General features: G+C 40.9%; 1 protein-coding gene and 1 non-coding gene across 4 annotated transcripts; both read right to left on the reverse strand.

The window, feature by feature from the left end:
- Window positions 1-1124: 1124 nt before the first annotated feature.
- SYBU (syntabulin) lies at window positions 1125-114701 on the reverse strand. 3 transcript variants are annotated; one of them, XM_065895052.1, is made up of 9 exons: window positions 77358-77441; window positions 73572-73652; window positions 71621-71819; window positions 49682-49879; window positions 46766-46825; window positions 12418-12520; window positions 5751-5954; window positions 4606-4755; window positions 1125-2936 (listed from the first exon to the last, which is right to left on the reverse strand). In XM_065895052.1, exons 2-9 carry the CDS (start codon window positions 73593-73595, stop codon window positions 1856-1858), a joined length of 2019 nt encoding a protein of 672 aa, XP_065751124.1. In that variant the 5' UTR covers window positions 73596-73652; window positions 77358-77441; the 3' UTR covers window positions 1125-1855. The 3 variants fall into 3 exon arrangements, with proteins under 3 accessions (XP_065751124.1, XP_065751125.1, XP_065751126.1); XM_065895053.1 differs by lacking the exons at window positions 46766-46825; window positions 77358-77441 and adding an exon at window positions 114298-114701 and having other exon boundaries at window positions 71621-71822; XM_065895054.1 differs by lacking the exons at window positions 46766-46825; window positions 49682-49879; window positions 71621-71819; window positions 73572-73652; window positions 77358-77441 and adding an exon at window positions 37751-37887.
- On the reverse strand, window positions 86452-86558 carry LOC136137375 (U6 spliceosomal RNA). Its single transcript, XR_010656715.1, has one exon. It is a non-coding gene; the product is annotated as a U6 spliceosomal RNA (small nuclear RNA).
- Window positions 114702-144179: the final 29478 nt, after the last annotated feature.

Raw genomic sequence — 144179 nt, forward strand, 5'->3', positions numbered from 1 at the left:
GTTCTTTCTGCAAAAGTTTACCCCCCATATCTTCCCACAGCTTGCTCTTTATCATCCATTAGCACTAATGGTATTTCTTCAGACAGGTGTTCCTGGCCTTTGTCCCCATCAGTCTTGGTCAAAGCATCTCATTCCCTTGGAAGCACTTACCACTATCCAGAATTAATTTGTTCATTTGTTGGCATGTTCTGTGTCTTTCACAGACAGAATGTGAGTTCCCTGAAGGCAGAAGCCTTGTCTGTCTCCTTCGCTATTGACGACAGGCCTAGCGAAGTGCCTAACGTGTGAGCACCCAGTAAGTATTTGTTGGATGAATTCATTCAACAGCTATTTTTAGAACCCCTACAATATGCCACCTACTGTTCTAAGTGCTTGACATTTTTCTGTGAATGAAACAGAACACAGATCTCTGCCCTCAGAGACTTAGTATTTTAGTGGGGGAGATGGGCAATAAGCAAGACATAGTAAGTGACAGTACAGTACGTTTAAAGGTGATAAGTGCTGTGGAAGAAGAGTTTCTCGGTGAAAACTTAGGATATTCCCCAGTCTCTTCCACTTGTGTGTAAAGTCATTTGCTTTGCAGACCCTTGAAATCTTGGCTTCTAGAGATGAAAGATGAGATCCTGAGCAATCTACCTCTTTAAGGCTCAGCTCCATTATCTGTAAAGTAGAGTAATACCCATATCACAAGATCGGTGTGAGGAATAAAGTAATACAGATTTAATACTGTCTCATCCCTTCCCAGCCACCCACTCTCACCCTATTATTCCAAGGGGAGGACACATACGGTGAAGCATTTTCTCCCTCTCTGAACCCCCAGCATGCTTTAAAACAAAGTCAGCCCAACTTTCCTGAAAATACTCAGTATATCCTTACTGAATAAATATGTGGACTAACAAGTGTATGGATAATTTCAGAGCAAACAAACAATCAAAGCTACTTGTCTTCAGAAACAATGCTTTTTAAAAGACAGAGTAGGAAGTCCTCACCTTTCTTTAATAGTTATTTTTCCCTCTTTATCATTTAATTCCATTTTTACAGATCCCTACTGTTAAAGATGGAAGGATCTGCTATCCATTTAGTCTTTCTTACCATATGTAAAAGTAAAATCACAGAGATAATTATTTTATAGGAGGATAGAACATTTATTTAAATGGAAACACTGATCTTCATTTTCATCATGCTGAAGTGTGTGGTTACAAACGATTTTCAATAAAACACTACGTAGAATAAGCAAAAATAAGTTAATACAATGTAAACCTTACATATAGTTTCATCAATTGACAGGTTTAAGAACAGACAAGCCATTTAAGACTTGGGAGCTACATCTAGTAGAAAACTGCAAACACTCAAACCTTATCAACCCCGAGTAAGACACTAAAGAGCTATCAAGACTTCTTCAAACCAATTACACAAATACATTTTTCTTTTTGGTTACAATCCCCTGCTATGCACAAGACGACTGGAATGCTGTAACAATTACACATTTTAAAACGGCAAAAAGCAAAGCAAGGAGATAACATGCCAGCCTTACAGAAGCTGTCTTGAAAGTGCAAACTTTGCATTTTCTCTACCTGCACCACTAGGATAAGTACGGGGACCTCAGACGACACGGCAAGATCGTGAGCATGCTTTCTATATCACACTGGTGGGACATGTACTGGAACCAGGTCTCCATGCCTTCGAAGATACCTCCCGTTTTAAACAGTGAACAGGCTTCAACTAAATATAGTGCAAATCAAATACCGAGGAGCAAAAACGACAGAATAGAGACCGCCACAGGTCGACCCGCTGCTTCTCCACCTAGCATCAGGCCACACGGGACAGACTGGCACACGGAAGTGACATCTTCTGTCTAGGGTTTGATATGACAGGTGGTGCGGCGGAGAGAGTGCAGGGCCACCATGCAGCAGCCCCGCAGCAACGCCCCGATGTTGTAGATGGGATCTGTTCCCCCCCTCTGAGTACTGAACGCCCACAGCACGGTGGGGACCACGGGGGCCGCCACGGCCAGGAGATCCACCAGGAAACTGCTGCTCCAGTACCGCCCCACGACGCCCCCGCCGCACAGCGGGACCAGGCCGTTCAGCCTTTCCTCCGCGGAGCCTGCAAAATCCAGCTCTCTCATGAGGCGGTTCCCACGTGCCTCCGGACCCACCTCGGCGGTCGGGGTCTCCACGGGAGACAAAAGGATGGCGGAGTTTGGATTTCTTGGAGTCAAATCGACCACGATGGCAGAGATGGACTCCAGGAAGCTTTCCATCGAGTCGGCCCTGGACTCATCCTCAGGGGACGTGGAGCTGGAGGGACAGGGGTCCTGGAGCTTGAGCACATGCCGGATGAGCTCGGAGACGGCAGGGCTGTAGGGCACCACGTCGGTCTGCACGGCCTGCTCTGCCACCGCACTGCCCTCTTCCTGACCCTCCAACTCCAGGACCTTTGCCCCAGGGCTGGCACGAAGCAGCTCCAGGTCGCCGGCCTCCACGGCGGCTGTCACCAGCTCATCGAACACATCTGTGCCGTGGCCTGCGCTGTGTTCCCCCAGCAGCTCGCTGTTGGCCCCCGGCTCCTCTGGGGTCAGCGCCTCGGCCGTCGGGCCGGAAGCCATGCTGAGGGCTAAGCCCTTCTCCGGGGAATCACACGGAAAGTCGAGACACAGCTCGTCCCTCAGAGAGCCACTGTGCGCCATCTCCATGCTCTGAAGTAGAGACTCCAGCTTCTTGTTTTGAATGTTTATGTCCACAAAATATTTCTGAATGCCTTTGTCCTTATCGGCCAAGCTGCTCCTCATTGTTTCGATGACCTGTTTGAGCTGTTGGATCTCCTTCCTGGCTTCCTTGAGGGCCAGCTGGGCCTCCACCCGGTGGCACTCTTCCTCAATCCAGTCCTCCCGCATTCGGGCCAGCTGGGACTTCAGCTCCACGATCTCACTCTCCCTAGAGCCAGAGGAGACAAGCCCTGCTCAGAAAAAGGCCAACTGTGAAGCGGGCAGCAAGCAATTCTGGCGCCCAGCCCAGCCCATGCTCTCCCACCGGAAACATACAGGTTAAATCAGTTTTGAAATTTTATTAGCCCTGAACTGCCCCCCTTAACTGTAAAACAGCTAAAATAATAACAGTAACTAGAATCCGAATAAAAAATGCTATTATTGTTTTTTTTTTTCTTTTTGAGTGCCCGCCATATGTCTGGTATTTCACTAAGTATTTTTCAGGCATCATCCTCTATTCGATACAGACGGACCTCGCTTTACTGCACTTTACTTTATCGTGCTTCGCAGATAGTGTCTTTTTATTTTTTTTTTAACAAATTGAAGGTTTGTGGCAACCCTGCTTTGTCAGACGCTGGTTAGCATTTTTTAGCAATTAAGGTATTTTAAAATTAAGGTTTGTGCACTGTTTTTAGCTATAATGCTGCTGCACCCTTAGTAGACTCTAGCGTAGTGAAATAACTTTTATATGTGATGAGAAGTGAAAAAATTCATATGGCTCACTTTATTGCAATATTTGCTTTATTGCAGTGGTCTGGAACTGAACCTGCAACATCTCTGAGGTAGTCCTGTATTTAATATTGGAAATTGTTTTATTGGAACACATTAGTGTCTCTTAGCTTGCTTTTATCTCCATAGTCTACTCTTTCCTATGTCCACAAAACAACTTGTGGAAGGAAAGTCCGTATCACTTTTAATTACCTATCAAAGGCAGAAGGCAGACTGATAAGCTTTAGCAGTGCAAAACAGTTCTGATCATATACCAATGATAATTTCTTAAAAATTTATTTAAATCATAAAAAGCTACATGTTGCAAGGACTTTGTGAAATGTTGATCATTCTATCTCCTCTCAGGCAAGATGACACTGGATCCATCCTACGCTGAAGGGAACCTATTTTTTTTTTAGATCCTTCACAGGACCCTATTTCCAGATATTTGTCAAAAAATTCTTCTTTACATATAATTTCTTCATAGTCCGTGTAAATATATGTCCTCATATTCTCAGTGTTTATGAATACCAGGTAGTCAGGATCCTGACATATTTGAAGAGATGCTGTAAGTATTGCTTCTTTAAGTTTAGGCTTGACTCTTCTCCAGTTTCACTGCCTTCCCATACCTCCCTCCCATGATTATTCAAACCCTCCCATAGATTCCTCAAATCATAAACCAAAGACTTCCAGGGCTTCCCTGGTGGCGCAGTGGTTGAGAGTCCGCCTGCTGATGCAGGGGACACAGGATCGTGCCCTGGTCCGGGAGGATCCCACATGCCGCGGAGCGGCTGGGCCCGTGAGCCATGGCCGCTGAACCTGCGCGTCCGGAGCCTGTGCTCCGCAACGGGAGAGGCCACAGCAGTGAGAGGCCCTCGTACCGCCAAAAAAAAAAAAAAAAAAAAAGCTGGACCCACCCAGAAAAAGCAGAGGATCCCTTCCAACCCAGGAGGGTTCCCTGGACCCCTGAAACAGCAGGATTATAAAATAGCTCTTTTGAGAGACTGATTTAAGAAATGTGACAAAATTTAAATGAAGTCATTTGTCTTCTTTTCTTGTGTCGGTTCATATTTCATTTTATGGACAAAGAAAATGTCCTAAACCACAGCGTGCAAGGAACGTGGATTCACCTCTCATGCAGCCGGCGCTCAGACTCCTTGAGCCTGGTCTTCAGGTGTCTCACTGTAACCTCTTTCTGCTGCAGGGGAGTCAAGTACTGCTCTGGACTTGGGGGTTTGACACCATGATTTTCACCACAGGACATGTACCTTCCAGATCGTCTGAAACAATCGAAGTAGTGACATGTTACTTTTTCTATAAAAAGAAAAGTTAAGGCACAGCTAACAGGTTGAGAAGAAATGGCAGCCGTTTGCTGGGACCTTAAACCCCAGCAGCGTGTGACCTCACTTCAGAAGGGGGACAGTAATCCACCTGCCAATCTTAGGACTGTTCAAACTGGGAAGATTGGGGGCGGGGACAGGGGAGAGGGAGATTTTCTGTGGCCTAGGGATGATCTCATATAAAACAATGCACAATTGTCCACGGGCCTGCCTGGCAGTTCAGAGTAACAGGCTATTATGTTAAAGGACAGTGAGTAGGGGCAGGTGGGAGGGCAGGAGGGAGCGAGGTGACCTCGCTTCCACACAACGTGCCACTTGCCTAAAGGTCCCGATTGTTGTTAGTTGAATTCAGATTGTTCTGACATCAGTCCCTGGTGTGAGTGTGCTGACTTCGTGGAAACCTTCCTTCTTCTGCAGGGAAAAAGGCTAGTCCAGTCTCACCAGATAGGTTTTGTAAGAGAGGCGCCCAGTGCTCTACAAAACTTCCCTTGCTGGAATCTTGGCCCCTCTTAGGCCTGGCCAAGAGTTACTGCTCTGGGCAGTACTGTGCCCAGTACTGCTTTACACAGTACTGGGCACGACGTGGTGCTCAATAAACATCTGGTGTTTGAATGAATGAGAAAACCCACGAATGGCTCTTCTCTGTTCGGAGGGAAATGCATGGGACCCTCCTACTGCCGCTGTGCCATTTTTACTGCCTAGCCAGGAACTCCTCGGACTGCGGGACCTTATTAGAAATGAAACTGTGGCTCGTGTCCTTTCTGCAGCAGCCCTTGAAGGATTAGCTGAGTGTGGGAAAGGAAAGAGAAGTGTTGTATGACAGAATAAGGCAGGGGATCAAGACTTGTATCATTAAAAAAAAATTTTTTTTAAAAGAGAAGCTTACCAAGTAGGACAAACTAAGAGTCATGAATTGGGAGACAGACGGCACTCACCTCATGACGGGGCTGCAGTCACTTCCCTTGTAGGAGCCGGAGTTGCTGCTACTGGGGGAAGAAGGCGCATAACTGGGATGGATGTTAACGGGACTCAGCTGATTCCTGCACAGCATGGACAGAAGGTCCTTCTCCCGTGGGGAGGGTGGGCTGTTGCCAGTCTTGTACGATGAAGCTCCATTGCTCCGCCCGTGGGGACCTCGACTGGGAGAGAAGCATGAAGAATGTTAGAATCCTTGGGGCTGTAGATACCCAAATGCGAACGCTCTGTTCCTTCTTAAAAGCTAGTCACCACTGAGGAAATCCAATCTATAGGGTTGAAAAGGGCAACATAATTATTAGAGCAATTGGGCTTTATGAGTCGCCTTCTTCCCACCTGCCCGATATTTTCTCTCCTGTGTCACCAGCACAGGCAACCTCTCCCTCTTCTATTCTTTCAAATAGTTTCTGACCATAGATTAAACCCAGCTGCCTGCTAAGAACACAAACCATGTAAAATACTGATTTGGTTTCGTTTCGTTCCAGAGGCCATTTTGAAGATGTGGCTTTTGTTCCAGTATACCTGTTTCTGTGTAAAAATATTCAGGTTTGGCTCACGTTGGGTGAGAAAATTAGGGTGCTTCATTTGGAGGATGGGGGAGAAGGGGTTTGCCCGTAAAGAAGAAGGAAAAAACAGGATAAATATAACCCACATAAATGTATCGTCTATAATTTTAACCAATTTTTTTCTTTTTCTTTCCATCCCCAATGACATAGCACAACCTTTATCATTTAACTGCTTAAAATGTTAGCCCCCTTTTTTTCCCTGCCTCTTGTCTTGCCCCTCCAGCAAGGAGGCCGTCCCTGTGGTGAGAGTGGCTTTTCCAATATGGAATCTGAGTATCGCTGGCCTCCTCAAAGCCATTCAGTGATTCCCCGCAGCCTCCAGAATAAAGGCCAGACCCCTTAATACAGCTCACAAGGTCTGGCCCCACCACCCCATCCAACGCACCCTCTGCTGTTCCTCCCCCTGCATTCCAGACGACGTACAGTTTCCTGATGGTCCACGCTCTCCATCATCTTTTTATTATTCTCTCTGCCTAGAATTGTTCTTCTGCTCCTACCCTGAGCCTCTGGGTACCTCCTACTTCAAGACTGACGGGAACCTACTCCAAGCAGCCTCCTCTGGACCGCTCCCTCCCTCGGCCAGTGTAGGAGCTGCTCGCCGGTGCTTTCCAACACCCTGTGCAGGCTTCACCGTGGAGATGATCACAGTGCGTCAGCACAGCACGTCGGTCTGTCTTTTCCACTAGACTAGGGCATCCTGAGGGCAGAAACACAGCCTGTGCTTTTACATCCCCACTACCTCCTGGCACATGCTAGGTTCTTCCTAAATGACTGCTAAGGGAACAAACTGGGTTGAAGTCCTGGCACTGCCACTTACTAGGAACTTAGGCAAGTAAGCCACTTAATATTGGGGGTATATGATAACTTTCACAAAGCTGATGTGCAAATAAATCAAAGAGTGGATGTTGAGTACATTGGACAAGCTGTTAAGGGCAATTCAACTGCAGGGTACTGTTTCTGGATAAACTGTCTGAACTTCCCTGTTAATCTAGTTCCATTAAATTTGATACCCCGGAGTGTAAGGAAGCATCTAGAGAATGTTGAAATTACTTTAAATAGGGTAGCACGTCTATGTCAGGAATATATCTTGCTGACATGACAAGGAAACCAAAGGGAACAAGATACTTTTCATATAGCAGGACTTATTTTTGTCAATCCCTCTTTGCAATTTTGATTACAACTGTATCCAACGGACACATCTCACTGAGAAACATGAGTGAATGTGAGTATGAGTGTGTGTGTGGGTCTACTTGGCTCCAAAATCACAATTACTTACTTAAAATCGAATACAATTTGAACTAGCAGTCAACCCAGTAAATCACATATAAATGAAACATCACCAAATTCTAAACTTAAAAAGTTCTTTCCTTTTGAAATCATCCACATGGACTCTGCCTCCTTTTTTGTGTGTACAGGACATTTTATATGGAACAGATGGGCTGGTGGCTTTGTGACAAAGCAACTTCAGCAGTTCTTTGGTGGGTGTTGGGCAGAAAAGAATATGTACTCTGGCTTGGATGTGCCTCTCTATGCTTCACTTCTGTTGGCCTGACTATTTCTTAATGTGGCTATGAGAAAGATGGAGAGTCAACCATTACAAGTTAGGAGAAAGAGTAAGGAGCTATCCCTCATGTGGACCTGGGGAATTCTATTCTGAGTTAACCTTTGCTGAGAACCTTCTGTGACCCAAGCCTTGTTGCAGGTGCTCTATGAACATTGTTTCACTTAATTTTGACCATCATGGCAATGAGGCTTATGGCAATAAGACTGGTACAATGATCATTTCCCTTTTATATTATGTGAAGTACAGGCAGTACTCAGTTATGTGAAATAACTGAGGCTCAGGGGGAAAAAAAAACTGGTTCAAGAACTCACAGCTCCACTGGGATTTAAATCCAGGTCTCAACTCTACAGAAATGTCTCCAGCTTTATACAAATGGAATATATTGTTTGGGTCTTGTAAACAGGTATATTAGGTACTGGCTAGGTATGTGGTTATTACCTGAAGAGTTTACCACCGACTTCTTTAGTTTGATGCACGCACTAAGATGCACGATTAGTGACATACAAATTAAATGAGACGACGATTTTGTAAGAACTCATCTGCTGTACAGAAAAGAGCAAAAACTCTTCAAACTATCAAACATTACTAAGGTATAATTGAGTCTTGAAATATATTTCAGGAAATGAGTTATTAGGCTGTTTGTAATAGCTAACTTTAAAAAAAGAAACTACAAGCTTTAAATTATCAGTTCTGTTACTTACTTTTAGTTTAGTTCGAATGCTAACATATGTGGGTACAAACTCATTGTGGATGATAATAAAAAACATTTGCAATGGAGAAGACAGGATTCCATGTTTGTCAAAGCCGTGCACAGGCAAATCTGACGCTACCTTCCTAGCTCCCCCCAAATCCCTTGGTCTGATGGACAAAAGAATGCAGCCCACAGAGAGGAGATAGAATTCTGGTACCCCGCCCCCTTCCTGCAAATCTTCCTGCAAAACTGGAAAGTGAGAGAAAGGGAAAGGTGAAGGAGGGATCCTCAGAAGGCGCTCAGGTGATTCTGTATTCTCCAGGCATTGCCCTTTCCTTCAGGTAACATCCTCACCCTCACCGTCACCACCACCATCACCATCACCATGCTCACCAGCACTATTATGGGCTGAATGGTGTCCTCCCCAAATTCGCAGGTGGAAGCCCTAACCCCCAGTACCTAAGAATGTGATTGTATTTGGAAACGGGGCTTTAAAAAAGGTATTTATGCTAAAATGAGGCCCTTAGGATGGGCCCTAATCCCAATTTGACTAGTGCCCTTATAGGAAGAGGAAATTTGGACACAGACAGGCACAGAGAAAAGACTAGGTGAGGGAACAGGGACAACACAGCCATCTACAAGCCAAGGAGCAAGGCCTCCATAGAAGCCAGTCCTGCTGACACCTTGATCTTGGACCTCTAGCTTCCAGAATTGTGAGAAAGTACATTTCTGTTGTTTAAACCCCCCCCCCCCAGTCTACGGTATTTTGTTATAACAGCCTGAGCAAACTAATACGATCATATTCACCACCACCACCACCATCAGCGGCAACAGCGGCAGCATCTTGCCCATTAGTATTATTTTTATCACTATTGACTAAAACAAGCATGTAATGGCTCTTTTCCTGAGTTCTGGGCACCGTGTTAAGCATTCATATCTATCAGTTCATTTAAATCAGTGAGGTAGATGCCATTATTACCCCATTTTCCAGAACAGGAAACTGAGGCTCAGGGCCCTGTGTCTTGCACCTAATAAGCAATGGATGCTGAACTCAAGTCCAGGTCCATCTGACTCCAAATCCCGAGCTTTTTTTTTTTCTTCTTCTTACTTCTCTCTGCCTCTGATTAAGATTAGAGTTTTAGCTTTGTTGTTGTTGTTTTTAAATTAATTTATTTTTGGCTGCATTGGGTCTTCGTTGCTGTGCACGGGCTTTCTCTAGTTGCGGCGAGCGGGGGCTACTCTTCGTAGTGCGTGGGTCTCTCATTGCAGTGGCTTCTCTTGTTGCAGAGCACGGGCTCTAGGTGTGCAGGTTTCAGTAGTTGCGGCACGCGGACTCTAGAGCACAGGCTCAGTAGTTGTGGTGCACGGGCTTAGTTGCTCCGCAGCATGTGGGATCTTCCTGGACCAGGGCTCGAACCCGCGTCCCCTGCATTGGCAGGCAGATTTTAACCATTGCGCCACCAGGGAAGCCCTAGGGTTCTAGTTTAAGAAAGAGAACTCCTCAGAAATATCAGCAGAGTTGGCCTTCTCTAAGAAGAGATGGTTTGTAAATCTTTTAAGTTTTGTTTTTAAAATTGCCTGTCAAAAACATTCCTTCCAACTACCTCTGTCCTTCATTCCCCCCACCCCTTCACCACATGTTCCTGCTAGCCTTCCTCCCAGGATCTAATTCTCCACAAAGAAAATGCATTTACTACAGGAGGAACCAGCCAATTAAAAGGATCATGAGTTATTTTAAAGTTTTGCATGGTACCCGGCCCATCTAGAGGAGCTATCCTCAAGGCATGGTCCTGTAGAACACACAGATTACGTGAAACACCTGAGATGCTCCAGACCAGATATCTACTGATGGTGCTCTGTGCCTGGGTCAGATAAAAAAAGTGAACATAACGGACAGAACATTTGCCTATTTCAATTTTCTATTATGCATATATTAGTCTATGAAGCATATATCTGATTTGCACATAATTATATTTAACAACTTTATGTTTAACACATCAATTTTTCATCACTGAGAGAATTCACGGATTCCAGACTAGAATATTTTCTCTAAGTCACTCAGTATAACTGACATCACCTTGGAATTTAACCACAAACACAAATTCCTTTGAAATGCTTAACAAAATTGGCTTGCTCTTCAGGCCGTTTCTTTTGTCTTTTGCCTCTCTGTTCTTTGAGGCCTTGTACCAATGGGTATGTGCTAATTTCTTGAATGGGTGAGATAAATGGCTTATTCTCAGAGCAAGCCACGTCTGATTTGTACAGAGAATGTTTATAGTTACATCCTGTGATCCCAGAGGCACTTTATTTCCAAAATAAATGGTATTTATCGATTCTGAAGAACAATTGTGCTTCTTCACTGTGGACTTCACTCTTTAGTTACAAGTTTGTCTGGCTTCAGCTTTAACAATAAAACTCTGCACTGGGGATCTCAGGTCCCTTTATAAGTATCAGCCATATCTTCTGCTCACCTAAGAGAAGTGGGAAACATTTGTTTGCTCAGTCCTGGAAATGCAAGCTTTTAGAAACTAAACAGCTTTTCTCCAGCAAGGAACCTTAAAAATCATGTAGCCCAATCTCCTTTTTACACATTTGGACACTGCGGCCCAGGACAGTCAAGTGACAGTCACCCCTGTGTCGTGTGGCTCACTCCATCGCTTTGTTCAGGCCCCTGCCCAGAGCTCACCTCATCACAGAGTCTCCAGGAACCAGCCTATCTAGAATATACCAAACATCCTATTACCCTCCATATCCTTTCCCTGTATTTAAAAATATATCTATTATTTAAATGCATTTATTATCCTTCTTTCTCTACTAGAATGAAAATAGTTTTTCATAAGTTTTGTTTACTGCCATATCTCTAGAAACTGCCTCACAGTAGATGCTCAATAAATACGTATTGAATGAATAAATGAAGCCACTGACGGCAGCAGAGAATCCTGGGGCTGACTAGCTGTCCCGCCAAACGTGAACAGTGGCTCCCATTTCCCTCACAGACCTTCTCTCCCCCAGTCCAAACAGCACCAATGGCGAACACCTGCTCATGTTTCAAGCAATGACCTCACACTTTACCTGAATTAACTAATTTAACCCTAACAATAAACCCTACCAGGTGGCTATGACTGTAGCCCTATTTTCCAGGTGAGAAAACTGAGGTGTAGAGAAGTTGAGCAACTTGCTCAGGGCCACACAGCCTGTAGATGGTGGAGCTGGCATTCAAACCAAGGTAGCCTGGCTCCAGAGCCCTCACACTTAGCTATTCTGTTCTACTGCCTCTTTCGGTGGGTAGGGGGCACCCAGGCCTATGAACTCCAAACTTTCTTCACCCCTTCCCCACGTGAACGTTGGAGGTGGCCAGAGGGTCACTATGCTTCTTTCACAAAGACGAAAAAAGGAAGCTCAGCTAGAGGAAAGAAAGGGTGAAGTGAGAGGCTTTGCAGCTAAGAGGACAGATTCGAAGGGGCGGCAGGGTGGGAAGTGGGAGCCGACTAGCCTGATCCTCAGATGAGCACACAGGTGGGTAAGGGAAGGAGAGAGATGGGAGGGAAGGCGCCAGGGCTGCACGAGAGGGCGTCGCGGGCGGAGGAACACAGGGCAACCACGTCGTGACCAAGGTAGGTGAGGCTGGGAAAAGTACCAACTGTGAATCACTGTAAAAACCAGCCAAGCGAAAAGCACTCACTGAATAAGCATAAAATCGGAACGCACAGTAATCCAGGTGGTTCTAGAGAAACATAAAGTACAGGTCAGTCGCCCGCGTAACGCGTCTTAACAATTACAGAGCAGGGGGCAGGAGGCGGGCCTACTTGCGTGAGAAAGAGGACCGCTTGCTTCCCGCAGCAGACATGTGGACCTCAGGCGCCGAGATGCTGCCCGTGCTGCTCGAGGAGCTAAAATCGGCTTCGCTACCTGAAAAACAAAGGGGGAGAGAAGCATGAAGGAAATGAAACCCGAGAACACGCGGGCCAGTTCCCTGCCCTCCGACGTCCCTGGCTCCCCGCGTTTGCACACGGACTCGGCTAGTGGCCGGGTTCCAGCGCTCCCAGGCTCCCAGCGTTTTCCGCAAAGCAGACGAGAGAAGGCGCAGGCATGAGGGCGTCGTTTCATAAGCACAGCTTGGGAGCACAGTGAGGCAGGTTTCATAGATGCCGGCTTCCTGCAGAGGAGCAGCGGTGACCCGGGTCGGCCCCAGTGCCCGCCTCTCCCTGTGCGCCAGCACTCCCGGGAACATCAACGTGCCGGCCCCAACGTTCAGCAGAATGAAAAGTCTGCTCGTCACCCCCAAAGAAGTTTTTCCCAGAGAGTTTATCTTTAGGCTTTGTAGTCGTCTAGCCGTACTTGAGTTTGGCACGTTAGGGTCTGGAGATAAGCAACCGTCTAGAAGCTGTCATGGGGAAAGTCTGGGCTGCAGACAACTGCTCCAACCGGCGCTATCTGATTATCCACCTTCTCTGGCTGCAGCTGCAGTTTTTCTATGAAGAACAGAACCTTAACAAATAGCAGGAACCGAACATTTCCAAAGAGAGTGAAAACAGTTCACAGTGACAGTGACAGAAGCTGTGAATGAAACTGAAATTTGAATAGTTTTGGGGGTGAGTGGAGGGGTTTATTAGTTTACAAATATCATGTTACATTTGAGCACAGACTAGAGTTCAGTGTGTAATTGGAAACATGCTGTGTGGTAGAATAACTAATATAAATTCACTTTGAACAAAAAAAATACATAGTTCTGAAATAGTAATAATGAAAACATTCCATGGATTGCCTGGGGAACCGCAGGGGCCATGGAAGAGGTAACAGAACAACAGGAAGAAGAGAACCAGGATTTTTTTTTTTTAAAGAAGAAATTCCAGATGTTTTTGGAAAAATCAATCTGATAGGTACACAATTTTATTTGACCTTGTTTCTCAACTCCTATGCCACAATTTGTGACTCTTCTGGTCTAAAACCCAGAGCCAGGTCACATTTCTGAGTTGAGGAAAATATGAATAATCTAAATCCCTTGCATTTCTAACAAGCAGTGATCAGTAATCATCATTTATTGATGATCGCAAGTCTTTACTGAGAGCACACCAGGTTCCAGGCCCTGTTCAAAATTCTTTCTATACTTTGTATCTGTTAATCTTGACAGCTTTGTAAGGCAGATATTAATCTCACTCTTCTACTATTGAGGAAACCAAAGCTGATTTACTTGTCCAAGACTTGTGGGTGATGAATCCTGTCCAAGACCAAATCCCATAATACCCCTGTGATAACATGTCCTCAGGAAGGCAGTGGTTAGAAGCAGGGCAGGAGAGGTTCCTCTATACACTGCCATCTCCCCCACAGTCAAGATGAGCCATAGGGACAAGATGCAGCCAGACCAGCCCACTGGCAGACAGGTGCTCTCACTAATGGGGTGTTTTAGTGTTGCTGGAGGGGAACGTCAATGACAGCAAGGCAAAGAGAGAGAAAAATCCCTTCCCTGGTTTCTAGGACCTCTCAGGAAGGTCAGCCTCTTCTGGGAAATAGATCAAGAAGGACCCCTTAGTGCAGATGACAGCAGTGAATCCCAACTCCCGCAGAATTCTGGGAGGATTAAGGTAGCGATTTATCAGAACTGGGACTGGCTATTCCTTCTGGATTTCAGAGACTTTTGTCTAATGATGTAATGAACTCCCAGAAGCTCCCTGAACCTAATTAGTTGCCTCTGAGTAATGTGCTGGCTAACCTGTAGTATTTAACAGTCTCAAGGACTCATGATTGGTAGTGCTATCCAGGAACACACTAGTCCTGACAGCCTAATTCAACCAGCCTTGTCTGCTAGTCCATTACCAGGCTGGTTATTAAATGATAGAGGTGGACAGTTTTCAAAAATAGATCCTATGATTGCAGCCACCAGGTGTAAGATATTATTTTCTAATGTAAAATTATTACTCTGAAACACCCAATTTTCACTCTTTAAAAGGTATGCAGAAAACCATCAATTACAATTTAACTGCCTGCATAAAAACGGAAATTCTATAACAGAAACAGACAATTGCTGAAAATCCACTGTTACCTCACGATGGCTCTGATCTGCAGTAATTATGTACCCTGAACTGAAGGGACAACTTTCTTCTAAACTTTATTGCTCCTGGCACTCAATATATTGACTCTTTACTGTTTGAGTACTATGATAGTGAAAAATGTATATGCTACTTAACTAGTTCTGTTTATGATTTTTAAAAATATAAACTATTTCCAGTTTGCTTATTGCCATGTAAAGTCAATGCACTCTTTTTAAGGGATACACAGAAAAGGCAATTTTACTGTGTGATCTGAATATATTCTCCCCATTTACTAAGAAAACTCAGAATAAGGCTGGAGGCCTGAAAACGTCTTATTTATCTATTATCTGGCAACAAAGACACCGGGAGTGAGAGGCACTCCTTAATGCATTTCCTTTAAACAGTGTATGCAACTAGGTGATTGCCATGGGTGCTGTATGTAGTTCAGTGCTTTTTGGATTACTAGAATCATACAAAGAGAGTTCCTAACCTAAAAACATAGGCCCTGAGTCAGACAGCCCAGGTTCAAATCCCACCTCTACTGCTTGCTAGATGGAAGACGTAGGCACATTACTTCACCTCTCTCTGCCTCAATTTCTTAATCTGTGAAATGGAGATTGAGGATCATAGCACCTGCCTCGTAGGGTTATTGTAAGCAATGAATATCTATCTGCCATCTTAGAAAAACACCTGATCTGTTGTAAGCTCTCAATAAATGTTAGCTGTTATTATTATTCTACAGGGGTTAAAAAGACAACTTTTATTATACTATACATCTCCTTTGTGGAAAATTTAGAAAATAGCAACGATGCAGAGGGAAAAATATAGTCTATAATTCCATCACCAAAAAATAACCTTTTGGCATGTAACTATTCAGCATTCATACTTAATACATTATTATGTAACCTAATTGTTTTTCTTTTAATATGTGAATATCTTTAAAACATGGCACATTTTGTTTTATTAAATCAATGAATATGTAGGCTATGTCCAATTTTTCTATCATTAGAAGCAAAAACTATGTGCCAGAAACCATCCTGAGCATCTTTTACATATTAATTCATTTATTTCTCATGACAGGACAGACCCTATAAGGTAGGGACAGCTAAGGCAGAGAAGTTGAGTGACACTCACCAGGTGTCACAACTAATAAGAAGTAGAGCCAAGAGGGAAACCAGGCCGTCTGACCCCGGGGTCCATGCTTTTTCTTTTTTTTTTTTTAAATTATATCTTTTTTTAAAGTTAATTAATTATTTTTGGCTGCATTGGGTCTTAGTTGCTGCGCGCGGGCTTTCTCTAGTTGCGGTGAGCGGGGGCTACTCTTCGTTGTGGTGCACGGGTTTCTCGTCGCAGTGGCTTCTCTTATTGTGGACCACAGGCTCTAGGTGCACGGGCTTCAGTAGTTGTGGCTCGCAGGCTCTAGAGCGCAGGCTCAGTAGTTATAGCTCACAGGCTTAGTTGCTCCTCGGCATGTGGGATCTTCCCGGACCAGGGCTTGAACCCGTGTCCCCGGCATTGGCAGGCGGATTCTTAACCACTGCGCCATCAGGGAAGCCCAGGGTCCATGCTCTTAAACACGGGCTTAATGGCTATCCTTGGGCATACAAATTTACATCCTTATTTCCTTAGAATAAATTCCTAAAAGTAGAATATTAAAGCCATAGTATATACTCATTTTAAGACTTTTAGTATATATTCCATAGGGATTTTTTGGATGGCATCAGCCGAAAGCAGTTTTGGTGGACAAGGAAGTGTTTGCCCCCATCTGCCCGTGTGTAGACACCTGATTGGTAAATCTCTGATGCCGCAGGGAATACTTCGACAAAGCACAGGAAATAGTATTTGGCCACTGAAGAGCTGTGCTTGAAAAGCTGAAGGGAATTTAAAAATATGCATATCCAAGTCGTCCTCATCAACACTGTCTCCAACCAGCTGCTGGGGTTGGCGGAGCAGGGTTCCAGGACTAAACAGGGAGGATGCACTTGATGACCTTTAAGATAGTTGTGATGCCGATGTCCTGGTGATTACACACCCTGCAGCGGGCTTTCCAACTATCAGGGAGCTACGTTTTTTGTTCAGTGGTACTGCTGGATCCTCTTGAGAGGCTTTACTTTTATTCATAACCTTAGGGTAATAAGCATTCTGTGCATGTGATGGTAAGGCCGGGAATTAGAGAAGGAAGGGTAAATGGAAACAAAAAGAATATGGGCAAAGACTGATAACTAGATGTAGTTTTTAAAAACACTGCCTGTGATTCAGTTTCTTAGGACGTTATTATTTTTGCCTCCTTTCAGGAGACTGTGGATTCCTCATACATCAGAACATCACAGGCCTCTGAGAACAGAGCCATCCTGACGTCTACGAAGCTGTATTAAGCCATCCTAAACCACTGCTTTTAGCAGCCCCAAACCTTCCTTTATCCTTTGTCACCACAAAGCTATCAAATTAATTCAGGTTGGCTACTTATATCCCCAACTCAAATAGAAGCAGCAAATTAAAACAAAAACAAAATAAAACAGTCCCCCATCAATTCATCCTCCTATCCCCCATCCCCCCCCCCCACAGCTACACAGATCTTTTATTTAAAGGTCTCTAGGGAGGAGAGAGAAGCCATTTTCACTGCAAGCAAGCAGCACTATGAAGGAGCAGCTGCAGCAGTGGACACATGTAATTACAGAAGGAGCTACTCCAAGTATGTTCAGTAGCACTGACTCTTAGCTGCAGAGTTTGCACGCCCAGCCAAGGAATCCAAAAAATGCTTCACAGGGGCTTCCCTGGTGACGCAGTGGTTGAGGGTCTGCCTGCCGATGCAGGGGACACGGGTTCGAGTCCTGGTCCGGGAGGATCCCACATGCCGCGGAGCGAATGAGCCCGTGCGCCACAACTACTGAGCCTGCGCGTCTGGAGCTTGTGCTCCGCAACAAGAGAGGCCGCGATAGTGGGAGGCCTGCGCACTGCGATGAAGAGTGGCCCCCACTTGCCACAACTGGAGAAAGCCCTCGCACAGAAACAAATACCCAACACAGCAAAAATTTAAAAAAAATTAAAAAAGTAAAATGCCAATGTTATATATATAAAAAAAAATGCTTCATAGCCTAAAGAGGATTTTCGTTTTAGCTTTCGCAAACTATTCCCAGAACCCCCATAGGTGTTTATCTCAGAAAAAAACATATATATATGTGTGTGTGTGTATGTGTGTGTGTGTTCTCTTGCATATCAGAACATGTCTTTCTGAAAAATTGTAAATAACATTTCCATTTTATTGTAATTTCAGAAAAGATTTATCTTCATTCTGATTGATGTCCGTATGGAGCTGCCATCCAGTTAAAAGCATATATGTAGGGCTTCCCTGGTGGCGCAGTGGTTGAGAGTCCGCCTGCCGATGCGGGGGACACGGGTTCATGCCCTGGTCCGGGAAGGTCCCACATGCCGCGGAGCGGCTGGGCCCGTGAGCCATGGCTGCTGAGCCTGCGCGTCCGGAGCCTGTGCTCCGCAACGGGAGAGGCCACAGCAGTGAGAGGCCAGCGTACCGCAAAAAAAAAAAAAAAAAAAAGTGATTCAAACTGCCACGAGGGCACGACTCTCTCTCTGAGCCCGTCTGTGTGTCTATCCACACATCCTGCACTTCTTTTTTCTCCTAATAAATACTTTACTTGTTTCACTACTTTCTGTCTTTGTGGGAATTCTTTTTCTGCAAAGCCATAGGGCCAGGGCCTTGTCACTGACCACTGGTCTAGTGGCTAGGATTTGGTGCTCTCACCATTGTGACCCGATCTCGATCACTGGCTGGGAACTGAAACCCTGCTTCAAGCCGCTGCAGGCCCAGGCCACCCAAAATCATATTAAATCAGCAAAAAAAAAACCAACAAAAAAAAAAACCCACAGAAAAATGGGCAAAGGACATGAACAGGCAGATGGCAAAGAAAGAAAAATAAACAACCAATGTACCTGAAAAGCCATACAATCTCACTTATAAAATTAAAAATGTAAATGAAAAAAAGATTTTTTTCATCAGATTGGCAAAAAAAGAAAATCAAAGTTTGATAACACTGGTCTGTTAAGGGTTTGGGGCAAAACACTGATAAGATTTAGCGGGAGTGTGAAGTGGTGCAATGTACATAAAAAAGAAAACTATACTGCGAGGAACTTATCCTGCACATAAGCGTTCAAAAAGACAAGTAAATTGTCCTTCAATACTGACTGGTTAAGTCAGGTGGTACAGCAACCTAAGAGGATACTCTGCAATCATGAAAAGGGGTGACATGAACCTGTGTGTGCTGAAGTGAAAAGATCCGGGAGACCTGTTTGTTATTAGACAAGAAAAACAAGATGCATAAGAGTGGGTGTGGCATGCTTGCTTCTGTGTAAACAATTCTTTAAATAATAAATAACTTGCTACATGCATAGAACATTTTTCTTGAGGGACAAAATAGAGATTTGTTAATAATGGTTTCCCTTGAAAATAGGACAGTGAAGATATAAAGAGACTCTTCATTTTATAACTTCCTGAGCCATTTGGCTTTTCTAACCATGTGCTTATATTACCCTTGTTATAAAAATTATAAATAGGGGTACAGTGCAATTATGGACAATTGATTTTTTTCTTTTTTCCTTAAAAAAATCTAAAAATTTTAAAGGAAAATCATTATATAATAAAAGTAATCATGGACTTCCCTGGTGGTGCAGTGGTTAAGAATCCACCTGCCAATGCAGGGGACACGGGTTTGATTCCTGGTCTGGGAAGATTCCACTTGCCATGGAGCAACTAAGCCTGTGCGTCACAACTACTGAAGCCTGTGCACCTAGAATCCATGCTCCTCAACAAAAGAAGCCATCGCAGTGAGAAGCCTGTGTGCCACAACGAAGAGTAGCCCCTGCTCGCCACAACTAGAGAAAGCCCGTTTGCAGCAACGAAGACCCAACACAGCCAAAAATAAATAAATTTAAAAAATAAAAATAAAAGTAATCACACCACATAGTGCAGTATTAAGAGGGCTTTGGAGTCAAGCCACTTGGGTTTGAATCATGGCTCTTCTACTAATTCTCTGGAGCTTTGAGCAAGTTGTTTACCCTCTCCCTGCCTCAGTTTCTTCATCTCTAAAATAGGGATGAAGATATTAATAGCGGGTATTGCTAAGGGATTGTGGGGATTAGGTGAAACATACAAAGAAATTAGAACAGTGTCTGGCGCATAGCAAGCACTCAATATATGTTAGCTTTTATTATTTCTAACTAGAATTACTGGTACAGTGGCTTGAGGTCCAGAAGACCTTTCCCTTGAAAAGCCCCACAATAGGAAATGCCTTATCTCACTCAAGTCAGGCATTTTTATAGTCACTCTTTACAAAAGGTGGTCTTCCCTCAGTGGAGAGCATGTTTCTATTTTTAACCGTGTGTGTGTGTGTGTGTGTGTGTGTGTGTGTGTGTGCGCGCGTGCGTACATAATAGAGTATGTATAAAGATCCATGGTTCTAAAAGAAACTCCCCATGGACGCCTCCAAACATCTCTAGAGTTTCCCCTGGGTTAATGCACACAGGTTTGCAGCTCAAGTCTTGACAAGGCCAGTCCCCAGAGGAAGGGAGGGAGGGAGCATGGAAGAGGAGGCACAAGAGGGCCGTAAGGTCAAAGACAGCTCCATCATGGTCACTCCTTTATCTCAGCCCAGCTCAGCCACCTGCCCTTGGCAGAAATACAGACAGTCTCTACCTGCCGACCAAGAAAAGTAGATGAAAGAACTGATAAGCAAAGAGGGTGGAAAGAAACTTCAAGAGGGAAGGAGGAAGTGAATGTTTCTGAGCAAGGCGAAAAGCCTATTAATCTCCCTCAGGGACTCAGGATCTAACTAGTCTCCTTCTGCCTCACTCCCCAGGAAAATTAAGACTGCACTGGCCAAGCTCGGCAGAGTACAGGAAGGGAGAATGGGTGCTGTTTGGCTTCATGAATGACTGCCCAGCTTCCCTGGGCCTCCTCTCGTCATTCATAATAAATAAATAAGCGACCGTGTCAATTCACCAGAGATGGCCAAGAGGGGAACGCTAGAGAAGAGAGCAATCAATTCAACCCAAGGCCCATCGGATGCTTCTGGGGTCCTCCAGCACCGCTGCCAGGCATAACTCAGTATCACCAGAAGGGGGCGCCAGTCTGCAAGTTCACACACCAACAAGCTCTACCCAAAGAAGGCTCTACAAAGCCTGGCTACACTTCTCACTAGCCATGTGCTCTTGGCCAAGTGTTTTTAACCACTCTAACCCTTAGTTTCCTTATTTATGTATATACGTATATATGTATATATACATATATATATATATATATTAAGGTTAATTTATTGTTTAACAAAAATTTATTGAGCATCTGCCATGTGCCATGAGTCAGGCCCTGCTCTAGGTGGGTGATTCCTACCTTGTCGATTTGTTGTGAAGTTGAAATGAATGGGAAGTGAAATGCATGGAAAGTGTTTGACATGCTCATAAATATTAATCTTATAATTATTATTAATAATGCAATGATTTCTAAACCTTACTATGCATAAGGGTCACCTGGGAAGTTGAATAATAGTGCAGATTTCTGGGCATCACTCACAGAAATTCCACTTCAGAAGGTCGGGGGAACCCAGGAATCTGCATTTTACATAATTACGATAGATGATTTTGCAGCAGATGGTCATGGACACACTGTGAGGAGGGGCGCTCCAAAGATAAAGAGCACAGGGAATCTCTCTCCAGTCCAGCCAACTGCAAGAGCTTTCTTCGATGGGAAGTGGAAGGTGAGGGAGCAGAAGTTAAGGTGGCCAGGCTGCCAACACGAGTTCATTCGTTCAAGGGCAAGGTACACAGAAGAGAAGAGTTTAACTTACAGAGTGATCTGTTCCCTCACCGCTCTCTAGAAGCACGTTCCTGGGCTAAAGGCATTTTCAGAGGATTGGAAGGGAAGGGGGGACATACAGAAGGTACCAGTTCCAGCCAAACTCAAATGCACACATGTTCGTTTGTAAAGCTAGTAGGATACTTAGCAGTTGGTCCATGGTTTGAAGTCCTCATAATCCTGTTTTAAAGAGGAAGGACCGAACAGTTTGGACTTGGGGGTGTCCAACATCATTCAGCAGAGAGAAACACCGCACAATCCAGCCAGCTCTCCTCTGGGGCATCCCATCAGCCCTAACCTGCTGCCTCTGGTGTGGTCAAGGTGTCCCTGGCCGACAGGCTGAGTGGCACCAAAGGAACCACACAGGCATGCGGAGCCTCCCACACTGAACAAGCATTGGGCACAGGCCCTTTAGAAGGTGGGCTTGAGGGGCAACCCTCTCCCCCACTAAATGGGTCTGGGAAGGGTTGCATCCACAGTGGCCATGAACTTCATCTATATTAATTATCTTGGGGGCCTGGTAACAGCAAGAGCAAATCCTCCTTGAAGAAGTTTTCCCTCTTACATTTTCCTCATCTTTGATTTGTCGAATTTACTCAGCTGAATTTCTCCCACTTAAAAAAAGGCCAGCTGGTGAGCCTGCTGCTTCTATTTAAGGAGAAGTGTTTATCCAGTGTTTACCAAAGTGAGGTGCCTGCCCTCCGCGTCTGGCAGCAAAACCTAAGTCAGGGAAAAGTAGCACTCAAGGTGGCAGTGATGGGTTTGGAGCAGGGGTGTCATCACGGGGACAGTGGACAGGGGAGGATGGAGACTGTGAAGGGGTGGGGGAGAGAACTGGGGACTGACATGCCACCAGCACTACAAAGTCAGAGCAGGGCTGGGATTTGTGTCTGGGACTCTAAGTCCAGAGTATAAGGGAGAAGGTTAAGGATGGATCTTTTTCCAAGTCCCCTCATTTTCCACCCTTAGTAAGGCTGAACCAGTGATGTCTGAAAGCAGTTTGAGACCAAGAATGGAACAGAATCACCCACTTGCTAGGAAGAAGATGACATAATTTATAATTTGCTGCAGAGACATGCAAGAGGGTTCTAAAACAGCATTTCTTTTTTTTTTTTAAACCTCACTCTGTCCTTAAGCAGTTTTTAAAACTGACTCCAAGACCTAACAGCCTTAACGGCCTCCCCTCATCCTTGTCACCGTCACGGCTATGTGACGGCCTGCAGGGCACACCATTCAAGGTCTGCTCTCTGCTCACAGGCTCCTGGGGGGCCACCACCCACCTCCCACACTGAAGCCACAACTCACAAGGCCTCACTCCCTTGACTTTCGCAGCAGCACTGACTTTGCCCTTTGCTCCATTTAAAGAGTCCACCAGTGGAGTTACATCACTGGACCTTGTCAGCACTTGGCCATGCTCCACTTCTAACATCTTGACATCCTTTCACCTTGGTTCTTAAATAATCTGTCCTTTTTCTTTCTCTCTCACATTTTCAATCCCCATGAAGTTGTTTCTCTTCATTTTTTATGAGGTAATATAATTTAGTAGCCTCCATTACTAGCTGTGTGACCTTGGGAAAGGCACTTAGCCTCTCTGTGCCTCACCTTCTTCTATGGAAGGAGAATGATAACAGTATCCTTCTTACAGAGTTGTTGTAAGGATTATGTAAACTAATATATGTAAAAGCATGTAAAAAGTAGTGCCTAGCACTCGGTAAGCGTTTTAAAATATTGCTATTATTTTTATTTTTCTTCTCACGATCTCCCTCTCTGAATCACATCTGGGTCCCAACACATGAAAGGCCAAAATCAGGGAGGGCTTGGAGCAGAGGCCAGGAGTGAGGTGAGGCTAGTGTGGGGTGTGAGTGGTGAGCGAGGATTCAAAACAAGCAAGAAAATAAACAAACAGAAAAAGATTCTGACAGGAGTGTTGTAAAGATTCTTCCTCATCCCTTTAGACTGTAAATCAACGAGTAAATCCTCAGACTCGGGCTCTATTGACTAAACTCTCCAATTTCACAGGAGAGCCTCAAGCACACTAAACAATAGAGAGCTAATCAATGAACCTTCTCGTAGGGTCTGGGGGGTCACAAATAACGCACTCAGGAGACAACATCTCCACAAGGGCAAGATTTCATCAGTTCATATCTGTACATCCCACAGCTCTTTGCACACTTAGCAAATGTCAAGTTGAGATGCTGACCCTGTCTTCAGAAAGAGGCAAACGTCTTAGGAGGAATATAAATTAGATGCTAAAAGCGACCAACAAAGGAAAATACTATTCCCTATTGGAAGGATTAAGATTCCACGGAGATGCCCAGTGAACTAGCTAGCTTTTGAAACTATTCACGACAATCCAAGACTATAGCAGGAGGAGTCATAGAGATGGGCGTCCGGGGTGAAAGCAGCAGCACTTGGAGACAGCACTGGAGGGAGAAGCAACGGCGGGAATGAGGTGATAAATTCAATTTAGAAGCAGGCTGGTTTAAAATCCTTCTAAGACACAGGCCCCGAAGTTTTATTGGACACATAGATCTTTTTAATTTCTGAAACTCCTACCTTTGCTTCTCTGAGAAAACATGTAAACATGTGACCTTTCTCAGACAGGTGGATATAAAAGAAAAGGAAGCATACATGTTCTTCCTTCTCCAGGGATACTAAAACCTTAGTTTTGTCTGAAGTCACTCTACTGACAATCTTTGATGATCTACTGACACCCACCCCCCCTCCTTAGTGATTTCCATTTGTAAGCTGTACCAACTGAGACAAGAGAGTGGAGGAAGTGGCCAAGACGTCAGGTCACATAGTGCTGTGTGGAGCCCAAGCGTGGACCTAGGGAGCAGCATTGCATTATTTTCTCTGCAACCCAGAGAGCTATTTTCCCACTTGCCCCTCCCCCCCGCATTTTTAAATATTAGTTTCAGAAGCACAGAACTGGATTAACCGAATTCCTTGGTTCTTGACACACACTCATCATTAGCTCATGTGAGACTATATTTTTACTTACTGACTGGTTTATCTATTTTTGTTTTTGTTTATTTCTTCACACCTAATATCATAATAAATGAAGAAACCAGCCCCATCATAAAAACTAGAACGTCAAAAAAAAAAACAAAAAAAACAAAAAACTAGAACGTCGACACCAACTTACATCTACTTCCACATCCTATTGCCTGTTCACCACTTCCTGCTTTCATTTTTACAAAGAACAATCACATCTATTTGTATTCCTACAAGGCAGATTTTTTTCTTGTTTTGTCTAGTTTTTACTTTTTAATAAACAGGTTATCATGATATGAATAATATTGGGGATGATTTTCACTCAAAGTTATGTTGTTAAAATTCTCCATATAGCTGTAGTACATTCATTTGACTGCTATATAATAGTCCACTCTATGACCTACACCGTAATTTACGTCTTAATTCTTCTGATGATGAGAAGATGAGTTGGGTTAATTCGAGCTACTCATCTAGCTAGGTTTTCCATTCTGAATAAACATCTACTTGCATTTCCAGAGGCTCAAGTCTTCCAAAGAAAAAAAATCAAAAGAGTAAATCCACTTTTATGTAATATATTCCATGGACAAAAAGAAATGCTCTGTGGATCATTTGTTTTGACACATTTGTCTTTATATCCCTTTCCCTCTCATTGTTATGGAGAATTAAGAGTTAAATGTAAAACTAGACTCTGCATTACCCTAACCCAATTTTAGGACCCAACATGCCCAAGGTGACCCTTTGTCCTAGCGTTTTTCTGACCTGGAAACCCTATAATTTCAAGAATTACCTGATGTCGTATTGGGTTTGGCTTAGGTCACTCCATGACCTAGCCCCTTAGCTTTGGCAATGAGACCAGCCCATGGACATGAGAAGCTGACCCAGAGTTACTGGACAATGCATATAACCTCACTGAGGGAGAAAACCCTTGCTCCTCACAGGGTGGAGGAAGGGGGACAGGTGGCGGCTTAACGCAGCCCAGAAGGTAGTTAAGTACCTAGTTCTAAGACCAAATGCTGGGTTTGAGTCACAGGTGAGGGACGTTTCTGAGTCTTAAAGCAGGCCCCACTGTTTTAGAGAAGGGGGAGCTACTGTATAAATGTCTCTATGTTAGAAAGCAACTGGCTTGGTTTAGAAATGTTAAAGGCAAAGCAAAGATGTCCATCTTCTTTCGCGTCTAAGCCTCTACATGGTAGAGCTGATGTTTGGTCGCTTCAAATCATCTTTGTGAATTTAACTCGGTCTGTGGAGCAGGTCTGCTAATTATAGGGTAGACTTTAAACCATCCTCTGCCCTAGAGTCACCAATCCTCCTCCTATTCCTCTAAGACAGTGGTTCTCAAAGTGTGGTCCCAAACAGCATCAGCATCACCTGGGAACTTATCAGAAATGCAGATTCTCAGATCCCACCCCAGACCTACAGAGTCAGCAACTCAACACTAAAGTTTGACAAGAACCCCTATTCTAACGCACCCTCTGACTGAGATCACTCATATATTGGCTTCCTGAATGGCTGCCTCTGAGAAATAGAGCAGCTGGCTTGACTGTGATTTAAAATATAGCTGCGGGGACTTCCCTGGGGATGCACGGGTTAAGAATCCGCCTGCCAATGCAGGGGACACGGGTGCGAGCCCTGGTCCGGGAAGACCCCACATGCTGCGGAGCAACTAAGCCCGTGCACCACAGCTACTGAGCCTGCGCGCTAGAGCCCGCGAGCCACAACTACTGACGCTCACGTGCCTAGAACCCATGCTCCGTAACAAGAGAAGCCACCGCAATGAGAAGCCCACACACTGCAATGAAGAGTAGCCCCCGCTCGCTGCAACTAGAGAAAACCTGCGTGCAGCAGCGAAGACCCAACGCAGCCAAAAATTAAATAAATATATTTTAAAAAAGAATAGTAAAAATAAATAAATAAAATAAAATATGGCTGCGCATCACAGCATACATTTTGGGAATCATTTTTACATATTTCACATTCAAAATGTGTCAGTTTCTTACTTTGCTTGGCATAATACCGCGTGTTACTAGCCATGCTTCATGAAACTGACAATACATGTTTAACAGCTGTGGCTAAAAGCAGATTCTAGCATTGATGGGTTCCAAGAGAAAATATCTGATCTTTCAGTTAGTGATAGTGTGGCCTTGGCAATCGATTAACCTCTCTACCCCTCAGTTTACTCACTCTAAAAAGGGATTCCATGCCTATCGCATGGGACCATTGTTAGGATTCAGTGACATAATGGGGACCGCCGTAAGTGTGCATTAATATTCCTCATTATTATTATTGGCCTACTTACCCCTATGTTTGGTATGTGTTGCTAAGTTTCTCTAAGCATTCCTGCATATGGGCACCATAAATTTTTTTTTTTAGTTCAATAAGTCCCCTACATACGAACAAGTTCCATTCCAAGAGTGAGTTCCTAAGTCCAATTTGTTCGTAAGTCCAACAAAGTTAGCCTAGGTACCCAACTAACACAATTGGCTCTATAGTACTGTACTGTAACAGGTTTATAATACTTTTCACACCAATAATACATAAAAAACAAAGAAACAAACAATAAAGAAACCATTTTTAATCTAACAGTACGGTACCTTGAAAAGTACAGCAGTACAGTACACTAGCTGGCATACAGGGGCTGGCATCGAGTGAACAGGCAGGAAGAGTTACTGACTGGAGGAGGGAGAGGAGGTGGGAGATGGTAGAGCTGAAGGATCCTCAGCAATAGGAGACGGAGGGCAAGCTGCAATTTCACTCATGCCTGACGTTGATGGAACGCACGTTCGCATCTTTCAAAGTTCACAACTTGAAGGTTCGTATGTAGAGGACTTGCTGTACCATGACTTAAATAAGAAGGTGAAGACTTTATTACGTGACTAAACTCTTAATATAAGTGATGAGTTTATTACAGGTCACCTGGCTTCTCTCAGTAATGGTCAGAAATGGCTTATTACGTTCGCACACTATTCAATGTGCTTTACGTGTATTCTCATTTAATCCTCACATCAAGCCTATGAAACAGGTACAGTTTTATTCCCATTTTACAGATGACAGAAGGAGAGAGCAGGTAATTTGCTCAAGGTTAAACAGCTTGTGTATAGTGAAGCTGGGATTTGAAGGTGGGCATTTAGGCTTGAGAAATACCACAATAGGAAATGCCCTGAACACTAAGAATGCACACCCACACAAAACTTCAAGAGTCGGGGAAATTTTACCTTCCCTGTAAGTGCTTGTTTGCCTGCTCTTGTAAAGGGCTTGCTGAAACCTTTGAAAATTCATTTACAAACCATCTGCAGCAGGGGTCTTAATAAGATTATCACCCTCTGCTCTGCATCCCTCACCAGAGAGCAAACAATTAGCGAACACAGGCCACACTAGCCAGGAGACAGCTCTTTGTTTTTTTTAGCACACGAACCCATGGGGCTGAGCCATTCACCTATTTTTCAACAAAAATAATAGGATTGAGTCTTCATTCTGAAATGAGAAGTTAATATATTGTGAATACACTTAAAAGATTGCCATTTTAAAACATCGAATAGATGGGGGTTTTGATGGTGTGATCTGAGGCCCATCTGCATCAGTGTCACCTGGATACTTGCTGAAAATAGATTCTTGACTCATATCCCAGATCTGCCCACTGACATTTCCTCAAGTCATTCCTGTAATACACATTGTTACAAATGCCCAGGTGATCTTTTACGACACTGAAGTTTGAGAACCACTACAATAAATGGCCCTGGTTTTCAATACTTAATTATAGATTGCAGCCACCTACTCAAATCGGTCTGTAGTAACTCCGTGATCCGTCTGCTTCTGCGTATCCTGAACGCTCCACCCCAGGCCATGATCATTTCTTGCTGGAATTATGACACAGCCACGCACTGTGTCCCAGCTGCTCTGTGTGGCTCCAAGCACTCCATCTTCCACGCTGCTCCAGAGCATAAATCTGATTAGGTGATTCCCCTGTTGAAACCCTTTAATGGTGCCCGTGTCCTTTAAGATAAAGTCCAAACTCCACAGCATGGAGTGTCCGTGCAAGTCCCCCATACCTGTCCCTCTGGGACTGGCTAACTACTACCTGTTCTTCAGGTCTCAGGTTAGCCTTGATCTTTTACTCCTTCGGGAAAGAGATTAGAAGCTCTTCCTTTATGCTCTCACCCCACCCAGAATTTTAACGAGCATTTATCTCATTGTACTGCAACCGTCTGCAATTTCCCAGCACACTGTCAGCTCCTTGAGGACTCATCCATTATTGCATATCCCAGCGTCTAATGCAGCATTAAACACACAGTAGCTGCTGTGGCCTTGAAAGATTTCACAACATCAAAAGTTCCTCCATACTCAGTATTTAGCAATGGCTCCTGGAAAGGCTCTCTACTGAGTTACCTTCCTCTTTCTCTCCTTTTAGGTTGGGTTGACAGCCTGGTGTTATTTACAGTTAGGATAAATATTCCCTCCATTTCTACCTACATCCTATATGCCCAAATCCCTTAAAATTCAAGTTTTCAGCCCGAAATTTAGCATGCAAAAACCATGCAGTCTGGGAAGACCTCTGTCTTGCTCATCACTGTATCACCCACACCAAGCACAGTGCCTGGTATAGAACACACTCAAAAGAATTATTTATTGAATGAAGGAAGAAAGGTACTAAAAGAACTTACAGAAATAGTTGTGGAAATACTACCAGTTCTTGAGAAATCACAAAGCAAGAGAGATAGCCAGTTGGAGATGGACAAAAAGTACACAGATTATCAAAGCAGAGGAAAAAACAAATTCTGGAAATCATAAACTGCTTAGTTTGGTGTTTATCTCCAGTAAAATTGTAGAAAAGGTCCATCCCTTAATAAGGCAAGTAGAAGCCAGCAAAAGTTCACTAAGAACCTATAGATATAAAAAAACAATTCTCACTTCCTTTCTTGACAAGAGTTATGCTTTGGGGCTGCCACATAAATCAGCTACCTGGAATTCAGTAGGCATTTAGTCACAACACTTAGGAAAGTCTTATGAACAAGGGTGACGTATGCACTGGATGACAGCACAGTTCAGGACCCAGAGGATGTTGACTAATGGACTGTCTGCCAAGCTCAAGGGAAATCTCCAGTAACGTGTCACCTGGCTCCGTCCTTGCCCTTATCCTATTTTAACATGCTTTATTAATGACATGAATGAAAACATGGACGGCCTGGTGCTGACGGCAGACTAGAGATTACACAAACCTTGAAGGGATAACTAAAACAACAGATGACAGAGTCAGACAGTAACATTACTAGCCGTTGTGTACTAAAAGCCTACTTCATCAAGAACTCTATCTCTGCTATTTTCTTGAATCTAAAGATGTATGTTCTAAAGACATACAGGGTGTAGAAGAGGAAACTGAGGTTCTGAGTGGTGATGAGCCTTGCCCAAGTCACAAAGCTAGTAACAGCAGAGCTAGCCCTTCTGACTCCAGAGTTGGCTTTCTTCTTCGACCACTCTTCATGGGACCTCGTCATCAGAATTCACAAAGATCTAAGAACTGGAAACCAAGATGACAGCATTCAATTCAGTCCATTTCAAATACGTATTGAGCTGTGCACAGGCTAAGGCATTGGGAGGGGGGAAAACATGGAGAAGTACAATCCCAGTGCTCAAGGCTCCTTTCAGGAGGAGACAAGCTATAGAGACAAGCAACTAGGATATGAGAGGACATGCTGAGTGCAATACAGAGAGAGGGCACTAAGGTACCACAAAGGAGGAAGAAATACTCTCAGACAGGGTGAGTGGAACAGGGCAGGGACTATGTCAGAGAAGAGATACCACTTGAGATGGGCCTTGAGCAGCCGGGGGAACACGACCAACTGCTGGGGGTGCAGAAGGAAGCAGATCTTTAGTGAACGGGGGTGGCATGAACTGAAACCCAGAGGAAGGAGAACACAGGGCATATTTAGAATATACTGAACCCCTTCTTTGGCTGGAGTACAGTGATCAGATGAGAAAGCGCAGCCATAAGGGTGAGTTGTAGAGAGCTGAAGGATGTAAAGCTATGCTAAGGGCCTCTACTCTGAAGGCAAGAGGGAGCCATGGCGAGTTTTGAACAGGGTGTTCACATGAACAAAGTGATGCTTTATGGAGATCTTGCAGCAGAAATATCTGGAGGAGCGACTGCAGGCTGGAAGGCAAGGCAGGTGACTATTACAGTTAGAAACTGGGCCGTAAGGGAAGGGGGAAAGAGTCCTGACCACAGAGTCCCTCTCCACATAGCTCTTAGGTTCACAAACTTAACCACATAGGTTCAAAATCATTTAAAACCCCAGGTGAACTAAAGGATTTAAAACAGGAAAAGCATAAAGCAAGTTAAACATTAAGAGACACCTCATCTTATGTTACACACTTGACTGCAGTTCTACCCACATAGAAGAACAACTGAATGGCGATATGTATATTTTCTGTACCACCAAAGAGGCAAAAAACAAAACAGGAATTTATCTCAGTCAAATGAAAGGAAAAATGTCTCTTGTATGGCCCAAGGGCTATGTGAAAAACTGGATAATCTAATCAGAATGGATTGAGCTGCTCCAAGATCAATGCTGCATTTACCACTGTGTAATCCATGTTTAACGCAAATATTTTTTATTTGCAAGCACAAATGTCAATAAAATAAAAATAAACAAGCTGGGTAAATTCTGGCCATTTCTGGCATCTGTACAGAGTGTTAGAACAAAAGCGAATGGAGCAATGGAAGGCCTCATGGGGTTTGTTTTAATTCAGACATGTGTTCAAGGAACTAAAGTGAGAATTGCGGAGGCAGGGAAAAATGAAGTCACCTGGAAATGTTTCCAGAAGACGGCCTGGCAACACAACAGAGAGGATTTCTGGATGAGGGGAGGGACGGGCTTGGAAGAAAGCAGATGCGAGGCAGGTGGACCAGCTCCCGCACTCTTGCCCTGGGACAAGCAAGGCCAGCGGAGCCTGGCACCTCCCAGGGAGGGGACTTCACCCAGACGCCACGCTCCCACTGTGCCTTCAGAGCTGGGTGCTCGCTGGGCAGAGAGGCAAGGCATTCTGCGAACCAGCTGAGCTTCCAGCAGCAAGCTCCCACGGTCACCTCACCCCACTGTTTAACCCAATGAAGACTATTTAAACTCTCAAGCTTCTGAACGAAACGTTTCTGAATGTCCCTCTGAAAACATTCTCTGCTGTTTTTTGTGTGCTGCATAGCATTTAAAAGGAATGAAGCTCTCTTGTGATCAGATTGTACTCTGCACACAAATTATGCTCTGCATTGCCATGGATTTGTTTAATGGAACCTTCCCTAGGATCTCAACTCAAAATGACGTCTGGCACGGAGCACACGTTCCCTGGCCAACACTTGGCTGGCCCAGGTCATCTGCCCCACCCCCAACACAAGTCAGCTTTTTTTTTTTTTTCCCCGCGGTATGCGGGCCTCTGGGATCTTCCTGGACCCGGGCACGAACCCACGTCCCCTGCATCGGCAGGCGGACTCTCAACCACTGTGCCACCAGGGAAGCCCACAAGTCAACTTTTAATTCAAGTGTACTTGGTGTTCTCTAGTCTCTCCACCTCTCTCCTCCCCGCCCCACAATGTTCTAAGAAAAGCCAAAATGGAATGGAAAAGCAAAGCTGATTATTACAAAAATATTAAGGCCACTCTCTTTAGGACCACTGGAGAGTGTTCGCATGGTGATAAAATGAGGAGGGTAAGTAGGAAATGGTAGTCTCGAAGTATCCCCAAACAATTCAACAGTATTTAACTCATTCCTGTGGCCTGCTTCTATAAGCACCCCAAAGAGACAAAACCAACAAGGCTCAAAAGGAACAAACCCACTAAAACTGAATTCCAATATCTCCTTGGTGTAGAGCATCACAAAAATATCTTCTAGGCTCTAGCAGGGCACATCCATCTGTTCACAAATATCTAGTAAGGACCTACTAAGTTTTAGGCACTGTGCTAATTATGGAGGGCACAAAGGCAAATGGCTCCATGTTCAAAGTTTACCCCTGTGCTCCAACATATTTTTAGGGACACATACCTAATGTGGTAAAAATTATTATTTTTTAAATGCAAGGAATTGATAAAACACACATTTGAATACAGTAGTTACTTCTGGGGAAAGGCAGAGAATGGGATCTGGGAAAGCACACAGGCAGCTTCGGTGGTGGTAATTCTTGAAGTGAAAGGTGGGTCACAGTGTTTGCTTTATTGTTATACTGCATAGCTTACGTGTATGTTATATCTGTTCTTTATCTGCATCATATTATATACATAATATTTTAAAAGAAATAATGCAGCATAAATAAATTTTAAATAAAAAATAAAATGGGGGTGTGGAAGAAGGAAGGAAGGAAGGAAGGAAGGAAAGAAGGGAGGAAGGGAAGGAAGGACGGAAAAAAGCATGGTCCATGTCCTAAAGAGGCTCACATCCTAGTAGAGGAAAGAGCCATCTAAAAAATAAGTATTAAATACAACATGGTAACCGTGACAATAGAATTTTTTTAAAACTCTAAGGAAGTACACAGTACTAAAGTTAACAGCAATGGCATGTAAAATTTAGATCCTCAAGTGTCTTTGCACTTAAAACCGAGTTTTACCCTTTATAAGTGTCAATATAGCATTACTTCCCCTGGGACTCTTTTCAGAACCCCAAAGTCTGGGTTCCACGGCCCTCCTCTGTGTACTCACGGGACCTGGTACTTCCCCCAGAAACATATCACATCACACATGTACAGGGAGCCCTTGGTTTACTGTTGTATTTCGGTGCCTGGCTCACTGGCTGGCACATCAATAGTTGCTGAAAAAACCAATGAGTTGAAGCAACTGACAAAGGATTAATCTCCAAAATATACAAGCAGCTCATGCAGCTTAATATAAAAAAAAAACAACCCAATCCAAAAATGGGCAGAAGACCTAAACAGACAATTCTCCAAAGGAGATATACAGATTGCCAACAAACACATGGAAGGATGCTCAACATCACTAATCATTAGAGAAATGCAAATCAGAACTAAAATGAGGTATCACCTCACACCGGTCAGAATGGCCATCATCAAACAATCTAGAAACAATAAATGCTGGAGAGGGTGTGGAGAAAAGGGAATCCTCTTGCACTGTTGGTGGGAATGTAAATTGATACAGCCACTATGGAGAACAGTATGGAGGTTCCTTAAAAAACTAAAAACAGAACTGCCATATGACCCAGCAATCCCACTACTGGGCATATACCCTGAGAAAACCATAATTCAAAAAGAATCATGTACCACAATGTTCATTGAAGCTCTATTTACAATAGCCAGGACATGGAAGCAACCTAAGTGTCCATCGACAGATGAATGGATAAAGAAGATGTGGCACATATATACAATGGAATATTACTCAGCCATAAAAAGAAACAAAATTGAGCTATTTGTAGTGAGGTGGATGGACCTAGAGTCTGTCATACAGAGTGAAGTAAGTCAGAAAGAGAAAAGCAAATACCGTATGCTAACACATATATATGGAATCTAAAAAAAAAAAAAAATTGTTCTGAAGAACCTAGGGGCAGGACAGGAGTAAAGACACAGATGTAGAGAATGGACTTGAGGACACGGGGAGGGGTAAGGGTAAGCTGGGACGAGGTGAGGGAGTGGCATGGACATATATACACTACCAAATGGAAAATAGATAGCTAGTGGGAAGCAGCCGCATAGCACAGGGAGATCAGCTCGGTGCTTTGTGACCACCTAGAGGGGTGGGATAGGGAGAGTGGGAGGGAGAGGTAAGAGGGAGGAGATATTGGGACATATGTATGCGTATAGCTGATTCACTTTGTTATACAGCAGCAACTAACACAACAATGTAAAGCAATTACACTCCAATAAAGATGTTAAAAAACAGAACAAATGAGTAGCATTACTGGGTTCAGGTCTGTTAACTGGTGGCTGAGACCGAAGAGAAAAGGAAGGGTGGAAACGCTAAGCTGGAGAATCCTATCCAAGACTCAAGAATGCCCCAGCTTTGCACAGACAAAACCCCTTCATTGTCCCTGATAAGCTGGGCTCGGCAGTGTAGAAGACCACAGCACCGCCCGCAGATCCTGAACCACTGCTCTCTATGCACTAATGTTTCTCAGCTTGGATCCTTCGCTTCTTCCACAACGCTAAGGGGAAAAACATTGGATGTCAGGCAGTAACCCAGTATCAGGTTCAGGCATAGCCTCCATCTCTCAAGAACAGTCAGGCCTGCCAGTCGCCTGGGCAGAAATGAGATCTTCCTGGCAGAGGCTTGCAGAGCCTGCATATCTCAGCCACAGGGGTGAGCACAAGAGGCCAAAGATGCGGGAAGATCCGGTTTCTCTGAATAATGTGTGCTGCCACACAAGACAAGGGGACATCCTTCCCTCTGAAACTGCCACAAACTCCCTCAGATGCAAAAGGACTAGGCAAATAGAACTGTCAACCGAGACCTCAGAATGCTCCTCAGATGTCAACAAAAGGATGTGATCCCCAGCTCATGACAGCAGCACCAAGCACCTAACAAACACTTGACAAATTGTGCACTGTCAGAGCATGTGCCTGTCTGATTAATAACAATGGAAAAGGAAGTGGGTCATTATTTTGGTCACGGACCAGTATCATACAGATGAAAGGTCACCGTGCTAGTGGGGATATTGCTATGGATTTAATTTTTGCCTTGAAACATTGCAAGAGACGGCTTATTCTAGCTTGATTATCTGAGTGATATTGCAACAGAAATCGTGTTTAGCAGAATATATTTAGCTCTATGTTTGGACATAACAGTGAGTCCCAAGTTCCCAACCTCTAGAGACCTCATTTTAAATTGCATCCTACAAATGTCCTCCCCTTTTTTTCCATTCAAGCAAATTGGTATAGCCCTTGTTCTACTTGCCACATTCTTTCCAGGGCAAACAGATGGAAGGAAGAGAACATGCCAGAAAGAAGAAACGGAAACTGAAAATGACATTACAATGAAAATAAAGCTGCAAAATATTATCTGGGTCAACTCTTCATACGTTTTAAAATCAGCCCCAGCAGGCTCTGCACATATGGCATTGGTTTTATATTTTTTTGGTTCAGATGTCACACAGGATTAGTGCAAAAGGAAAAACCCCAGCATGGAACCTATTTTTATACAGATTAATCAATCATTTCGCATCTCTTCCTTTCCCATCATTCCCCAAACTTTCAACTTAATGAAACTGCTCTCATTCAAAATATGTCATTTACTGCACTCTGAACGGAAATCGTTTCAGGAAAGGAAGTGGGCTTAGAATTTGAACCTAGGTTTTTAAATGTCACATTTTTAATTCAAGTTATAAATATTAACTAGACTTATGCTATGGCCCAGCCCCTTTTAGCTTATAGCCATTGTGGAATCCTACATATCCATCAGTGGCAGCAAAACAAATTGGCAAACATTTTTTTATGTAGATATAGATATAGCCATTTAACGAAAACAGAAAGCCACACATTTGAAAAGAGAAACCTACTGCATATTTCACGTTTTGTTCTGTTGTCTACATTTTCAAGTACATTGAATGTCATAATTCCCATCGGAAAACCAAGCACACAGTTAGGTTCTTAGTAAGTATTTGCTAGGAAATTTGATAGGCTGAATGGCATCAAGCCAAAGAATTGTTCAAGTTATTCGCTACAGCCTCCCTTAACTACAAGGGATTGTGAAAATGATGATGATGACGCTTACAGTAATCATAATGCAACATCAGTGACTATTTAGTGTATGTCATGTGCCACTGATGATGTCATTGAATTGTCAAAGCAGCCTTGTGTCATAGGTACTATTATTATTCCATTATACAGATTAGGAAACAGAGAGGAAATTCCGATATTTTGAGGTTGAAAAAAATCCCATACAATGCTGGTTTTCAGACATGGGCAGGAGAATTGATCACAGACACATTGAAAAAGGGAAATGGAGCCTTATAATACTCATGAGGTGAAAAACTTTGGAGAAAGTGTCATCGACATTGTTTCCCGGTCTCCAAAACCATGATCACTACAGAGTTCATCATGCACCTTTATTTGTCTGCTGCCCCTTTGATGGGTGGAAATTATATTTATAAAATATTAAGGCAATGACCTAGAGCTCGACCTCAGTGACAAAGTCAGAGCCAGAGGAGCCACCAGTAGGTTCACATCCTCAAAGGGTGGTACCTTTTCACCATTTGGGGCAATTAAAATTGAGCCATGACTAACAGTTAGAAGAGATGACATTACACTGGTTGTCCTTTGCATGAATGGTCAGTCATGAGTACAGAAAATAAGAGACATTTACAGTCTAGTGTAATACTCTGTGCTCCCTCTTTTATACGATTAAAAATGAATCTCTCTTTATACCAATACAGGACATGTTCTGCTTTTTGTTTAGAGCCGCTAGATGCCAGCTACCTTCTGTGGACAGCCTGAAAATCTAATTTTACACAATTTTAAAGTTATTGAACTAGACTTAGTGTTACCATACACACAGTCTTTTGTTTCCACTAATTAATTTTAACACCACAGGCATTAATCATTTGCCCAGCAAATGAAAATTGCATTAAGATGACTCATGTGTTTTACAACATTGCAAACCCAACCCTTATGCTCTTGGAATGTACAGTAAAGAGGAAGTATTAGAGCAAATCAGTTAATAAAAAGAAAATTCTTCCACATCCCAATTCCATAGTCATGAAGAGTTTTAGAATTTCTACTGGATGCTACATGAGAAAAGTAAATTAAAACTGGTTAGAGAGATGGTCTCCGAATAATTTCCATGGTGAACTGGCAGATATGAGCACATGAGCGAGATCTCTCTTGACAATAAGCACATCAAGTTTCAGTCTACACAGAGGCCCACTGCAAACTCTGTGCGGTGCCAATTAGCATTAACTGTGGCTGTGCTCATCTATTCCCATAGCACGTCGCTGGGTAAGGCCAAGCTCTGCATTTACAAATGCAGCATGCAATGCTCAGAGTTAGAAGAGCATTCTAAAATGTAATCGTCCATGGTCAATCTTTTTCCCTTTGGCTTCGAATGGCAGACTCACAAATGACAAGGGGTATTTAAAACAATATATGTGTGTATTTTTAAAAGTTTAGATCCAGATTCTGCATTCAGAATATCTGGAAGGCGAGTGGAAAATTTGTTTTTAGACTACACTTTTAGCCTACCACAACTAACTTGACACACACATATACACAAAGAGCATACGCTCTGGGATCCAATATAATTATTTACTTACTGTGACTAATATGACTTACTTAGAAGGTAAGCTCCGTAGACTTTCATGGCAAACACTGCCTCTGCAAACAGCCTCCCACCACAGGCTGGGCTGTCTTGTGCAGAAATACAGTGTGTGGAGCTCAGCTCATCTCTCCGTGGAGTACAGTCTCAGAGTGGGGTATCCATGGAGACCGAGCCTCCTACTTGTGCAGGGCAAGGAAGTTACTCCGCTGGGCACCATAGCAACAGGAGGCAGAGGGGAGGTTGGCCAATCAGGGAAGAGCACAGGAGCTTCTCCCTGGTGACTGCAGCATTTCAAATGAAACCATCGCCCTCATGAATGAACACAAAGCATTTAAGGAAACATCAAATTGTCAAACAGAAGTAAATGCGTACACAACAGTAAGGCTAATCCTTTGACAATTATGGAGCAACACTGTGAGTCTTTCTACAATGATTAAATCCCAAAGATCAAGGAAGAAATTACATCCAAACCCCACACAGTCCTACATTTAATGGCAAGCATGTGATGCTTTGAGGAAAATACTTGGTGTACTTCATGAATTCCAGCTATTTAAATATGCAAGGCACTTCACAGTGCTTCCCAGGAGACAGGAACAGGAGACATCCATTGTTCTGATGGGGGAGAATGGAGTCGAGCGCTCCCTAGGACAACTGTTGGCGTAGCGCTTCCAAACAGGAGTTTGCTTAGAGTAATAAGCACGTTTATCAAGCTTCCGGCAAAGCCCTCCATTGTATCAGAATAATTCTAACTAAGAAGGCATCCATGATAAAATAGGGCCAATGCAGACAAGATGGTGAGTGAACATTCAAATGCCTTAAAGCTGTGCTATTTGTGAACTCTCTTCATTTCTCATTTAATCATGGTAACGATCATTTATCGAGCACATACTGTAGACTAGGCAAATACTGTAACTAGAAACACAGCTTCTTACCAGATGCAGACTCTGATCTTTGCAAAGATACAGGATGTGCATGTCTACTTCTTAGTGCTGTGCAGAATTTACTCCACGCATATACAGGCCTATCTCCTTTTATTGCGCTTTGCTTTATTGCATTTTACAGACATTGTGCTCTTTTTACAAACTGAAGGCATATGGTAACCCTGAGTTGTCAGATGATGCTTTGCATTTGATAGCATAAAGTATTTTTAGATTAAGATATGTATATTTTTTAGACATAATGCTGTTGCACATTTACTAGACTACAGTACAGTGTAAATATAATTTTTATATACTCCGGGAAACCCAAAAATTCATGTGACTCACTTTATCACAATATTCACCTTATTGCAGTGGTCTGGAACCAACCCACAGTATCTCTAAGGTAGGCCTGTACTCTGTTATATACTTAACATATTTTACGATTCTCACAGCGACCTGAGAAGGATAAGCATTCATTGTTCCTCCATATTATAAAAAAAAAGAGAAAACATTTCCTTATGTTTACAAAAGAAACTCTCCTGCCCACTGACTCCCCCTCCCCTCACTGCTGGGCAGGTGACCTGGTCCACCCTATTCAATGTCTAAATACAAGGTGAGGTACCTTCCTCCTTATATTAAAGTTGTTCCAAAGCCTCTTATTATAGAGCTGTCTCTTATAATTACCTTCTTTGAACAAAAAGTGTCATCTGAAAAAGATACGTCAGTCTGAATTGACCTCAGTCGGTGCTAGTTTGGGCCGCCTTCAGAGATCAACTGATGGGATTGTTTAAAATGAAGAAGGCCAAGAAATTCAAAACCAGATTTTGTAATTATTCCTGTCATATGACTCCTCCAACCTTTTAAGGATCAATTTAAATAGCAATAGTCAATGGTTAAGTTGTAGAGACTGAAAAACATATCCTTTGCTAACTAAACTCAGTAACTGAATAGCTTTGGGTAGTGACGGATACTTACATTGCATCTACAGGAAAACAGAAAAACCAGCTGTCCCGTGCTATCCATGGATGTGACAGCCTGCTCTTTGCCCTCCAATGTCCACCTCATTCTCCCCTTCTTCCATAATAATAGGTGCCCAGGTGACCAAGATGTCCTGGGATATAATTGGAAATGACACGTGTCACTTCTGTGCTCTGACCTTAAAATGACTGGGTATCTCCCGGTCCCTCTCCCCCTTCCTTCTGCCTGGTACAGGACAGCTGACCTGACACAGCTGCCTACCGGCCTCGGTCAACCAAACACTTATGTACTGTTTTATGAGGCAGATCAACTCCTGTCTAATTTTAACGTCTGGATTTGGGGGCCTCTTTTTACATTAACTTAACTCATACCCTCACAGTACTTGTAGGCTTGAAAACAATACCCAATAAAAGCACCAGACATGACTTCGAAACTGCTTTATATTAAACAAATTGGGCAGCAGTGAAGATAATTTGCTCTGGAAAAGATGGCTGAGTTGAAAGGTAGCTTGAACGATAAGCAAGACAATAAATTTTTTATATTAACTATGAATAACAAGATCAATGTTACTGAATTAATAAGAGTATAAATTGGTATGTTTAACTAAAAAAGTAAATTAAAAAAACCTATCGGATATTGACTATTTCATCCATCTCTAAAGGTTTACTCCAGTTAGCAAATAAAATAAAACATTTTTAATCTCATTAGGAAAATGCAGGGCCTTATATTCTGTCATATAACTGTTTCCCTACACTTTGCTATTTTCACTGCCTTCTCATTAATGTAATTGCTTCCAGTTTCATCTCTTCATAATCCGAGTTCCACAGAGCAGCCAAAAGGATCTTGAACATATACATTAAATCGTCTCTCTTAAAACCGGCCAGAGGTTCCCATTGCTCTAAAGACACAGACCTCACCTGCGACAACTCTTCTCCCTTCCTAGGTCACTGCTCTGCCCACTGCCCCCCAAACCCTCCCCAAATGTGAAGGAATATGACTAAGTTCTCAGCTCAACTGTCATCTCCCCAGACACTCCCTGCCCCATGCCCATGACTGTCTATAGCATTACCTTGTTTTCCTTGTCACTATCTGAACTTATCTTGTTTGTCTGCTTGTGTATCAGCCATCTCCCCATGTTAAAGACAGGCTCCAAAAGAACAGGCATCTTTTCCATTTTTTCCACTCCTCTATCCCGAATGCCTGGAACAGTGGTGTCAGCACAGCGTAAATGCTTAATAAACACTCGTTGAGTGAATGAATGAAAGCTGGTCAATGTATAGCCAGGATTCAAACTGAGGTTTAGCAGAAACCTTACACGTGGTGAAGTGAGGGTTGCTGTCCTTCAGACTCCTACACAGCGATCACCTTCCTGCAATGCCACACTCTAGTCTATGCATCTTGAATGTAAGCCCATTGCAGCCAGCTTCCTGAAGCTTACCTCACTTAACCATGGGCTGCATTCACGTAGCTTGCTGCTGTCCCTTGGCTGCTCTCAGATACAGGTTCAGGTGGTAGTAGACCTTAATTCATTGAATTACCCAAATGAACTTACATGACTTTTGCTCAATACGTAACTTTTGTCAATAACCCTACAGTCCACCCAAATGCCACACAACAGATTATACTGGCGAGGAAGAAAGAGAGGTCAGAGTACTTATCCCTCTGCCTCCTTTCTTGTCAGGTGCTTTGTTCCTCTACCAAAGTACATGGTTCCCTCACATGTAGCCTGGGAATTCTCTCCCTCTGGGTCCTGGGTATCTCGACCTTCCTCTGGCCTCTTCAGGATGGGGGAAGGGCTCCAAGCCATTACCATCACCATACTTGTTGGATTTCCTTAATCAGGCCCATTCCTGTGTATGCAGTCTCTTCAATAAACTCTTCTCAATCAAGACAAAAAAAAAAAAAGCCCAACCTAAAGAATGTATCTGCATGATTTATAACTCTTAGTTTATAGGTTTGTGTGTAAAAGAGGTTTCCAGGTTTATTTCTCTTATGCTGGTAGTTGATAAATATCTTTAATGGTGGGTGTGTGGTCTGCTGGAGTGTCTGCTACGTATGAGAGACCCATAATGCTTCGTTTTCAACACATTAGAGAACTTAGCATCTGGCAGGCTCTCACACCGGTAGCTAGCACACTGTACATGCAATAAATCCTCGTAGACCTGGGATCTGGATGGCAGGGCCTCTGGGAAGAAGAAGATTATAATTCACTAATTCTTAGGGAAAAACCATTAGCAGACCATTTGGCACCGTTACATTGACTGGGTGCATCATCAAAAGCACAGATGGGAGAAAGGCATGAGAGTAAATATGTAAGTAATCCTGCCATAAAGATAAATACTCAGGTCTCCTCATCATATTTAAGCTTTTTTTCACTGGTCTGGTCTCTGCTGGGGGGAAGGGACAGACTATAAAATAGTTCACCATAAAACATTCTCTGCTGTATCCTGGGGGAACGTTGTTTCTCTCAGAGCGAAAGAAAGTTTCAGAGATCGATTTCTGTATCAGTGCAAAAGCTCTTGTTTAAGTTGACAAAGCCTAATGATCTTTGTTTACGAAAGTATTTTTTTTTTGCGAAAAGTATTAACGACATGCAGGGCAGCACATAAAACATCGTGACAAGTACAGAAAGGACTAGTTCATGATTAAGTAGAAAATCCTGAAGGCCTTAACATTTCTTTGATGTTGACATCCTCAGGGTTTATTTTACTGACCTGCATCCAAACAGCCTCCTGTGTTTAACTTTCTGTATTTCATTGAAGTTACACTGAGGTTCACTGATTCTGTTACCAGCCACAGCTAGCATGATCTGTATATGGACTGTATCAGCTAATCTATAGGGCTCTACAGATATTTTTTAAAAATCCCTGTCTTATATCAATACATCTTTCTCAATTGTCACACTCTCCTATTAATTAGGAATAATTAAAATTATTCCTTTGAAGTCAGACCTTAGACGCAGTGCAGTAGTTAAGAGTTAGAAGCAAGACTACCCTGTTTAAAATCCATTTACAAACTGTGTGACCTTGCATGAATTAACCTCTCTATGCCGCAGTTTCTCCATCTGTAAAATACGAGAGAATGATATCACTTTCTCACACTGATATTGGGATTAAACGAGTAAAGTCCTTGGAATTTTGCCTGGGACAGTCAGGGCTCAATAAATATTAGCTAAACCAATTTTTAATCAAACTTCAGAGTCATGCAAGCCCACAATTACATTTAATATATTCTTCCAGATATCTTCAGTATCTGAAATAGACTTAAGCCTTTATTTGAGGCTGGGCTTTGCTGCTGGAAGAACTCTGATTGAAACTGTAAGCTATTAGAAAAGTACTGCCCCTTGCCAAAGAATGCAGCATGTTTCCATTTAACCAAAATCTCTTTTAGCACTAAAATTTTAATTTTTCCACTCTATGAAAACATTTCTAAAATGTTCAATATTTTCCTGCCCTCATACACATTATTTTCTGCCAACTCCACCATCACACTGACTCAGTCTGTTTCTGGAACATTAATTATTGCATTAAGTGCTACAAAACATTTAAAGCCTGAAACACTTAGAAGGCCACTATGCTTTTCAGTGGTCTTTTGTCTGCTTTTTCATATTTTCCCATCTCTTTCTTCATTGTCAAGCCAACAGCTGTCAATTAATGCTCTTTTCAGTGCCCTCCTATAGCAAACCCCCCCCCCATGTTATGTGAATTGGGAGACATGACCTGCTAGAATTTTGTTTTAAATAAACATATAAGTTCTGTGGATAGTTTTAAGGGTTTTCCTGTAAACAAAGTGCAAGGAATTTCTGATATCTATTTTAAGAGCAACAAATGACCATTCTTAACATTTACTAAGGAGTTACTTTGTGCTAGGTCCAATGCTGGGCATTTTACATTCTTTAATCTGTTTAGTTGTCACAATAACCCATTTTACAGATGCTGAATACCAAGTTTCCGGAAGATAACAAGTAGCTGAAGAGTGCACAGTTATAAAGAGGTGGTATGGAACTGTGAACCTAGTATCCTGGGCTCCTGGGTCTGGTGGTTAGAAGGTGTCCCCCCAGCCCTGCCCTCCCCCCACTTTTTTTCTGAAGAAACAAACTGGGTAAGCTGTGAGTCTCCTCTTTGTAGCTCAAATTATTATAAGAATGTATGTCCCACCCGCACCCCATCCTGTAAATTGTCTCTTTTATTTCACAGAACTAACTTTGAAGTGAAAGGGACAATGCTTGTGATAAGCACGGGAACAGCTGCAGGCTATCGGCTGTGTGTGAAAAGAGCCTCAATCTACTAAGGGAACCAGTGTTGATTAATCATTAACCCAGTTGGTGCCTTCAGAGTTTTCCAGCAAATGCCTCTGAATGTGGGAAAGCGTCTTCTTAAAGTAACCCATCCTCTGTTGTTGTGAGGTTTTTACAGTTCATCTGGCCAGGTCTCTGATTTCAAAAGCCTGGGTGGTGTCTGATGACAAGGGAATACTAACTTAGTCTGAATGCTGATGGCAGAGGTGACATCTTTCAAATGCAGATTTCAACATTTCAGTTTCTAAATGTGGGTTTCTTTTCAATTATAGTGACCCTAACCATTTGCTCCTGACCTATCTCCTTAACCGGGAGGTGTTTTTTTCTCCCTTTCACATTTTCTAAATATTTGTTTAAATTGTGTAATTCTTTCCCCAGCTCTCCCACAAGCCTTGTGTAGGAAGGATTTAGTACTTGCGTTTGTAGAACAATAACACTGGGTCTTTTTCTCCTTTGGGTTAAGATGCTCCCCAAGTAGAAAATCAAGCATTAAAGGAGGCCCAGGAATGTCATTTAATGTCCTAGCACAGAAATCCAATTAGGCCTTTCCTTTGTAGGTGACAAAAATCTCATCAGGAAAACTGACTGTGAACTACATATAGGAAGAGCACCTGGGAGAAGGAATGGTAGCACCGCAGATCCCTAAAAAAGTATTGGGATTTTATATACACACTACTATATATATAAAATAGATAACTAATAAGGACCTACTGTATAACACAGGGAACTCTACTCAATAATCTGTAATGACCTATATGGGAAAAGAATCTAAAAAAGAGTGCATATATGTGTGTGTATAACTGATTCACTCTGCTGTACAGCGGAAACTAACACAACATTGTAAATCAACTATACTCCAATAAAAATTAATTATTTAAAAAAAAAGTTCCCAGTCAGAATGCCTTCATTCCCTTCCTTTTAATCTGTACTGCAGCCCAGATTTATTGTAGTTTTCTGCCTTAAATGATAAGGTCCCTAAGAGCAGGGATGATGTTGAGGTCATCTTTGCTTATCTTTCCCATGTTCCCCCCCCACTACACATGATTGCTTGTACACTCTATTCTCAGAGAAGTATTTACTGAACACCTACCCGATGACAGACATTGTATTACACTCTGGAGATTCAGTCTTAAATGTGTGCTGGGTTGACATGAAAAAGGCAAAGCCATTATTCAACTGAACTGCAGGGGTGTTTTCTTCCGCTCTTTGGTGGTAATTTTTAATTAAATCTGCATAGGCATTAAGTGATAGAAGCCAAAATGACAGAAGGCTCACTGCCTCCAAGAAGTTCCAACACGAGTCCTGCTTGGAGGAAAGCAGGGCTTTCATGCTGGGCGCGTGCCACAGTACCCTGCTGGAGAGGTGCTGGCGTGCCCAGCTCACCTTTCAGAGCCCTCCCTGGCATCCTGTGACACAGTTCTCTTCTCCTTCTGCATTAGATACTCAGTAAATATTATTAGCTCTTTATCTGAATGACCAAAGGGGCATTTCTATAACTCCCTTCTGAGATGAACAGCAGTTTCCAGAATCTAGAACAACGGACCTAAAATAAAACGAGCCCAGGTTAATGTTAAAGGGCCCTTGAGCATCTGTATAAGAGACACTAATTGCTTGCTATTTTAATAAACTGGTATTGGTCCTAATGAGTCGATTTATTTTTAAAAAGTAGAGCACACATCAAGAGCGGAAGATGAGTTTAGGCTGAGGGGAGATGGTCACCTGGGGACAGAGGAGGTGGAACATTTTAACCGGAGAGCAGTATCTTCTTGTGGTTTAACAGATTATGTCTCTGCATTTTATAATTTTTGGAGTCACCCAGGGGCCTCGGTTCCAGGATTTCCTCTCTTCCTATTTATGAGAATGATGGATTTATTCTGCTGAAAGTTCAGAGAACTATAGGTCACGGTGCAGATTGTTCTAAATACAAAGAGCTTACTGTCCAGAATTGGGGCCCAGTCAAAAGCTCGAGCAATGGTTTTTAGTGATGACATTAGGAATTTCAGGCAACTAAGAAATAACCTTTAGGGACCCCTGTGACCTTGATAAAATGCAAATAAATCAAAAAATCACGAGGTCAGCACTGCTTAGGTGATACGTTTGCCTCTGAGCAATTAAATCAGAAGCGGTTGACAAAGGCCTTGTTTCAGGCTCTGCCTCTGGGCAAGGGTCATTAAACTAGGAGTCATAAATCCTAATAGAGGAGACCCATGAAACCTCAGAAATAGTATGTGATATTTTGTGTGTGTTTTTCTGGAGTGTGGGTCTGTGGCCTTCACTATTCTCAAATGATCCATTATCAAAACAGCATGAAGAACAACTCTTGTTTTCTTTCCTGCCTTCTTCCCTCCCTCCCCCCTCCTTTTTATTCTTTTTGTCTGCGTGTTCTTCATGAAAGCATAAGGCTTAAACATTCTCAGCAAGACAAGCAGTTGATCTTTAGCAAGTGAGTATCTTCTGTAGGAACCAGATTTGCTGAGGGAGGATTCTGTACATACACATAGGGTTTTAAATCTTTCGTTAAGATATGATTATTCTTATCATGACTATTGAAAAAAGGAAGGGCAAGGATAATCTTAACCGCCATTTAAACTTAGGTAGTTCTTGCTGCACCACACTTTTCTCTTTTTTCACTGTTTCTTTGTATTGTCACCACCGTAAAATGTTTTTGGAATGGGGCCAGGGGGTGGAGGGGTGGTGAATAACAAAAATGAAATAATTTCAGGCTGCATTCAAGTCCTACAATACCTTCACAATAAAAATCTACTTTTTCTTCACAATCCATGAAGCGGACATTCTTTCCTGCAGCATTTCATACTCTCAATCCCATAGCCTACCTTTGCTGTTGAGGTCAACCAATGTTGATTGTGCCCTCGATACACACCGGCCCCTGTGTGCTAGGAATACAAAAAGAGGATGACAGGGCTTCTGCTCTTAAACTCACATCCTGTATGCTACAGAAGCAGACTCCATTGGTGACTGCTCCCAGGTTAAAAGAAAATTGAGAACATTTCTCAAAGGAAGATATACAAATAGCCAATAAGCACATGAAAAGATGCTCATCATCGGGCTTCCCTGGTGGCGCAGTGGTTGAGAGTCCGCCTGCCGATGCAGGGGACATGGGTTCGTGCCCCGGTCCGGGAGGATCCCACATGCCTCGGAGCGGCTGGGCCCGTGAGCCATGGCTGCTGAGCCTGTGTGTCCGGAGCCTGTGCTCTGCAACAGGAAAGGCCACAACAGTGAGAGGCCTGCGTACCGCAAAAAAAAAAAAAAAAAAAAAAAATGCCCATCATCTTTAGCCACCAGGGAAACGTAAATCAAAAGCACAATGAAATACCACTTCACACTCACTCGAGTGGGTATAATCAAAAAGATAGACAATAACAACTGTTGGTAAAGATGTGGAGAAACTGAAACCCTTATACATTGCTGGTGGTTTGTAAAGTGGTGCAGCCATTTGGGAATACAGTTCGGCAATTCCTCAAAGGGTTAAACATAGAGTTGTCATATGATTCAGCAATTTCATTCCTAGGTATATGCCCAAGAGAACTGAAAGCATGCACAAAAACCTGTATATGGATGTCCATGGCACCATTATTCATGATAGCCCCAAAGTGGAAACAATCTAAATGTCCATCAACTGTGAATGGATTGTGGTCTGTCACCACACTAAGGCAAGATGTTAACAATAGGGGAAACTGGAAGTAGTGGTAGTGAGGGGGGATATAAGAACTCTGTTGCTGTCTGCTCAATTTTTCTGTAAACCCAAAATTGCTCCAAAAAAAGTCTATTTTAAAATGTGGTATATCCATACAATAGAATAGTATTGAGCCATAAAAAGAATGAAGTACTAATACATGAACCTTGAAAACATTATGCTAAGTGAAAGAAGCCTAACACAAAAGGCCACATATTGTATGATTCCTTTATATGAGATGTCCAGAACAGGCAAATCAGACAGAGGGTAGGTTGGTAGTTGCCAAGGACTGGAAGAAAGGAAAAGCAGGCAGTGACTGCTAATGGGTGTGAGGCTTCTTTTGGGGGAGATTAAAATGTCCTGAAATTGGACAGTAGTGATGTTTGTATGATCTTTTTTCTTTTTTTTTTTTTTTGCGGTATGCGGGCCTCTCACTGTTGTGGCCTCTCCCGTTGTGGAGCACAGGCTCCGGACGCGCAGGCTCAGCGGCCATGGCCCACGGGCCCAGCTGCTCCGCAGCATGTGGGATCTTCCTGGACTGGGGCATGAACCCGTGTCCCCTGCATCAGCAGGCGGACTCTCAACCACTGTGCCACCAGGGAAGCCCTGTATGATCTTTTGAATATGCTAAATACCACTGAAATGTACACTTTAAGAGGGTGAATTTTATGGTATATCAATTATTTCTTAATTAAAAAAAGGAGAACTGAGCTGGGGGAGGGAGGAAGACAGTTCTGGTTCTTGAGTACACAAGGTAATGGTTTATTTCTTGGCTATAATTACAGGACACTCTTCAATTCATTGTCTCTGTCTTAAATATTGGGGGTACCCAACACCTTTTTTACAATGTCCATCTTTCTCTTTTATGTGCTGTCTTCTCCATTGTGTACCATTCTCTTTCTTATTTATATTTTTCCGAAGCAAAGGACTGTTAACAAATTCATCATGACTAACATTTACCAGGAACTATTAGGAAACAGGGGATTTCTTCTTCATACAGTTTAAGTTTTGCTCTCAGACTAAACAACATTCTCTTTGGTTGACCAAAAGCAAGACGAAGAATAATCCATTAAGATATGCTATGCATGTCAATTATTCAGGAAGAAGAAAAGCAGAGAGAGATGGAAGAGGACACAGGACCTTCCAATGGAAGCGTACACAGGACCAACCTTTGGCTCCATTGAAATAAAGCCATCTATAGCTCCTTGCCACAATCATGATATCACCCAACAAAAATTAGAAGACAAATGTAAGGAATGGGGCTCATGCGAGCCATTAATCTGTCTTTTCAGGCTCATTAATATGTATAGTACAACTGGTGATACTGAAGAAAATAATGCAATATGCCAATACTCAGGCCCTTTTATTTTCAAGTTATAACTTTAATTTCACTAAAACTATATTTGTTCATATACTGTACATATTTCTGAGATGGAAAATATTTATTTATATATTGCAAGTTCTGAGAACTGACCTTTTCTGATGTTCATGGCATCTCATTCACTGTAATAAAAATCTCCATTTCACCTCATAGCTTTTACTATTTTGTAATTATTGAACATTCTATGTATATATTGATATATAGCATCATATTCATATTTAAATCTTTAAAAGCAAATAAAATAACTAGGTCAGCAAGTATGCCCAGCCCTACAGATATGCATCAAGATAACCTGTTCTTTTCACAATTTGTGCACACTTTAAATGGTACCAAGTAATTTCTTAGTATAATTTATGCTAGACTTAATTATATAGTTTAAGTGGCTGTTAGACCACTCAGTTAACATTTCTTCAAATTTCCTCCCTTTTTTACATGTCTTTATAACGGACACATATGTCACTATGCATTCTCAATTATTAACAACTAGTACAGAAAATATTCCACTCTATGCTCTACCTCTCTTACTTAAAAAAAAAAAAAAAAGATGTTTCTGGGTGCTAGGTACAGCATTAGTGTTCCCTACCTTGATATGCAGGTGTTTCATTTCAAATTTCATTTGAAATCCCTCTAGTCATATTGCCCCAATAAGAACATGAAGAGTTTACGTACACTCACCTGGCTTTACAAGGCCTGACTTTGGTTCCTTCTTATGTCGAGCTGACTGGATGCTTCCCTCACCAACCATTCCAACTGTGCATTTCTTTCTGATAAAGTCTTCATCACTTCCAGGGCAAAAGCCAACAGGGCTGCTGCCAGCATCCGAGGGCGTTTTCACGGGAGATACTGACTGACTACTAGGACAGCCTGTGTCATCTGGAAGACAAGAATCAATGAGTGTTTAATGAAGAGGGAGGAAATCAATGATGGCAAAGGGAGGGTAGGCAGTGAGCCATGCCCACACGCGCTCACACACGTACTCTGCTCAAGAGGCCCAGGTTGACTCCTGTGGGTGACTTGCCTTTTATTTTCCATATTCTGGCCAATCGTGTGAACAAAGGAAATATCAGCTATTATAAAACATATTTTAAGGCAAAACCTTACAAGATTTTGCATCACAAATATTTCTGTAACATTCTTGTTGTCAAAACCTAAATTAGTTTGTTTTGACCCTTGAGGCAGTATACTTTTGGGTCACAATCATCCATAAATTTTTGATGGGATAGGTAAATAAAACGTTTGCCAGAGCAATTCAGGATTATTAATATGAAGTCTTCGGGGTTGTCGGTGTTAGGAAAAAGTTACTTGAATATTATTGACCACACCCAGTTTTTGATTACTGGGCCCATCAAGTGGTTAACAGAGTTTGATAGAGGCAAGAGCTGGCTTTAGGAGTTCAAGGAAGCAGAAGGCAGTGATCCTGTTTTATTATAAAAACACACTCAACCCAAAATGCATCAGTCAGATATATTGCTGCTTGGGGTAAATGGGTAAAATAAAAATGATATTCAAATTAAAAATATTCCCTTAACTTTCAAGTTATATATTACTACCATGGTCATTACTATAAGTTAATATGCATGATATGAAGTGACCTGTGTAGATGCTTATTAAGCAAACAGGAAAGTCGCATTGCTGACTCCTATAAATGCTTTCCATATCTATTAAATATTTATAATGGTTGGTTAATTCATTTATGCTGTGGTGAGAACTGTATGGGAATTTAAAGCCAATCAACATTACTTAACAGTATGTCTACTCAAACTAATCAGTTAGTGGTAAATCTTCACTGCTAAATAATTCTTTATTACATGGAAATATTTTGATGTCAGTTATTTTAGTAACTAAGTGGGCAAAAGAATGAATAAGGACATTTAGTACTAATAACTTTTAGGACTCTTACACTTTTATAAATATTAAAGGAACTAAAATAATTTGCCATCTATCAAAGGCTATCTTAAAACTTCATAGCTTGAATGAAGACAGAAACAGAAGTAGTTCTGAATAAAATATACTGGTTGCCTGAATTAAGATGACTAGAATCCATCTAAAAAGTAATTGCCTTTGCTTCATTTTTGGCCTTTATTTCAATTTTTATTATGAAATATCTAAGTTCTTAGAACAAAGTGAACTTGGCACTAGTAAAATGATGTATTTCTCTTGTATCTTTTTTGACTTTTGGACATATTAGTCTATATAGACCTCAATGGTCTGTTTCTGGAAGTAAATGGTTTTTAGTGCACGGTTTATACCTTCTGTCTTTGTTGCTCTTTTAAATGTGCTATGTTCTTCCTGAACTGAAGAGACTTTGTCCCTGAATCACGGTGATGAGACTCCTCTTGGTCACTACTGCTCAGCTATTTCGCTATTGTCCCTGGCTTTCTCCTACATTTGCATGTCCCATGCTTCAATCCAAAGAAATCTGAGTGCAAAGTTGCTCATTACTTAGATTCCAGCACTTTTAAAAGGTTCAACAGGTCTGCACACGGCCTTGGGAGAACCTGGTTCCTGATTCCTATCCCAAAGCAGAGAAGCTCAAATGATTGAGGTCTAATCATCCAAAATTACCTATTGTCTTTAAAAGTATTTCCCTATGAGTCAGTTCCATAAATTACTTCTTTTAAAAGAGAGATGGCCCAAATTAACAAAGATCCATGCTTCAGATTCTCTACCCTAAAAGGTAATTTTTCTTGAGAACGCTCAGACTCAAAGGGACAAAATTAAACAATTTCCAGTATTGAGAAACACCGTCGAAATTGTAATTTAAGTAAACAGAAAATGAATGTGTTTAGTTTGGTTCTACTATCATTTTGCCAGAGTTAATAAGAAGGAATGTGGATATGCCATGTTTTCAGTACTAGTCATTTCAAGGATTAAGTACTAGGGTCTGATTAAAAATTGGAGACTGAAGTGATTCAGAATGGTGGCAGTTTAGGGAACACAGTAGCAATTTTTCACCTGGCATGTATGCCTCACCTGTCATCAATATTTACAGCCAATAACTCCAGGGGCAAGGACTGAGGAGATGAATACCTAAATAAATCTTTAACTTCAGGTACCTCGTACAGCAATTTGAATCATTACCTAGTAAACAAGTGTTCATTTATCACCTCTTAACTGTCTGGTACTGCACTTCACATTGTGGGGGAAACGAGAGGGATATGAGACATCGTCTTTCATTAAACAAATATGTATCAAGTCCTGGCACTGAACCAGCCACAGGCACTGTACCCAGCCCCCATACTGATGGAGCTTATAAGTAAGTAAAAGGGGTTGGTAAATATCACTTCCAGCACATAGTTCCTGTAAGCTGCTAAGTCTGTTAAGGCAAATCCATACCTAAGAAAAACTGAGTTATCAGAGAAGCTTGGGGCATTTGCCTGTTTTGTCTAATGGGACCAACACTAACAAAGGAATCTGGTTTTGGAAAGGGCAGGGCCATTAATTTTCCTACTACAGAGACCACACTTTAAGTTATGCAAAGTAAGCCCCAAGCAAAAGCGACAGAGCTTCAGTACCAGAGAGTCATCTGGTCACCTGTGGCACCTGAGGTATTTTCCTCTGTGCAGCACTGAAGAAGTGGTTATTTTTTCAAAAAGTCTTGTTTAGGGCCCCTTCCCTCCTCCCCCTTCCCCTTCCCTCCTCTTCCTCCTTTTTAACTTCATGATCAGAGCTGGAAGCAGACCACCAGTCCAGATGAAGATAATATTCCTTTCCAAAATGCACTGCAAAATATTCTTAGTTCACATTTACTCCAAGATTCTAAGAATAGGGAGCCAAGTTGATGTTCTTTGCTTGTTCATGTCTAATCTTATTATGTGCCAAACTACATGTGGATCCAGCACATATTAAAGAGATTTATTTATTAAACCTGCTTCAGTGAAGCACTTTGTGTGTGCCCTCTGTTCTTTGCTGCTACCTTGACTGTTGAATTTGGCTTATAGAATTATAGCTTTTATTAGTTATGTTAGTATAAAGAAATTATCAATGAGAAAAACTTCTAATATGACACCATGAAGAAACTGTTTCTGGGCAGGAAACGGCAGAAATCCTGAATGATTTACCCAGAAAAGTGTGGGTTGTTTCAGATTTCCAGAATGGAGAAAAGTAAGAACATTTCAGCCTGGTTTTAGCATAAGGGAAGCTTTCCTCCAAGGCTTTAGGAAGAGAGTGTAGGAGACTCTCAATTCTACTGGAGAGAAATGGGTTTTTCTTTTAAAACACACTTAAACACGCACCCACACCAGCTCTAACATAGTTGAGTTTTTACATTTCTTTCTCACTATTCATGGTTAAGTATAACTTCATTAAAAAAAATATACACGCAATAGGACCATTTTCCATGTTTTACACAGTGTGATCCATTTGGGATGGATTCATACGAGATGATTTCCTTCCAGGATCAACAATTTAAAATCCCATTTACTTGGGTCTGGGATGGCCCCTGGTGGATCTCAGGTAAAAGTGACCCACGTCAAGGCCACGTCTAAATGATCACCATCTGCACTGAAGGAGACTAATTTACATGCCCTGTTTTGTTTATACTGAGGAATAAGTTCTTCCGCTGATTTGTTCTTGTTTATTTGCTTTGAATACGTCAACCCACAGGATTAAGGATAACTGAAGAATATTTACAGATCCAGGAACCTCCAGAAGTTGTGGCCCACCTCAAGTGCTGTAAGAAATATAATACTGACTAGTTTCCAAATTGGTTTTAAGGGAAAAAAATTTTAATGTCTATAAAGACAGATGATAGAAGCAGACATCTAATATAATTTTGCAGTCTGGAGGTTGTTAAAAAATGATTTTTAATCTACTTTCCTCTCCCTTTACATTACAAGCTTTTTGAGAATACAGGATCTAGTTAATAATTGTAAAATGATTATACTTATAGTTCTGAAAAAAGTGTGTATAAGTATCTTTTAAGATAATTTGTATCTTATTCTAAATGGACTAAAGAAACTTGCTAAATTAAAGAAAATCTGTTGGGTTGTTAAAATTTTAACAGATTTTTAAATTATAAAAGTAATAATCTTTAATGCAGAAGATGTAGAGTACAGAAAAGTACAAAGAAGTAAAAAAAAAGGGGGGGGGGATAATATTTTCCTATAATTGTACTGCCCAGAAAAAATATTTAACTATTTGGCATACATCTTACTGATTTTTTATACATAGGATTTACTTGCTTGCTTGCTCTTTGTTTTGTTAAAATCTCAACATACATTATAGTTTCATCACTCTGTTATCGAAAATTTCTCCCTGGAATTTCTCAGGCTAGAAAGAAAGAAGCTATTAAGACTAACAGTAGCCAACGCAAAGGGGCCCCACTGGCCAAAGATGGAATAATTTGAGCATCAAAAAGAATAATAAATGCAAATGACTGATAATCATTGGATATACTTTAAAGGTCTATGAGTTCATAGTGATACAAAATAAAACTAAAAAAAGAAAGGCCCTTTCAATTCCCCCAAAATCCCAACCCACTGGAAATCTTTGGAAGTGACCCAGGGGCCAATTCTTTATATTGAAATTTGGCAATTAAAAGGAAAGAAAGAATTAACATATATCCTGATTGTAGAAAATGTTACTGGACAAACTGTATTTCAGGATAACTTAAATCACTCATTGATATTGGAAAGTTCTCCCTTACAGAAGCATTCTGGTTAATGAAAGTAGATGGAATAGCAGAAAATTACTACAGTTGACCCTTGAACAACATGCGGGTTAGGGGTGCTAACCTCCACGCAGTCGAAAACCCACGTGTAACTTAGCAGTGGCCCACCACATATGTGGTTCTATACCCAAGGATTCAACAAACAGTGGATCATGTAGGACTGTAGTATATCTCCATTTAAAAAAATCTGAGTATAAATGGGCCCACACACTTCAAACGCATGTTGTTCAAGGGTCAACTGTATTTTGCAATCATTTATAATGAAATACTTGATTTAGGCAACAAACATAATGGATGAAACCATCAGACAAAAGGCTGGTGGGCAGTCTGCAGTAGAGGGATCAAGCCTTACCCATTTGTACCAATTGAGTATTCTTAGCATAGCTGACAGTGGGGTAACAGACATTATATACCTTCTGATGGGATGTGAGATGAAGCACACAGCATTCTCCACATTCTTGCCACAAAAAAACTGTCCCTGAATCTAATCAAGCCTTAAAACTAATGTCCACCTTATAAAATAGATGGAGAACAGTAATGGGTTAAATCAGGGGTTGGCAAACTGCAGCCTGCAGGCCAAATCCTCTCAGCTGCCTGCTTCTGTAAATCAAATGTTATTGGAACACAGCCCAATACTTTACATAGTGTCAACTGTGGCTTTCAAGCACAAAGGTGAATAATTACAACAGAGATCATCTGGCCAGCAAAGCTGAAAATATTTCCTAGCTGGTCCTTTTCAGAAATAGTTTGCTGGCCTCTGGGTTAAATGATACCATGAGGAAGAAAACAGGCACTTTTGAGACAAGTAGGGCTAGTAGTTTCAGTGTTCTCTAGCGTACCAAGGAATTATGCTAAATTCCTTGTTAAATCATGTTAGTAATGAAAATGGCACTGTGATTATGTAAGAAAATGTCCATTTTTTTTAAGAAAGCATGCTGAGGTATCTAGATAGACATGAAATAACATGATGTCTGGATATATGCTTTAAAATGCTTCAGCAAAGTAAAAGAGAGAAGAGAAAAAGGGATAGATGTCGCAAATATGACAGCATCTTGCTATTAATCTGGATAAAGTGCACAAGCAGCTTATTGGTGTCCATTGTGGTATTATCTCTTCTTTGGGTATGTTTTTAAGTGTCAAAATGTTTTACTTAATTTCTCAAAAACATTATTTTAAATAAGTAACTATTTAAAATAGGAACACAGTGTTTCTAAAAATCAATTCCTTCTTGTAGGGTATTTTAGGATGTTTCCAATTTTCTATCATTGAAATTGCTTTAACACCACATTTTACAGATAAATCTCTTGTCAAAACTTTTATTATCTCATAGAACATATCTCTAAAAATGGATTACTAAGACTTCCGAGAAATTTGAGGCAATTTATGTTCCTATTATTTTGTATGAGAGTATCCCACTTATTAAATTCCTGCCAATAATGAATACTAGTTTGTTTGCATTTTTGCCAAGTTAATGATGCAAAGTGTATTTCTGATGTCTTAGCTTGCATGTATTTAATTATCAGTGAGGCTTAATGTTCTTCATATGTTTGCTGGCCTTTTATTTTTACACTTATCCTATGTATTGTTCATGTCCTCTGACAACTTTTCTATTAAGGTGTTAAGGAATTCTTATTGATCTGTAAGAAATCCTTATACATGAAAGGCATAGCCCTTTGGCACATTTCACCAAGTTTGTTTGCTTTTAGTTTATAATGTTTTTGACAACCAATTTTCTAATTTCTAGTTGTCAAATTTCTCCATATTTTCCTTTGTGATTTTTTCCAGTGCTTTAATGCTTAGAATGTCCTTATTAACTCCAAGATCAATTAACTATTACCTACTCTTTCTTCTAGATTTTTATAATTTCAGTTTTTATTATATCAAATCCATCTGGAATTCATTTTAAAATGCAGTGTAAGGTTAGATGTTAACTGTACTATTATTATTATTTTCTTATTTAGGAAATTTATCCTTTCCATATTACTTTGAAATGATTTTCTGATAAAATTTTGAAAGCAATGAATATTTTTTGCAAAGTGAATATATATATACACACACATATATACATCTGTATATATATATATTTTTTAATCCACATTTTAAAATATTAAGATTGCCCAAAGTGTGTGTGTGTGTGTGTCATATAATTTCCTGATATTTAACTAAAGTGTCTAACAACCAGTGCCATCCAACACATTTGGTGGCAATTAGGATGACCAAGTTCCTACTTCAACTTCCTTGTAACCTAAAGATTACATATAAAATATTTCTTCAAAGTCCAAGAAACATCTCCAGAACTTCTGGTTCACTTCTGAATTTAGATCTCAGAGCTCATTTGTTTTCCGAAATGCTGAACTAAACAATTCCAAAAGACTTACTTAAAAATAACATCAGGCGGAAGAAAACGTGGTTTTGTGCCATAATGTCTTGAAACATTCAGTTATGGTTTGATGCTGTTCAACGTTCAGTTGCATAATGTGGAGGAAGAACCATTTCTATTTTAAGGAAACATTACTTTAAACTATATAGAAATCTAGTTGATTCTCATGAATGACAAAAGTGTTTACAGACTATTTATTCATCCATTCAACAAATATTTACTGAGTATCTACTACGTGCCAGACACTGTTATAGGTGTTACTAGTCTTACTGATCCAGACGCTGACATTTTTTAAGATAGTCCAATGGAGACGGATAAAATGTCTATAGCTTAAACTCATGGTTAATCTGAACCCTGTGAAATTCCTACTACAAACCATTCAATGCTCTGAAAGGATGTAGGTAGGTAAGAAAAGTAACATTTATTAAGTAGCTATCATGTAGCAAGGATACTAATTTTTATCATATAATTTTAATAATATCTCATTTTTATAGGTGGAAAAACTGAGGCTCAGAGAGATTAACAAATCCAGCCACACAGCTACTAAGGTATGGACCCAAAGATTCAAACTCAGGTTTGTCTGACTGTAAAGTCCTTGTTTTTCTCAGCACCACAAGCTAACTGTTTCCTAAGTTTTCCTACCTATGTTTGTTCCAAGAGGAAACAGCAGAAATTCTGGGAATGCTCTAATTAAAAACAGACAAAGGAAGCTGTTAGAAAGAAGCCATCCCATCATAAACAGACCACAAAATTTGAGACAAGAAACTCTAGTTGTTTCCAGTTTTTGCTTCAACACAGTAACCATTTAATGCATGTCGTTCAGATAATTTTGCATTCTAGGCTTTCAGTAGCAAAATTTGAACTTCTATTCCTTCACCTAATTTTAGCATCTTTTCGGAGTGAGAATTCACAAGTCTACAAGTCTCCACACTAATTTTGATTCAGTATTATACAATGTGACACTACACAACTGCCAATGTTGAAGTGTAAGAATCTCATTCATCCATCCATCCATCCATCCTTCCCACAAATGATTACTGATTTCCTATTGTGTGCCAGACAGTCTTCAAGATATTAGAAATGTAATGATGACCAAGACTCCAAGATCCTCGTCCTCAAGGAGTTCACATTCTAGTGGTGGAGACAGTTAATGAAGAAGTAACAAAACACACAGAGAAGAAATTTTGATTGTGATGTACTGTTAATGAAACAAACTGGGTGATATTATAGAGACTAGCTGGGTGGGAGGTCGGAAGGTACTTCATTAGACAGGTTGTCATGGAAGGTCCTGAAGAGGTAATTTGAATTGAGACCAAAAAAATGAGAAGGAACCAATCCTGGAAAAGGCAGGGAACAGAAAAGTCCAGGAAGAGGGAAAAAGGAGTTTGGTGCATTGAGGAAACTGAGAAGAGGCCCAGAAAGCTGAGGGCAGAGAAGAATTGCTGATGAGGATTATAGGCAGGAAACCTACATTAATCTCCAGTGCAATGCAAGCCACCATGTGCATTAAGCAGGAGATGACCATGACTGGTCTGTGGAGAACAGACTGAATTAGTGATGTTATGTCTTGCTAATATTTATTGAGTGTCTACTAAGTACCAGGTATGTTTAGAATACTAAATACTTAACGCATTTAGTTAACTTAATCTCTTTGAGACAGACACTAATAAGACAGGCATACAAAACCAGCACTAGCGCTTAAGCCACCTCCCTGAGGCCACAGTAAGCCGCGGATATGAGTCCAAAGAGGCTATAACTCCAGAGGCTCCTTCTTAGCCCCTATGCTGTGTGGCCCCTTTAGGAATGAAGGTTTAGAAGCAATAAACCCACGTGGAGACCACTGTCATAGTAGAAATGAGAGATGACAGTGGTTTGGGGTGGTAGTAGTAAAAATTGAGAAAAGGAGATGGATTTGGGATACATTTTGGAAACATAATTGGAAGCATTAAGATATGACAATGAGGGCTTCCCTGGTGGCGCCGTGGTTGAGAGTCCGCCTGCCGATGCAGGGGACACGGGTTCGTGCCCCGGTCCGGGAAGATCCCACATGCCGCGGAGCGGCTGGGCCCGTGAGCCATGGCCGCTGAGCCTGCGCGTCCGGAGCCTGTGCTCCGCAACGGGAGAGGCCACAACAGTGAGAGGCCCGCATACCGCAAAAAAAAAAAAAAAAAAAAGATATGACAATGAAAAGTAGGAAGGGGTCAAGAATACCTTCTAGGTTCTTTGCTTAAGCAATGGAGAATATGGTGGTCACTTCTGAGTTTGGAGAAAAATGGGTTTATGCGTTTGTGGGGGGGTGAAATTAAGAATTCTGGTTTTGATACGTTAAATCTGAGACACAAATTAACCAGGACACTGGAGATATCAAGTAGGCAGTTGGATATGTGAGCCTAAAGCTCAGAGGAGAGGTCAGGTAGCGGAGCATCACCATCCTACAAGTGAGGAATTTAAAGGTTTGAGCCCTTGGGGAGGGCAGGAAAAGAGGGCTGAAGACTGAGGCACCTGACACTGTGAGGGGGGAAGGGATGGGGTGGAGCTAAGACTCTCAGAGGGCGGGACCTCAGGAGCCAAGGAGGAAAATCTTTCCTAAGAACGAAGCTTGTTCAACCGTGTTGAGTGCTGCTGGGAAATCAAGGAAAATGAGGACAGACAAGAGAACGTCAGATTCGCCAACGTGGTCACTCACGTGCTTGACGAGGGCAAATTACGGAGATAGGATTTTGGAGTTTTGCTTGTGATGAAGGAGCAGGGAAATAAGATGGCAGGTGCAAGGTGATGAGGGGTCAAAGGGAACTTAATTTCTCTTAAGGATGTGTAAACGCGAGCGTATGTGTGTGCCGATGGAGGTGAGCTTCTTAAAGTAATTGGAACGAAGCACCTCCACGAAGACATGCAACCCACGTCTATAAAAACCAAGTGGAGAACCGAGAAATCATTTAATGAACGTTTCCCTGGTTTCTTGGAGACAAAATAATCATTTCCCATATAAACATTCCCGGGATTTCTGAGCTATTTTGGAGCCTTGAGTACTCCCATAAAAGTCATTCTGGTGCAGCACTCAGCAGCAAAGGAGCACGTGAAGTGAAGTGAGGTGAGGCAGGTCCATTTCTTCACAGGACTCGTGCTTTCTCTCAAACAAGGGTCTCTACTTGGTTTTCTACCAAGCGCCAAGTTGTCTGATTTGTACGAGCAACCACAGGAGGAATTTGCAGGGGAAAACATCTTGGTCCAAATAATCAATGTAGTATAATGACACATTATCTAGGAGTTTTGGTGAGGGAGCAGCCGATGCTGAAACTGGGAACCAGGGTGGCTCAGTCACTGCCAGGAGACAGGTGAGCCCCAGCAGGGGGGTGGGGAATTCTTCTGTCTCGCAAGCTTTTATTTCTCTTGCTCTTTCTTTCACAGGGTTATGATCTTTCCAAAACAGGGATGTTACTAATACTTCTGATCTTCCCTCTTCTTAGTAATATGAGTTTATTTGCAGTCTCTAAGCCACACCTTTATACAGATTTGGGTTTTTTTTAAGGTTCCTTGTTGGGAGAAGATAGCAGAGAGGGAGAAGGGGAGAGGGAGGAAGGCGAGCTGGAAGGTAGGAAGGAAAGAATAGAGACACAGAGACAGACACTAAGAAGCTATCTCTTGATCTCTTGAGAACCTTGTAAGAAGGAAACCGCAAACCACTCTTAGGACACCTGAATTACAGTGAGCTCTTTTGCAGCAATGTAAATCCTTTCCCCCTTCCTTCTATTTTTTCTCACATTGAGAATTTGAAGCTAGTGCTTGTCAAGATGGAGTAAGTCATAAAAATGGAGAAATGTTAAAGAACATTAAGGAAAAAACAATGCTTATTATACAGTTTGTGTAACTGCTACATGTCAATTTTTTTCTATTTGGAAAAAAAGGATTTGTTTTAGGGAATATATGTGAAGCATGGTATTTACTTCACTTTAAAGAAAAGGTACAAAGAAAGAAAAGAGAGAGAGAAAGAAATACGCTCAGGAACAAGTTAGTTCCAGTGACATTCACAAAATGAAATTCTGAATTTTGAAAGTTAGCCTCAGAGATGAAACGTCCATCCACAGAAGAATGGCTGAATAAATGAAGGCCCTCCAAACAGTGGAATACGAGCTGTCATTACAACGAATGGGGGCACTTCTATGGACTGACAAGCAGTGACAGGTACAGGGACTGCCTGGAATACACATTCCTGGAGGTCAGGAGTCCTGTCAAGGTTGTTCATCCCTCTAGTTCAGCTCCTAGGATAGCACCTTGCCCACAACAGGTGTTCAGTAAATATTTACTTAAATAAACAGAAAGAGTCATAGGTCAATACAGCGTGATCTCACTTTGGCAAAAAGCAAAACAAGATAAACCCTATAAATGTGATTACGTCCACTCTGACATATGTGTTTGCACATGGTTATTAGTTTTGAGCTGAAAACATATAATAATTAGCATTAAGGAACAGATAATCCTCACCAACACCTCAGAATACATAGAAGGGCAGGTTAAGGCCCACAGGGTCTCAAGAATTCTGAGAACTGGGTCAGCGTCTGAGATGAATCCTACCTTTAGGGACTTCCACACTAAAGAGGAGAGAAGAAGATGGAGCCAGCCAGGAAAGAGGAGGCGTCCTGTGAAAATTCACACGGAGCAGGGAAAAGTTGAAGGATGGGTTTCTAGGGGATGGGCGTGAGTGCTGGGCAAGCCCCCATCATGGGCACTGGGAAGTTTGGTTTGGGTTCCCTCAAAAGTGGGAGCAGTCAGCCCAACACGACTGGCTTCCTGGAGCCAGAGCAGTGTAACCCGGGCAGCGACTGGAGGGCGGGCACCATGAATGTCCAGCAATGCGCAGAGCAGCTGGGCAGGATCTCAGCTCTGGCAGCCGAGGGGCTGGACTGGGTCTCCAAAGCAGGAGATGCCACAGTCCAAGCCCGACAGCAGCGGAGGTTTAGAGTGGTTACTGTGAGCAGACACCAGCAAAGCCACCTTACAATACAGGCACGCCCAGCAGCCTCGTGGACCCCAAGTGCATGCATCTCCCCTGGGGTTTCTCAGAGTAAAATCCACCTGGGCGGTGGGGCGGGGTGGTGGCCAGGGTCAAGTTGAGTCCTGGGAAACGTGGGTATGTGGCTTTGTGCCGAATTCCTTCTTGACTCTAAACTGGGCTGCTGTTATCTAGATGAAGCGGGTGCCATTTACTGAGATGGGAATTCAGGGGGGATGAAGAGGTGAAGACAAAGAATCCACCGTAAGATTTGGTGGAGGGCACTGAGAACTTGGCAGGTGTCACTTCAGTGGAATAGGAGGAAAGCCTGATTCGAGTGGAATAAACAGAGCTCAGGCATCACTTCCTCCAGAAAGCTTTGCTGATACCCAAACCTTCCAGTTCTCCCACCACCAGGCACACAAAACGTGTGCACACCTCACATACTCATATACAGTCATACACATACATGAGTATATCACTCATGACATCCACACACACACACACACACACCAATCACACACACGCATGCACCTCACACACACATCTCACACTTATATATACACACAAAAAACTAAACAAATAAAAAACAAACCTGGCTGCTGTTTTTCTCCTGGCTTCCGAGTACCAACTCTTGAGTGGGGTATTTTCTGATTTTCTTAGCAAGAGAGCTCTCTTCTAGCTACCACAGCACTGGAGGCATGGTCCTGTTATGCAAATGACTCTTTTTGACATTTAGAGACGCTGAACTCCTCTGGACAGGAATGTTTCCTTCACTGAATAAACCTATTACATTGAGTACTGGGTACCGTTCTAGTTGTTTTACTTCCCCAGCAACTAAGTATCCTGCTCTCAATGCATTAAATGAATGAAAATATTTCACTTGTCCTGTTCTCCACATTATGCCTTCTAGCAAATTCCAATAAATACTCATTAAGCAACCGCTGTGTGTCAGGTATAGTGCAAGGAACTATAGTGTTCCTGCCTTCATGGAGCTTACAGTCTACCGGAGAGTCAGGTAACTAAATATGAAAATTTCAAACCAGGTCATGCAGTCTGATAGAGGCAGGATAAAGAAGAAGCACCTAACCTAGACTGTGAAATGTATCCTTCAGCTACCTACCCTGACCTATGAATAAACTTACCTATATTCACCTCAGGCCTTTCTTTTCTTTCCATATGTGTCTTTCTTGGTCTACCTTGGTCTTATTACAAAGTTATCACTTCTCTACTATTTTCAATCTCTCTTTTTTTCTTGTCTATTTTCCCTCAGCCTAAAAACTTTATCAAAATGTTTCTGATTTGATAAACACCCTATCTTTACTTTAAATGCAACCCTTGTTTTTATTCTATTTTCTCTTTCCCATCCCTGTTAAGCTTTTTTTTTTTTTTTTTTTGTGGTACGCGGGCCTCTCACTGTTGTGGCCTCTCCCGTTGTGGAGCACAGGCTCCGGACATGCAGGCTCAGCGGCCATGGCTCATGGGCCCAGCTGCTCCGCAGCACGTGGGATCCTCCCAGACCGGGGCATGAACTCGTGTCCCCTGCATCGTCAGGCGGACTCCCAACCACTGCGCCACCAGGGAAGCCCCCTGTTAAGCTTTTAAAAAAAGTTGTCTACACCCTATTTTGTACCTCCCATTCACATCTCAGCCTGGTGCAATCTGGAGTCCATCCCCACAGTTTTCTGGGACTGTTTCTACCTAAGATCCCTGATAACCTAGTGGTCTCATCCTTGAGCACTTTTACAAACACACCTTACTTACTCTTGCTGCGACCGACATCTGAACCTGTTGGCTGCTTTCTTCTGGGAACGCACTTGTCCTTTGGGATTGGAGACACGGTCACTCCTGGCTCACCTCCTCCCCCTCTATTGCCTGTTCTCAAATGCCTCGGTGTCCTTTTTCTGCGTCCTCTCGTTTTATCTCAGAGTTCTAGCCAGGGTCCTCTAACCTTCTTCCTCCATGTTCCCCCCTTTGGTAATGACAGCCATCCCCCATATTTAGAAAGTTTGCTTTACAAAAAAAAGTTTGCTTTTCACTTTCAGGAAAGACCTACGTTTGCATTGTTTTCGATAACCGAAAGAAATCCGAAGAGAACGTTTGCTTTTATGAAACAACGCAAATATCAACAATAGCATTCAGCATCTGTTTTGTATCGATCTGTTGTAGAGGTAGCATGCAGCCCGAGCAGTGAGTGTGGCCGCAGAGCTGGTCCTCCAGGAACTACACTCGGCATCTCAGCATCACGCTGCCAGAGCTTTGAACTGTGCCTGTTGCGTCTGTGCTTTACCTTATTTTGGGCATCCGTTAGCAAGACGTGTCCTAAGATGACTGCTTCTTCACTCTATGCCATTTCTGCTTACAGAAGGTTTCCTAGGATGTTCTACTTTAAGATAGTGGGGAAACCTGTATCACCAAGTCCCTTCACTTCAGCTACCAGCACCTCTGACTTCTCTTCACAGCTCCAGACCTTTATCTCAAATGCAGAAAAGCCTAATCTGAACTCATTCACCAGACTCATCCCTCTCCCCAGTCCTGCTCCTCTATTTGGGTTCGTCCGGTGGAAATTTAGACACCATTCCACTTGTAATTGGTGATTCAGACACATATGTTCTGGGGACAACCCTCACACATATTACTTTATCATTTTTCACTTAGACTGTCACCACAACGGCCTTCAGAACAGGCAGGTTCCTCCCCGTCATTCCCTGTTTCCTCCTATCCACTCTCCAACATGTGATTAGAAAGATTTTTCTAAATTATAAATCTAGTCATAAGCCAGACAACCCTTCCCTGCTGAAAACGCTTCACTGGTTCTGAAAGATGTTTAGCAATTGCAAAATGGCAGCCCGTGTGCCATATCCAACTACTTATGCGTGCTATTTGGCCCATATAGTAAGAGAAAAAAAAGCTGAATTTTAAGAATTCTGAATATTGTTAGAAGGGGCACACACTGTCCAGTTCTAGACTCTAATTCTATTGTCATCTATCCAGGTGGCCTCACTCTTTACGTTTCTGGTCCAGCTCCTGTATAGACCCTGGATCTCAGGGGTCAAGGTTTTCACACAGCAAACAAAGCCATTCCTGACCTGGCCCTGCCCACCTTTCTAATCTCATTTCATGCTTTTAACTCAGGTCTGCTGATGCCAAGGCTCGTGTTTATCTACTACACCACACTAATGAATGCTACTTCTTTGAACCCTTGGGCTTATGAAATGTGAGAGGCCAACGCAGATAATAAATGGAGCAACAAACTCAAATGACAAGGAAGGAGTATGTGTGGAGTGGGTGTGGGTAAGAGGGACCAGACACAAAATCAGTGAGATAAAGTCAGTTGTGTGGGAAACACATCCAAAGATGTGGCATCCCATTTATTTTGGTGTCAGGGTTAAGGCAGTAAAATAATTGATTTTTCCAATCCCTGTGTTTTATTCATCTTTGTAGCCTTAGCCTGATCCTTAGCAGGCACTGAATAGATGCTTACTGGGTAATACATTTTTGTGGACATTTGCAAGAAGCTCAATGTCCTGCTACTCCCAGGCCTCAGTTTCTCTTTTTTCCATCTCTCTCAGTGTACCTACTGGGTGTTCAGGGTACATTCATGTTGTACCCAGTACACCTGCTTTCAGTGTACCCCAGATAATCCTAACACCAAAGTAAGTAAATGAAAAAGAATTAAAAGTATGGCTAGGGCTTCCCTGGTGGCGCAGTGGTTGAGAGTCCGCCTGCTGATGCAGGGGACACGGGTTCGTGCCCCGGTCCAGGAAGATCCCACATGCTGCGGAGCAGCTGGGCCCGTGAGCCATGGCCGCTAAGCCTGTGCGTCCGGAGCCTGTGCTCCGCAACGGGAGGGGCTACGACAGTAAGAGGTCCACGTACCGCAAAAAAAAAAAAAAAAAAAAAAAAGTATGGGTAGAGATAGTAAATCCAGGGAGAGGATTCCATAGGAAAATAAAGGAAGGAAATGCTTTCTCCTCCCTTTTGCTTTTCTACCACTTGAACACAAGCTAAACCCATTATGTAGACATAAATAATATTATTGCTAAGACTAATGACATAGGAATTGTAAATATAGAGTGAGAAGCTATAATTCCCAGGGAAGGTGGAAGCATTTTCCTTGCCTCATGCTATGGGTTTAAACAGCTTGGCTGGCCACCACTTCTGCCACCTTTGATCCTTGTTCATCTTGGGATGCCACTGGGGCATACCCCGCCCATCCCTCACACAAAAGTCTCCAAACACGTACAGAACACAAAGCATGAGGCTCAGACTTCAGTAGGCGTAAGAGTCATCCAGAAAGCCTATAAGATACGGATTCCTGGGCCCTCCCATCCTGAGACAATAGGCTCAGGTGGTGCCAAGTCATCTGCATTTTAAACAAGTTTTCCTGGGGATTCAAAAGCAGACGAACAAAATTTCTCGGAAATTGCGAAACAATGTCATAAACATGAGTATTGTACAACATAAAAGATCTTCACGTTAAGTACCATGATTTGCTCTCAGGCATGGCCAATTCCAACATGATTGTCTTTTACTGTTCCCATTGCTAAGTAATTTTTAAGTTAAATGTCAAAAATTTTGCTCTTGTCCCCCTGATTGCAGTTACCACATCCTCAAAGAAACACTGTCTGGGGGCTTCCCTGGTGGCGCAGTGGTTGAGAGTCCGCCTGCCGATGCAGGGGACCCGGGTTCGTGCCCCGGTCCGGGAAGATCCCACATGCCGCGGAGCGGCTGGGCCCCTGAGCCATGGCTGCTGAGCCTGCGCGTCTGGAGCCTGTGCTCCGCAACGGGAGAGGCCACAACAGTGAGAGGCCCGCGTCCCGCAAAAAAAAAAAAAAAAAAAAAAAAAAAAGAAACACTGTCTGTGTGCCCTTCATTTGTAACCTATTTCATTGGGTACTTATTTCTGACACTGAGGCAGCTAAGCACTTGAAATATATATTACGCAACAGTGCCTAGGTCCACGCTCATTAAAATGATACTAAATTCTTAGGGGTTTTGTTTTTTTTCTTCATAGCATGTTGGCAGTCATTCACTTATAGTGTAATTCAGTACTGCAGCTCACTCCAATCAGTTCATCTCAATTCTGATCATTATGTTCAAAGGCTTACTCTATCCAGATGCCAAGTTTCCTCAACTGGACAAAAGCAGAGCAGAAATATTTCTGTTTGGCAAGGCCAGGCAACTTTTTGGAGGCATTATCATGCCGCGGCAGGGCACCAGTCAGGTTATAATTTGTCGTAATTGTTCTTCCCACAAACAGCAACAATGATTACCTCTAGGTCACTGGCACTCAAAGAAGGATTCCTCCTCGGCCACTGTAACCACCAAAGTACTTTCTGCAAACACCCTACTCAGGATTAGACTGTGAAGAATCTTGGATTCTGTCTTTCACTTGATTGATCTGGTACATGTTTCTTTTTTTTTTTTGGTGGTACGCGGGCCTCTCACTGCTGTGGCCTCTCCCGCTGCGGAGCACAGGCTCCGGACGCGCAGGCTCAGCGGCCATGGCTCACGGGCCCAGCCGCTCCGCGGCATGTGGGATCTTCCTGGACCAGGGCACGAACCCGTGTCCCCCGCATCGGCAGGCGGACTCTCAACCACTGCACCACCAGGGAAGCCCTGGTACATGTTTCTTAATGGGTTAAGTCATAAACTTGACTGTGTATGTGCGTGCACATTAGAGACATGGATATAACTCAGGGAAATCACTGGTCTCCCATAAAACCATCAGCGCACTACATGCATCATCTCCCCCACCTGCCATGTTTACAAGGCACCCCAAGGAGAACTAGCCTAAAACCCAGCAATCCATCTGCCTCCTAGTTCTAAGGGGTAATTATTGCTTCATCTGAGCAAAGAGAAATGTGTGTCATGCTGCTAACCACGTCAGGTGACTGCTGTATGTGACAGACTTGCCCAGGTCATTAGCTTTTCTAATAGAGGCTGGAGTTGTGGCACAACGACAAACATGCATAACAATGCACTACCAACAAAAAACGGAGAAAAATGCACAGAGGCCTAGATTCAATGGGCCACACCCAGAACACAAATCACAAATAGGGGTTTTATCACTTCTCTGGGCACGTTAAAACAGGAAGCATGGGGAGGGGGAGTGAGAGGGAAGGAAGATAGGGTGATTTGATGCCAAAATATTGGTTAAAAAAAAACTGACTAAAAATAAAAGAGAGGACATGAAAGCAGGGTTGTTGTTTTTTTTTCCTATTAACTTACTAGTAACTGTACTTCCTTATGTATTCTTTTTTTTTTTTCTAAGAAAGCATTAGTTAACATTCATTAAGAACGTACAATGTTTTCCTTGCCATGCACACAAAATAGGGCCTGGTCTCCAAAGAACATAAGCTTAGCTGTGCCCACCTGAGGTCATAGTGACTAAGACCCAGCACAAGTTGTAAGGAATAGACTCTTTTAACAGGAGAATGACGTCCAAGTGCAAAATGACACGTGCTGATGAAATGCACAAAACATATGCATCTCTTCAGAGAAATTCTGCTAGTAAGAAGCTATTAAAAGAAAAGCTCTGGGGACACGCCCTCAATGAATTGCAAAAGTCACATACAGCTTCTTCCCTCTGAAATGAGATAGAGACAACATACAAATTAGCACATAGAATATCAAATCATTAAATGTTCCTCTCAAGGCTCCCATGGGAAGGAAAGGGAGAAGAAGGCAGTGGAGGGAGGGAGGAAAAGCAGGTAAAAACGGACAGGTCACTCTGAAAATAGCGCCCGGGCTTTTAATTTCACAGACCAGTAAAAATTAAAGGAAAAGCATGAGGGTGAGGGTGGAGGACATTTCAACATAAGAGTTGTCATTTATTTTGCTGAAGTACAACTCCAACCACTGTTTGGAATTTTTTGTTATAATACAAACGATAGGAAAGCCAGTCTCTCAAAATAAAGGATAGCCCTTTATAATAAGTGAAGTTAACTTTATGTAAACTCAATGCATTATCCTTCTTTTAAAAACTGAATATCTTAGGACATTTGATGCTCTTCACAATTAATACAGCCTTTGATACAGATTTAGGGAAAGACTCCAGTTTGCAGTTTTAAAACTGTAATTTTCAAATTAAATTGCATTGTGTTTGAGTAACATCTTCGTCTCTAATTTCACTATCAGATTGTAGGAACCCCTCTAACTCTTCATGCCCTCTTTCACATTAATGAATGTGATGATTTATAAAGAAAACAAACTAATGCACAACAATCACAGTAAGGTTATGAAGTTACAGCAGCAACAGACATCTCTAAATTATCTGAGTTTCATTCTAGCAGAGGATGGTAGTTTTAAGATTTGCATGTACCTTGGTCTCTGATCTAACTGCCATGATAACCAACATGTATTGCAGCTTCAGTGTTGAAGTAGCTGGACTAAAACCAGCTATTTCCCCCTGCTGGTTGGACGTGTTTTACAGTCTCTACCTCATTGCCTGCAGCTTCAATACTCCCCATAGTACTAAACCCATTTATTTCCCATCCATCAACTGACCTCCTAAAGCATCATTAACATGCCCCCCAAAGACCTTGCTCCTGTCAATTTTAGCCAGCACAGCACTCAAAAGCCATCATGGGGCTTTACCAGGGCTCTTAGGAAAGGAAAGCAAAGAACGACAAGGCATCAACCCAAACCTTGGGGAATAGCCAAGCAGGAAGATGAGACCCAGGAACAGAGGGAGTCCTATCTGGAGGCAGGATTCAAGGCTAAAGATCGAAAGGTAGGTTTATAGACACCCATCATTAGGTGCTTCTGCCACTCAATTCTCAACTAGTTAATGGCAGAAGGATCAATATCTACTTTCAATTTTCATGTACAGCATTATGGCCTTGGTGGGAGACAGGTCTCCTGGGAAGGAGGGTTGATCCAGGAAATGGGTCTTGGAAAGAATGATTCATGGCCAAAATTAACAATTTTATTTGTTTGCCAAATATATTTTCTAAGATCTATTTGGGGATTTTTCTTTTGTTTTGACCAACTTTTTCTTTTTTGCTGGTAACACTGCTCACCGTGAAGTCAGTCAGAGAGAGAATGATTATGTGGAGAGAATTTCAGGAATAAATGTGGAATTGAGTTATGTAAACAAAGCCGTGTCAGTGTGAGATGATATTCCCCTGGGTTCATCCACATTCAACCAGAGTGATTCCTGAACTCCAAAATGGAGTGAAAGTAAACAGCATTGCATTCTGCAAATACGACTCTGGGTTTTTGGAATCTTAACTGCTCCAGCAGTTTTCCTTTCTCTTTCTTCCTGGGAGAGTGTCAAACAAACCATCGGTGGGTTTCCATTTTACACTGGATTCAGCAACATGTTTTAAAATATAATACTTCGATAGAATTTTTTCAAAACCAAGTAGAGAATTTGAAGCCTTGTAGAGAAAAAAGTATAAAAATAAGCGGCACAGTATTTCTAATATACAACTTATGCATCGGGTGGAATTATTTTGTGAAAGTATATAACAAATCTAAAGCTACACTTTTAAAATCCCTGAAAATGTAATCACCAATACTAAATACAATGGAATATTGTATCCTGCTAAATTAGGGCATTAATCATAGCACCTTGATTCATATGTCCCTTTTCATGCATGTGTTAACCTTCAAATTACATTTTTCCTAAATAAATTCTAAAAATTATCCTCTGTGAAACATTCTTCATGAATCATAAGACAATCACTCCTTTAAATTTTACCCAAATTCCTAATACTTTTCAAAGAATACAAGTCCTTCTAAGCATGTGCTTCAATTTGTATAATAGGCTCTGTCAACAGGTAACGGTGGCACCTTCAGGAAGAGATTTATGCCTTTACCAAATATACTCACAACTCTAAGGAAACCTCCTCAAACATGTATCGAAACTGACATATGTTCTTTGTATTAAGGAACATCATTTATTAAGCACCTCTACAGGCCAGGACCTGCACTAGGAATATACTTAGGTACTCAACCTCTCGGCTACTCTACAAGGTAGGTATTATCATCCCATTTTATGGATGTAACAACTGAGGCTTAAGGAGATTAAGCGACTTGCCCAGGGTCACACAGCTTGTAAGGGGTAGAAAGGCCAGGGATTCCGGCCCACGCCTGTAAGGTTACAAAGCCTGTGCTCTTTCCCTCTAAAATACAAGGTCAGGCTGGTCCTGGGAAATAAACCACCTTGATCCTGACCTCATTCATTAGGAGTTGCTTTATCTTTGAGGATTCCATTAACAGAAGTACACAGGCTTACAAAGATTGCTAGTATAAAATGTAAGCTACTTTTTCCAGATTTAATGGAGGAATACATTTTACAAACAGTCATAGAAGCAAGGAGTTAGATTTCACATAGTAAATTATCAACTAGAATAACATACAAAAACAGGTATGAAATTTCATTAGGTTGAACCATTTGAAAATGCTGTGTTCGTAGGTCAAAACAGCCAAAAAGATGCAAGCTCGTATCATTCATCCTAATAACTAACGTCCAGTCCTAGACTCTAAGGGGCCCTCTCCAGATGCATTTAAAATGCCGGGCAGTGTACACACTTCCTGCCTTCATTCCCGTGGGTACTGTACCTGAGCAGAAGCTGTTGCTAATGGTCCTTGCTGAGCGCCCAGAGCTGCTGGGGTTGAACTCTCTGCTCTCTTCCTCCGAGAAGGGAGACTCAGACGCTGGGGACACTTGGTGCTGTTGCCGAGGCAGATGGGGCCGAAGAATCAAACGGGGAATCCGGCTCCGGGAAATCTCCTTCTCGTGATGCTGCACTCTCTGCTCCTTCTCCAAATTGGGCATCAGAAATAAAACAAAAGAACATTTGTTGCCCCCTCTGAACTCCAGTCTGCTTCTGAGCTCAGTTTCTAAGAAGCCACATTTCTGAATATCGAATCTTCACAGAGTAGTCCTTGTTTCAATAGCTAAAATGAACTCCAGAACTCTTCTACTCAGCTAAGCCTTCTAATTTACTGAAGAGCACACACTCCAGCACGGATGTACTTACACACACACACACACACACACGCACACACGCACACTTCCAGCCGCTAGCAGAAAGGCTATTCCGTTCTCCCAGGCAGCTCCTAACTCACCTTCTCATTCTGGCTTTTCCTATCACATTTAAGCTTTCCGCTCTCTCAAAGGCTCTTCATAACTCACAGCACACTCTGGTTATTACTCGATTTCCTCCAGACTTCCATTTTGCTTTCCCTGAATTAGCTGTGATACTTTCACTTCTGTTTTCCTGTCTCCTCACAAAGTAGACCCCTATACCTGAAACAAGTCTTTCCTGATAGATCATGCAGCCTGATCTTTCAAATCCCCTCTCTTCCGGCCAGGATTTTAATTATTCATTAATATCCTGGTACACAAGGCTTGTTGCCAACAGAAAAGCAAACAAAAATCCAATACCCAGTAAGATGGCTCCACCTTTTACATCACATTTAGCTTTTGTTTTCCTTACAGGTCACCCATAGGAAGAGATTTTTCTCTCTCTCTCCTTCAAAACACAGAATTAAATGCGGAGGGCCGTGCCTTCCTTGGCTTTAAAAATGCCTAAAAAGCAGCATTTTAGCAATATTTTTCCATTTTTAAAGTGCTTTCCCAACCATTATCTTGTTTAATCTTTACAACCGAGGCCATAGGGAGGACGCTAATTTGTGTCCCTATTTACAGATGAGGAAACTGAGGCTAAAAGAGCAAAGATGCTTAGCCAAACTGCTGCACATCATCTAGAAGCAGAACGGGCCTGCAGTCTGTCCAGTGCTTTTCGGGGTCACCACCACCCTTCCATATTAAAATGGACTCCTAGGAGGAGCTCTTCGCAAAAAAACCCACTGCTCACTCCAACCTCTGCAATTGAAAAAGGGCTTTGGATTAGGTAACAAACACTATTTGGAAATATGACCTCCTGTTCATTTCCACGCGGCTTACCAGTAAGGGTCGCTGCCAAAGTAAACACCTCTGGGAGGCCCTCACAGTGCAGAATTGAAGGGAAAGCCCCAGCCGCGGGTTAAGTCCCGCGGTCGCTCAGGCATCCACCCTATCCAGGGGAGAAAGCCGCACCCAGCCTCGGGGTTTGTTCTGCACATCAGTCACCCAGCAGGTATCACCCGTCAGCCACTCCGCTCGGCACAAGGCAGACCCTGAACCAATGCTGGAGTCCTTATTTCTCAGTCCCCAATACATCAAATCCTTTTTTATCCACATCACACACAGAGGACATCGACTGAGAGCTAGATCCCAAATCTCCAATTTCAGGGGATGGGATTAACCATTCAGAGTCAGTCTTTTTAATCCTCGGGCCAACCCTCCAAACACAGTATCACCTGCCCATCTCCCAGGTCTCATCACCTGAGCAACTGTCCCCTGCCTTCTCATCGTGCCTACCACCTCCTTGTCCCCGTTGATCACAACTCTAAACGTCACCCCTCCAGCTCTCACCTGACTCCCTTCCCCGCAGTGCACACCACTCCTCTCCCCCCGGCGCTCGCGGACACTGCCATCCGCGCCCGCGAGACGTGCCCTCCTTACCTTCGTCTCCCGAAGGGGTCCCATCGCGCTGCCGCCCGCCGGCTCCTCGCGCCGCCGCTGCCGCCGTCCAGGAAGAGGCACCTGCGGGCACCGGGGCGAGGAGACTGTGCTGAGCCGGCGCGCTCTGCGGCCGCCGGCTGCTGCGGGGCCGACGCGCCGCCACCGCTGCGGCAGCTCGCGCAGGGCCCCGAGGGCACGCCCGGCCGCCCCGCCCCGGACGGACACGTGGTGCCACCGCGGCTCCCGCTCCCCTCCCCCGACCTCCCTCACCTGCCTGCCCCTTGGGAGGCGCCTCGGCGCGCCCCGCCCGCCCGACTTCGCCGCGGGCCCTGCCCACCAATTCCGCGCGCCCCTCCTTGTCTGCCGAGCCCGACCCGGAGAGGGCTTGCGGAGGCTCGGAGCATCTCCAGCAGGGTGACGCCCAACACCCCCTTTTTGGCACCTGGTATCGGGTTCGAAGGGGGTGCACGTCGCAGAGAAGAACCCAGAAAAGCTGTGACATCACTGAGAGCCAAACTGTAGAAAGGGAAAGTTTTTGCCTCGCGGCTGCTCCCTGCCCTCTCGGTTTTAAGTCAACTTACAGCTCCCCACACAATTACCTCGCAGGAGAGAGACGGGGCGGTCCCCCTCCACCCGGACCCCAGCCAAGCGAAAGCTGCACGACTGACACAGCATCTGGGTTCCGGAATCTCAAAGGCTGCGATTCTCCTTGGGGGATTTGCATCCGAAGGGCCTGGCGATGGCAGCGCAGCACCGCAGGGACAGAACGAAGAGGCCAGTTCCCGCGGGCTTGGGAAGCCAGGTTGCTGAGGGCGAGAAAGCCTTTTTCTCCAGCTCTGGCCCACAGACGCCCGGGAATGAGTACCAGTCACGCTGCTTTGGGGACACCGCACTTGAACTCAGAAAACCAGTTCAAGGCAGCACTCCACTACCTTCTAGCGAAGTGCCTATGTGCCTAAAGTTCTTGACCTCTCTGAACTTCAAGTTTATCCTCGTTAAATGAGGGATAATAATAATAATACCTACGTCAAGGATGGCTAGGAGGATTAGATGAGGAAAACAAAAAAAAACAGCTATACCCAGCTGATTCAAGAGAACTTTCCAAAGGGCAGTCAAATCACGTCCAGCTCTTCCGGTCAATATTTGCTGAATCCTCTTACGTGACAGACAGAAAAAGCATTTGAGGCAGACAGATTTGTTCAAAATAGCTCAAAAACCTGTTCAGCTGAGGACGTGGAATAGGGATCATCCTTCGTCTGGGTCATGGGCCTTGATTTATTACACTTATTACTGTAGTTTCATCTGATGATGCAACTCTACATGTATAATAATTTAGACGCCCTTTATTTCAGAATTGGAGAATATTCTAAGTAGCAGTGTGGATGGGGAACAGCCCGATCGTTACACCCAGTGTTCTACACGGAAGGACTGTGATCCTTGAAAATGGTATCTGAACCTCCACCATCTCATTTGTCTGCCCTCCGAAAAGCACTTTTCTGAGTCCTCAACTTTCATATCTAGGAATGTACAGTGTAAGTCTAGAGAGAGCCTGAAATCAGAGGATTAGTGAAAGCAGTTTGCCTCCTCTATACCCATAAAGAAGTTTTATTCCATACATGTTCATGTCTTTTCAATCTACTTAGATTTGTTAAGTGAAGTTGATAATCTTACGATTCTTTATTTTGTGGGAAGAGCTTATTAATTCATACTTGTATACCTACAGCTGTCTCAGATACGGACTTCAGGAAAGTGATGTTCCAGGATGATTCCTACAGTCTATTATTTCCAAAATTATGAGCCTGAGGACATATACTGTGAGATAGGCTCGAACTGTTAACGTCAAACTGTTAAGGTACTTCTGAGGTCCCTCCTGAGAATTAAATCTGGGGGCCTAACAGCAGAAAACACCCTCCACGAAGGTGTCCAAGTCAGAACCTCAGAGTCATTCTTGACTTCTTCTCCTTCATGTGGCCCCGCATAGCAGAAAGCGTGAATGATCTCCACCCTACCCTAGAAATAGTGTCTTGAATCGGATTACTTCTGGCCTCTGTTTGACTGCATTTTCTTAACTTAGAGCCTAAACTGCAAACATCCTGGATTATTGTAAGAGCGGTCTAACTAAGGTTGTCTTGCTTCCAATCTTGCCTCTTATTCCTGTCTCGCCAGTTTTGCTATTTTTCCACGAGGCCAAATCGAGCCGTGCTTCTTCATTAAAACTCATTAATGATTTCTCGGTTGTACTCCAAGTAATATTCAAACTCCTTAACGTGGCACAAATGCCTTTCACGATCTGGCTTTGTGTATCTCTCCCATCTCATTTCTTGACACTGCTCTTCTTTGGATCCTCCCTCCCTCACCACCCCTACCCACCCCCAATCCATCGCCCCTGCCACTCCCCCTCCACATACAAATGGATACCCCTTGAACTGTAGCAATTGAAGTTCTCAGGAGGTACCGTGCTCTCTTCGTCCTCTAGATGGTTGCACACTCTGGTCCCTTTGTCTAGAGCGTTTCTTGCACCTCACCCACCCAACCCCCTCAACTCCTAAAGATACATTAAGTTTCACTTTAGAAACAGCTTCTTCCAGGAAACGTCCCCTGATCCCCCAAGAAGATCAGTCCTTACATACTTCCAGGACACCTATATTTAATTCACCCCAGGAGAGCTGTTATGATCTTCTATCAGAATCCCCTGCTTATTTGTCTGTCTTCACCAGGGATGAAGGCAGTGCCTAGTACAGGTCCTGACACAGTAGACACTCAATATATAACAGTCAAATGAATGAATGCATGAATGAGTGAATTTTCTAACCCCCTATGGGGCCCATCAGTACAGGATAAAGAATACAGACACAACTTCTGTTTAGAAAATGACTCAGATAAAGCTGCCTCCAATATTTCTTTGTATTTGATGATGGGGTGTGTGCCTTAAAAAAATCCAACATGTGTTAAGTGAAAGCCTTTACTGCAGAAATGCAGGCAGTGAGAGGCAATGCTGTAGCCCTGTTGTCACCATAGCAACCTGCTGAGGGAAAGGCTGATGATTTAGTGTTCAAACGCCTTTTAGCTCTGTACTTTTGGAACCCAAGTCTGTTTTTTATGCTGTTCTAAAAGGCAAGTTTTACAAATGCTAATATCTATCTTGCCTTTAATTTCATTCAAGTGTTTCTTACGTCGTTAAGTGTCTTATAACGTTTGCATTATACCATCAAAGAGATATAATCTAATACAGTATATTATAGTCATCTTTTATCTGCTTTAAAATATTCTCTGGTTTTGTAATTTTGTCGTTTTTCCTCTAGAAATGAATGTAATGCTGATTTTTTTAGAAAATAAATAATTCAGAAGGCTGGAACCCTTCAAGATTATAAATAATATCCCTGCCCAGACCTGGGAAGAACAGGGGAGATAGGTATTGTAGGCTGGGAGAAAAGGGATGTATTTATGTAATTATGGCCCCAAATTTGGGATAAATTATTTGATTCTTTGCCTATGTGAAATTTGTAATTAAGCGATTCGTACCTTTTGTTTGCACACAACTTTATATTTTCAGAGCCCTTTCACATGTATAATCTTATTTGAACCTCACAAAAATCCGGTGAGGCATATGTTGTCAAACTCTGAAACCAGATAAGTCATAAAGGACAGGTTTTTCTTGATAGGAACCCCCCAGACTGCAAACTTCACAGAAAAGACAATACAAAGGCACTGCCGAAGAGAAAAGGTCTGCACCATTTAACCAAGATACCTCCCCATCTCCCGTGTCCACTCCTCCTCTCAGCTCACCTGCGTCTGCTGGGGTCTCTCGCAGACTCAGTCAGGGCTGACAAAGCCCCAGCTCCTAATCCTATCAGCCGTGCGAGCCAGTGCTACCGTCTGTCTCAGTCACCCGATGGTGGGTTATCCTCACGGCAACGAGGAGCAGCTGACGTGCCTTACAACACGTCATGAAGAAAAGAAACTGCATTCTGGGGCATCCTGGGATTTTTTTTTGTGGTGGGGTGGAGACCCGTATTTTTCTTACCAGGGAGAGAGCTGCCCGTTTTCCCCTAAGAGCATGTGTGAGTGATCCACTCTCCTCTCATTGTATGTGTTGTTGTTGTTACTATATGGTTAAGGGATTTTGATGTTGTAAAACTGTAATGGGTAGAATTCTGCAGGATCACTCCCTGAAAAGGGGGTCCAGAGAGTACCTGAGGCAGACAGGAGAGTGGGTAACTGAGGCAAGGCTGTCTCAAACCTTTGTTGGGTTCAGAGTGTGTCAATTATCTCTGCTCTGCCAATGAGCTTTCAGTCAGAGATCTCTCTCAGACGAAGAACAGGAATGAAGGGAGAGTCCAGGTGAGGAGGTAGGGGTTGGGGGTTGGGGTCTCTGAAGGATATAGTCTTCTGCTTGCCTAATGGGGAGCGGACACGAGGTAATCCTCCCCAAAGCCGTCTGCTGTTTGTGGCCTTTTGTCCATTTGTGAGAATACGGGAAGAGATTAGCCAAGGACACAGGTATGGTGACTGTATTGAGCAAACTGGGGAAACGTGGATGGACAAGTCGGTGTTTACTTCTTGGGACAGTAGATTGGAATGATTAAAATCAAGATGCTCTGGAAAGTATGAGTGTAAAGGTTGCCATCCAGATAGGAGAAACCAAGCCTTGACATTTATCTAATGAGATGATGCAAATGATGGGACAAGACAGGGAGATGTGTGGATCTACAGACTTACAGAAAAGGCAAAGGAAGTTAGTTATCTGTAAGGCCAACATCGGAAGGCCTAAATCCAGAGGCTGAATTCTGGACCTGAGAGAAAAGCACCTTCCTTTCCCAGGAGACCAAGGGACCAGACGGTATGAGAAGGACAGGGCCTTTGAAAGCTACCTGAGCCCAGCAGGGTAGCTAGCCTCCTAGAGGGATAAGGAGTGAAGGTTGAGATTCTCCTCAGACTTGGCAAGGGTAGAACAGGTATCTCAGGTTAGAGGCTCTGAGGGATTCATTCAGCATCCCACAGTCTAGGCTCAGAAAAAAATTTATAATCTGGGTTCTCAGGAAGCAGATCTGTGGCTAGATTTGAGTTACATAAGGATAAAAGAATCTGTTCTCCATTATATGATTTATTTCCATGAATTTGCACTTCTTTTCCCCTCAATTTTCTAGTAAAAATGTTTTCAAATTTTTAACAATAATTCTGCCTTTATTTTTGCTAAAAGATTGGGGTGGAAAGGAGGATTTTGAGATTGTCTGCTGGAAGGACAAGAGCAGTATTGCAAAATGGGGCAGAGCGCCCCTAGGGGCCAACTGCTATGATGGCAGCTACAGAAGCCCAAGGGAAACCTGGAAGCACCAGACAGCTGCACTGCTGGTGGCGGGTGGAGGTATTACCTCTGCAGTTGTGGAGCTCAGGAGACTTGTTTCTGCTTTATTTACACCTCCTAGGCCATTCCTATGAACCATTTTCCTTTATTACCAGAAATCTTGTGACCTACTGATTAAACTCAGCCCTTGCTATGTAGTTGTAGCTCCTCTCAAATCCACAGCAGAAAAATCTGTAGGAAGATAAATCCAGAATTTGGGAATCTGGCTTATGTTGTTTCATCTGCCCATGTGTCCCTTCTAGTTATTTCTAGAATGCTGTTTCATCAAAGAGAAAAAATGCTTTAAAAAAAGGTAACTTTAATATTTTCTTTTTAGAGGTACTAAAACCACATCGTCAAAATTTTGGCAATTAAAAGAAAAATATGACTCATCATCTCATTGCCCTAACATCAATTATCCATATTCCTTCTGTTAGCATTTTCGTGTACTTACTTTCAGGCTTATCTACTGTGTATCAAAATAGCACTATTAAAATGAGAATACGATTCGAAGTAACATATGGCATTTTAGGCCTTTGATGCCATCTCTTCTGGCTGTTTCTGGATGGCTAGCACACATACCCACTGTTCTCCCAGGAAGTTAGTCACCTTCTGTTTGTCTTCTGATTGCGCACTAATCTGAGATACGAGGCTCTCAGCTCGTTGACCAACAGCTCGGGCTGCTGCTGGAAGGTCAGAGCACAAGGATGGCTTCCCAGGTCTCTGGTGTCAACTGCACTGGCCAAAAGTTTCAGGAAGAGCTGCCGGTGGGAGAGAATTAGCAAATTCCAGACTGGAGAAATGACCTCAATTCAGAAGTTGGTACAAAAACAACTGTGTCCCTTTCTATTCAAAATCCCAGCGTCTGGCTTGCCATAATGTGATGTTAATTCAAGGGAGAGCAGGAAAGTGAGATGAAGTTCCCAAAGTTTGCCAAGAGATCTGTGGTGGAAAAATGTAGTTTAATAAAGGACATGGATTCTCAAGTCCTGAAGGCCCAGATTTGACTCCTTTGCCTCTTTCTGACTGCGTGACCTTAGAAAAGTTGTTTAGCACCTCTAGGACTCAGCAGGTGATAAGTATACGTTAGTTAAAAAAAGAAGGGAGGAGGGAAGGAAAGAAGAAAGGTCAGGTCTCACCAGTTAATGTCTCTGGGCAAATGAACTTCTCTGATCCTCATTTTCTCACATATAAAATGGGCCTAATAACAGTGATCAGTTCATACTACTGTTGTTAAGATCAGACAAGAATACATGCAAAGTCTATCATTTATGTCTGGCACATGGTTGGAGCTTAACAGATATCCTCTCTCCCTCAGGACCAAACCATTCCAACCACTACTGTTGCTACCTGCTTGCTTGTTTTCCATTCTCCTCATCCTAAATTTTTTTATTTTAACAGTCATTAAAGGGAAACAATAAATTTTCCCCAGATGACTTATGATATAATGTGAGAAATGATTTCTCATTAGAAAAGAAGTTGACAGAACTTTTCTTCCCAAAGGTAGATGGAAAAGGTTACAGTAGATGGCATGAAAAATGGCCAGATACCTATCATTCATTCATTCATACATTCGTTCATCCATCGATATTGTTTTGTTCCTATTCTGAGTCAGACACTGGCTTAGACACTGGTTCGAGAGCCTTCAAAGATGAACAGTGTTTCCTGTCCTCAAGTATCTCACAGTCTAATTAATAGAGATATGGGTATGGCCATCAAATGTTACACTATTCATTGTGTTAACGTCATGACTTGCCAGCATCCGAATTAGACTGGAGTTTGAGATTTCCAGGGGTGAGTTTTGAGATAAATTTTGAGGGATGAAAAGATACTATTATAATTTTGGCTCCTTCAGAATCCCTTTCTCTTGATCTCTCCTCTCTTCTTCTTTCCGCTCCCTTCCCCTCCCTCACCTTGTCCTCCTTCCCCCTCCACCTTATTTCCACTTTGAGAGACCTCTGCTGCCCTAATTTTTAATTAGCTCTATTATTAAAAAATTCAAGAACACCATGTTATACTGCCACCTGTTGGCTCATTAGTAAATTTCTCTTCTGACAGGTAGTTTCTTTGGTTTGCAACAAAGTTTTCAGAACAGACCTTAGTAGTGCCTTTATTGAAACTTTCAGCACTTTCAGAAAACTTTCATAGTTTAGGTTACACAGAACTGAACACCAATGAATAGCATCAATATTCAGTGGGTATAGGATAATGCGCATGTGCTTTGTGGTCTGAAAAGACAATAGTCCAAAGCTCCTTTCTTCTTTTGACCTGCCAAGCCACTGTAGACAAGCAAGATAAGTCATATGCAGTCATATGGTAAAGTCATATTCAGATAGTCCCTACCTTATATATTCCAAGGTGTATTTTTGAAATTAATAGACTTTATTATTATTATTTTTTTTTGGTTTAGGTTTTAGGTTTACAGAACCTAAACCTACAGTTTTAGGTTTACAGAACCTAAACCTACAGTTTTAGGTTTACAGAAAAACTAAGCAGAAGGTACAGAGTTCCCATATACCCCTTCACTAAGGTCTACTTTTTTTACTTTTTATCTTTGGGCACCATCCATTCCCTGTCTACCTGATTAATTAAGTATGATTATATATGATTATACTCTACTTCTAAAGAAGGTTCGAGTAAGTGCCTGTCAAACGGATGTATACGCCTTAGTCTTCCCCTGCCCTACCCATACCCCTGACCCATCTCATCTGGTTTACCTCCAAGGTCTTCTAGATCTCCATGGTTGACTAAACACCAAGACTTATGGATCCTTCTTGGATAGCCTTAAAAGCACGACCTCTCCTCTGGCCTGAAACTGAGCATGGGGAAACCACACAACCCTGAAAATGAATGACATGGCTAGCACTGGCCTTCTAACTGCAGTGGGGTCCCAGGGCTGCCTGCAATCATTTTATGCTCCCTAGTTAACATAAATTCTCTCCTATTCTTTATAGGGTCTATTTGACACCTTCTTTATATTTCAAACCTACCAGCCTACCACCTCATCTCAGGCTGTGCAGATGCCCTTTCTCTCCTGACTGACTGACAAAATAGAAGCTATTAAGAGAATTCTCTCAGTCTCCTGCCTCCAAACCTATAAATTCACCTACCTCCATCCCATCCTTTCCATGGCCGGTCCTGTAGAATGGAAGTTGTCTCTCTTCTGTACAAGGGTAGTTCCTTTATCTGGGCTTTGGATCCCACTCTTTTCCACCTCTTAAGCAAAGTTATCCCATCAGTTAGTCCTTCCAACTCCCCAGGTTTCTATTTCCTTATCTGAAAAATGGAATAATCACAGTACCTACTTGTGAGCATCAAAGGAGTTACTAAGCATGAAGAACTTGGAAGAGTGCCTAGTATATACTGAGCATTCCGTGAGTGTTAGCTGTTATTATTAGCTATTATACTTTTTTCGGATAACTTTAACCTACTTTTCTATCAGACACTTCACATCAGCATTTAAACATGCTGAAACCTTTCCCAAGGAAATAAGTTACTCTCTGAACTCTTGTACCTTTCTAGTACTACCCAGTTGCTTCTCCCCATTCCTCATAGAACTTCTAAAAAGGAGTCTGTATTCCCGGGTCTCACATTCCCTGCCCCTTCACCCAACCCACTCCACTCATGCACCTGTACCCACCATTCTACCAAACAGCTCTTGCCCAAAGTAAAAATTACTTCCATGTGGTTAAATCTAATGGCTAGTTTTTATCTTAACCTTGATCTCTCATCAGTCTTTGGCATAGATAAACACTCCCACATTTTTGAAACCAAATTTCCTTCTGTAACACAGCCCTCCTGTGTTTTCCCACTGACCCAGTATCCTTTTAGGCCATTTCTTAAATGTTGGTGTTCCTCAGCCTAGCCCTGACCTTCTTATGTTTTCATCCTACCTTCCCTCCCTGGGTAATAGCTTTCTTTTCAATTGTTTCAATTACTGTTTATATGCAGATCTTCCATAAATTCTATAAATCTTTATTCCATAACTATCCCGTAATCCAACTGGATATCTCAGGGTCCAAAACTCACTATATTCCAATTGAATTCATCATACTTCCTCTAAAAGCTGATCTTTTTTCCTGTGTTCCTTAAGTTAATAAATGCCATCCTTGTGCGGACTCAGGAAGCTGGGTGACACTGTCAACTCTTCTCTCTCTGTCACCTTTACAGCAAATTGGAACCTAACTCATACCTGTTCTACCTCTTAATTATCTTTAAAATGTGTTCATTTTTCTACCATTTCTTGCTGCCTGGATTTCTAACCCTGCACACAGACTTGTCCCTTTGGTACATTTTTAAACCATAGCCAGAATGATGTCTTTAAAGTGCAAATCTGATCATCCCCTACCCTGGCCCCAGCTGAAACCCTTCTATGCTCACTATCGCCCTCAAGATAAAGTTCATACGCTAACTTATGGCTTACAAGATCTCGCGTGATCTAATCGTTGCATTCTAACTTTGACTTTCACCAATGGTTTTCCTTCTGTTTACAACACTTCCCAATCTCAAACCTCTACCTCCCACCACCACCATCCTGTTCCTATTGCCCTCCAGATGTATTCACTGGAAAATCTGATTTGTTAGAGGCATGCAGTTTACTCCAGCCTTGAGTGTGAAATAGAAGAGAATGATTTCTGGTCTTGAAATGCTTTCTGCTGGAACTATATGGGTGTATAGTATTATGGCAAGATAAAGCCATATTAAAGATATGGTAAACATAGAAGCTGTGTTAGATTTTGGGTTTGTTATATGAATTGAAGAGCAATTCAAAAGAATTTTTTAGTGATCAAGTGAAATAATGAGTTCCAAACTGGTATAATTTGAAAAGCTTCTGCCATAGAAAATACATTTCATCTTATTTATTATAAAATATTAGGCTTAGCTTCATTATTTTAATGAACTCACTTCTCTTAGGTGAGAATTCAAAGAATTCTCTTTGCAAATGTACTCCCATGATTCTTTCTTATAGTTTTTCCTCTTGTTTTCCCCTACCACTTATTTGACTTTTATTATTAAAACAGAAAACAATTCTAGATTAGGATCTATTTTTTTTAAAAGACAGTGGTGTTTGTATTTTTAAATATTCATATGGTTGCACTGCTATATTTTTATTGTTATAATAAACTCAGTAAAATGCAACCTTTTCAAATAAATACAAGATTTTAGCAGATCTATTTTGAAACTCGGCAAGATTTTTAATATAATCGTTACTTGGGAAGAGAATATTAGAAAACTCCACATTACAAACGCTTTTAAAATACACTTGAGAGCTGCCGATTTCCTAATGCTTCAGTTACTAAATATAGAAGTGCGAATTTGTTAAGACCAGTGTGCTTACGTCTCCCATGGTAAACAACTGGGGTTTTTTTTTTGTATATAAATTACTATTTTTTTCCTGCCTGTGCTGATGTCAGTATTTTTCTCCACAGAGTTCTAAATTCAGAAGTATTTCCATAGAAAAGGACTATATTGAAATATTGCAAATGGAGAATAAACATAGACCTAAGAACCTTCTAGCTTTCATTTTTGGCCGTTAATTATGCAATAATGGATATCTGAAAAATATTGTTTTAAAATAAGAAAATTATTCATCACTAGATACAATGGAATCAAAGCAAATAATAATTAGGCAGTTTCTGTAATTTCACCTAAGAATTGCCTTACAGAGTTATACTTTTACGGCTGTAAATCCTATCCTGTGAATTCCACACGTTTTATAAATAAGTGATTTTATTTATTCAACAAATATTCACTGAGCCTTTCTTGGCTATGTACCAAGAACTCCAGTAAATATTAGGAGAAATTTAAATAGTTTGCCTTGGTAGCAGTAATAGGTATGATTTTTAATTTCATTTTGTGCCCTTGCACGGGGTCCTAAGTAGGGTTTAGACTGTTCTATGGCCATGGAGAATAAAGGTAGAACGAAGAACTCCACCCAAATATTTAAGCCATGCTGCATCCTTTTGGGCAACCTTTAAATAACAAAATAAAATATGATCATTTTAACACTTACAGGATAATGACATGATCTGTTTAATATTAATACTTCAATTTCTATTTTTAACCCATATTTTAAGAAAGCAAGAATGAAAATACAGAAAAATAACCATGACAAAAGAATGCTACTTATTAATATATGACATATGCTGTATTTTTTTCTTTATAATTAAGAAATACGGTCAAGTGAAAATCAAGCAAGTCTTTTTTTCCCCCTTGGTTGAATCCCTTGAATTCCTTTTCTACAGAGTGCTGCTATTTCTATAAACATTACAAACTAAATGGACACACAACAACGCTTAATGGTAGGAAATGTACTCACTTCATTTTATTTTGCTCTATTATTACACTTTACTGCAGACTAGTCACTTGTCCATACTTTACAAACATAGGCAGAGATAATGGTGATTTACAGAGGGGGTCTGAGCACAAAATGCTGTTTCTTTTTTATCAGAAGGAAGACGGTTCGCCTTCAAAACTGAGGTTTTCTGATGGTCTTTTGCCAAAGGCTAATTTGTTTGTTCTGGTGAGTTTTAATAAGAAAAGTTTGACAGCACGTCTGCAGTTATATACTCCTGGCATTGGGCCTTCCATAGAAATGTGCATTAGATACTCAAGCCCTGTCTCAAGCATTCTATTCCTGTAACCTTACTTCATCCGTTCCTTTCCACTGTAGCCACTGAAACTGGAAATGACTGCAGAATACAAATCATATGATAAATATTGGGGAATATGTCTTTGTAGTTTTTCAGCACCACTGCCAAACTTCTTGCCTAGGGAGCTGTGGGAGGCTTTTCAACCTGAAACCTGTGAGCAGTCCCATTCTCTGGCCAACTGGGAAGCAGCCACATGATTTTATGGCAGCAGCCCTTTGAAAGGATTAATAAACGTTTCAAGTTCTTTGACTGCATATGCTTTTAAGGCATGCTCATGGCTGGGCCTATACTTATATCCAATCATTTTAAACACTGGGATGCATCTTCTTTATGAATATCCCCAAAATGTGACACACACAGTTTCAAATAACATTGTTATAAATGAGGACTCCTTCCCTGAAATTTTTCATCACAACACTATCCCCCATTTTGTCTGATCCTACTGAAGGATACATCTTGGGGTTTCTTTCTGCATTCACCAGTAAGTCGCTGAGTGGAAGGCAATGCCGTTTGGAGAGTGGGTCTAACATCTCAATGATGAGTGGAGGTGTAGGACAAGTTTTGCTAGTTAACATCTTCAGGTAGCACTGGATTCTCACTTGTAGGCCTGAACTTACGATTTTCTCAGTGACTATGCTTTTAAACAGAGGCTCTCACACAGGGAATCTATGAAGGAGGGCTGTGTCTGCCCTGTTTTTATGCTCTAACCAGTGCATTCCATCTGCTTTCTTCAGTGATGTTAAGCAGTCTTTCAGAAAATCTGCTAAAGTTTGTTTTTTTTTACATCTTTATTGGGGTATAATTGCTTTACAATGGTATATTAGTTTCTGCTTTATAACAAAGTGAGTCAGCTGTACATATGCATATATCCCCATACCGCCTCAAAAATATGGAACGCTTCGTGTATTTGCGTGTCATCCTTGCGCACAGGCCACGCTAATCTTCTCTGTATCGTTCCAATTTTAGTATATGTGCTGCCGAAGCGAGCACTCTGCTAAAGTTTTTAACTCACGAAGACAAATGGGAGCTGTTTGATATGTTATAAAGAGAGGCAAGCGGGACTTCCCTGGTGGCCCAGTGGTTAAGAATCCACCTGCCAATGCAGGGGACACGAGTTCGAGCCCCGGTCTGGGAAGATCCCACATGCCACGGAGCAGCTAAGCCCGTGTGCCACGACTGCTGAGCCTGCACTCTAGAGCCCACGAACCACAACTACTGAAGCTTGCACACCTAGAACCTGTGCTCTGCAACAAGAGAAGCCACCGCATTGAGAAGCCCGCACACCACCACGAAGAGTAGCTCTGGCTCGCAGCAACTGGAGAAAGCCCGCATGCAGCAATGAAGACCCAACACAGCCAAAAATAAATAAATAAATAAATTTTTTTAGAAAAAGAGAGAGGTAAGTGTGGCAAAAAAGGCAACAAAGCCAGTGTTTTACAGGCGTTAGAAGCTCCTAGCTCTCTAAATGGTGACTAAGATGAAGGTATTGAAACTCAGAAGGGCATTTTCTGCTTCAGCAGGTCAGGGACTTCTCCATTTGGAGAGTAGAGTTAATACCCATTAAACCATTATGCTTGTTATTTACATCTCCACTCCAAGTTCTGAGACTGTGTCAAGAATTATATTTTCTTCAAACCTTGTATTCACCTGCTTGGTCTCTTTTAAACTCAATAACTTAACATTTGGCAAAGGAGTCTTACCCACATAGAATGTATACATCATTTCATGCACTTGTGTTTTCAGACCTGTTAATAAGGATGGAAAAGTACTGGGTTTACCAAACAGTGAACATTAGATCATGCTTGACAACTTTCTCAATGATGTGGGTGAGCCTTATGTGTACTTTCAGCAAAGTAGTCTTGCCCAAGTCTACTCCATGATGGACTTCCGTTTGGGCAATGAGAGGAAATCAGCCAAGGGAATTTCCAGTTTGGCCGTTGTGTAGGCAATAACAAACAACTTGACAGTCTGCTGCCTTTTGTTTGTCCCGACACCGATATGACTTCTAGTCATGATTGCCAGTTTGAGGTTCTCCAGTGTAACGGCGTAGAGAATTTAAAAACTGATAGCTCTTTGATGCAGTTCATTGCCTATGTGTTTATTTACATTGTCCTTTTTCAGTGAGGAGCCCACGATGTCAACAAAGGCAGCACTGTTTCACAGTGGCCCATTTTGAATTTGTTCCTTTGTACACAGAGAACAATAAGTTTTACCAACCACAACCCCATCGCCAGATGCATAAGAGCTCTTCACCTCTGCCATTTCTTAACCTCCCCACACGAAGAACCATTCTGCTCTTCCCTTCTACTCCTGTTTTTCACTTAGTAATTATCCTCTCTTCTAAATCTTGTAGATCTTCTGTGCATGAGAAAGGGAACATATATATTTACTATTAATTCGCTTTAGAAACAGAGGTGGGTGTTTTAGTAAAGCTGTTTCTCAAAGTCAGTTTTTTAAAAATTATATTGATAAGAACTAAGTACATTTTTCATGTGAAAATATAAGTGCTACGTGGAAAAGGACAAAAAAATAGTTCTGCTTCTGTATCAGCCTGAAGTGCTACATGGAAAAGGACAAAAAAATAGTTCTGCTTCTGTATCAGCCTGAATGTTTATGAATCAAGCAGCCAATTAGTTAATTAGCCAAATCGTCCTCATGAAATGACTCTAAAATATACCGAATTCTGAACCGTCTTCTGGCAGTATCCATTTGGCTTCATTTATTTAATAAGAAATATAGAGAAAGACATTTTTCCACATTGATTTGAAATTTAAAATAAAACCAGAACCATATTTTTGGTTTCCAGATCCAAACGTAAAAGCCCTTTTTCTTGTTAGGCTAGGAAGGAAGTTGGTCCACAGTTATCTGTAAATTCTTTCATATTTTTCCCCCATTTACAGTTATAATGAATGGGTTCCATCAGCATGATAGTAAGAAGTTACAAGTTATTTTAACAGCTACCTCATTATTTATATCTGTTGGAAAGATGAGTGTAGCACCAACTTTCTGGACTGTGTACTTGGCTCTGTTAGTATCATGTCTTTTCTCAAAAAATCCAATTGGGGTTCCCAGCTGTTGTCTGATATTTTAATATTCACACTCACCATTTTTCAGTGTTAAGGTTTATTTTCTATGGCTCAAATGAGAATCTATTTCCAAGTCTAGAGTGGCCAGTTTGTTTGTTTGTAAGAGTATTATCTGTTCAAACAGAAGAAAACCTTTAATTCAAGGTTAAAGAAAGCAATAAAGTGATTTAACATGAAAATATAGGAATTAATAACAGGAAAATATAGGAATTAATATAGGTTATTAATTAATAACCTAAATAAATATCAATAAGACACATTAATTACCACTATTTTCTACTCACTTGACAAGGATTCATAAATATTTTTGACATTACTATTTGACTCTAGTCTCCAAATTATTTCTCACTAGGCAAATGTTTATTGGGTATATATTCTGACTCAGATACTACTTTTACTTTTGACATATAAAAGGGAGGTCCTCATTCCATAGTGGGTGGAGGTTGGAAAGATATGAACTCCTTTGTTAAGAAATATACAGAAAGGAAATTCTGGAAACATACAGAGAACATAGACCTGTCCACATACAAATCGAAAGTAGCTGACTCTGTAAATGCTATGAAATTCTCCATATCATATCCCAAGAACCATAAGAAAAACAGGAGAAAGTTGATGCTAAAGTAAAAAAAAAAAAAAAAAAAAAAAGGAAACCTAAAATGGTACAACAGGGGTGAGGGTGAGGACATTGCATGAGGAAACTAAATCTAAAAGGGTTCAAATCCAGAAAGGGAACAGCTGAGTGGGTTTTGGACAGAAGTGTGTACACCATCAAGTGTACAGACACAGTGATCTCAGACTTGTCCACTCAGCACATACTGGAATATGAGTATTGAGGTAGCACCTCCTGACTCCTGAGAAAGTCACGACAAAGTCAGGTGTCTTTGAAGGGCAGAGAAGTTCCCTGGTTGGGGTAGAGAACAGTTAAACTGAGTGTGGAAAGGAAATGCTTAAGTGACAATCTGTACATTAAAAAATATTTACAAATATTTATTTGTAAATAAAAATTATTTACAAATATTTATTATTTGCAAATAAAAATATATTTAATATATGGAATGAAACCAGTGCCATAATTTAGCTCCTAAATCAGATGTCTGGTACCACCGATGTAAATGCAGTGAGAATGAGAGATCCATAATGCGGGTTTAGACCGTGGTGCCCTTCTTTCATGCCCAGTGCATTGTAACAGAGTGTGTTTTACATGAGCCTGGATAATATAGAATAGTTTTAACTCAACAGAATGGAGAAATGGCTTTTAAAAGTCCTCTGCCAAAGGACTGCAGCCTGAAGTTCATGCTGGTAGTTCAAGGAGAAGCAACCAGAAAATCATACAGTTGCCTCTTCCTCCAGTATGAACTCTTCATCAGCTACCTTACTAAGTGAAAACAATGGAGAATAAGTTACACACACCAAGGGTATATGCTCAGAAGTTTTGTTATAATAGAGGTGTGTGACAGACCACTGGTCTAGGGTCATATAACATGAAATACCAATATGCCTGCTTAAAAAGTCATTACCTCCAAGAAGTAATACCTATGGAATAATTGCAATCTTTGGTACCTCGGCTGTATGCTCTTCTCCTGAGAACTTTTGATTTCACTGTAATCCTTACTGTAAAATTTAGATCTCCAGTTTGTCCAAGCTGAGGTCTTTCATCTCCAAATCTCACCTGGAGATGTCTACTTGGAAATACTGTTGTCCCAAACCCAAATTAGCTTCTCATCCCAAGTTTACCATCGTCACCCTCATTTCTTTAGGGTGTGAGACAGAAAAAAGCATAGAAGTTAAGAGTATGGTATTTGGATCTAGGCTGCCTAGATTAAAATTTCCGCTCAGCTGTGACTTTTGACAAATTACATTCTTTCAATGAATTTTTGTTTCCTCATTTATAAAATGGGAGAAGCATTAGTACTTACATCAATAACCACATCATGAAACTCTGGAAAATCCACACAAAACACTGTCTGGCACAGAGCAAATGTTCAAAAACATTAGCTATTATTATTTTTTAATCTGTGCTCAAAACCCTGGGGTCATTTTGGACCATCCCACCCACATTTTTAATCTCCTGTTTCCCATCAGTCACCAAGTCCTGTCTGTCCTCCTCTTAAAAGCTGTTCCTGGTCTAATCCCATGGCCATTGCCCTAGAGAGACACTCATCCTTCCAATTTAGGTTAAAGCCAACAGTCTCTGGTGTGGTATTCCTTAGGCAGCCTCTCCCCAACTCTATCTATATATGAATCTAATCTAGATACGACTCTAGAACAGGATTCATTAGCACATTAGCATAGGATTCATCTTGTAGATCCTCTCCTCAAAAGTCTTCTAGGGCCCTCTGGTCTCTATCAGACATTGTGTAAACCATGCCCTTGGCTTTAATAGTCTTCAAAGTTGGCTTTACTTTGCAAACTTCCTTTGTATCCCAGCCTGCTTTCATTTCCCATTTTCTGAAGTATGTGTTTCACAGAATTTAGCACCAATTCTCCATTTGTTGTCTAATTATCTGTTTGTCTTTCCTTCTCAATCCTGAAGGCAAAAGAAGTATGTATTTTACTTTCTTTTTACCCTCCCAAAGTACCTGGCCCCAAACATAGTAAACAGGTTGTAAATACACACTTATTGATCAGTTGATTAAAACACATGCAATATCGGGACTTCCATGGTGGCGGCAGTGGTTAAGATTCCGCCTGCCAATGCAGGGGACACGGGTTTGAGCCCTGGTCCGGGAAGACCCCACATGCCACGGAGCAACTTAAGCCCACGAGCCACAACTACTGAAGCCCGCACGCCTAGAGCCCGTGCTCCAACAAGAGAAGCCACCGCAATGAGAAGCCCGCGCACTGCGACAAAGAGTAGCCCCCGCTCGCTGCAAATAAAGAAAGCCCACGCGCAGCAACGCAGCCAAAAATAAATAAATAAATTACAAAAACAACATATACAATATGCAAAAGTCATGGATGAGATTTATCATGGGTTATTAATGAAAACTTGGATACTGAGATACAATCTTGATTTTTTAGGTGGAAATCAAGAAAACAGCTACTCTCTTCTTCAATATGATATTTAACACCACTGTCTGGGAGTCCACAAATATAAATGAATTATGCCAGGCACTAGAAATACAAACAGGCAGAAAACAGAGTCTTTTCTCAGTCTCCTTCATTCATATTCTATCTGGGGGTGGGAAGGTCAAGTTCATAAATATATATGAATAAAACAAGGACATAAAGGGCAGAGATAGGGACAATAAAAGATAGAATGGGATAGAATAGTCTCTGGATCACACCTAACATGACATTTCTTAGGTATCCTGTTTAACCCTTATGACTGGCTTAAATATTCTAATTTTGATTAGTCAATGCATGTGTGTATAATAGTAACGAATCAATTAGGTTTTTGAATTTGGCCACTGAGTGCATATTTTTGAAAAAAAAATGAGTTGTCATTAACACATGGCAAACTGGTGTCTGATGGAGGTGCTTTTTACATCACAATTAAAATGTTTCTGGTGGTACTTTATCATTCATCTTTGGCTTTCCTTCTCCCTAGTTCATTTTTTACTTAAAGTTCTCTTTTTTACTCTCATTTTCTAATCTTCGATTTGACTCCCAGCTCATACTCTCCTGAGATTTTACCCCTTTTGACCTCAAAGAAATAGCAGAGGTATTTATTGGCTTTGTTTAGTGTTGCCGATACTTTTCCACACTCAGCAGGTTAGAATGTCCTGCACTTCTACCACTAATTAGAGTTTAAATTTGAAAGTATTGTGCAAGTACTGTGCCAAGTAAGAACCATAAGGTTTAGTGCACTGGAATGTCCAATTAGTATCGCTCTTAGCATCAACAGGACTAATTAATACAAATGAGGTATGATCACTTGATATACTAAATCAACAGGTAATTTTACAAAGCACTAACTAAGATTATTTCTGGCTTCGATGAATCACATACAGTATATGTTAGGAAACAACAACTAAATTTTGAAAATTTAAGTAAAGGCATATGATTTATATAATGGCTAGAATCAAGAGGGAAAAAAAGCCCCAATAGAATATGTGCTGATTAGTGTTATATGCATTATTTTTCAAAGTGTGTTACTCAGTAACTCAGTCCTATAAAATGCTTGGTGAAAAAAATATATACTCCATTGTCAAAAAGGACTGGGAAATGCTATCTACCAAGTGGCTCTTTAAAAATTCCCAATACAGATTAAGCTATTAAGGGCCCTGAGAAGTCCTACAATAAACAGACCAATTTGACTCCCTTTAAGTCAGTATTTCCCTAATTCATTTAACCATGGAACTTTTTTTCTTAGAAAACGTAACTCTGGCAGTCCCAGTGTCGAAGAAGCACACTTCGAGAAAGGCCGGTACAGATTAAGTGCTAAAGAGTTCAGAAGTGAAAGAGGCCACTTGCAGTTGGGGAGAACCACTATGAAGAAGGAGCATAGTCTCCGGACTCGCAGGCTCAGCGGCTACGGCTCACGGGCCCAGCCGCTCCGCGGCATGTAGGATCTTCCCAGACCCGGGCACGAACCTGTGTCCCCTGCATCGGCAGGCGGACTCTCAACCACTGTGTCACCAGGGAAGCCCAAGAAGGAATGTTTCTGAGTTAGATCTTGAAGACTGTGGTGAAGATGAGGCAGGGGAGGTATCTCAGACAAAGAGAACATTGTGAGCAGAAAGATATACAGGAAAGAGCCCTGTAGGAAAGGCGTAGGAAGGAAGGTTTGGAAGAACCTGTCTGCGGGAAGCAGAAGGTTCCTATAGGGAAGAAATGGGCGCTAACACTAGGAAAATGATACTACATAGTAGAATGGTTAGCAAACTATGTATTCTTATGCATTTTCCCCTCATATTATCATAATTTCTTACATGCTCATTTGATCATGAAAGTGATTACTTAATTAAAACTTGAATGGTCTAGGCCAGCACTAGACCATGTAATAAAAATAATCAGCTACAAATGTACTTTTAAACCTTCTAGCAGCAACATTTAAAAAATAAAAAGAAACAAATTAACTTAATTTTAAAATATATTTTATTCAACTCAACATATCCAAAATGTTATCATATCAACATGTCGGAATTCCCTGGCAGCCCAGTGGTTAAGACTCTGTGCTTTCACTGCAGAGGGGGCCTGGGTTCAACCCCTGGTGGGGGAACCAAGATCCAGCAAGCCATGTGGCCCAGCCAAAAAAACCCAAAAAACATGTCATCAATATAAAAATTGTTAATGGAATTTTTCTCTTTTGGCCAAGTCTTCAAAATCCAGCTTGTATTTTACAATTATAACAGATTTCAATTCAGCCTAGCGACATTTCAAGGGCTCCATCATAACCACATGGCTAGTTCTACCATATTGGACAGGACAGGTTTATACACTAGCATAAATTAGCTGGATAAAGCAGTCAATTTGGATATCTTTTCAGTAACTTTAATTATGATTGAAAGTTTTAAATTCTTGAAGATTAAATCGGTAAGACATATTTGCTTTACCAGTTTTTGAAATTTATGTTTTATTTTTTGGCTGGATTTGAAATAGGCAAATTAGGTGCAAGTATAGATTAAAAATGAAAATTTCCATTTTCCCTCCAAATCAGCTTATTAATGGAAATAAATTACCTTCTAGCTCTCTTATGGCTCTCTTTCAGCTACTCCTAAGTTAAGAGAAGTCAGTAGATTTGTGAAAGTTAAACACGAAGGCTCTGCTACATATGCCAGTTGATTTGTAGCCACATACATGCTCTGTGAAACTATTTTTCAGAGTTTTAAAAATTTTAAATGATTCCTCCTGCTGGTGCAGTTTCTTTACACTTCATCACATTTCTAAATAAGTGATCATGTAACTGAAGATTTCATGTCCCGAAGGCATTATACCAATACTTCCAAATGTTCCTACTTAAAACACAAAGCAGTTTTTATTCACACTTCCCATTTTTGATTGCACTAAAGCCATTTGGGGCGGGGGGAAGGAAAAGCTTGACACCTGCTCTCCTGTTTTTGTTTTCTACAAATTGTCTTTACTGAGAGGTTGTAAGTTTCCAAAGCACATTTAATACCCATCAGATATTAGCTCGGGGCTTTGGGACAGCCTGGAGGGGTGGGAGGGGGAGAGTGGGAGGGAGGGAGATGCAGGAGTGAAGACACATGGGAGCACATGTATATGTATAGCTGATTCACTTTGTTATAAATCAGAAACTAACACACCATTGTAAAGCAATTATACCCCAATAAAGATGTTAAAAAAAAAAAAAAAAAAAAAAAAAATACCCATCAGAAACTGACTGAATATGGCACATTCTTTAAATGGAAGCCCTGGAAAATCTGCTGTTCTAAAAAGGGAAGATGAACGCCAAGGCAACTGCTGTGCTTCTTAGTAGAGAGCTCTTCTCTAAACCACCAATGTGGACTAGGAATAGAAATAGGAAAATATCCAAGGACACAACATAGTCTTTGAAAGTTCACGGCTTTATTCCAGGGTTTCTGAGCAGCAGTGCTATTAACATACTTGGCTTGATAATTCTCTGTTGTCGGGGTGGTGGAGTGGGGAGTGATGTTCTTTAACTGTGTGACGTTGAGAAGCATCTCCAGCCTCTATTCACTAGATTCCAGTAGCATCACCCACCCCCCCGCCCCCCGTCTGTCCTCAAACAGGTCTTGACAAATCAAAAATGTCTCCAGACATTGCCAAATGTCCCCTGGGGCACACAATTGTCCCTGATTGAGAACTACTACTCTATTCAAAGTCTGAAAATTATATATTTACAAGTATTAGTGTGAGCTCTAGTTTCAGAGTACAAATCCATTAATATTATTATCTATATCTGCTTTTCCTAAGAGCATGTAACCTTTGGAAAATAGATTAGATTTACATAATAATCTCTCGTGTCCCACCTCTTCAATCTCAATGACCTTGTTTTAGCTTGCTCTCTAATTTAAAGTTAAATATCCCACATCATTTTTACCGGGAACTGATATACCATAATGATAATGTAGACTTTCATACACAACCATTATATGAAATAGAGAGTGAAAAGATGTAGCAGCTTGAAACCCCTTAGATATATTTCAGGGTATTTATTGAAATTGTTTTTGTAATGACCTGCATTCCCTAAATAAACAAGATAGGGACTAAAACTTCACTACCATCAACTTGGTAACTTTTGGTAGTACCACAAAGAAGATGCAGTAATTCATGTTTTAAATAGAACCTGAAACATTTTCAACCACATAAAACACTGTGTATGAATAAAATGCTTCAAAGCAAGATTTACATTTCTTTTTCTTCTTTAAGACAGTTCAGTAATAAAGCATTTTATAGTTAGTAGAGCCTATTCCCTGCCATATGTAAAATCTGGATATTTAAGAATAGTGAAAGCTTATTCCATGTTTTTAAGCTTATCCGTTTATTCTGAAATGACAGAACAGGTAGACAGATGTATTATGAGGACAAGAACATGGTAATGTCACAGAGGCAGCACCTGGAACAATGTATACAAACTATTTGTTCTCTACTACCCTCTGGTGGCTTGTTTTAAAAAAAAAGTAACAGTTTAAAAAAGAAAAAAAGCCTTAAAGAACCATTGCTCTTATCACTGGTAATATCAACAGCTAATATCTGTTGGTAAACACTATAGTACACTTAATGAAAATTCTCTCATTTAACCCTAAACAGTTGCTTGAGGTGGGTATTATAACTCATACCTGAAAATTAAGAAAACTGAAGCTCAAAGTGTTGACGTATTTTGACATAAATCACAGCAAGATCTTTTTTGATACACCTCCTAGAGTAATGGAAATAGAAACAAAAATAAACAAATGGGACTTAATGAAACTTCAAAGCTTTTGCACAGCAAAAGAAACCATAAACAACACGAAAAGACAACCCTCAGAATGGGAGAAAATATTTGCAAACGAATCAACGGCCAAAGGATTAATCTCCAAAATATATAAACAGCTCATGCAGCTCAAAATTAAAAAAACACACAACCCAATCCAAAAATGGGCAGAAGACCTAAATAGACATTTCTCCAAAGAAGACATACAGATGGCCAAGAAGCACATGCAAAGCTGCTCAACGTCACTAATTATTAGAGAAATGAAAATCTAAACTACAATGAGGTATCACCTCACACCAGTTAGAATGGGCATCATCAGAAAATCTACAAACAACAAATGCTGGAGAGGGTGTGGAGAAAAGGGAACCCTTTTGCACTGTTGGTGGGAATGCAAATTGATACAGCCACTATAGAGAACAGTATGGAGGTTCCTTTAAAAACTAAAAGTAGAATTACTATATGATCCAGCAATCTCACTACTGGGCATATGCCCAGAGAAAACCATAATTCAAAAAGACACATGCACCCCAATGTTCATTGCAGCACTATTTACAATAGCCAGGTCATGGAAGCAACCTAAAAGCCCATCGATAGATGGATGGATAAAGAAGATGTGGTACATATATACAATGGAATATTACTCAGCCATAAAAAGGAATGAAACTGGGCCATTTGTTGAGACGTGGATGGATCTAGAGACTGTCATACAGAGTGAAGTAAGCCAGAAAGAGGAAAACAAATATTGTATATTAACGCATATATGTGGAACCTAGAAAAATGGTACAGATGAACCGGTTTGCAGGGCAGAAATTGAGACACAGATGTAGAGAACAAACGTATGGATACCAAGGGGGGAAACCGCAGAGGGGTGGGGATGGTGGTGTGATGAATTGGGAGATTGGGATTGACATGTATACACTGATGTGTATAAAATTCATGACTAATAAGGACCTGCTGTACAAAAAAATAAATAAAATTAAATTTAAAAATTAAAAAAAAAAAAAGAGAGCTCGCCTGACACCAGGAGCCCTGTTATTTAAGGAGGCTAGTGGACATTTTGGCAAAACTCTGAAGTCTTTTCATATTCTCATTAAAATCAATCAAAGTCAACTATTCAATCTGAGAGAGAGAAAGAGAGAGAGAGAGATTTTTAATAGGGTAGGCATTTTCCAGCTTAGGCCTGGGAGTTAAAGCGAAATGGGAGATGTGAATTTGCTATTTCTTTAGTTCTCACATCTCACTGAATCATGTGTGTTTCTAGTATATAAAGACACAAATATTTTTATACAATGGTTCTAATTATAAACCAAGAAGTCCATCTGTTATTTAACAAAAAATGTCCTGTTCTGATGTTAGAAGGAAACTGGCTAAATGGTGAACTTACGGCCATTTTATAGAATTTTCCAAGATAATTTGAACTTTATTATTATTGTTGTTATTTACTTTGCATGCTTTCTTCAAAACCTCAACCCAGCATATAGTGTGATTCTACTACCTTTGTACGTGTGTATATGTGCTAGGAGAATAGGGGGTAAGGCATGGATTTGAGGGGGATGTCACTCCACAATTTTCCAACAAGAAAAATGAAACCAAAAAACACAGACTTCTTGAATCATCTAAAATAGCAAGTGTATCCTGCTCTTTAGGACCATTGCTGGCAAAAACGAATATATTTTAGAGAGTCTCAAGATGTACGCAATTCAATGCCCAGCCCAGACTGAGCCAGGGCAATACTGAATGGTAAATGTTTTATTTTCAAATTGGATAAGTCCTTCATAAAAGTCACAGTGAAGAAGACTGTGCTGATAACTCAAGCTCAGTAACTTATAACTTGAAATTCCCCTTAATTTTTATTATGTGTATTTTGTGAAAAATAGTCAATATGTGTGTTTAATTTAATTACATTAGATTTTAGGTACAAATGGACTGAAATTCATCCACATGACAAATATTTGAGTGCGTACGAAAGGAGCAAAATTTTTGTCAGTGGGTGGAAATGCAGACTTATTTCCTTGACTTATTTAATTACTCTATGAAGCAACTGGTCTATGAGATTGAAGATATTTTTTGGCCCTGGCATAAAATCTGATTGAGTAGATTACGTTTATGCAGTATTATTATATAAAACATCAACGTGTTGAATTCTGCGTGAAAATATTGTCATTTCTGATTTAATACTATTTGAGGTTTTATTCAAACACCATACATTTTAATTTCTGGAGTGCAAGTTAGAGATTCTACCAATGAAAAGCTTCTTTGGGTTGATTCTTTCCTTTTCCCAGTTCTCTTCCCCAACCTGTCCAAGAAAATGCAAGGCAGCCAGAGGCTATTACTGATAAGAGAGAAGAGCACATCCGTTGATCTTACAGTTTCTATATGAAGAACATTTATTTGTTAGCTTAAATAAGTTGCTTATGCCTTGATTACAACTGTCATTGTGTACGTTCTGTTGACTGAGCCTGGATCCTAGCTACCTATGTAAAACATGGGAAATCCATACATGCTATGCAGTCAAAGCACTTTAATCATTTAATAGCTGATGAATGCTCATCATAGGTACATTTATTTTCAGTATAAATGTAGGGGATTAGTGAGTTTAGGCCAAATGAAAGAAAAATTAGTAATAGTAACAGAATTATGAACAGACCTCTAATAAATAAATAAATTTCCATGAGGTAGAAATTAACTTCTGTTATTGGCTATTACCGACATCTATATGTATGCATCAATATACCAATAAAAATATCAAAACTGAATATTAAAAAGGTAAAATTCTACTTTAAAGAAATTTTAAAAATCAGGCTTTTCATATTTACAAAATGAAAATTCCAGAAAAATACATCTTTAATAATATTACCTTATATATTTTAGTTTTACAAATCATTTTCATGTATACTAGCTCATTTAATTTCTAAATGCCTCAACACTTACTATAACGTTTTTCCTATAATACTATTTTTTTAAAATTTTGTACGTGTACACTTTAATTTTAATTTAATTTTATTTATTTATTTATTTTTATTTGTTGGCCACACCGCATATGGCTTGTGGGATCTTAGTTCCCTGACCAGGGATTGAACCCACGCCCCCTGCAGTGGAAGCACAGAGTCTTAACCACTGGACTGCCAGGGAAGTTCCTATAATACTATTTTTAATGAACCTATCATATAATTATTGTTTTGGTTTTGTGACTACTATTGAATGAAGATATAAATGGTGGTTCACGTCTATCATCGGGGTTTAAATAGACTATCTTTAAATAAAATTTTAAGTTAAAGAACATTTCCTTTATCTTTGCCAGGATATCAGTTTATAGCAAACAGCCCTGATTCCTTCCTTTTTTTTCTCCCTCTGCCTCCCTCCCTCCTTTTCTTCCATATATAATATAATTTGGGGTATAAAGCAATTATTTTCTGTTTTTCTCTAAAAAGAGAGAGCGAGCGAAAGAGAATTTATTTACTTTAAGATTCAAAAGGAATCTTAATATAGAATTTCTCCTATTTGTGCTGTAAGGGATAACAGAATCTACAGGTTCTTTTAAAAGAACTGATTGAGATAACACCTCCCAAATAATAAATTTCCTAGATGATGCTACTGGCTCTTTGCAATTTATAGCATAGTAATTAAGTATGAAAATCCTGACTTCAAATATGATGCTGGTTTTTCTCCTCATAATAATTCCTTTTGATAGAGTGAACTCAAATTTATATGCAGAAAACCATTCTTTATGGTAAAGTCATATTAAGTTCAAGACAAATTTTATTTCAAATTTTCCAAGTTTTCTTCTTATCATGGGTGTGGCATAGTGTTTTCTTAAAAAGAGAGGAAAGCTATGGGAGTGCATATTTCATAAGCTTCTTATTTATTATTCATACCATTAGAGATAGAAGGAATATATACACACAGAGCATTCTCTCAGATGTGTCCTCTGAGAAGTACACTCAGCCTAAACCTCAAAGAATCTCTTTCACTGGCGGCTGGAGGGAAGCTCAATGAAGATGGCAGATGGCCTTCCTCAGACATATTCTTATAGTAATGCTCCAGAGGGTACCAAGTTCCACTTTACCTTGGTAAAAAGTGGTTTACTTGACCGCTATTCCAATAGCACTTTACCCTAAAACAACTGAAGAGTAATTACAGCATTTGAAAAGTTTCAAACTAGTTTTGTTTATGTGTTTCAGAAATATTATTTTCTGAAATATGAAAATAAAAGCTTCTCTAATTCAATTTAGGGAGGGTTCATGTCACTTATTTATTTACTTATATAAACTGGATTTATGTTTCTTGCATAAAGAAGCTGATTTAGGCTTCTGAGTTAATATGCACTGAAGATGCCGTGGGTACTTTATTAATATTTAATTTTTAAAATGAGCATAGTGTGTTCCTCCCCTATTAGTGTAAACATTTTTGAAAAACTCATTGATGAAGTCAAAATAAACTTATAAATTGAGTGCTAAAATGTACTATGTAATTTAAGAATAGGAATGAAAACTTTTTTTTTTTTTTGATGTACGCAGGCCTCTCACTGCTGTGCCCTCTCCCGTTGCGTAGCACAGGCTCCGGACATGCAGGATCAGCGGCCATGGCTCACGGGCCCAGCCGCTCCGTGCCACGTGGGATCCTCCCGGACCGGGCCACGAACCCGCGTCCCCTGCATCGGCAGGCGGACTCCCAACCACTGCGCCACCAGGGAAGCCCAGGAATGAAAACGTTTTTCCTTAATATCAGATTGTATTTTTCCCCTGAACCATCTATTTAATATCAGTCATGAATGAAATATTAAAAATAAAACAAAGAAACAAAAATAAATTTTAGACGTAACCTCTTCCCGTACCCACTTCTGTCTATATCTGAGATAGATTCAGTTAGTTGTTATCTCAGGATAACAATTACTGACATAATAAATTAAGTTCTCATGTAGTTGGTTATTATAATGAGAAAGGATGTTGAGCATGTCTGTCAGTTCAAGGTTGCTGTGCATTTAATAAACTGTAGTCGAGCAACTTAGACTCTGGGGTCTCAGTATCAGTAGCAGTGGTCTAACTCCAATTTCACAATACAGAGTCAGGTTTTTGATACATGAATTCGAGAATTCAACTGAAACAGAAAAAGTAAAGTAATTTCTGTATTAAGATTTATCGCTTGATGTTCAGAAGTTGTACGATTAAAAATGACTTAAATATGTTCTTAAAAAATTGAGCTGTGTACATGGTACCCAAGAGGGAATGAGATTTTCTGTATAATTAAGAGCGTGTCAGTTTGGCATTTAGTGGATTGCTTTGGCAGCAGCCAGGTGTTACCAACATTTACACTGGCCAAGATCTCAGAATATGCGTTGTAGAAAAATCCCTCTCTCTCTCTCTCTCTCTCTCCCTCTCTCTCTTTCCTCCTCTTTATTAAGGAAGATTAAGGAAAACAGAGCTAGAAATATGTACTCAGTTGGACAGAGGCAAGTGGTGTACCTATAAGTTAAGATTTGAGTTGGAAGCCTTTTAAAGAACTTGTCTCAATAAATGATAAGGGTTGTTCACAAAACTAAGAAAACTGAAGGCACTTTAAAAATAAAATATACAAATTAATCCCTGGAAAGTTTTCAATAAAAAAAAAATATGAGAGCACTCACATAATTGTAAATGCTTTCTACAGTATATCTGCCATTATTACCAAAAGAAGGATGCATTTTAGTCATTTCCTTTTCCTGCTTTTAATAACATTTAGGCAAATTAATAAACCTTGCATTTTCTGCATGATTTCTTAGTTACTCTGAATTGCTTTAATTGCTCTGAAATGAATTAAAAGAAATATACACCATATTCCAGGCAAAGCTATGAATTAATCCACTTTAAAAAAAAAAAGAGGAATTAACATACTATATGGGACATAATAGTTTTTCCATACCTATTGCCTGAAGGTTAATCTGGGATATTTTAATGTTAAAATAAATAATCTAAAAAAAGAAGGGGAAAACTAATTTAGATTAATCATCTGCTGTGTGTCAGGCACCATACTAGACATTTTAATAGTCATTACCTCTTTAATTCTCTCAGTAGCCCTGTAAGTAAAGTACTAGTTCTACATGAGGAAAGTGGTTTGGGTGTTTCCCAAACTACAGACTGAAATGGGTCTCGGGGATAGAAGTGTGATAAGCATTGCTGAATAACTCAAAACACTACTTTGTATATTTAGTTATAGATATGAGACACGGAAAAGTAAAATTGAACCCTTTTTTATTTTACTTTTCCATATCTGACTCTGAAAACACCAGCATTTAGATAAAACATCTTACTTTGCATTCTCAAAGCTAAACACATTTTCAGCCTTATGAATTTTATTTGTCATGCCTTATAACTGAAGATTGTTGGGTTAAACTTGATAACTCCCCTCCCCAACTCCTCAAAAATAGATAAATCACTTTAGTATCTGATATTGCTGTCTGGGGTAGATGGGAGACCATTTTCAAAGGACTTTAAAAAATTATGCAGGTAATAAAGCAGTGGTTCTCAACCTTGACTAAATCTTAGGATAACCTGGGAAACTTAAAAAAATTAATGCCCAGGGGCCACCATGTGATTCTAATATGCAGCTAAGGTTGGAAAACATGGCTCTTAGTTTCCATCCACAACACAAGCACTATTTTTTTGCAGTTGCTTTGCGATTGCACCCACGTGACTTCAAATAAGATGAGGTTTGAGGTACCTAGTGGGTGTGAAGAATTAGGGACAGCACAAGTATGACAGCTCTTTATGTTACAAGCAATGAGATAACTCGAATAGTAACAATAATCACCATCCCTTTGGGATAGATTTCTGAACTTCTGCAAAACAGTATAAGCCTTATTGGAGAGAAAGCTGCCTTAGGACAGCAGGAAATAACCCTTCCCCCCTTGCTGAGGTGGGAGCTCAGTTGACAGCCACTTAATGTCAACTGGTATTGGAGCCTATAGGAAAACAGCTATATTTAAATCCAGTTTCACTTGCAAGAGTCTCCATCAACTTGTAAATCAGATTATTAAATTCATGGTAGTTATTTTTGAAAATTTGCATACTACATAGTTTAGCAACAAATAATACAGCACTTCTACTTAACAGCAGAAAGACACTTTAACCCTAATATCTGACAACTCCCAACCAGAACAGTATGTATAAACTCTCATACGCTACAGAAGCATTCAATTTGTACAATCTCAAAACAACTAATACATCACACTCAAATTAACTTAATTAAAATGCTTCTAGGGCTGCCCTCGTGGCGCAGTGGTTAAGAATCTGCCTGCCAATGCAGGGGACACGGGTTCAAGCCCTGGTCTGGGAAGATCCCACATGCCGTGGAGCAACTAAGCCTGTGCGCCACAACTACTGAGCCTGCGCTCTAGAGCCTGCAAGCCACAACTACTGAGCGCACATGCCACAACTACTGAAGCCCATGCGCTAGAGCCTGTGCTCTGCAACAAGAGAAGCCACCACAATGAGAAGCCCGAGCATCGCACGGAAGGGTAGCCCCCGCTCACCACAACTAGAGAAAGCCTGCACACGGCAACAAAGGCCCAACACAGCCAAAAAAAAGCTTCTAGATCAAGAGCATTATTTCTCAGTTACATTCTAAAGCAAAGCCTGCAGTATAAAATTATCAAGTCTGTAATAAACTCTGGATAGAAACTCACTGAAACTCAGTCACTCACTCAACTGCTATCTAGTTGGCAATTGTAGGAATGGCTATATGCCACTCTAGTTAGCAGTTCTCTCCTTGTCAACCAGATCAGAGATACTCACGGTGAAGAACACAGGAAGTAATTTTATATGACTTGATAAAAAGAAAGCTATCTTCTACCGAAGTGACAAATAAGGGTTAATTTTCATAAGACATGATTTTTAATTTCTTTGCAAGAATCATTAATCAGGCAGTGTAAATTCTTCACTGTTTAAATTCTCACTTGGAAACAAATTTTCTACAGATTTCTTACAACTCTAAAACAACTAGGCTTCTCTGGAAAAATAAGCAACATTTTATAAAATGTGGTTTAGCTAACCACACCTTCCTTAATATTTTTATGACAAATCCTTGACCCAAAATATAACTCCCTAGCAAAACAAATATTCCTCCCTCATCACCACAAGCAAACTTACCTATTGGGAAGGAGAAGTAATCAAAAAGCACTGGCTCAGGCAAATATAAAGAGCTATCTGAGCCAAGGTTTGGAGACACGTTTAAATGAACTCAAGAGTCAGATGGCTGTGGCTACCCTGTGTGGGGAAACCAGAGGAGTCGGCACTGGTGTGTAGTGCTTCTGGGCGCCTCCCTTTGTTCTAAGTAGAATGCTAATGCTAAAAGCACAGTTTGCATTCCTGCTAGCTCTGGAAACACGGATGCAGTCTGACAAAGTTTCTAGCTTAAATACCTTATGGGGAAAAAAATAAGTTCCAGAGATAGGACCTCCCTTGTGTACTAGTAAAACAAAGCACACAGTGACTGTGTCAATCTGAACAGTTGGAAATTTGTGGTCACATTAATGCTATCTCATCTTCTTTGAAAGATATATTAGAGACATTGAGAAAAGAAATTTTCCATTTCTTGTGAACGCCCACTAAGGAAGTCAAGAATGTGTCTTTGAATTTTTTTCCCACCTTTTTCTTCTCCCTAGTGTGCAAAATTTTCATTGGCAGATAAAAGCAGGAGGTAAAAAGAAAAAGCAATTCCTTAGGGCAGTGAAATCTAGATCAAGGCATAGCATAATGGGAAGAAAACTGCAATGAAAAAGTTAAGGCCATGAAGAGAAAAAATAACGTAACAGTGTAATTTATTCATGTGTTAACATATGTTTTAAAGTATAGGAGAAGTTTAATATCAAATCATTTTTAATGCTGTTTTTCATTATACAAGAGGAATATAAAGCAAATGATTACTATTTAATCTTAATTTTTTAAAAATAATTTTAAAATGTCTTGTGTTATCTCATTACTGTCTACACAGTTGATGACATTTGTTTTCCTCCCTTTATATGTGAAAATTAGATAACAGATTACATAGTTCAATAACTGGGGCCAAACTCTTTAGAGCAAGTGATCAAGCCATCATATATTTAATTTTCAAGTCTCTGTAGATATTTACCGATGAGCACATCAATAATATATCAGTCACTTCATCTATTGCATAACTTTATCATTACTTCAGCAAGGAAAATCAGATTGTTTTTGCCTTTTCCAAGGAGGAAAATGAATGTTTAGGTATTGCCAGGACATGGAATGTTTTTAGCACTACTGGGTTTCATTTACTTTTCATTTTTAAGTTTCTTAGCTGTATATCAGAATGCAAATTTATGAATGGTAAGAATTGTATGTGTTTAATACAACTACTCTATTTTTCTAGTACTCTTTTTTTTTTTTTTTTTTTTCTCTAGTACTCTTTTATGGCATGTGATCAATACTATGACTTTTGAGTTGAGTTCAAGATGGTTGATGAATTTTCTGAACAAACTTCAGTGATGATAAGTGGTGACAGCTAAATAATAAATGCTGGATTGAAAAGTTTTGATCTCAAAAATGCAACATAAATACAAGAAATATCAGATTGGGAAGTAGTGTGAGAAAATGACCTAATAGATTTCTTAATGAAACCGGTAAATAAGTTTAATATAATTGTATAAAAAAGAATTGGTCTACACTCCCAATTTGTTTGATATTGGTCTTGCTGGAAAAAAAAATAAGTCTCTTTCCCTGGAACATTTTTCCTCAAGACTTTGGCTGAACCCCATGCCACAGCTACTTCACTACAAAAAGAAGTAAAGGAGAACAGACCAACAGCCAGAAAATTATCACTGCTCTGTAGCCCCCCCCTCCCCCAAAAAAAGCATTCTCAACTGGGAGCAGAGGGTAGAGAGGCCTAACTATTCTTTTTCAACTGCATCATTTCTTTCTCTACTTCCATATAAACCCAAAGGATTCCTCTGCATCTTGGCTCTTGTGCTTTACCCTGTGAATAACCTTTCTTTGTGCCACTATAAAGAGGGAGAAAAGTGACTTCTTCACTACAAGCTAGAAAAGGAAGGTTGTGAAGGTAAGAAACCTTTCATAAACAGGTCAAGAGAAAGATTTCCAAAGATCTAGAATTTATATGATGATATGGAATTTACAAAGGCCCTTGAATGCTCAAAAATAGGTTGGGGGCTTCCCTGGTGGCGCAGTGGTTGAGAGTCCGCCTGCCGATGCAGGGGACACGGGTTCGTGCCCCGGTCCGGGAAGATCCCACATGCTGCGGAGCGGCTGGGCCCGTGAGCCATGGCCGCTGAGCCTGCGCGTCCGGAGCCTGTGCTCCACAACGGGAGAGGCCACGACAGTGAGAGGCCCGCGTACCGCAGGAAAAAAAAAAAAAAAAAAAAAAAAAAAATAGGTTGGGATTTTGGTAAAGTAATGGCTAAGAGCTCAGACTTAGTTCTGAGTTTTGGTTCTGCATTACTATTGACTAGGTTACTTAAGAAAGTCATTTAACTCTCCTCATTTATAAAAAGGGAATTATAATAGTTGTAGTGGAGTGACATAGATAAGCACTTTAAAAATGCCTCACATTTAATGCATACTAAAATGATGTTAGCCATTATTTTTGCTCTTGGTAATTTAATGCATTGAGAAAAATAGATGAATGTATATCAGTTTCTATAACTTGATAACTGGAGCATGCGTGCCTCCTCTAAAGAAAGTAACCATAAATCAGTGACATCTGATTGGTGCCACCAATTCTAGCTCTTTTTGCACTTATTCATTCATATTCTAATTCATTTAACAAATATTTATTGAATGCCAACTCTGTGTTAGGAACTGTGTTACATACTAGAGACAAAGCAGTGAAAATGCCAAGCAGGTCCAGTCCCTCAATTAGCTTAAATTTTAATGATATATACTGCTTGTGTTATTTTACATGTACATGTAATAATTATTCAGTTTTATGCTTTTCAGGGGTAAGAGCCATATATCAAAATTCTCTATAATCCTTATAACTATATGTATTAAATATTCATTGACTTAAATTGTAACTGATAATAAATGTTCTTTACACTTATAACAGGTAATTCAAATATTGGTCCATTATTTGAAGATATATAGCTTTTTCCTGTGGTTTGAAATTGTATGAAGAATGCCCAAAGTGTTTATTCTAATAAAAATCAGAGAGAGAGCATTATTATGGGCTTAAGAAAATCCAAAATGAAGTTTCTGAAAAACAAACAAATTGACAAAAGTTAAATATCATTGCTATTGGTGTACTTTAACGAATAAAAGAAGTGTGGAGCAAAATGATAAAAATTCCCAAGCTGTACTTCAAATAGGTTAAAAACAAATATTTGCCAATTTAGCCTCCATTTTGCACACTACTCAAATACACAAATTTATAATATGTGCAAATTTTCTTGCTATGCTGGTTATAAAGTTGAACAATGCATTCATTTTTAAGTCAATATTTGTATTCTTGTAAGTCGTTAACTGGAAGAAATATCAATCTTTTTTTTTTTTTTCCTTTCTGTCTGTTCCTGTGGTGGGGTCACTGAGGTACAGCCAGTTTCAGAACCATGGACAAAGCATTGAGAGTGCTCAGCCTTATGAGAGATACAGGAAACATTCCCCTTAGGTTGAAATATAAGAAATAACTTTATGGTAACCATCTTCCATTTTAATATGTTTTAAGGGCAAAATAAATACTAAAGAATGTTCAGCTGGATAATATAAAGTTTACAGTTTCAAACCCCTTCTATCTTATGGAAAAACATAATGGCCCTTTTAAAGACATGCATCACTGTGATAAATGCATTTAAGTGTCATTAGATTTAATGGCTCCTACTCATTCAGACTATTATACTATACCTTTTAAAGTTAATTTAATGCGTACTAATGGTGTGAAATTGATGAAATTATGAACTGAGTCTCCCTGGGCACAGGTTAAACCAAGGAGGAAAGGAGAGGACAGGTTAATATTACCTTCCACCCCATTCTTCATCTGTCCTACAAAAGATGTCAGTTCTGCCCTTGGGAAGGAAATGCTCAGTGTTAGTAAGTTGAACTTAAATTGATTTTTGTGGTTTTAAATTCAGGTAACTGTCTGTGATTGGGTCACTAAAGGTTTGCAGTTCCCTTCAGTGAATAAGAAAATATGTGCACTTCTGAGAGTAAGTTCATATTTTATTCCACAGTTTCAGAGAATTAGATAACTTGTCACTTCCTTTCCTTTCTGTATTCATCTTACAGATTCAATTCAGAGGGTCACTCAGGATATTATTTTGTAATCTCTCCCTCACATCATCAGCAGGTATCAGACAAAATAATGGTGTTTAATCAATTTAAAATCTGAGCTAACTATTATGATAATACATACTATTATTATTATGTGAAAAATTGAAAAATCCAACATTCTGCTCCCAAGAACACTTGATACAGCAAAACTTTGGTTCTTCGTGTCAGGAAAACTGGAATCCAGTTTTGAACTATTACTTGCAAAAATATTAAGGATGAGAAAACTATTCACTTTAATTATGCTTGAAGGGAGAGGAGAAAGAAAAGTATACACTCACTACTTATTGCGGTTCATTTAATATTGATGGCTGGATGGCTAAGGGAAGATAGAAGTTTGTAGCTACTCTTTTGCTTCTCTATCAAGTAAAATGATCTCCAAACTAAAAAGCATAGAATAAAACTTTGTAGAGAATACTAAAGCTCAGGCTAATTAATGCTACTAGCTTCTCTTAAGGCACTTAGTTCATTTGACAATTTATGTCCTGGGCTTTATAATCTCACCCTTTGCAAATAGGATTATAAGATTGTTAATGTCGTTGAAGAACCTGGAGATAAGGAGAGATGCTAAGGAGACAGAAATCTAGAAATGAAGTATATAGCTTTGATTTTCACAAATTAGAAGGAAGAGTCTCTAAAACAGTGTTTGGTGAAACCAACATAAAATATTAGGCAATATTCTGAAACAAATTAATAAGAAGATGGCTTCTGAGTACTTGAAAAAGAAAAAAATGATATTCAGAAATCAGCTTGGTCTTCAAAGAATAACTTAGCAAGCATAGCATTTTTTTTTTTTAACAGATAGCGTAAAGACTAGTAAATCTGAGAAATGGTCAGGACAGAAGTCACAAAAGCAGAAGTTCACTTAGACGAGACAATTAACACAAAGGAGTGGAGTGGCCTAAATGATGTTATTTTCCCAGGGAAGCCAGAAATCTGGGATTTTTATGTGAATCACTGTGATTTTTAAAAATGTAACTGCAACTTTTTATTAATGAATATGCTCCTGATTCTAAAACAAAACAAAATACATCTGTAGAATGAACCTGGCCCACAGGCTGCCAGCTTGGGACACGTGGCAAAGCATATGGACCTTGGTGAGGCATCTGACAAGGTTTCACATATCATTACTGAGAATTTCTGCCTAGGGGGCAGTACAGACATTACAATTAGATGAGTTCAAATTTAATCTCAATATAAGGAAAACTGGATCTTCCCAGTGATGGCATGGGCAGCCCTTAACGCTAGAAGTACTCACCTTAACCACCATTTGGCAATTCAAAAGACCATATGGGAAAATAACCTGGAACCGAATTTTGAAATTAATGTTAATATTTTCTCATAAATGTGAATACACTATTGTGTATATACATGTCTTCTTTCATTCACTCATTTATTTGAAAACATTTATTAAAAACCTACTATTGCCAAGCACTGTTCTAGGTGCTGAGAGGGCCATAGGAACAAAAATCTTTGCTCTTATGCAGTTTACATACTATGTTTGCCCTGTTTGGACATTAAGTTATATGAGCACTTTACAAATGTGTATTTTTGTGTGCTAATTTCATTCTGGTGGTTTGCTCTGTATTAAGCATAAGATATGAATTTACTTGGTGAAAAGCACATGACACTGTGATTAATGGGTGTTGTTAGCTAGTACTTTTATTTATTCATTTACATTTTCTTTCTAAAATGTTTATTATGCACCTGCCATTCTGCTAGGGCAACATGCTAAACAAGATGGGATATAGAGTCAACTAGTATAGGCTGGGATACATGGTCACACTCCACAGGCACCAACATTTTGAATACTTTGGTAACTCAGCAGCCCAAATGCCCTACCTTATCTTCGATCAGCTTTCCACAAACTAAACAAATTAGAAAAGAGGATGAAATCATCTGACACCGGCATTTGTTGTTCCAACATCAGTATAGAAGGGAAAATACCTTGCCTTTGTTTTTAAATCCCATCATGCTGTGGCAAATTAATTCCAAAACGAGGTGGCAAACATGCTGAAGTCCAGTACAGACCCATGAAAGAATCTATTCTAATACAATTTTGGGCTTTTCTATCCATATTGGTGAAGGGATAAGGAAAATGATTTTAAAAAATTACCATGTATTCAAAATAATCCCATCTGATTTTTTATTTAAATTCAAAAAAAAGAAGGGTCAGAAATAACTGGGGGAATTAGGTTGTGACTGAGTTTATTTCTCCTTGTATTGATTCAGCCACAGTCAAAGAATCAATATTCTTTGCCCCCAAATCTGGATCTTGCTGGCTAGAAGGTTAAGGAAGATAATTTTCAGTTGTCCAAGAAACATGCCTACGTTTCTTGAGAAGCAAAGTTAAAAACAAGGCAATAGGTCATTTTTATGCTTGAAAATAGATTATTTAAAGAAAAAAACTCATGGCCCTGAAGAATGCCTTTGTAAGCCATATATTGTTATAGGAAAATGTTTTCTTTTTTTCCCCCTTTCTGATGAGTGAACATTCTCACTGAAGTTTGTTGGTCATCAAAGTTCATTTTAGAACTAGCAGAGGCACAATGAGTTAAAGTTTCTTAAAAGCATTTTTTTAGGAATGCATTTTAATAATGTTGTTATGGTATTATTAAAATAATATGGTATATTATTTTAATAGTATGGTATACTTCTCTACCTATCTTTTTTTCATAGAGTTTTTAAAAATTCACTTTGAGAATGCCAAGGTTTTCTCATCCCCTTTTTTTCCCAAAGGGATCTCTACAGCAAACCAAAGGCCATAGAGTTTAAGCAAAATGAGTTAATGTGCTCTGAAAAGAGAGACAGAAAAAGCCCACATATGGATGACTTGGTGATTAAGCCTGGGAGACAACTTGAATAATCATTATCATAAATTATAGAATAAAAAGCCAAATATAGCTTCTAGTTTCTACAGAGCTAAATATACTGCTGAGATGTGCCACTCTGATAAAGACTTGAAGTAATTTTAGGAATATTTTATAATTTAAAAAGCTTAATGAAAATTGTCTTTTTCTAGAAGGAATGATAGGTCATTTCTCAGATGGCAACTGGGATGTGCGGTGACCTAGTTCTCTCTCTCGTTGTACCACTGGTCACAAGCTGTTCTGCAGAGCTGGGCTTGCCTTCCTCACCACTTCCTGGAGCACCTCCCAAAGCCTTGCCATTATACAGCACACCCAGTGTTGGGATAATTGTACGTGAATAATTCTCTTTCAAAGTTACATCTTTATTTTTACATATTTGGAGATGTAACTAACCTCTAAACCTGGTATTTCATGGATATTATTCCTTAGATGAAGGCTAAGTAAAAAAAAATGTGTGCCAATTTAAATGATAGTATTAAGTAAAGAGTATTATAATTTGTATTTAGAGATGATAAACATTGACAAGGATACTAGAGTAACTGAAGTTCTGGAAATAGTGCCTTCTCCCATGGAGAAAAATGCTTTGGAATTTGATGTACTTACAAAATGACTTTTGAAAAAAGTTTTTATTTTGAAATAATGATAGATTCACAGGAAGTTGTAAAGAGAGTACAGAGACATCCCCCCAATGATTACTTCTTACATAGCTATAGTATAATATCAAAAGTAGGAGACTGACATTAGTGCAATGTGTGTGTATAGCTCTGTGACACTTTACCCCATACGTAGATTCATATAACCATCATCATAATCAAGATACACAGCCTGGGCTTCCCTGGCGGCGCAGTGGTTGAGAGTCCGCCTGCTGATGCAGGGGACACGGGTTCGTGCCCCGGACCCGGAAGATCCCACATGCCACGGAGCGGCTGGGCCTGTGAGCCATGGCCGCTGAGCCTGCGCGTCCGGAGCCTGTGCTCCGCAACAGGAGAGGCCACAACAGTGAGAGGCCCGCGTACCACACACACACAAAAAAGATACACAGCCTTTCCATCATGACAAAGATCTCCCTCATGCTACATTTTTATAGTCACAGACCCTTTCAACCCCATCTCTAAGCCCTGACAATCAGGGCAATTGTAAGATTACTCTTTTATGCTTATCTCCTACACGCTTTTACTAAAATGTGAGAAAACCACAGGACTGGGTGTTAGGAGATGACTGGTTTTAAGTTTGCCACTGGCTAATTCACGTTCTTGGGCTACTTACTTACTCTCTACCAGCCTCAGTAGCTCATCTATAAAAATGAAGATTTGTACTTTTTTTTTAGGGCACCAGCATTTAAGAGCTCATATGCTTATTTGGTCTCAAATATGATACCACTTTAAAGACTACTGCATGCAAACCAAGTTAATAAAATTTGATTTAAATATGTGGAGATCAACCAGGATTGAGCAGTGTGTTATAAACGTATTCTGCATTAAAACAGTGTCATTGTCACATAACTCAAGAAACCAAGAGCTTCATTATGATAATATATTGCTGCTCTAAAATCTGAAGCAAGTAAAAAACATCATTTCAACCATCTCTCAAGGGGACAAGTGCTGCTGTTCTCCCAAATGTGCAGGTGGAGAAAACTTGGCACTGTGATTACCTGACTTCCCTTGCCCCAAAAACACCTTTGGAGGAAGAAGAAGCAAACATCTCTAATATGTGTCCAGCCAAGTGTCTGAGCTGGCAGTGCTGCAGTAGAAACTTTAAGTTGAAGATTTTGAACTGTGGGGTTTGAATTTGGCCCTTTTCTGAGAAGGGAGATTCAGACGCTGAAGCTGCTCTTTGCTTCTGCTGCCCAGGGTCAGGGGTCAGGACCAGAGGACCTGCCAGGAACCTAGCAGTGGAGTTTCCTGCTTTCCTTGATGTCACTACTTGCTCAACACTGGAGAACAAGAGAAAAACAACAGGAAAGCAGTTTACTCCAAGTGGCGCCTTCCACTTAAAGCTTTAAGAATCTCTTCCCACGCACCAATTCAACCTTACAGATCTCTTCCTCTCTACAATTCACTCCTATTTTAAATTCACCCAGCATGAGAATGTTCTGAGCTCATCAGCTGAGCCCTTCTAACATATTGATGAAAAATGGGTCCTCCCTCATCACCTCAAATAATCTGGTGAAAAATTCCCAAGGAAGCAGAAACTTGAAAAGTGTCCTCTGGGGACTCTGGACCATCCACGTCGTGGGAGAGATCTACCAAAGCTTTCTTTCTGGATACCATCAATTCTTTACTGAACCTTCATTATCAAAAGGCACCATTTCCAAGCCCCACTCTCACTCCCGAGGACAATTACTGAAGGGATACATCCCCCCACCAACCGACGGCCTGGTCAACCGTGCCTGCAGCAACGAGGAGTCCAGCTTGACAATCTCAATCACCAGACAGGAACACCGTCCCCTCAGCGCCCCTCTGTTGAGCGTCCCCATTTCCCACAACCTTCTTCTGTGTGTCCCCGAGCACCCTGGATACCGCCCCCGCCCCGCCGCCACCACCAGAAGGACGGGTCCCGGGGTCCGGAGCATCCATCTCGGCCCTCATTGGACCACAGAGGATCAGTGGCCCGCCCGCGCCCGTTGGCACTGTCCGCAGAGCCCGCACAGACGCCTGCTCTTACCCTTGCTCTCCCAGAAGGGCCCCATCGCGCCGTCCAGGAGGAGGCATCCACACGCGCCCGGGAGGCCGGGGCCCGGCTGGGCTGGCGTCGGGTGTGGATGGGGCCCGGCGCCTCAGCGGGTGTGCGCTCGGGCTCGGGGAGCCGGGCCCGGCCCGCTCCGCCCGCGCCAGCCCGGGCCGGACACGTGGTGCCTTCGCCGCCCGAGCGCTGGGATCCGGGTGGCGGCCCCTCGGCCTCTGCAGCCGCTGGGCCGCGGCCGGGGCTGCGAACAGAGCGGGGAGAAGGGCGGGGACCAAAGGGCCGGCGCCCGTATTGGGGGCGCGGCGACGCGCTCCTGCTCCGGGGGATTCCCGACCCACAGGCTCAGTCCCAGTCGCCAGGTCCCCAGCCGCCTGCGCTGCAGGTTCGCTTTCCCGAAGCCTCTCGGGGTGCGGGCGGCGCACTACACAGGCTCCGGGCTCCAGCCAGCGGAGGGATCCCGGGCTAAGGGCGGGAAGGTGTGCGTTGCACGACCTCCCTCTCACGCCCGCCCAGATCCGCCGGGTCTCTGAGGCTGGAGTGCGCCTCGCGGTCTTCACTCACCCCAGTTAACCAATGCCCTGTCCCCGCGCAGGAGGCGCAAACCACTGAAAACCGCAGCGTGGACCTGAGGTGTCTTTTCTCCCCGGGAAAATTTCTCTGGCGACCGCAGCCTGTGTGAGGCAGCGAAGGAAACATTGCCCAAAACTCAGGGTGAAGACTTAGCCACAAGCTCTTTCCGACTTCTCCAGTGACCTTGGGCGCCTCGTCTAAACAAAGTGTCTCCGTCCAAATTTCCTGGTCCTGGGGATAAACGTGGCCATTCACTTTCTAACTCTCAGGACACAAATAGCAATTGCGCTTAAAAAAACAAGGTAAAATACCCTAGACTTCTTTAATATAGATATAATTTGCATCGACTTTAGGCAAGGCTGAGGGGAACCTCGGCACTGGGAAGAAAAGGGTTCGAATTTGTGAGTCGCGATGCAAAATTAGTCCCACTGCCTGCTTTCCTGGGAAGGTAGGTTTTTGAAGAGATTGGCGGGAAGGTACTCTCTTCTCTCAGACTTGCCAAGAGCCCCCGTTCGCCCCATCAAGAACATTCAGCTTTACTCAAGAGGTTCACGATGGAACTGGTTGCGTCCTTCTGGCCAACCAAAACTAAGGGTCAAAGGGCAGTCACCACCTTCAGGCTAAAGGCTCTTCCAGGTAAGTTTCTTGTTATGTAAGTTGTTTACTCTTAGATTAATCTTCGTTTTTACCCCTAAGGGGAGCTTTCTGTACAGAAGACTGCTTTTGGAAAATAGCATCCCCGTCCTTACCCTGACTCCCACCCCCACCCCACCCCCACCCCTTTCCCTGGCTCCCCTTCTCACCATATTCAGGAGAGCTTAGCCCACACAGTCAACTTACAACAGACTTCTATTTCTGTGTGTGAGAACTTGGAAGTGCAGAGTTTATACAATTGAAACCCATCAGTCTCACATTACTTAATTTGGCACATGTTAAAGGTATGAAGCATTGTAGTCTGTCGTTTCAGCTCCTTTTCCTCTGGTGATCCCTTCTACTTCTCTCTGATCGTAAAGGCTTAGACTCTAAGATTTCTTCTCTCTGGTGTTTTCTAAGTCTTGGAAACCCCTTCCTCCATGAAAAATGCAGATTCATAACATAATGGAACTCCCTCACAACAAAAATTCTTCTTTTGACAAAGCTTGACACTACTAGGTCTTAGTATGTACCTTGTGCTACGCCTCTCTCTTCACCTGCATTCAAGGTCACCAGTGAGTTGAAGCCTTCCTTGACTTTTTAGTAGCAGAGATCAATCCATCCCTTTGGCTCCTTGTCAGAACTGCTGTCTGCATCAGCATTTTCTTCACCAGCTCATGGTCTCTTGGGACTGTGTTCTGGGAATTTGATTTTCTCTTTTCCTTCTCTCCATAATCCAGGATTCCAGGCCTTCTGCATCACATATTCCTGGGTTATTTCCTTTGAATCCCTCCTAGTTTCTTAGAAGAATATTGTGAAGCTAAAAAAAAGAAAGTTAATATTAGAGTGCCATGGAAATGTAAGATAATGATAACGCGTCTCATGCCCTTGCAAGTTTACAACTTCCTTTAAAGGAGGGATTCCCACCTTTTTTGGAAGGAAATGTCATCATATTTTTATTCTGAAGCCTTCAGAGCACTGGGAGTGTGTGTGCATTCGAGGTGGGGTGGGATCGGTTGGGTATGGGGTGGTAAAGTTGGGGAGAGGGAAGGGTGGTGTGGCACTGATGTTGATTTTCTGAGTGGGAAGTGTCACGTGGACCAGAAGATGGGAAGAGGAGAGGGGAAAGTCCTGATAGGAATGGTTTTCATCAGAGTGGCTGCAGTGCTGACTGCTGTGGAGCAATGGGTTGGGGGAGTTGTCCCCACGAGCTTACTTTCTTACTCATGGTCAATATAATTCCTCCACAGTGCATCTTCTGTAAGATGACCTTCTGCAATTAAGGTTACAATAAATACCTCTAGATGAATATCAAAGCACAAGCCACTGAATTCAAACTTACCTGGGCATATTATAAAAATACAGTGTAATTATAGAAACTGCTGTAGAACTCATTTTAAAAGAAAGGGTTAAACCAGGGGGTTTATAGAATCTTGGCGATAGAAGGGACTTTAAAAGATTAACTAGTCCAGCCTTTGAGATGTTGTGTCAATCATGCTTCCTCAGTTCTTGGGTTAAAAAAGTCTTTCTCTCTTATCTACTTGTTTCTTCTTAGATACTAGATTTGAATTAGACTAGAGAAAATTCTTGTATGGTTTCTCTAGACTTGAGAATAAGGTTAAATAACCAGCTCACAAGTTGGGAAGGTTCAAATGAGGCACAGAAGCCACATGGTCCTTTCAGAAACCCAGAGTTAAAGGAAAACACATTCAGTTAAAGTGATTGCAAAGAAATACCAACTTTTCTTTTCTGGGACTAAACTGTAATTGTCTTGTGCTAAGAATATTTGAATTTTAGTTCTTCACAGCTTTCATCAAAATATATAGAGCTAGTGCCTGTCTATAATTTATGTATTCATTCAGCAACATTTACTCAGTACCGTATTCCAGACCTATTTTATTTTTCCTCATCCTTTTTACATTTCCATAAAGCTTATTTAAGTTTTATTAGATTGATATGTTACTCCTCTAAGTTACCAGAATGGGGAAAAAACTCATGTTTGCTGAGTATGTACTATGTACCAGGCGCCAATTCATATCATCGAATTTAATTATTACATTTTCCTTAAGAAGTTGTCACACTTTACTGATGAAGAAAAGGAGGTCAATGACTTGTTTACAATAACAAAGCTAGTAAATGTTGGAGTGAGGATGTGAACCCAAATCTTTCTGACTATTCTGTATTCCTGTTCACTGCTGGGGCTTTCTGGAGGCAATGCCTTTATTCAAAGAAATAATACAAATGGGAGAAATATTAGATGCTACTGAAGGATGGACAGGGAGTGGATTTGGTCAACTTATGTCACTCAACTCAAACAAAAGACAAGTAGCTTTGTCTTTTCTTGTAGAAAATCTAATCAAAATCCTTGGGAAGGGGCTTCTCTAGTGGCACAGTGGTTGAGAGTCCGCCTGCCGATGCAGGGGACGCGGGTTCGTGCCCCGGTCCAGGAAGATCCCACGTGCCGCGGAGCGGCTGAGCCCATGAGCCATGGCCACTGAGCCTGTGCTCCGGAGCCTGTGCTCCACAACGGGAGAGGCCACAACAGTGAGAGGCTCGCGTACCAAAAAAAAAAAAAAAATCCTTGGGAAGATTGGAAAACTGTGTTAGACTCCCTTAAACCACACATATGATGATGAATATTTATTTCAAATATTTGGAAGAAAAATTATGTATTATAATTCCTAGATCCCACTATAAAATATTTAAAGTATTAGCCAAGCCAACAACTTTTATTCATAACAGATTGTGTTAGTGAAAGGAGATGCATGGTGAGTTTGAACAAACTGTATATCCTCTCTGTGTCTATAGTTCTTCATCTGTTAAATGGAAGTAGTAAGTATAATGCTTCAGGAGTTTGAGGTGCCAAAGGAAATAATGGAAACAAAAATGCTTTGAGAACTATGGCTACATATACATTCTTGTATATGACAACAAGAAAGGAGCTAAATGGAAATCACATAGTGAGCTTAGTGGAAAAGGAATATTTTATAATTCATGTAAGCTTTGATCACAGTTATGAAGTTTTAGCCTAAATGGAAAATGTGTAGGTTATTTAATATCTTCCATCTTATAAATGAAGAAACAGATGCTCAGTGGAAATAAATAGTCTACAGTCACATCACATTCTTAAGAATATTGTTGAAAATTCTAAAATAAGAAAGTGATACCATCGGACGAGCCAGAATTAGTCAATAACTATTTTTTGAGTACCTACTATATATCAGGCACTGTTTTAGGTGCTGGAAACGTAGTGGTGAACAAAACAGTTTTCATTTCTGCTGTGCAAAGTCTGATATTCTAATGGAGTCAGAAAAAATATATGAACAAACAAATCGTTTCAGGCATTGATAAGTGTTTTAGAGAAGTTAAAATAGACAATGCGGTTATGATGCCAAGGTTTTTGGTCAACTGAGTGAATGGGGGTGCAATTTACTTTGATGGGGCAAGATGTGATTGTGATGGTTGGGATGAGAATGGGAGAAATGATTAGCTCTGTTTTGGTCATGTGAAATGTCAAATAATAATCAGGCATCCAAATGGAGCTATGGAAGCTATGGAAGTCTGAAGCTCAAAGGTTGGAGATAAACATTTGAGAGTTTTCATCACATAGACAGCTTCCAAGCCATGGAGTTTTTTAAAAAGTGGGTAATTTGTTCTTAACTGTAAAGGGCTTTCTTTGGTCAGGTTGCTGTGTAAGTGGGGTAGTTCTAACATGTCTTAATTTGTCCCCACAAACCAAAGCCACCTGAAGATGTTCAGCTATAGGCTAGCAGACCATCACCATAGCAACAGTGTCTTCTCAAAGCGGATGGGGAATCTTTTCTCATTTTGAGGTTCAGTCATGTCTGCCATTTTAAAATGAAGGTGTTCATGACCACACTGTTATTCCTTTTATTAAGGCCCAAATGTGTACCTCAAATCCATTCAATAACTGTTGTGATGAGAAGGGACTATTGACCTCTCTGCAGAAATGGGTTTTCATTATGCCCCCAACTTCTGAGTTGAACTTAGGTGACATAATTCTGTATTTAAGAAAGTTGTGTAAAGCCATCATTCCATTTAGATTTTCTTATCAAAATTATCTTGAGAGCCTATTTTTGTGTATCTTTTAATTTTTGTGTGTTTTAAAAGATTTATTTTTCACTGTTTTCACAATAATCTTTATTTAGTACTCTGGGAGCAGTTGCTATATCTTGCCCAAAGGAATTTGTTCTTAGATAAAAATTCTTTTAATTTAGAGGAAGAAATAATGAGGCCAGAGATTAGGCCTGAATGACTTCAGGTATTCAGAGTGAAGTCTGTGACCTAAAAGGCTCTCTAATGCCCCCAAATACCCAGGTTTCACAAAGACTTACTGTTCTACCTTTGGAGAATAATTTCTATTAGTTCAACACTGGATTTTCCTTGTAGTTCTGTTTTATTTTTTACAGTAAAAATGCACAAGCATATTATAGAAAATTTAAAAATATAGAAAAGCACCAAGAAGAAAAAAAAAATCATTCATAATCTCTCAAAGATAAATACTAGTAACATTCATGTGTATATTCTTCTTATATAACTTTTAAAATAAAATGAAAAATACTGAATATACTATCTTTTAAAATAATACCTTTTTCTGATCACAAATACATTATAGAAAATTTAGAAAATACGTAAGTGCAAAAAAACCCAGAAAAATAAAATGACTTCTATCCCATTCTCTGAGGTAATCATTATAAAATTTCCTGCATTTTTAAAAAGTTATTCTTTTTTTAAAAAATTAATTAATTAATTAATTTTTTTGCTGTGTTGGGTCTTCGGTGCTGCGCACAGGCTTTCTCTAGTTGCAGCAAGCGGGTCTACTCTTTGAGGTGGCTTCTCTTGTTGCTGAGCCCAGGCTCTAGGTGCATGGGCTTCAGTAGTTGTGGCGTGCCGGCTCAGTAGTTGTGGCTGGCAGGCTCTAGAGCACAGGCTCAGTAGTTGTGGCACACGGGCTTAGCTGCTCTGCGGCACGTGGGATCTTCCCGGACCAGGGCTCGAACCCATGTTCCCGCATTGGCAGGGAATAATGCGTTCTTAACCACTGCTCCACTAGGGAAGTCCCAAATTTTCCTGCATTTTTAATGAATGTATGTATTATACATATACATATGTATAATGTATGTATTTTTTGTGAAAACTTTACAACTTGATTTTTCCACAGAACTTCATACTTTACATCATATGGCTGCACTATGCAGTTGTCTGCTGAAATGTAGATACTCATGTACAGTGCCATGTTTTCATGCAAAGGGGGAGGTTCACATCAAATTAAAATGAGTGTCTTTAACAATTTTATGCAAAATAAATCAAGAAAATAAGGCTACCAAGGTCATTGTTAAGGGGAATATAAGTAGGAAAATAGCAAGTTTCTAAGATATAGGTATGAAAGGATTAGGGCAGCCCCAAGATTGTTGATTATGCATGTGTGAGCATAAGGGTGTGACCAAGGCATTATATTGTAGGTCAGTTATAGTTACAAAGATTATTCAAAAGGTATTGAACAATATTAAAGCATCCATGTATTTTACACAGTATGGTTATACACACATACACACGTAGATATAGATACAGGAACAGATATAGGTATAGATATAGACCATCATCACCCAGTTGTTGAGGTTTATGGGATTAATGTTTTCAGTTTATAGACTGTTTCAAACTGGCACTGATCAGGGAGGCCTGGATGGAAGAACACGCTAGGTATTCACTTTTTTGGAGACTAGCAGACTGGGAACCAGTAAACCAGGTTCCTATATTTTAGACAACCAGTGTGGCTCTTTGATAGGGTTAATAATGCGTTTTTCATAGTGAAGTTCATAGACCAGTACCGGCTGCAACAGAGATATTTTGGGTCTTTAAAAATTTTGATTTCTGGAGCCCATTCTAAACCAAATAAATCAAATTCTCAGGTTGAACACACTTCCCAGGAAATCAAATCAGTATTAGAATGATTGGGAATTAATTTAAGGAATTGAGAAAAAAATGCCTGTGAGCTCCCTTAGCATTAGGGATTTCGTTTTTTCTTACATGTATCTCTGGCACCTAGCATAGTGCCTGGCCCATGGGAGGTGATATTTATATATTTACTATATTGACCATTTTAAAAAATACTTGTAATAAGCTCTTGCCTTATACTGTAACATGTTTCTCCAAAACATCTTGTAACAACTTTTCAAACAACTTCTCATAATCTCTGTGATGGTGCCTTGCATACAGTTGGAACTTGATGAATGTTGATTACATGAATGGGTACGATGATGTGTGGTTACACATAATCACTCTTAACCTCAGAACAGTGGGCTGGCTACCCCCAATAACCTAGGACGCTGCTTTTGTCCTTGGAAGTATCAAAACTGGGAGTCAAACCCTCTGCATTTAATATCTGCCAAAATGGGCCATGGTTGAACCACTGCTGAGCTCCACTTTGAAATCTATAAAGTAGAGGAAATTGTGAGATTCAGTGAGATAATATCCACGGAGATACTTTAGATCAATAAAGTGCTTTGCAAATGTAAGTTATTGTTCTTCTCCATCACACTGTAAAGGTTGAGTGAATGATTTAGTTACAGCAGACAATTCCATGTGAAATTTATTGGCTGCCATTCTGTTTCAGGGTGTTGGACTAAACCAACAGTAAAAGATATATATTTTGAGAATAGACTAAACATGGTTAAAAATCAATCAAATATTACCATGGAACAAATAGAAACATTCTAATGTCATGCTAAAGCTACTGAATTAGGAATCTATAAAATTCCATGGGTTATACAGGATGAATCTTGTAAAACACATTCATATGCTTTTGAAAATGCTATTTATTATGCTGTATAACTGGTGTGCCTGGTCACATATATTCTTGAACCTTAACTCATGGGAGATTGATTCTTTGTAAAACTCACATTCTATTAAATGGAGGCATTAAACTTTTCTTGGAAATACTTATGCCATCTTATCATCCTCACAGTCAAGGTTTAAAGCTTTCCTCAAATTTGTTTCAGACTGATATTTTATTTAAAAAGTTGAAATTCTTGGGTTTCAGTAGATACATTTTATTTTTTTTATTTTTTAACATCTTCATTGGAGTATAATTGCTCTCCAGTGGTGTGTTAGCTTCTGCTTTATAACAAAGTGAATCAGCCATACATATACATATGTCCCCATATCCCCTCCCTCTTGCGTCTCCCTCCCACCCTCCCTATCCCACCCCTCTAGGTGATCACAAAGCACCGAGCTGATCTCCCTGTGCTATGCAGCCGCTTCCCACTAGCTATCGATTTTTCAGTTGATACATTTAAACCAGTACACAGGCCCTCTTAGTTCTTGCCGTGTGAAATCATCAAATCAAACAAATGTGGAAATGGAATTTGTAGTGATATTATATTCCTGTGCCTGTAAGTGAATTTAATTCATCCTCTGGTCCTCTGACCTAGTTGGTGAAATCACTGGCCATAGCGGATCTGCATGCTTGTTCTTTACAACTTTACATTCGCCCTTCTAGACACCAACTCTGGAAGCAAATTTCCTTTTTTTTTTTTCCCTAGAAAATTTCATTATATTTTCCTTCATATAATACTAAATGTTTAAGGAAGAAAATAAACGTGATATGAGAACCTTTCTTTTCCTGAAGGTATTAAATGTGAGAGGAAGCTGGTAATGGTCAGTGCCTGGCAGATAGGAGCCCATCAGTTATCACTGCTAGTTAGTGCTGCTTCATTACAGAGTCGTCTTCAAATTTTCAGTTCTGTAAGCTCCTAGAGGCCACTGACCGTGCCTTAGTAACCTTTGTGTTGCTGCATCACCTAGCACAGTCCCTCACACATAGGAGTTTTACTAAGTTTTGGTGAAAAAAATGAGTGAATCTGTGAATTAAAGAGAGAATTGAATGAGACAGCATGTGTGCAAACAGCCTGTAAATTATAAAATGCTGTCTAATAATAAGGGATTACTATTGTTTTTACTATTTAGAGTAATTAAAAAAATGTTTTTGAAGTATGACTACCTGCAGAAAAATATAAGATCATAAGTGTGAATTTCCAAAAAGTGAGCCAACCCATATAACCAGCACCCCCCCCAAAAAAAATTCCCAACATTGCAGAAGCCCCTCTTATGCCCCCTCCCAGTCACTCTCTCCCTCAGGGGTAACCACTCTCTGACTTCTGACGTATAGATGTGTTTTACCTGTTTCTGCATTTCATAAAATTGAATCATAACAGAATATACTCCTTTTGTGTCTTACGTCAGCTCACCATTAAGTTTGTGAGATTCACCCGTGTTTTTGGATGTAATAAAGTTTGTTCATTCTCATTGCTACATAGTATCCCTATGTATGAATACATTTCAGTTTATTTATCCTTTCTACTGCTGAGGGACTTTGAGTTGTTTCCAGTTTTTGACTATTAAGAATAATAAAATAATATTCTTCCATATGTCTTACGCCGAAGATATGTACTCATAGAAGAGGAATAGCTGTGGGGTATAGATACAGTCAGGTTTATCCGCTGCTGCCGAACAGTCTTCCAAAGAAAGTACACCTCCTTACATTCCCATCAACAGCAGATGAAAGTTCTATTTGCTCTTCGTCCTAGAACAGGACTTGGCATGGCCTCGCTTCTTCATTTGAGCCATTCTGATCGGTATGAAGTGTTATTACAATGTGTTTTAATTTGCATTCCTATGATGACTAATGAAGTGGCGACCCTTTTTATTGGACGTTTGGCTATTCTTTTACAAAGTGCCTGTGGAGGATTTTGCACATTTTCTAACGTTTGTCTCTTTAAAATTTCTGTAAGTGCTCTTTGTATATTCTGGGTATGGGTTCCTTGTAAGATACAGGTATTGCAGATATCTTCTGTGTGAATAATTTAAGTCTGCAATCCGTTCAGTGTGAAGCCTCCCCACAATTACCAGCGACTGGTGGTGTCGGCCTGGTGTGCAGTTGAATCCCCTGAGTGGATTTTATGAGATACCGGCTCTAGGGCCTTATTCCTGAACAAATGAATCAGAATCCCTGGGAGTGGGGACTGGCCCTGCACTTTGTTCATCATTGTATCCCCAGCTATTGAAACAGATATTTAACATTTAATCTTTAGTTCAAGATTCAGTGTTTCACCAACACTGAATATATATATATACACACACAATACAATCTGAATGCATTTTCTCACATGATTAAAGTAAATGACACAGTTTATAGGACTTGATAATAAGGAAAAATAAAAATTTATTTTTACATGTTTACTCTGTATTCATGAAGATAATAAACTTTCTAATAGAATATTTAGTAATAGCTCATATAAAAATGAGTCATTTAAAATTACTTTTACCTTATTCCTCATAAAACAATGCCATGATTTAAGACGTTTTTAAGGGGGATTATGTGATTTTGTATTTTTAGCCGAGGAGGTTTATAGCTCAAAATCAGCTGGGTTCTGTGGGTCTGGAGGGGAAAATGGGCAGAAGTGAAAGGGCTGCAGGTTGTGTGGCTCATGCTTAAGAATATGAGGTGACAGCTGCCCAACAATGCAGACACCTTTCAGGAGGCTGTGAATGACCCATTATGAAGAGTAATCACATGGAGTTTGAATTTCCATTTGGATGGAAATTTCCACAGTGGGTCAGATTAGATGACCTATAACAGTACCTTGCAGCTTTAAACTCTATGTATTTTTGCAATGTGACCCCTGATATAATGCAAACACAGTTCTCCCCCTGGAGGTGAAATCCTCCCAAACCCTGTTGCTCTTGACATTCTTGACCTGGATGCAGGGGCGTACTGCACCTTAGGGTTTTGAAAGTCACCTTTTGAAGTTTTCACCAAAAGATTTTCCTGTCATTGATCTAGCAGACAGGGTCTTAACAGACTTCCATCCTCCTTTTGGATTCATTCTTGCTCTGTATTTTTAGGGACCTCCCTCAGCTAGATCCAAGATGCTCTGTGAAATGGAAATACAGCTGAGTGAAAAGCAAGATTGACAGTGAAAATCCTCAATCTGCCATTTACGAAGGATAATTTTTCAACATTAAATATAAAAAGCTCTGCCTGATGGTTGCATTATAGCCAGTGGGGAGTCTTGTCAACCAATGTGCTGGGAAACAGGTTTATACAACTCATTCTTTTCAGTAATGATTGCCTTTAAGTGAGAACACCCAAGCACGTTAAATGAGACTTAGTTTGTAATTGTCAGATATTAGTGTAATGGATTCAGCTAAAAGGGTTTTAGACATTTGGGCCAATTTGGCCCACTTTTCTAGAAGCATCACGAAGCGTGGTATGAACCTCCCCCTTGATGAGAGGACAATGTGAAAACCCTGGACGCCTGGCTTTATTTATGAACTTTTCCAGACTCACTTGTTACTCAACACTGCAACGCTGGCGTGAGGCAGGCCTGTAACAGGCAAAAACATTGGTGGGACGTTGCTGACTCCAGGGTGCATTAAAATCCGGAGCTCAATTCTCAGGCCGAAAACCCACAATCACAAATATTTTCAGTTGGCTTCTTAACTCGCATTTCCAAGTGTTATATGAGATTCGTTAGGCATCTTTTTAGTCTTATGTTAGGAAGCATGCTGTGTCTCAGTTCCCAGGATGTGTCCTGAACTGTTCAACATATTGGGCCTGTAGCAAAGATTGTAAAAGTCTTGGTATAAAGAAACATGACACTTCAAGTTAGTCTTTTCTTGGGTCTCTGATACATAGGGTGTATACCTACAACAGGGAAATCACACCAAGTCTGTTAGTAACTCAATCAGCTCGTCAAGGCTGGTCCTAAATTGTCATATCTCGGTGGGGTTGGCATGTTATTTGCAGAATTAGGAACCATTTGAAGATCTCTTGTAATATTGCCTTGGGAACATTTGGGAGAGATTCCAGAGAAAACGTGATTATTTTGATAAGCAAATATCCAAGGCCTGTGGTCTCTAAGCACGTAGGGATCTTTGACTTAACATCAGAGAAACTTTGGTTAGGGACAGAAGCTCCCTGGTGGGAATATTCATTTTAGAAATCCCCTTGGTTATAGGGGAATCCTTGAGTCTATGAGAATATTCTGTATCACAGACATGCCCAGATTCTGTCATGGATGAACCACATTTTTTCCACCTTTTAAAAAGTACTGATTAGTTTTCACAGGTAATACCTGAATACACTACTGTGGGAATATTTCAAGCAAGGAAGAACTATAATCAGGATTAAAGAGTTAGTCTGTCTTCACTACTGCCTCTAATTCCACTCCAGCTGACCCCATCCTAAAGGTAGTCACTGTTAATAGCAGAGTAGCATTTTATGATCTTTTAAATGCATTTACATGTGTGAACACATACAGATACATAGTTCGGCAAATATTAAAGGAATCATAGAGAATGCCTTTTTTTTTTGCTACTTGCTTTTTCATTTAAAAATATAAATTAAATTATGTTTAACCAGAAACCATTAGGATTCGGGACTGTTGTCCCTGTTTACAATCTCAGAATTGGAGTTTTCCAAAGGGCCCCCTCACCCGTGGACTGTACTGTTTCATTTCAACTTCCCCCCTCCATTTTCCTTTCCATTGTCTCTCAGTCCAGCTGCATCAAGAGGAAAAACATTTCATTCAGTGCAAAAACTCAGAAAGCCTTGTTTGTGTTTTCAGATTAAAGTATTCTTAAGATTTGAGCCAACAGAGTGAGAAAATGGAAAGACTAACAAAGATTTCAATTTAAAAAGCTAAACTGTCTACATAGATAGGCTGCTTAAGCAGCAAAGGAATATTTCTCATAGCCTCAGAGATAGAAATGGGATAACTGCTAAGAAAAATGGGTCAGTCTGACCTGCTATCCTGTTTCTACCAAATTCTAGTAGCTTCCCTTGTCCCTTCTTTTATGACCATTTGACAACTGAGCAGAAGGCAAGAGCTCTTCCTGCAAAAGTTGAGCTTGATTGCTTACAATTTCCTCCCCCAGGGGGTTCCCACCCCTCCCTTGATTAGGAGAAATGGCCCCCTGCTCATGCTGTCAAGACGCTCAGGCTGCACAGTGAATACGGGAGAAATCTCATTTTGGAGACAAGCATTTTCTGTGAACTCTATTAAGCAACAAAGCAGCCAGGCTTTCCCGGGGTCAACATTTCCAGGATATAATCACCAACTTGGGGGCAACAGAAGGCTCCTGCCGGAGTCCACTCTTTCCATGTTCGTCAGCATGATTATTTCATGATAACAGCTTTCTCGAGGGAGTCTGAGATGCTTTCTGCACATTTTAATGAGCCTGTCATTCTGCCTCAATTCTTTCCCTTAGTCTTTATTTCTTTCCTGATTCCTTTCTTTCATGTTGTGAGCTGCATGTATTTGGAAGGCCGAAAGCACACAGAGATTTTAAATGTCATCCATCATGGGTGGAAATCCATTGTCTTCCCTTCTTGAAATTTAGCAATATTGCATTTTCTTGGTTTAACAGGGTTAAAGATATTCTATATCTGTATTCTGAGAAAAAAAACTGTATAATTGAGTATGGAATTTCAGTATGTTCCTAAATAAAGAATAATCTTAATTTTCAGGAAGAATTGAAACACATTAAGTACAGTTATTATTAAGAGCATTACAACAAACATCCCTGGTCCTAAAAGATTTCAGAGTCCTGTCCAAAGACCCAGCAAATTCAAGATTCCATAGTTATGATTTTGCTGGAATTCATTAAAAGAGACTATATATAGACCCAGTGGTTCTAACACTAACATTTTTGTTTTGAGGTATTACTTAATTTAACAGCAAATACTGAACGTGGGATTCATAAAAATCTGGTTTTTATTTTCAAGAACAGAAAATAGATAAAGGAATGGTCAGAATATTTGATTTCATTTCTGTTACTCATGCCATTCCATATTTTCTAAGTTTATACTTAATTTTTAATATATTTAATAATTTTTCTCACACTAGAGTTTGATTTTTATAACTAAATTTACCCTGGGATTTAGTATAAAAGGATAGTACAATAGGATTTGATTTTATAAATAAGTTTACTTTGGGATTTACTATGTAAGAACTGTAGATTAGTGTGTGTATTTTAATGGATTTCAACTACCCATTGATGATTTTTTATTCTAATTTTTTCAGATGACTTTTGTTAATGAATGATGTCTGTGACTAATGCTCCCTGTAGCTTCACCTATTTAAATTAATCTGGCTCTTTATCCTTTGTAAACATATGTATGATCTGCTTCAGTCAGATTTTCTGAAAACAAAGGAAAGTATTCCCCATCTTTTCCCAGGAGGTTTACAAATGATATGCATTGAACTAATCCAATTGGACTAATATGATTATTTTTGTGTGTGTATGCAAAAGGGCAAAGATTGCTCAATAATATATGAGAAAAGAGAGATGACTATTCTTATGCAGTTTCTTTGCATCTGGGTCTGGGGGAGAAGGTATCTGTGGACTCAAAACCCAAACACATGTGGCTGCTGGGCTCCAAGACTTTGCCTTAGGAACAGGGCTCTCTCTTCCTCTGGAAATAAGGATACATTCTCCAAGTCAGACAAAGAAGATGATGTGTTGCCTCACCTCCATTCACACTTATTTTTCTAGCAGTGATGAGGGGTTTATAGGCAAAAGCTCAGGCTCCCACCTGGCCACCATGGTGGCAGAACCGAGGTGTGGGCATATCCAGGCCGGTTGGCTGAGAGAAGGACACACCCTCAGTATGAGCCTGCATGCGGGTCCATGAGGCCGCCCTGAGTCACCTCCATGATGTGTGTTTTGGTCCGTATAGGCTGCTATAACAAAATATCTCAGATGGAGTGGCTTATAAACAACAGAAATTTCTCATAGTTCTGGAGGCTAGAAAGTCCAAGATCAAGGTGTCAGCATGGTGAGAGCCTTCGTCCTCGTTCATAGCAGGGAGGTTCTTGGTTTGTCCTCCCATAGCAGAAGAGGCTAATCGTTCCCTCTCACGACCTAATCGCTTCCCAAAGGCCCCACCACCTAATACCTTTGGGAGTTAGGTTTCAACATATGAATTTTGGGGGACAAGAACATTCAAACCATAGCAGTATGCTTCCTTCCTCTACCCTCCCTTCGCTCCCTAATATTCCCCAAGTTCCTTCTTTGATTCTTCTCTTTTCATGAGACATAAACTCCCTGGTAATGTCACCAAAGCCATGATTTTCATCATGTCCTGATGACTCTAAAAAATATATCACTAGCCCAGACCTTCTCCAGAGATCCAGACTCTATTGGGTATTTTCATTTGAATGTATCATTAGTTCCCCCAAACCGTCAAGTCGCAAGGTGAACTAATTATCTTTATTCTCGAACATTCTTTGTGTTTCTGATTTGAGGGAGTGACACCGCTCCCACAACTGCCATAACTGGAGTCATAATGTATGCTTCTCTCTTGTCACCTCTCACATTCCAGGTCACTAAATTCTATAAATTTTATCTCCTAAGTATCAGTATATCTCAGATTCTTCCTCTGCTTTCCATGACCCTTTCTCTACACTAGATCAGTTAGTGGATTTTGTTATTGCTTTGTGGAGGAGGGAGGTGAGTGCAGAGGGAGATGAGCATTTCTCATGGATGTGGTACCCACTCTTTGCAGGATGGGTAAGACACTGAACCTAATAACATCCCATTTTCTTTCTTCTTACATAGATTTTCTGAATATAATTTTAAAAGACTACATTAGTTCAAGTTTAAAGGCAAGCCATTTACCTGCTGAGGGTATGTTCTTTGCATCAATTTATTCTTCCACTAACGTTATGTAAAAGTGTCCTTTTATGCGCACGCTTGCCAACTCTCAATATTACCAGTTTTTTTAACTATCTGATGGGCAAAGAGCTGTACTTCATTTTCTTAAAGTCATATTATCATGATCATAAATAACTTCTGGCATTTTCATATATTATTATTCCTTTCTGTTTTTTATTGTGTGAATTACCTGTTCTCATGAATGTTTAATGATTGTATAATAAAATTTAAATAATATTTCTGTTGAGTTTGAGGAGCTCTTTATGTGTTAAGGATATGAACCCTTTCTGGGAAGGTGGTGCATGTGTGGTAAATTTTTCCTTTTACTCTGCCACTCACTTTTAATAGCTTTTTAAAAATTAATTAATTTTTGGCTGTGTTGGGTCTTCGTTGTGGTGCGCGGGCTTCTCATTGCAGTGGCTTTCTTCATATGGAGCATGGCCTCTAGGTGTGTGGGCTTCAGCATTTGCAGCGCGTGGGCCGAGTAGTTGTGGCTCGCTGGCTCCAGAGCACAGGCTCAGTAGTTGTGGCACATGGGCTTAGTTGCTCCACAGCATGTGGGATCTTCCCGGACCAGGGCTCGAACCCATGTCTTTTCCTTTATGTCTCCACAACATTGTTCTAGCTGGTCTCTCTGGTCATTCAGAGTTACTTGGATATGTGTTCATGGATTCAGTGTTACTTGCAATAGATATGAGAAAACCATAAAAATAAAAACATAACTACTACAAAAATCTAACTGCTTCTGTAAAATCAGCTTGCATATCAGTAGTGGTACACATGCTACCTTTTGGAAAGCACTGCTCAATTCTACCACTTAACCAGATTATCCAACCATAGGCTTTTAAAGAGAGAGATTTTCTGAAGAAGATTTACAGATCGTACTACAATTATAGCTTATAAAAGAGATGCAAAGGGTTTAAACAAAACTTTAAGCAATCACATTCATTTCTAGTTATTGTCACAGTGAAAAGTGTTACTCTTATCCTAGTACAAATGAAGCAAGCCTTGGTTGACTATACACTGACTGAAGTCTAAACAGAGTGTGATGGAAAGCTTTCAAAATGTTTCTTAGCCCATCTTTCCTATGGCCTTTGTCTTAATTCAGGAGGGAAAATACTACACACAGATTTTTTAAAAAATGAGATCAGCAGGACAATGAAAATGGGATGTTGTGCCTCAGGGAACAGATGTCTTTACAAAAAATTGTCTGTCAGGCTGAATTTGTTAGATTTGTTAGATTCATATGGTAGGATGAATATGAACTTAGAATAAAACAGCATTATATTTAGATTTGGGAATGGTTGAGGACTGTTGCTAGACTAGACTTAATTACATGTGTCATTTGACTTTGTGGCACTCTATATTCATAAAAATCTCAAAGGGGTCCATTATTTATCTTAAAAGTTTAAATATACAGTTCACCTTACTTTTTATTATTCTCTTTTTCTTTTCATCTCTGATTTGTATGTTAAAAAGAAATGCAGTAGAAATAGTCTGCATTCAAATGATTTCATGATTTGATTGGTTAAGAACTAGTCAGCATAGAAGCTGAACATTTAATAAGTTGAGAGCCAGACACATAGAAAATTCTTATTTAAAACTTTCAGATTGGTTACACTTCTCATCCCAAGATTATAAAGTACCAATTTCTACTAAATGCATAAAAGTGCTGCCAATCCTAGAAATTCCAGAGAGAAGAGTAAGCATTAACTAGTAGTATAAAAATAGAACTTTGTGACCAGTAATGAAGGGGTGTTTATTTCCTACATTACTCCAAATGTATAATTTTAGTTGTTCCTTTTCAAATTACAACCGGATAAGAAAACCTCTTTATTCAGAAAGGATGTTATTAAGTTTTCCTTAAAAAAAAAGCAGCTGTGTACATGTCTCAAAAATGGCCCAAAGACAAATGCAATAGATTATTAACATGATTCTATACTTTAATGAGATGAAGTCATACTGTTTAATTCTTTATCCTTCGTGCTGATTTTATTACCACTCACTATTTGTGATCCTAAGTTACGAGAAAGGCACTTAGTTTACACAGGCTGAGATTGCACTCATGAGTCAGTGAGCTTTTGGACTGTTAATGGCTCTTCTTTTGTTCTGTTGTCCCATCTGTGATTCCAGAGTTTCTCTAGACCTTTAGAGAAGCTGGAGAGCCAGTGATCTTCCCCTTCCTTTAGTGAAAGTCATCTGACATGCTCAACAGCTGGCTCGAGAGTTTTGCTGAGGCTCACATGACTGCTGTCTCAGAGAGGCCAATGGGGAGACTTCAGGGCACCACAATCCCTGTCCCACAAATTATACACAATGGTGCTTCCCCTTCCCCCACCCAGGAGGAGTACCATAACTTCCAGAAGATTCTTCAAGTGTCCATTAATTTTAAAAAGGTTGGAAACTCCTTCAGTGCCTCACTTTGTTGTCATTTACAGTCCTGGTGCAACTGCCTCCACATTATGTAGGCTCTAAATCTTTTTAGGGCGAGATAGGTAAGATCTCTTTTTAAAAAAATATTATGAGCCCGGAGATGGAAACAACCTAAGTGTCCATCATTGAATGAATGGATAAAGAAGATGTGGCACATATATACAATGGAATATTACTCAGCCATAAAAAGAAACGAAATTGAACTATTTGTAATGAGGTGGATGGACCTAGAGTCTGTCATACAGCGTGAAGTAAGTCAGAAAGAGAAAGACAAATACTGTATGCTAACATATATATATGGAATTTAAGGGAAAAAATGTCATGAAGAACCTAGGGGTAAGATAGGAATAAAGACACAGACCTACTAGAGAATGGACTTGAGGATATGGGGAGGGGGAAGGGTAAGCTGTGACAAAGCGAGAGAGAGGCATGGACATATATACACTACCAAACGTAAGGTAGATAGCTAGTGGGAAGCAGCCGCATAGCACAGGGAGATCAGCTCGGTGCTTTGTGACCACCTAGAGGGGTGGGATAGGGAGGGTGGGAGGGAGGGAGACGCAAGAGGGAAGAGATATGGGAACATATGTATATATATAACTGATTCACTTTGTTATAAAGCAGAAACTAACACACCATTGTAAAGCAATTATACTCCAATAAAGATGTAAAAAAAAATAAAAAATATGTATTATGGTAAAATATACACAACGTAATATTTATCATTTTAACCATTTGTAAGTGCATAATTCAGCGGCACGAAATACATCTACAGTATGTAACAATCATCACTGCCCTGTACCCATTAAATAAAAACTCCCCCCACACTCCTCCCTCAGCACCTGTTAACCTCTATTCTATTTTCTGTCTTTATGAATTTGTCTATTCTAGGTACCTCATGTAAGTGGAATCATATAATAGTTATCCTTCTGTGTCTGGCTTATTTTCACCAAGCATAATATTTTCAAGGTCCCTCTATGTTGTAGCATATATCAAAATTGTATTCCTTTTTTATGGCTGAATAATATTCTAGTATATGTATATACCACATTTTGTAATCCAGTCATCTGTTGATGAACATTTGGGTTGCTTCCACCTTTTGGCTGTGGTGAATAATGTTGCTGTGAACATTTGGTGTACAGCTATCTGTTTGAGTTCCTGCTTTCATTATTTTGGATTTATACCTAGGAATGGAATTTGTGGGTAAGACCTCTTTTTTTAATTATTAGTTTATTATTAGTTTCTTCTTTCCACCATTAAGCAAAGTTTTTGCCACAGAATTAGTCAAAGTCAGTTGTTATTCCCTAATCAGTTTGTTATAAGTGATATGAATCCACCTGGGTATCTCTGTGATCACCCCACTTTCAAATTACAAGTACTTCTCTCATGTTCTTGCCTTGTTAAACACTTGGAAACAAAATCCATCAAAGAAGAAGATAGTTTCTTTTCATCTTGAGCATAGATCTCATAGATCCTATTCTTTTTTCAACAATTCATGACACAGAGAGAACTTTTTACTTCATGGAAAAGATATTCTAGACATTATTTCCATAAAATTTTCAGAATTTATTTTGCAAATTACTTGAAATGGCACCTGTCACCAATGAACAGGGATGGAAAATAAGAGCATACCATTTCCCTTGTGGAAATCATTATTCTGGACACGGCACTAATTTACCAACCCTAAAAAAGTCAGTTCTGTTTATAAAGACCTTGATATATCCACAGAATTGAGAATTTTAAGTAAATATCATGAGCTTGTGTTTGCTGGTCCCTGGGGTAATTGCTTAATACAAGTTCCTCCAGAGATCTTTATCCTCAGAAATCGTATTAAAATGATGACATTATCAGGGTGTTGGAGGATGGGAGAGAAAAAAAATATTAAAGGTGGATTTATAGCGGGAGCTCAGCCTGAGGAACTCATTTTCATAGAGATATTTTGTAATTTCTCCTACACTCATCCTCATGTCTATCAGGGAGGCAAGAGAGATGGAATGGACATAGTCCTTTGAGACTCATAGTTAATTATCCTAAATAATGGGGTAGATGCTACCTGTTAATGGCAATGGAAGTCAAGTAATCTCAGGGACCTGCGGTGCCCACATCACCTCTTTCACTCCCTGCTGTCAGATACGCTCTGGATTAGCTCTGGTTCTGTAGTTTTGCCTTATTTGGGAGAACAATGGAATCACAGAATTGAGGGTTTGGAAGGTGTTTGTACTCATGCGTTTGAATTACATCTGCAACTCTGCCAAGTGGATGTCTGGATCCCAAGTGAATTTTCAAGAGACAGCAGTATAGGGCAGTGGTTCAGAGGGCCCAATTTGGGAGACAGACCAATTTGGATTTGGCTACAGACTGCCACGTATTAGCTGTGAGTCCTTAGATAAGTCACTTAAACATCCTGAACCCCAGTTTCTTCATCTGTAGTACATTTCAAATAACACCTTGTGTGATTGTTACGGGAGCAAAATAGAAGGTTTGTGCACTCCTGTCATCACTGAATGGCTGCTTTGTCTCTACACAGTAGTGAGTGTTTTTCATGCATGTCACTCTAGTTGGAACCATAAAAGTGTCAGGTGACTATTACCTGTGCCTGGAGTTATCATTCAGGCAGGTTACTTCAAGAGTTTCTTAACATCGTCAAATCTCGCCTCTCTCCCACCTTCAAGTCAGTCCCACCAATATGATTGTGGTAATCACTCTAAAATGGAAGTTTGATCATATTGTTTCCCGACTTATGTCGGTATCATCTTATCACCATCAGGACTTTATTTATACTCCTTAGTGTGGCACTCCAGCGAGGTTTGACTTCTGACAACTTTTAGCCATTTCTCCGGCTCCTCCCACTTATTTGTCCTCAGGTACAATAAAGTATCTGAAGTTTCACACATCCTCTATTCTATTTCACAACCCCTCCCCTTCTTTTGCAGGATAACATACAGTGTGTATGCCTCATGGGCCAGAGTCAAATGTTACTTCTTCTGGAAGCCTTCCTTGATACCTTCCCATAATGTCACTGTAAACTTACTTGGCTGCAGTGGAAACAAAGCTGCAGTTCTCAGAGAACAAGAATTGTCTTTCATTTTCTGTATAAAAATACTCAACATCTTTACTGGCCTTTAGGAGTTCTCAACTAATATTTTCTGAATTGATGAACAAATGTATGTCAGTCCTTTGACAATAATAAGCATGTCTCCCCAGGCCTCATGCCCTGAACTTGAGATCTCTTCTCCACACTAAACCAGAGACACGTATTTAGTCACCCTTATTGATTTACCTCAGTAAACCCAATTGTCCATAGGATAAGTCCTACCTTGGCTTATGACTGAGGTGGTCATTTGAACACATGGCTTTACCTCTCCTTTTCCTCAAAAATCCACTGAAATGATGGTAGAAAAGTATAAAGGGCAACACAGTCTCAGGAGTACAAAGAACTGGAGTAGGGATATCAGCACATCAAGCATTTTAATCAAGCTCTGGGAGACTGAAAATGGGGAGGCTCACATAGCTGGCGTGGAAGAACTCAGCTCAATGTATGTAGGATGGAATTACTGGAAACTGAATCTATTTTTTCATGATAAACCTATCAGACTGAGTGCTGGGAGGAGGGGCAGAAATCATATGACTGACCTGGGTTACTAAGCACTGGTGATCAGTAGCTCCTGTTGGTTTATCCCCCACCTCTTCCTCCACTACTGCGTGTATAGTGCTGGCATTTGCCCACAGATTGAAACCAGGTAGGAACTTTCCAAAGAAACAGAGTACTATTCCTAGGAAGAATAAGGCCTCTCAGATGGGGATTGGTACTCCTGATGAGGACCCTCCTTGTCTTGGCATTTGGAGGGTAGGAAGGTTGGGGAGACCTGCCTTCTGCTCCCTACCTGCATACCCTAACCTCCCCTCCATAGCGTTTACATCCATATGCTCTTTTACCCACAGGACAGCCAGGTTCTTGCAACAGTTAGCAATCATTCATAACTATGAACAGGTAACCAGAATTTGCCAGCCTTTTGAGGAGATCCAGTAAGATGGAAGGGAGACATGAAGAAGGAAAAAAGAAAAAGACAAACTGGCTTCTAAGGAAACAGAGATAATTCGTAGTAAGAGAGAAAATTTTAAGTAATTTTGATTTGAAGAGACATCACACCTACAAAACAAGAATAGAATGTGGGGAACAAACAAAGCGTTTGTAAAAATATAATACCTGAAGGACTGGAATAAGCAGTCAAGGAACTTCCCAGAATGTAGAACAAAAATACAAAGACACTGAAAAATTAAGAGAAAAACTCAAGAAAAAACACAGAGTATTAATACAGGAGAGCCAACATCTGAAGAACAGTTGTTAAAGGGAAGACAGAAAAGGAAAAGATAGAAACAATTCAAGACGTCTAAGCAAACAAATAAGAAAACCAAACCAAACCCAAACGAAAATCATCTTCCCAGTACTGATGAGACCTCAAAGTATTCGAACTGAAGAAGATGGCTGAGTGCTGAGTGTTCTGTGCTTCCTTACAGTTCTGGCCTCCTTCCGCAGATTCTGCTACAGTCAGTTTATAGTTCTCCAGACACAGTCTGAATATATGTAGGGCTGGGCCGGGAGTGGGCAGATTACCCAATTGAAATTATTTGTTTAAAAATGTATTGAAATAGGGCTTCCTTGGTGGCGCAGTGGTTGAGAGTCCGCCTGCCAATGCAGGGGACACGGGTTCGTGCCCCGGTCCGGGAGGATCGGCTGGGCCCGTGAGCCATGGCCGCTGAGCCTGCGCGTCCGGAGCCTGTGCTCCGCAGCGGGAGAGGCCACAACGGTGAGAGGGCCAAGTACCGCAAAAAAAATATATATATATATATAATAATAATACAGTTTATTGTTTACTATGTGATCATCACTGTTCAGCAAACTTTGCATAGATAATCACAAATGCTCACAGCCACTCTGCAAGATAACTGTCATGTCCTCTGCTATATCAGTTTCCTATGGCTGCTATCAAAAATTACCACAAACTTGATGGCTTGAAACAACAGAAATCTATTCCCTCAAAGTTCTAGAGGCCAGATGCCCGAAATCAGTTTCACTGAGCCAAAATCACAGTGTCAGTAGAACTAGCAATACTCCCTCAGGAGGCTCTGAGGGAGAATCCATGCCTTTCCTCTTCTAGCTTCTGGTGGTCGCTGGCATTCACTGACTTGTGGATACGTCATCCAAGCTCTACCTTTGCGGTCACAATGTCTTTTCCTCTTCTGTGTCAAATCTCCCTCGGCCTCTCTCTTATAAGGATATATGTGATTGCATTTAGAGCCCATCTCACAATCCTTAATCATATCTGCAAAGATTTTGCCATATAAATAACAAATGTTAAGTCCAGGGATTAAGACATGGATCTCTTTGTGGGGGCAGCACCTTTCAGCCCACCATATCACACTTAACAGATATGGAAATGAAGGGATTAAGTTGCCTGATGACCATAGGCGTTAAGCAATAGAGTCTGGATTTGAACCTGCATCTATTTTATACTGGAGTCTGTCTGTCCCTTCTTCCCTCCCTTTATCCCTAAATAATCAGTAATATCATAGGACATTTGCACTGATGTATTATTCTGAGTCAAGGTTAATTATAAAACTCCTGGGTTCAGGATTCAAAGGGTAGGCAATACTGAGAGAAATTACTAATGACGCAGAACACGCAAGGTTAGTGCAACACTTGCGTTGATTTCCTTGATTGTTGAAGCAGGCAGCGAGGCACTGGGGAGGGAAGGCTGATGGAGACACACTGCTCAGGGGGATGGATCAGCATCTCACTACCTTGACTGCTGCAGACTCAGCTAGTGTGTCAAGGACCTCAGCTAGCAACCTCCCCTTCTACATAAGAGGCGGTCTGCAAAAAACCTAGCCCAGTGTCTTCCTTTGGAGATGCGGGGAGGTGACTGCTCAGGCTCAGGGATGGTGTTGCAACCCAGCTTCTATGCCAGAATCTCTACTAGGGGATGAGGACTGCAGCAGCAAAGAGTATTTGCTCCAGTGGTTTTTATTGAAATCCACACCACTTTTTAGATTACTTGCTTTTCAGATACAAACACGCTTTCCCCTTTTCAAAAATGTTTCTCAAAGACATCATGTTCAAAACCAAGTTTTATATAAATATATACAATGTGTTTATATTTAACAAAGTGGGTGAAAACACTATCAAAACAGGCTCATTTGAGGGGAGTGCAGAAGGTATCTAGGAAAAAGACTTGAACCGTACAAGTCTCAACTGTACATAATCAAACTATAGAAATGCAAACAGAGCTCAGAGGTAACCACTGTGGATGGTGAATAATTTCAGTCTTCTTTTTATGCTTTTTAACAGACATATCTAATTTATTTATTTATTTATTTGCCTTACGCGGGCCTCTCACTGTTGCAGCCTCTGCTGTTGAGGAGCACAGGCTCCAGACGCGCAGGCTCAGCAGCCATGGCCCACGGGCCCAGCCGTTCCACGGCATGTGGGATCTTCCCAGACCAGGGCACAAACTCGTGTCCCCTGCATCGGCAGGCGGACTCTCAACCACTGCACCACCAGGGAAGCCCTAATATATTTATTTTTATTTTCAATAAATGGGATCATATTTTGGCTACTTGCTCTCTAAAGTTAACAATGAACCTTAGAGGTATCTACAGGTCAGAACTTACAAAAAGTTGTATACTATCCCAAAGCTTGGGTATATAATACCATAATTTATTTACTCCCTTATTGGACATTTAAATGTTGCTTTTTTGTTATTATAACAATACTGTAAGGAGCATTATTTTAAATGTAGCTTGAGTGTTTGTGCAACTATAAATCTAGGAGTGGATTTTTTAAAGGGGAACACTTTTTCTACTACACCAAAAGTGGAAAAATTGGCACCAGGCCAGATTTGAATCAAAGGAGGAAGCTTCTCTGAGATCTTAAAATTTTTAAATTCTGCAGCCTCAGTTCATAATGTGAAATAAAGGTCTTCTGGTAGCTGTACTTTATAAAGAGGGTCCTTGAGGGGTGTCTCCCAGAAATACCCTTCCAACTCTTCTTGCATGTGCATTGCTGTCCTTTAAGCTGATCGTGGTACTCTTCACGTTACTGGGATAACTTCATATTTCTGTAGTTTCCTTTCATGGTATATCAGTTATGGTTTTGCTAGGCCGCATGTAGTGCTCTTGACTGTAGTGGCTTACCCAAGTGTGTTCAATTTGCTCGCACAACATGTCCAGAGGCCATTGTCCAGGACAGGCAGGACAGCTCCATGACACCACTAGAGACCTGGGCTCCCTCTGTCTTCCTGCTTCATTATCCTTTTCATGTCTCTTTCATCCTCATGGCTACAAAATGGCTGCTCTGCCTACTGCCATAGCATCTGCATCCTAGACTAGAGCTGGGGGAACTGGGGGAAGCTAGGGGCAAAGGACAAGGACAAAAGATGGATTCCAGCAGAGGCTGTTGCTTTTTAAAGACTTGTCCCAGAAGCCTCAACTCAATGTAAGCAGTGACCTCTGCTTACATCTTATTTTCCAGAACTGGGATACATGGTTGTTTCTAGTTGCAAAGATTCTGGGGACGGTGAGCATATTTAACAGGGCTCGTTGTGACCAGTCTGTGGGTTTGGTTAATGAAGATGGAGGGAAGAATGGAGATTAAGTAGAAAGTAGCAGTGTCTGCCATACTTGGCAATTCAGCTGAAAAGGTCTTGAAGAAAACCCTAAAAATGTGGAACATTCAACACTGATTCTGTTACAGACAAAGGGATTAAAATAAATCCTATATATAACACTGTAAAGATAACATCGCAAATAAGAAATTACCTATAATTCTACCTTCCTAAAAAAAGTATGATTCTCATTTTTCTATGCCTCATTCTGGTCCCACTGAATATGCAATCATGATTTTTACATACCTTCAATACAGAATAAGTTAAATTTTATATTCTTTGCTTTTTCACTTAATATAGCATAAGTATGTTAATACCTTGCTACCCAATCTTCTAAATATTCATAAAAGAGCTGCAGTGTATTCCACTAGCTTGATACACCATTTATTTCATTAATTATGTCTACAATGTTAGAAAGTTAGATTATTTCCACTTTGAAAAGATAGTGTAGGAAATGTTACAAAGACCATTTTCTGGCGTATTTCTTTTTATTTCTTTAGGTCTCTGACTTTATGGAAACATTTCAGTAAGATGAATTACAGATTGAAGCATATGAACATTTTCATGATTCTTGCAAAAGGAACATGATATTTTTGAAAAAAAACTTTTTACCACTTTATGCTATCTTCGTCACTGCATCTGTGTACCCTGCTAAACACCTTAAAAAAAAAGAGAGAAAAAGAGAAGAAAAAGAAAGACGAGGTGCCCAGGATTGAATCAGCCCTGCCCTCTTGTGGTAAATCTTAAAATTTCAGGGCAGGCTTTTTCTTTCCCAAGGGCTATTTTTATTTTATTATTTATTTATTTATTTTAAAAATAAATTTATTTATTTTTGGCTGTGTTGGGTCTTCATTGCTGCACGCGGGCTTTCTCTAGTTGCGTCCAGTGGGGGCTACTCTTTGTTGCGGTGCACGGGCTTCTTTCTCATTGCAGTGACCTACCTTTTTGTGGAGCACGGCCTCTAGGCTTGCGGGCCTCAGTAGTTGTGGCTCGCAGGCTCTAGAGCGTAGGCTCAGTAGTTGTGTCGCACGGGCTTAGTTGCTCTGTGGCATGTGGGATCTTCCCGGACCAGGGCTCGAACCCGTCTCCCCTGCATTGGATTCTTAAACACTATGCCACCAGGGAAGCCCCCAAGGGCTATTTTTAGAATGTGGCAGCAGATTGCTGTTCTCATCAGCCACTGATCTTTACAAATAGAATGTGTGGGCCTCGATATTAGTTGTACAGAGTCAAAGAATAGGAATGGTTTGGACTTGAAGTCCACATCGTTAACAAAGGAATCACCTTACAATGGATCCATATAGGAGTGGGTCAATTCTTGTTCTGTTTGATTAGGTAGTTGGTGATATTGCCTGGGAAGCAATATTCTGAAGGGCTTGATCCTTAACTGATGATTTAAGGAAGTGATAATATGTAGTTGAGGACTGTGAGATATATATATATGTTTCAGAAGAAACAATAAAGAATGTCTAGCCCAATTATTTTATTTTACAATCGAGGAGACTGAGGATCAGAGCAGTTAAGTGGCTTCCCAGTAACAAAACAAAACAAACAAACAAAAAACCATTCAGTAAATCACACAGAGCCTATGGGCCAGCCCAGGCTCTTGGAACTTTACTGCATGGCCTTCCCATTAGGTTTCTTCTAAAAGAGTTGTGAGCATCAAATGAGATAATACACAGGAAGGGCCTTGAGAAAAAATCAGTACAGATACGAGGGAGCAGAATTATTAGGTGATATAGCAGAGAGGCAGTGCAATTGGAACTAAGAAAGCCGTCTTGCATTCAGAACCTCTGGGTCTGGGACTTGGCCCTCTCGTGTAGCCTTGGACAAGTCATCCAACTCCCCAGAGTGTCAATTTTTCTCATTTTCAAACTAGAGATGAAAATAAAATCACAAGTTGTCATCACCTGTGGCCTAAATTAGTTTGCTTAGAATCATTGAAATGGTGGAACTCAAAAGGCTCATAAAAAGTGTCTCATTCAGCCTACTCAACTTACAGGCTAGCTTACTGTACACAAAGTGAGTGGCACAGTGCCAAAGCACAGCAATGGCCCCAAGCCATTCAATTGTAATCCTTGCCATTACATGCCTGTTACCCTGGCCTACGTGCTTTACATACACTAAATCCTTCAGTCCCCACAGCTACCCTATGAAGTAGATCCTGTTTTTAATCTCATTTTACAGATGAGGAACCTGAGGCCTAGGGACGTTAAGTAACTTGCTGTGGCCACAGAGCTGTAAACGGCAGATCCAGATGTGACTGTAGGCAGCCTGGCTGTCTCCTGAGTGCTTACCGTCTCCTTAAACCACATTTAAGGACCTAACATTGCTCAGGCTAGAAGCCCATTTTCTGGCTACCACACAACACAGTGTCCTCTCCGTTATGCACTTCTCTATCTTATACTATCTTATACTGGAAAACCGAAGACGGTCTCCCCAGATCTTTTTAGACAAGCTACAATGTAACTTCATTGAGAATCCGTATACTTTCAACAATGAAGTAATTGCTGCAACAGAAAAGTGAATATTTAACTTGCTTTCTACTTAGTCCTAGTAGTGGTGAAAGAGATATGCCAGTAATCTTTTCTTTCTCAGTAGCAGATGAGGTCAGTGCAAAGAGATTCCTTTTTCATTCAAAAGTCAGCTAATACTGGCTGCCTTTTTAGCATAGGGGCTGAGGTTACCTTGATAAACAAGGCCCATGGGGTCCTTGACCTCAAGATGCTTACATTGTTAAGGAGGAAGTGAATAGTAATTAATTGACCAGAATGTGATAATTGCTGTTTAAAAAAAAAAAGCTTCCCTGGTGGCACAGTGGTTGAGAGTCCGCCTGCCGATGCAGGGGACACAGGTTCGTGCCCCGGTCTGGGAGGATCCCACATGCCGTGGAGCGGCTGGGCCCGTGAGCCATGGCAACTGAGCCTGCGTGTCCGGAGCCTGTGCTCCGCAACGGGAGAGGCCACAGCAGTGAGAGGCCCGCGTACCGCAAAAAAAAAAAAAAAAAAAAAAAAAAGCATATATGAGAGTACAACGGTGATACATCTTAATATGGAGTGTTGGATAAGGTTTTCAGAGGAAGTAACATTCCAAGAGGAGGGAATAGCAAAACTGTCCTAGGAGGGACGATGACCCCATTAGGGAAGTGAAAGAAGATGACTGTGGCTAGAGCAGTAGAGAGTAGGAGGGTACAAGGTAAGATGGAGTGTAGGTGATGGACAAGTCATGCAAGCAGCAGTGGGGTATGACTGAAGCACTTCAAGCTGGTGTGTGTGTGTGTATGTATGTGTGAATCTTGCAATAGTCTGAAGAATGGATTGGAAAGGAACATTTACAATGTAAATGCTATGTAAGTAGTTGCCAGCATAAAGCTAATTTGAGTTTTGTGTTTTGGAACTTTAGAATGATTATTTTTTTTGGATATTTTAAATTTGCAGTTAGTTGAATTCCCAGATGTGGAACACATGGATACAGAGGCCTCACTGGTTGTACAGTGAAATATTCAGCCATGAGAAAGAAGGAAATCCTGTTCTTTGTGACAACTTATATGGATCTTGAGGACATTATGCTAAGTAAAATAAAAAGTCAGACAGAGAAAGACAAATACTGTATGATCTCACCTATGTTTGGAATCTTAAAAAAAACCAAGCTCCTAGAAACAGAGAGTAGAATGGTGATTGCTAAGGGATGAATCGGTAGGGGAAATGGGGAGATGTTGGTCAAAGGGTACAAATTATCAGTTATAAGATGAAAAAGTTCTGAGAATCTAAAGTTAACAACACTGCATTACATACTTGAAAGTTACTAAGAGAGTAAATCTTA

The sequence above is a fragment of the Phocoena phocoena genome, chromosome 17 (genome assembly GCF_963924675.1).
Source record: "Phocoena phocoena chromosome 17, mPhoPho1.1, whole genome shotgun sequence".
NCBI classification, from domain to species: Eukaryota; Metazoa; Chordata; class Mammalia; order Artiodactyla; family Phocoenidae; genus Phocoena; species Phocoena phocoena.

Bases quoted from the DNA above. Each gene is read 5' to 3' on its own strand.
- SYBU (XM_065895052.1), bottom strand. From the start codon at position 73,595: ATGGGACCCCTTCGGGAGACGAAG. The intron at 71,820-73,571 runs GTAAGGAGGGCA...AATTTGGAGAAG, and splicing joins GACCCCTTCGGGAGACGAAG to GAGCAGAGAGTGCAGCATCA. The intron at 2,937-4,605 runs GTGAATCCACGT...CTCTGGCTCTAG, and splicing joins GAGCGCCGGCTGCATGAGAG to GGAGAGTGAGATCGTGGAGC.